General features: G+C 51.9%; 3 protein-coding genes across 5 annotated transcripts in view; 2 read left to right on the top strand and 1 right to left on the bottom strand.

The window, feature by feature from the left end:
- The window catches only part of ZDHHC1 (zinc finger DHHC-type containing 1), a 20,229-nt gene extending 15,098 nt beyond the window's left edge, over window positions 1-5,131 (top strand). The window contains exons 8-11 of the mRNA XM_068411504.1: window positions 1,834-1,919; window positions 2,513-2,606; window positions 3,551-3,659; window positions 4,017-5,131. Coding sequence (XP_068267605.1) covers window positions 1,834-1,919; window positions 2,513-2,606; window positions 3,551-3,659; window positions 4,017-4,543 — 816 coding nt within the window. The 3' untranslated portion in view covers window positions 4,544-5,131. The remainder of the gene's footprint in view (window positions 1-1,833; window positions 1,920-2,512; window positions 2,607-3,550; window positions 3,660-4,016) is intronic.
- Window positions 5,132-12,132: 7,001 nt separating this feature from the next.
- TPPP3 (tubulin polymerization promoting protein family member 3) lies at window positions 12,133-15,671 on the top strand. The gene is made up of 4 exons (XM_068411357.1): window positions 12,133-12,190; window positions 13,226-13,417; window positions 14,450-14,603; window positions 14,821-15,671. Exons 2-4 carry the CDS (start codon window positions 13,230-13,232, stop codon window positions 15,007-15,009), a joined length of 531 nt encoding a protein of 176 aa, XP_068267458.1. The 5' UTR covers window positions 12,133-12,190; window positions 13,226-13,229; the 3' UTR covers window positions 15,010-15,671.
- Window positions 15,672-28,041: 12,370 nt separating this feature from the next.
- Window positions 28,042-118,293, bottom strand: PLEKHG4 (pleckstrin homology and RhoGEF domain containing G4). 3 transcript variants are annotated; one of them, XM_068411162.1, is made up of 24 exons: window positions 117,947-118,293; window positions 103,100-103,297; window positions 93,461-95,621; window positions 88,038-88,253; window positions 84,148-84,271; window positions 82,936-83,029; window positions 77,388-77,474; window positions 75,466-75,582; window positions 72,705-72,803; window positions 71,514-71,662; window positions 58,829-58,967; window positions 56,214-56,336; window positions 55,489-55,680; window positions 38,176-39,125; window positions 36,411-36,660; window positions 35,617-35,706; window positions 35,145-35,369; window positions 34,065-34,235; window positions 33,434-33,611; window positions 32,760-32,876; window positions 32,410-32,673; window positions 31,628-31,824; window positions 31,021-31,104; window positions 28,042-29,801 (listed from the first exon to the last, which is right to left on the bottom strand). In XM_068411162.1, exons 1-23 carry the CDS (start codon window positions 117,947-117,949, stop codon window positions 31,063-31,065), a joined length of 6,186 nt encoding a protein of 2,061 aa, XP_068267263.1. In that variant the 5' UTR covers window positions 117,950-118,293; the 3' UTR covers window positions 28,042-29,801; window positions 31,021-31,062. The 3 variants fall into 3 exon arrangements, with proteins under 3 accessions (XP_068267263.1, XP_068267262.1, XP_068267264.1); XM_068411161.1 differs by having other exon boundaries at window positions 33,398-33,611; XM_068411163.1 differs by lacking the exon at window positions 31,021-31,104 and having other exon boundaries at window positions 33,398-33,611.
- Between the last annotated feature and the right edge of the window lie 13,247 nt (window positions 118,294-131,540).

Below are 131,540 nucleotides of genomic sequence, written 5' to 3' on the forward strand. Positions count from 1 at the left end.
CTCATTTGCTTTCTCCACTCATATCTGCCCTGTGTATTTCCTCTGCTGACTGCAGAGCCCTGGCCTGTTAGCTCTTGCACAGAAACTGCTCTATACCTTTCATTGGTCACAGAATCACTCAGGTTGGAAGAGCCCTCTGGGATCATCGAGTCCAACCATTGCCCTGACACCACCCTGTCAACTAGACCATGGCACTAAGTGCCATGTCCAGGCTTTTCTTAAACCCCTCCAGAGATGGTGACTCCACCCCCTCCCTGGGCAGCCCCTTCCAATGGCTAATGACCCTTGCTGAAAAGAAATTCTTCCTAATGTCCAACCTGACCCTCCCCTGGCGAAGCTTGAGGCTGTGTCCTCTTGTCCTATTGCGGTCCTGTCACTCTTCTCTGTACCTTCTTCCAGGTCTTCTGTGGGAGAAGATGCTGGGACACTACAGAGAATCCAGTGTCCAGGCTGCTGCTGAATTTATTCAGTAACATGAAACTAGTTTTTCTTTTCTTTTTTGTGCCTTTCCTTTTCATTCCTATCAGCTGAAACGCTTTCTTGGCTGCCACTGAATGTGCAGCTCCGTGAATTCTTTTCTAGTTCAGACCATTGCTTTGTACGTAAAGTTTACACTGCTTTTCTCCACATGCATCACTTTACATCTAGCAATATTGATTTGTGTGTGCCATTTTATCACCCCCTAATTCAATATTGCAAGAACCTTCCGCAGCTCTCTGCGGCTGCCTTTCATTTTTATTGCCTTACATAAGGGAGTGTCATCACCAGACTTCATCTCGCTCTTCTTGCTCTTTTGTTGGTGGTTTATGAATTTGTTGAAGTGCAAAGGCCCTGGGTCTCTCAGGAACCCGTTTGTGGGATGTCCACTTCACTTTCTCGAGTTTGCTGATCAGGCAAATAGGTCTTCATGAGCTTGTTTAAGCTTTTTTGGAAGGTAATGCCTATTGCATTTAAAATCCCTCTGTCTTTACCACCACCTTAAAATATATATGTGTCTTTATGGTCACTGCACACTACAATGTTTAAGAGGAAGTTGTCTTGCTAATTATTCAAGTTTAAGAGCAGCTGAAAAGTAGTGTCCAGGTTCTCCTGAGCAAGGTTTATCCATTTTTGACAACGGAGCTTCATACCCTGCATCACTTGGTACTCTGACCATCGTCACTGTGTCCTTAGGAGGGGGAACTGGGAGCTCTTTTCTGCAATGCATACCCTTGGATTTAGGAGGCTTATTCATTGAGCCTTCCTATACATCTGTGAAAGTATGCAACTTTAAAATTCAGGGTGGCATTACTTTGAATTCATCTATACCTGAGGCAAATGAGCAATATATCACATTCTTTTTTAAAAGCCAGCACTGTTATTAGCCATACAGGATTCACACAAGAAACAGAAAATACTTGTTGTTTTTCCTGGGTGTTGCATGCTTTCATTTGCATCACCTCTGCTTTGAATTTAAAAGAAGTTTTTTGCATTCACTGCTTAACTCCTGTGGTTGAACTGTATAACTAACGGAGGCTCTAAGAGGTATTTTGAATGTGGTCCCAAGAAAGGATTAAGCTGGTCTTCATAAGTGTGCTCTGATTTGATTTTGAGTCACATGAAATACTGGCTGGACTAAATGAATGAATCAGGGACTCTTAATTGTCTCAATCTTGGTTTTCCATCTTCTTCAGCAGCAGACTCCTGCTGAGGTTTGACTGTGTTAGCTCTAAGAGAAAATGCCTGGCGTGTGGCTGAGGAAGGAGGAAGCAACATCTGTCGTGAAAATCCCTCTTCTCCACTCTGTGTCCATATTGGTCTGAAAATGTTAATTCTTTTTTTTTCCCCCCCCAGGAAGCAGACTTTTTTTCGGGTAACCCTGGCTATACAGACCCTGGTATTCAAGTAGAGGAATTCTCAACAGTAACTTCAGGAAACGGGTGAGTAAAGTTGTAGATAGGAGTCTCCTAGCAGCGTGTATGGTGAATGGGAAATTGTCACCAAAGGCACTGATGGACCCTAAGATAAAAGTATTTAGGAGCATAGGGAGTGCCAATGTTTTGACCAAGGCATGGTGAAATCTTTGAGTTTCAGGAGGGTAAATACCTGCAGGAGTACTTGCCTCCCCTCCCCTGGGAAAATATCTTTCCCAGAATACTCTGTTTAGGCTGTTTTATATTAAAATTACTTTAAAGCTGCCTGATTTGTCCTGGAATTCCTATATTGAGCTCATTATAGTGATATGATTTCAGGTTGTCGAGAGATTAACTACAACAGCAAAGTTTATAACACAGGCAAGCACTCATGGGAAAACACCATCCTTGTCTCTTAATTAATCCTTGCCTATTAACAACGTCCCTGGGGGAGGGAGAGGAAACCCTTCATATTTTGCATGTTGTGCAGGAAAAGTTACCCTGCGGTTTTGCTGCAAGGCGAGGGATGCTTTGGTGGGGCTGATGCGTATGTGCAAGCACAGCGGGCATCAGAGTTAAGTCAGGCCTAAGGGAAGCGTCTTATCTGCTGTGTGTCTTAGCTTCTCAAAGCTCTACATCCACAATGATGAAGCTGACCCCGAGCAGAGCTCCTCCCCTGACCTCTCATCTCTTCCCTTTGCGGTCCCTTCTCAGGTAAGCAGGGGGCTCGCTACGTCCCATAACCTCTGCAGCTGACGCGTCACCAAGGTGCCTGGGTGCACGCTCTAGTGCGGACCGTGGCTACCTCCCCCTGTCCTCAGCATGCCCATGCAGGTGTGGCTGTGCCCTGCAGTCACGACATCCAAGCGATACTCTCCTGCCTCAGCTCACGCGTGATCAGATATATTCTGCAGTTCCTTCATAAGCTCGCAGCTCCGCTGTAACACGTAGAGCCTGTACGATATCTTGCTGCCCCAGTGCAGTTCAGTGACTGTATCTTTCCTGCTTCGTCGATGTAACAAGCTGTGCATGTTTGTGTAGAGCAAAATCCAACAGTTTGTATGTTCCAATGTGGCAGCTAAAGATGGTGTGTGTGGCTATGAAGCTTGAGCGTACGAAAGTCAAGTTTTCTGTGCTCTTGAAATTCACGTACCTACGCCCAGATGCTCTCCCCCCTTGCTCGAACGGCAGATGCTGGTGCTCTCCCCCTTCCCTCCAAGCTTATTAATCAAAGTCTTGTCATCCAGATGATAAGAAAAATTCCTTTTCAACTATACTTGTATGTTGGACAAGAGCACGCTCGCTCTCTTGGGGTGTCCTGTGCTGTGTGACTTTTGATCCCCTCTTCTAGTTTGGCTCTACAAATGCATTTGTCCACCAGTGTCTCATACATCCTCCAGCTGTATGAGACAACAGGTACCTACACACAGAGAATAACTGTATGCAGACAGTGTGTGTTCATTAAATACATGTTCTTTATCATTGCTTTATAGTAATTCAGTCTTAAACTATAACACAGTCTTGGTCTTTGGTCATACCTAATGCTCATTATTAAAAACAGGAGGAATTAAAAAGAGGTAGTTAAAAAAAAAAAACCTGTCTCATTGCTTTGGGCTGATGAAGTGACTTCCCTTCTCTCGGGCCACTTGTTTTCACAGCGACAGAAAAAAAGAAGAAAGAAGTCACATAAAGGCTCATCCTCAGGAATGGACGGCAGATCTAAACCACACGCCAGACCCTGGCCCTCCTTCCCAGATCCCCAGTCAGGTGAGAGCGCACTGCTCAGCTTCGCTGCTTCTGGACTGCATTTCTGGTTGCCGGCACACCGAAATGAAGTGTGTCATGAAAACCCAGCACTGGCAGAAAGTTAGCTTGCCTAAGAAAGGAAGATGAGTACTTCTGAGAGCTTGGAGATAGTCTAAACTGATCAGACTCGGGTACGTTGCGGAGTGTAGAATTCTGCATGCTTCCGTATCTAATTTTCCATAAATACGTGTATGATTTTCTTTAACACTATTGCATCAGCCATATCAGAGTTTCTGGGCTTGTTGATGTCGTTGTGGGGCTGAGGGATCTCTCTCTTGCTCTTCTTACGCTTTCTTCTCCCTTTCTTTCCATCTGTAGAGTTCCCAGATGCTGCCACATCTTCCCACAGCCTTCGCCTCTTAGCGCCAGCTTTTCCTCTGAGAGCTGCTGTGCCCCGCAGCAGCATCAGCCTCATCCAGGCGGCAGAACCCCCAGCTGACTATCACTCAGAGTCTGCTGAGTCCATGGATGAGATCCCTGTGGCTCAGACTCGCCTCGGGAGCATGGCCCTTCATAGGCCTCCCAAGAATAACTCAAGCAACTCTCAACACTATCCCTTGTCCGCAGACAATCCCAGAGGTGGCGGGAAGAAGAATCTGTATTCTGGGCACAAGGTAAAAAGGAAAAGCTGCCAGCCAAACAGACGTGTGGAACAAGATCTGGAATTTTTTTCCAAGATTCCTGCTGTGTTTGTAACTAAGAGCAGTGGAGAACCTCATGTCTGTCAGCCCCAGCCCAGCGAGAGCACATCCGAGCCACACCACAGAAAATGCACCAGCAAGCAGCACGTGGGCAGGCATGATCCATGCTCGAAGGACATAAGGACAAACACCACAGTGGCCTAGTGATCAGCTTTCCAAAGCTGTAGCCTTTGGGGACAAGGCAAGAGGTTCTCTTCCTATTTGTACGTTGCTGTTCAAAGATCTTGACTCCAGTGGCTCATCTTTTTCCCTGGAGGTAGCAGCATCCCTTTACCTGCTGCTGTCCATCTTCCAGCAGAACTAGCTGAGAGGCAGTAAAAACCCCACTGCATCATTGTTTCTGGCTGCCTCCTCCTAACCCAGGGGTGCCCCCATGCCCAGTTCCATTCTCCTTGTCAAGGGGGAACAGTCTCCCCTGACAGGGACGTGCCCAGGGCTGCCACTGGTTAAGGACTGCAGCGTTAGTACTCCGTAGAGCGCTGAGGACTCGTACCTGCACTAGGTGCTTGCTGTCAGACTGCAGTGAGACATTCCTCGTACTTGACCAAAGGCAAGAGGCAATAAGCACAGTAAACCTGAGGTAAGCATGTTGCTAGAGAGAACCGGATTGCTTTCCGTGGGGAAGGGCTGTAACCTCCTGGCCCTCTGCACGCTAGTACTGCAGTAACTTTCAGGGAGAGTGCACGAGGCTACATCTCTGCTGTTCCCTGCACCCCAAAAACTACATTTCCCATCTGCCTACACCCTGCCAGTCTTTGGATCATGTGCAGGGGCTTCAGCAGGTGGTCAGGGAGTAACCACAGCTTTCCACTGTGCACCCTCAAGCCAAGTTCACCAGCATGTGCTCTGTGAGGCAATGTAGTTTGACCTGCTCCACCTTCCCAGCAGCCTGGAGTGCCCCACAGTGCAGCTTTCTCATCAGAAGCTTTGGGATACAGCAGGTCCTGAAACCATTCCATTTCCTGGGCTGCCAGATCCATATTAGTCCACAGCCAAGCCTGGATTCTCTGTAGTGCAGAAAAATCCTGCAGCAGACACGGGCACGTAGCCAGTGCCTCGAGTCACAGCACCCTGTGCTGCTGGTGGTGAGAAGCAGAGAGCTGTCTGGGCTGCACTGCAGCACCTCAGCTCTCCCTGCCCTCTTGGCTTCACTGGGCAGCGTGTCCTGTCCCAAATTCCTGGCTGAGCACTGAGGCTGCCAGCAAGCCCAGGTCTGCCTAGCAGGGGTGCTATGTAAGTCGAGCTAAGGTGTTCCTCCCTTCGCCTAGCTCAGACTGCGAGCGTTCAGCAGAAATGGTGCTGAGCAGGACAGGGTATCTGGGGACAAATGCTCTTTGGGGACGGCCAACATGGGACAGGCAGGCTGGACTCCCAGGTGTGACGTACACACTTCCTGGCCTGGCTGTTGCCCATCATCCCAGTGCTCACGCTGGCTTCTGCGCTGCTCTGAGGTCCACACAAAGTCCGCTTCCCCTGGAGCTTTAGGCCCAGATAGATTTCCTTCTGGAGAGCAGAGAGAGGCAGGAAGGTGCCTGCTCTACGTTGAAAGCCTCAGCCCATTCCAGGAGCACCCCTGAACGCCCATAGCTGGTCCAGCTCCCTTGGGAAGCACCCCAGCACTATCACCTGGCCAACACCATGCTGTGTGGTGCTCCTCATGCAGTGGGCATTTCAAACAGTGCTTGCCTTCAGGGAGAAGGCAAAGTGCTGCAGCTGCTCCTGGAAATGTGATGCTTGCAGAGCTGAAGCTGGAGTAGGGGAATCCTCCCTTTGCTGAAGGGTTTATGGGGTAAGTGTGGCTCATACAGGACCATCCAGGCTGAGCACTCCCTGGGACAGTCCTTGGGAAATTCTGGTGAGGCAGCATAGACACGATCACTGACCCCAGGCTTCTTCAAAGGGCTGTCTTACCGTCCTTCTGTTGTCTGATTTTTTTTTGACTCCTGAAAGAGCTTGGATGAGGAGCTCTGACTCTTCATTGAGTTACGTGAGGCATTGATCAGCAAAAGTGAAGTCTCCTGTAGCTGTTGAAGTCATTACGTCTAAATTTGCAGGAAGGGTTTGCCTGTGGTCACGCTCCTTGCAGCTTCCCTCGCTCCTGTAGCGAGGTGGTGTGACCCTTTGGAAAAGCAGGCGCGTGTGGGACCAACCCTTGCGGACCAGCAGACATGGCACTGCTTGTCTGCAGAGACCAGGGCACCTGCTCTCTGATGGATCCCGGTTAGACAAAATCCTTCTGGTTGTTTCTCCTCATGTCTGCTGTTATCCAAGAGAACTACACCCTGCAGTGACGCTGGGCTCAGGGTTTCCAAAGGCCAGATGTCCTTCTACCCAGAAAGCATTGGTCATTTCTCTCCAGCAAGTGCCCCTGAGCAGACCTCATGTGTTTTCTTACCCTTTGTTCGTGCAGAACCTGTTCCAAAGTCATGTATGGAGCTCTGCAGTAGCTCTGTCCACAATAAATTTTTCTATATCCTTTGCTAAATCGTTTCCTCCTTTTTTGTAGTCATTCGTGAATCTGCCCAGTTGATGCCTGCACCTCTGCTGTCCCAGCTGGGCTTAGCACCTTAACCTGTGTGTGGGTAACAGCGGTTCCCTCGCTGTAGGTCTTTATGGACTGCCACCTTCTCCACGAGGTACGTAACTCCAGCCTGGTTTCTGTGCTGTAGCAGGATGGTCACCACAGGGAGGAGGGCAGCCTGGCTGTGCACCATGCTGCAGGAAGGCTGCTGTGCCCTTTGGGGTGAGGGGAACCAGGTTTCCTGGTCTATCAGGTGTCTAGAGAAAGGTCTGGCATGTCCCGAGGTGGCAGGTTCTGAGCACAAGCTGGGAAGGGAGGGATGTCCTACACTGCTAGCAGTTTGCTGGGCCGTGATCCTCTCCAGGAGCATGGACTCACACTCGGTTCACCATTTAGCTGTCCTCCCCTTCCCAGGCTGTGCTCACCTGCCAATTGTCCTACTGAGAATGACCTGTAAGCCCCAGCTTCCCCTGCCATGCATGCAGACACCCACCTGAGAAGGGTCTCTGCCCCCAGAGTCCCCAACAACCAGTGCAGAGCCCCATATGCTGCTGGGCTGTGCTGGTTGTGTCCTACCCTACAGCCTTCTCCACCAGGAGCAGGAGCCCATGCTCTTTGTTGGATGTCCAGGATGCCCTGGGAACCCTGATTTGGGAGGTAGGGAGGACATCCTTCTGCTGTCTTCAGCTGAGACGTGGAACATTTTCTCCACTACATCGAGTGCTGGAGGAGGCGGAATAAATCAAGGCTGCAAAACGTCCAATGCCTCATCTGTGTGTTGGGTCAGCTGGGTGCTGAGCACGGAGCCAGGCCCCAGCAGGATGGGCTCCCAGCATTGGACTATGATCTCCTGAACCTCGCAGGCCGGGGGCAGGATTGTGTGTGTCACGTGGTGCTTGATTTTGGCTGAGTTTTGTGTTTTTACCACGGCCACGTTGAAGGTGGACTGTTGAAGGTGCATGTTGGGCACCCGAGAGTGAAAATGGTGATACTGAGGTGGTTTTAGCTCCTGGGAGAACTGCTCTCTGCCCCACGTCAGTCCCCAGCAAGGATGGACCTTCACAAGTGCAGTTCAGCATCTCAGCTGAGCTGCTTCATGCCACGAGGGCCTTCTGCAGGTGCTGCTTTGCCTCAGGACCTCAGCTTTGGGTGCTGTGTGTGGTATCCCACGAAGTCATGGAAGTTTTCCACGGCAGGGAGCTGGTACCCTTCCAAGCTGGTCACAGCAGGGACAGGCACAACCTGGGCTTGCTCCTTCCCCACCTCGTTTCTGTCCTTTTGAGCCCCTGACGCTGGTACCCTGCGGGTTCTGGTGCCCAGGGCGTTTGTGCTGCCCAGGCGAGGCGCACGGCTGCTGCGCTGGGTGAGGAAGCTCCGCAGCAGCCCTGTGGCACCAACCAAAAGGAAGGAGCCACGTTAGGGTCCCGCTGCGGAGGCCAGCATGCAGGCAGAGCGGTCCTGGCCACCACCCCAGAGGACTGTAATGCCCACGAACCGAACCCTTGCTACAGCCGAGACCCTCAGAGAGCTGGGTAAGGTGGCAGCAGAACTCCTGATGCCTTCAGCTCCCCATCGCTGCAGAAACACTGAGGTCTGGTGTCCTTGAGCACCTTCTCCAGCACTAAATAGAAGGGGTTTTTTTGCCAGGGCACGAACTCTCCCATCAGCAGGAGGCAGCGCCCTGGACTGGCCGTTCCCACCACGAGATGCTGTGGCTTTTTTTATTAGGAACAAGCAATGCGTTTGCAGGATGGTGACAGCTTTCTGGAGTCCTCACAAATCATAAATCACGGGCCCTGGCCGCTTGCCAGCGGCTGTGCCAGGCCTTGCAGCGTGTTCCTCTCTCGGCCTCAGTGTGTGACACTTGCTTTCATCTTCGGGTGTGACTCAAGCTTCTCCATTTTTTCTCTTTGAAGTCCGAGGGACCTTCCTTTGGGAAATGGTTTTTGGTGAGTCTGTTCCTGGGCTCTGCTTTCGATGGGTCTGGAGAGCATCTCAAGGGGCTGCCTTGGATGGCAAGAGGGAAGAAGGAACCTCCTGCCAGAGGAGGGAGCTTTTTTTCCCCCTCTCTGTGCTGTGCATCGCAGCCAGGACCCCAGCCCGAGCGGCAGGACCCCAGCTCGAGCAGCAGGACCCCAGCTCGAGCAGCAGACCCCCCTCAGCTCCGCACGCCGCCGGCACGCTCACGCGCACGCCGCCGCAGCTAAACCCCGTTAATGCCTTGTGGACACGCCGTTGCTGGGGTTACCGTACACATATTGCACAACCACTGAAACACTTCCCTCTGTTTTGTAGCAACTCGCGCTGGAGAAGCAGCCGGTCCTGCATAACCTCATCCCACCCCAGATGCGGCTGAGCCAGCGACTCGTTCTTGAAACAAGACGACTCCGAGGAGCCGGGGGTGCCCAGCCCCGGGGGAGGCGAGAGGCAGAGGACGGAGGGTGAGCGCAGAGGGTGCTTGTGCTCTTGAGCAGTCCCAGCGCTCCGGGACTCTGCGTGGAGGTGGGGAGATGGGCATGGTCCCAGCAGGGCCAAGCCCGGCGTCGGAAGCCATGTCTCGGTGACACTGAGCTGTGAGCCGTGTGATGTCTCGGGTAAGCGCTGGAGATGTGCGGCTCATTAAGCTCCTCGGAGCAGGAGACAGCCTGGGAACATCCTGACCTTTATTGGAAAGGGCAAGAAGGGAAAGGTCCTTGGGGAGCTGAGCACCGAGCCGTGTCCACGCTCCTCCACCCCATTGCAGGACCTGCGCAACCTCGGCCTCGGCTCCTGCCCGCGCCACGGGCTCGGGCCCAACTCACGGCCTCCTCCCGGGCTTCCCTTTCCGGGCTGCGTGAGGAGCAGCGGGAGCCGGCCAAGGCCCGTGCTCTGGCCCAACAGGGCTGTCATGGTGACAGCAAACGCACAACAAACCCCGGCCCTGAGGAACCGAAACCTGACCTGCTCAACCCGACCCTGGGGGGCAACTCGCCAGCCCTGGCTTGGTGCCCCCCGCTCGCCTGGCTCTCCCTGTGTGCCACCTCTTGACAGCCCTAGGTCCTTGCCACCGTAACCCCTGAGCCTCTACACTTTGGGACCTGCTTTAGTATCTCACGGGGAAGCGTGCATGTTCAGGACAGAGCCCTCCTGGTGCCACCTCCTCCGTGCAGCTCCCAGGCTCTCTGCCCGCATCTGAGCTCTGCCAGGACAAGCTGGACAGAGGAGAAACGCTCGTTGGTGAGGTCTGCCCGGACTCTGGCGTCAGGCTGATCCAGCCCTGCTAGATGAGCCTCTGCACCCGTCCTGCCCACCCTTGACTGTCCCCTCCAGGATGTCCTTGCCACCTGGCAGCCGTGGGTTGCCACCCTGCCTCTGGCCAGGCTGTGAAACAGCAGCTCCTGCAGATGGAGGGGTCACAAGGCTGGTTGGGGGACATGACAAAGTGGCTTCACGTGGCTGTGACCATCTGGGGCTCCCCAAAGTGACCAGGTGTCCTCTGACCCCAGCCCTGGCACTCATCTCCGAGGCGGGAGGTAAAGTTGGTGATCCCAAATCACAGACTCGCAGAGTTAGCTCATGGTCACCTCTGGAGGTCTCCAGACCCTGCTCCAAGCCAGGATCAGTATGAGCGGCTTGCTCAGGGCTTTGCCCAGTCAAGAGTTGGCAGCAAGGTCCCAGCAGAGAACATGTGCCCCTCAGCCAAGAGGGGGACATTGGCACAGGGGAGCTGTACCCCAAAGCCAAGGGCTCTGGGTGCAAGAGCAGAACTGATACCCCTGGGGCAACTCAGCCATGGGAACACCTGTGTCCATCTTCTCCCTGCAGCTCCTCTGCACAGGGACCGGGGCAGACGGGGACCGCAGGATGCCAGAGGCTGCTGCCCACCTCCCCAAGCTGCTGATTTACCCGCAGGACCCTGCCCGGCGGCAGCAAACCGCACGCCGTGTCCCCTCGGTGCCATCCTGGTGACGCCGCAGCTGGCCGTGTACGATGCCCTGTGCCCACTGGAGCGAAGCTGGGGTGTGCCAGGGGAGCGCTGAGCTCCGAGCCGGCTCTGGGCAAACGGCTGAGGTGGGGCTGTGAGTAAGTGATGTGGGTTGTGTCGGGACTCCGTGGCAACCACAATATTTGGGTGCTGCTTCAGCACCCACCGGGAGCCCCACGTCTGGTTGGGCTCCGGGTAAGGGAAGCCAGAGGTTGTGATGGGCAGCGGTGGCACAGGGCTGGCTGCCCCCGGGGTTGCTCCAAGGGTGTCCCACCAGACCATGCAGAGGGGACAGATGCTCGCTGCAGTGCCCGGCATGCCAGGACGGTTGGCATTTGTCCCCACAGCCGGGGCAGTGGCCTTTGGTCCATGGTTGTCACCCACTGAGAGGGGATGGTTCCTCTAGGGAGGGGCATGCTGGCTGGGTGGTGCAGGGGACAGGGCTGTGGGGCAGAGCACAGGGGGGCTGCCAGGGGGGAGCCTGTGGTGAAGGAACCTCGTGGGGTGATGGAGGGGCCTTGTGGGGTGGAGGAAAGACCTTGTGGGGTGATGGTGGGGCCTCGTGAGGTGGTGGAGGGACTTCGTGGGGTGGTGAAGGGGCTTCGTGGGGTGATGGAGGGAGCTTGTGGGGTGCTGGTAGGGCTTGTGGGCTGATGGAGGAGATTCATAGGGTGGTGAAAGGGACCTTGAGGGGTGCCAGTAGGGCCTTGTGGGGTGATGGAGGGGCTTCGTGGGGTGGTGAAGGGGCTTCATGGGGTGCTGGAGGGACCTTGTGTGGTGCCAGCAGGGCTTCGTGGGGTGATGGAGGGACCTTGTGGGGTGATGGAGGGACCTTGTGGGGTGCCAGCAGAGCTTCGTGGGGTGATGGAGGGACCTTGTGGGGTGATGGAGGGACCTTGTGGGGTGCCAGCAGGGCTTCGTGGGGTGATGGAGGGACCTTGTGGGGTGATGGAGGGACCTTGTGGGGTGCCAGCAGGGCTTCGTGGGGTGATGGAGGGACCTTGTGGGGTGATGGAGGGACCTTGTGGGGTGCCAGCAGGGCTTCGTGGGGTGATGGAGGGGCTTTGCGGGGAGCAGCAGGGCCTCGTGGGCTGGCGGAGCGTGTCCCGGGGGCGTCCGTGGCGGCTGCCCGGGCTCGGTCTCCCCGCCCCGGGGCGCTCCCCGGCCGTGCCGGGCCCGGGGGGGGCGGGCGGGGGCGGCCCCCAGCCCCGTGCGGGCGCGGCCCGCGGCCCCTCCCGTCGCCATGGCGGCGCCTTAAAGAGGCTGCGGCGGCCGCTCCCCCCGCCTCAGAGCGCGGCGCCGGGAGGTGAGTGAGCGAGAGACCGAGCGCGGCGGGGCCGGGACCCCCCCCCGGCCCCGGGGCGCGGCGGCAGCGGGACCCTCCGGCCCCCCACCCCCGCCGCCCGCTGCTGCCCGCCCCGGGGCCGGTGCGCGGGGGAGGGCGGGGACCGGGGCCGGCACCCCCCCACCAACCGCCGGCGGTGACCCCCGGGGCGGGCGGGGTCCCGGGGCCGGCCGGGCGGAGCGGAGCCGGGGCGGTGGGTGCCCCGCGGGAGCCCGGGGACAGGCGGGGACCAGCAGCCGCCCCGGCCCGCCCCGAGCTCCTCCCTAGCGACGGTCGCCCGGTAACGCCGCTCCTCCCTAGCGACGGTCGCCAGGCAGCCCCAGCCCGCTGCTCCATCCTCCCGGCTCTCCGGCTGTCGCCAAGGACCCGGGGGGACGATCCTGCCCCCCCCCCCATCACCCGGGGAAGCGGGTGAGGTGCCTGTGCTGCACCTCGGGGTGCTGGGGCCACCCCTGGGTGCCGCTGCGCCGGGTGCTGGCAGGGCGAGTTGGCGAGGTGACGGCAGGCGGGGAGCCGGGATGGTGGGGGCGAGGAGACCACTCTGGGACTTGTCACCCCAGTGCCGCTGGCTGCGGGGCTCCCCGTTTGGCCCAGCCCTGGGGGGCAGGTGGCAGAGCTGGGGTGCTGCCAGCTCCGGGCAGGGGGAGGAGCGGGGCTGGAAGCGGCCAGCGGTGCCATTTGTCACGGTCGGGGAGCAGGAGGCGGCCGCATTGCGTCATTCCCCACGAGTGCTCCCACGGGGATGGGCTGATGCGCTCGCTCCTCGCCAGCCCCGCTGCTCACAGCTCCCCATCGCAACCTCCATCCCCCCCAAACACCCCTCGGCCGTTGGCCTTGGGCTGCCGCCAGCCCTCGCCCCACGCGTGCAGGCTCTGCCAACGCCCCGCTGCCGCCGCAGTCCCTCCGCCCTCGCCAGCCTTCCTCCTCCTGAGCTCTGCCGCTGCAGCCAGCCAGAGCCTGGGCAGTGACGGGCCCCTCTGCACCCCCACCCCGCAGCCCCATGGCCGGGAGCGCTGAGATGGCGTCCCTGGAGGAGAGCTTCCGTAAATTTGCCATCTACGGTGACACCAAGGCTACGGGGCAAGAAATGAACGGGAAGAACTGGGCCAAGCTGTGCAAAGATTGCAAAGTCACCGACGGCAAAAGCGTCACCAGCACCGACGTGGACATTGTCTTCTCCAAGGTGAAGTAAGTGACTCGGCTTTTCGGGGTCTCCAGGAGGGTGGGGATGCCCTCGCGGTGTGGGCAGGGTGGCCGTGCCTGGTGTGGTGGTCCCTGGGGAGGTGGGGTTACCCCAGCTGCGTGCCCAGGCCACCCATGGTCCCTCCATCGTGGAGCAGTGGGTGCTGCCCTGTGACACCCTGCCTTCAGGGAGTTTGTGTGGCTGCTTTTGCAAGACCTCATAATAAATTAATCCAAATTTGGGGGGTTGGAGGCTCAGGTTTTGGTGCACAGGCTGTGCCCCTGCTCCCAGGCATTGGGGTGGGCCTGGCCAGTTCTGCCAGGTTCCCACCTAGCAAGAAGGTGCCACAGGGAGCAGAGGAGCGTGCTCAAGGGTGTCCGGTGTGATGTGGCACCTGAGCGTGGGGAGGACTCTGGTCTTTGCTCCTCAGGGGGCAGCTGAAGAGCTAAAGGCACCTGGCGGCTGCTTTTGGGGTCCCCAAGGACATGGTGACACCTGATGCTCTGCACCAGGGTGCAGGAGCAAGGATGGGTGGAGAACCTGCTCCCTCTGTCTGGGTATCCCCTTGTTCCCTGGTGGGGCCGGGAGGGTCTGAGCACCGGGAGGTTTTCAGCACGTCGCTGCCCCAGAGGTGAGGAATGGATGCTCGTGGGAGAGATGCTCTGTGCACCTCCTTCTGAATTTGGCCAGAGAAAGACTGCTGCCTGCCAGGGGAGAGTGGGTGCTGGGCATCCAGGCAGGCTGGGAGCGGTGGGGATGGATGTGTGTCCCCTCCTGCCACCCACGTCCCAGGGGAGAGGTTTTTTGTACCGGGGACTTTTAACAGCACGTGGCTGAAAAGCTCCTGGAGCTCAGCACTGATGTGCCCAGCCTGACCCATTCAGCCAGGATTGCCCTGGCCATAGCGGTGTTTCAGAGGTGGGCGAGGGGCCGGAGACTGGCGGGGGAGAAGACCGGGGTCTCCCCGCTGCAGCTCATCCTGCTGCAGCCCCGTTTGGAGGCACAACCTGAAGCCGTGCTGGGGTTTGTTCTTGCAGAGGGAAGACAGCCCGCGTCATCAACTACGAGGAGTTCAAGAAGGCGCTGGAGGAGCTGGCCCCCAAGAGGTTTAAGGACAAGAGCAAAGAGGAGGCGTACGAAGCCATCTGCCAGCTGGTGGCAGGGAAGGAGCCCATCAACGTGGGCGTCACGGTGAGTGAAGAGCCCCTGGGAGCAGGAGGGTGGTCAGGAGGGGAGGACAGAGCTCTGGCTGCAGCGCTAACGCTTGCCAGGGGACCCCGTGGCCCTGGGTGGGCTGGGGATTGCCCAGGTCCCGTGGGCACGGCAGGGTCCTGGGTGGGTGTCAGGGGTGAGGGATGAAGGGGACGGGGCGTGTTCTTGACTCCCGTGTCTCGTCTCCCCACCGCAGAAAGCCAAGACGGTGGGGGCCGTGGAGAGGCTGACGGACACCTCCAAGTACACGGGCTCCCACAAGGAGCGCTTCGACGAGAGCGGCAAGGGCAAGGGCAAGAGCGGGCGGGAGAACATCGTGGACACCAGCGGCTACGTCAGCGCCTACAAGAACGCAGGCACCTACGACGCCAAAGTGAAAAAGTAGGGCCGGGTGCCCGTGGCACCCACCGCCCCGGTCCCTGCGCCTCGGCCGTGGGGCCGGCGCTCACGTCAGCCTTGGGACGTGCCTGGGTGACGTGGGGCCCGGGAGGCCGTGCTGGGGCCAGCCCCGGGCTGGCGGGGTGTCAGCCGCCCAGCGCTGATGTGATCGGGAAGTTGCCGCGCCGCGTCCTCTGCCCCAGCGCTCTGTGTCCCCCCAGCCCCTCCTGTCCCCTGTGCTGTCACCCCCAGTCCCCCGCTGCCAGCAGCACCCGCCGTACTAACAGCACTGCTCCTCAGGGCCCCCCCGCCCCGCTGGCACCCAGACCTTCCCTACCTCAGCCCCGGCTTTCGGGGCACCCTCCCTGCCCGTCCCACCGGGGACTGCAGCCTCTCCTCCCTGCAGACCTCCCGGGGACCTGCCTTGACCCCACACCAGTTACACCACAGCCGCCGCCTTCCTTCCCCACCAGTGCCTGCCTGTGCCCTTGCCACGGGGCTGCCCCGGCTTTGCCACAGGAGGCTCAGACCCCGGCAGAGCTTGGTGTCACCAAAGGTCCCTGACCTGACCCCCCGCGGCCTCCCGCCACCTGCGTGAAGCCCAAACCAAAGGATGCTGCAGACCCGCGCTGTAACCCGGCTCTGCAATAAAACCCCCTCCGCACTGATGCCCCCCGGTCTGGTTGTTTTCAGCGAGACCCCCCGTTGCCCGCTCGCCCACCCGGGCGGTGGGAGGCTTGGCTGGCCGTGCCGCCCTAGGGGAGCCGTGCCGCGGGCTCGGCCCTGGCCGCCGGCGCTTTTGGCAGCTCCTGGCTTTGCCCCGAGTTGCCTGAGCAACTGCAGGTACACAAACAGCGCCTGGCTCCCGCTCCTGCTCTGTTTGCAACCAAACACACGAGCTCCTGGTAACCATCCCTGGGAACAGGGCTGGGACGGCGGCTCCGGGATGGGGTGGCTGCTGCTGCGGGTGCTGGGGTGCTGTCACCCCGACCCCAGGCACGGGCAGAGCCTGCTGCAGTGCTGCCTGGGTGGCAGTGCCAGGCTTCCCAGTGAGACACCCACCGCCACGGTCATCAGTTTGGAGCCAGGCTCCCTCAACAACCCCCAGGGGTTGTTGGCAGGTGCCTCAGCCACGGCGCTGGCCCTGCCCACACCACGAGGGATGTGCTGGGGTCGCGCATGTGGCTTGGGTGGGCTTGCTCTCTGCATTGCACCTCCTGCATCCCAGCCACCTGCTTTTGAAAACACAGGAGGAGGAAGAGGTGGTCTTCTTCTGGGCTGCTTTCAGCCTCACCCACAGTGAGGGTCTACCACTAAGTGTCTACCAGTGGTGGGCTGGGGTGGGGGGGGAGATATTAGCCCTTCTTTGAGCAGGTCAGAGGGAGTTTGTGGCTGTCTGTGCCCCTAAATGCTCTTTCCGAGATCCAATGTTCCTCCTTCGAAAAGTTGTTGCTGGTGGGGGGGCTTTAACCCTTTCCTGACTCCATTGCCCAGCTGCAAAAGTGATCTGGGGCATGGCTGTCCTGTGGTGCCCCATGGTCTGTGGAGGTGCCGTCCACCACCCCGTCCTTGTGCCTGCTTGGAGGCTTTGGAAGGAAGAACGTTTTTGAGAAGAGGTGAGCAGGGCAGGCCCCGTGGGGCTCATCCCCTGCCTGCACGTGGCTCTGGTCAGGACCTGGTGGTGGAGCAAAGGGGGGTGCCCATGTCAGGGCAGCTCTGGAGGGGAGGTGTGGGTGCTGACATGCTTTTTGATGGGAAATCAAGCGTGGGAAGGGGATTTCTGCCTGGTTTTAAGCTTGCATGTGGCAAGAGCAGCAGCTCTGGCATCCCCATGTCCAGCAGCAGAGCATGGCATTCAGGAGCAGCAGTCGTTCCTCCCCCAGCTGCTCACCCCACCTCTGGCTCTGGGGCTGGGGACCTCAGCAGCTCAGCTGTCCACCGATGGGCCCTCACTTGGAATTACCTCTGTAAGTGCATCTAGAAGCAAGGGGAGCTGAGCTGCTGCTCCTCGGCTGATGGAGCAGCCAGGGCAGGGACTGTGGGACCTCCCCCTGGGCAGCCAGGTTGGCCGAGCCTTACCATCAGTCGATTGCATCCTGCTCTGAATCCTGAACAGAAGCAGCTTCTTTGCAGCCCATGAAGCCATGGCAGAGGTCACGCAGTGGCTAGCAGTTCCCACATGCAGCCAGACCACCCAGCCTAAAGGTGCTCCTTACCTGCTCCAGCTCCTCCTCTTCTCCACCACTTGCTCCACAGCTTACATGGGACTTTCCCCTCCAACTTCCTCCTTGTTCCCAAGGAGCAGCTTCAGCGCGTGCTGGTCCCTGCACAGGGACAGGGTTGGGTGGTGAGGGTAGCAATGGCCAGACCACTTTGGCCAGGCTGGTTGGCACCACCTGGTCTGGTATCTTGGTCCTGCCAAACCAGCCCCAGGAGAATTAGCACTGGTGAAGACCCCACAGGGTCTAATGGCTGCAAAGTGCCTGAGAACAACCTGAAAAGAAATCAGTCTTCCCCTGAAATGATGGGAACAGCTTCCTGGGAACAACAAGATGTTGCGTTGGGTCTTCACCAAAATGGAAAACTTTCTAAATACTGGTGTAGCGATCTCCTGGGGAGCTGTTGGCTGTGTCTGGGTGTACAAGGCTCGCCCTGCTCATCCTTGCAGCAGGGTGTGAAGGCCCTTTAGCAAAAGGGCAAGTGAGGGTGGTGAGACCCTGGCCCAGGCTGCCCAGAGAAGCTGTGGCTGCCCCCTCCCTGGCAGTGTTCAGGGCCAGGTTGGATGGGGCTTGGAGCAACCTGGTCTGGGGGAAGGTGTCCCTGCTTGTGGCAGGGGGTTGGGACTGGATGGGCTTTAAGGTCCCTTCCCACCCAAACCAGTCTGTGAGGCTATGATAGGGTCACTTCCCTAGAGAGTTTCTAAAATCATCTGGGGTCATGTCTGATGTGCTTCACACTTTGACAGCACATTGGGTGCCTGGGATGAGGGATCTGGCTCCTCTGAGAGGTCACTTTTCTCTAGGATGAGTGGTTTGACCAGAGACACTGATGAGGACTGATCACCCTGTTCCTCAAGGACATGGATCCATTTCTAGATGAGCAAGACAGTGGATGCCAATAAACCCAGCAAGGTCTTACCCTTTCTGTCCCTGCGTAGGAGCACCAGGAAGAACTCATAGATGTTGCTGTTGGAAAAACCTGCTCCTCCAGCGAGCATCCCTGGTGGTACAGCGCAGATCCTCGGTGTTGGGCCAGGCAGAAGGGCTTCCCCATCGAGCCGTACCTGCGCTGCCTTCCTCGGTACTTTTCCATTTCACTGCCAGTCTGATGGAGGACGTTTTCCAACCCACACAGCCCAGGCTGTGAATTGTGTTCAGCCAAGGTTCGGAGGGCAGCTTGTCTCCCGGTGGGTCGGGCGCTTTCTCAGAGGTGCCCAGCTAAACCTGGGGCTGGAATTTCAAATCCTCCCAGTCAGTGCCCTGAGATATTGGTTTGACCACGGACGTTACGTGCAATACTTCATTGCCAGCACTGTGCTGGGATAGTGATTCAGTACTATTGAGAGGGAATTCAATTAGCTAAATTACCATCTTCCAGCACGGCGTGGTTGCAGATAAAATTTTATTATAGAGGAGTCATCCCTGTTTCTTGTTTATATAATAAATAGCTGCGGCAGAAGGGTGAGGATACAGGGGCAGACAGGAGCAGGAACATGCAGAGACATTAAAAAATAAAGCAAGGATTAAATCCACCAGCTTTAAATACAGCGTGACATTTCCTACAGGATAAACCCGACCACAAGCCCTGGTTAATGTCTGTTTTGTTCCCTGCACAGAGGGCGATGGCGTAATTGCTCTGAACCATGGCACTGACCAGGGCTGTGTGCTGGTGGTACCCACGCAGCTCTTCCCGGGGGGGTGATGTCTCCTGACTGGTGCGTTTCTCCGCTGGAAAAGGCGTTTTGTGAACAGCGGAGCTGCTCCTTGTAGTAAACTGCTGCAGCAGGAGGGTTTGTGGGCACTACAGACCGGGGCAAGATCGGTGCAGGAAAAAAATGAGATGGTAAGAGCAAACCTGCTGTAAAGATTTTTTTTTTTTCCCAAGCTCATATACTTATTTCCATTTATTCAAAAATCACGTTTTAAACCATTTGTACTTAGAGCTCTAAGTTGCTCAGAGCGCTGTATTTCAAGATGACTGTGACCACAGCTCTGATTCACTCCACAATGTCCCGCGTAGCCGGCTTGCAGTGGTTAATAACTGATAGAAACCGTTCAGAGAGATGGATGGCGTGTGCTGAGAGAGCTGGGAGCACAGCAGCCGAGTGCTGTGAGTGCAAACGGCAACTCTCCTCTCTCTCGTTTCGACCTGAGATCCTTTCTCTAAAAAAAGCAGTTTCATCAGCCCCAGGATATTCCCGACTTGCCGCTCACCGAACCGGCATTTTCATATCTTGGCTTCAAAGTCCGTGACCAGTTCCAGCCTCCTGAAGCGTACAATGATCACCAAAATAGCTCGCCCACGTGCCAAAGCCCTGGATTGATCCTTTTCAGGGGTATTACGAGCCATATGTGACTTTTAGGGCTGGAGGAGTTGTGCTGGGACACGGGGACCAGCTCCTGCAGTGCCAGGCAGGCTGCGTACCCTACCTGGGAGCAGCCCGTACCGCTGGCTGTCCTGCAGAAGGTCTCCTCAAGGCTGGTAAGTTGTTTCACTTCCACTCTTAGAAATCCCATGTGGGACCTCAGCTGGTCCTTTTTCCAAAGCAGCTCATCTGAAGGCAACACAGGGAGAAGGCTGAGCTGTACCGAGCATCTTCCTAACAGCAGGTCAGAGGAGATGCTCCAACCTCCTTGGCCACCCAGCCTGCGAGGCTCTCTCAGATGTCATCACTCCTGTTATCTTTTATACTGGCCATTGAAGTTTGCTGGACAAATGGGGATGAAGGTTGGGACCACTGTCAGTTTGCCTGTCTGAGGGCAAGGACAGACTGAAAATACACATTCTGTTTTGGTCCTTCAGCAGCCCAGGTACCAAACCGATGATGCTACTGGGTCCTTAGTACCCTGTTCTCGCTGTAGTGGATCAAAGCTCCTAGGGAAGGCATAAATGGCACAGCTGGCACTGGCGTCACACCTGTATGGTTGCATTGCATCAGCTCTTGTGAGCCTTATAAAGCCACATCAGCACCTTTTCCTTGATGCCCAGGAGGCCATCAGGGAATCCTTCCCTTCTGCCCTCCTGTAGGTTTGATTTCTTGAGATGCAATAACTAGAAGCAGCAGCCTGGTCCATCTCTTGGAAGGTGGAAGCAGATACACGGCTCTCCTCCAGCCCTTCACCCAGCAGATAATCCATTTGGTGATGAGACAAGACAAAAGAAAACAAAAAAAATCCCCCAACTCACAAAGGGTCTCAAATGTTGAGAGAAATGAATCATTTTTCTACAGTTTTGCCAGTGTCTGGTAAGTCCCTGGGAGCCTTTCCAACGCCACCAGTGAGGGATGAACAACAAGGAGTGTAACGTGGCGTGAGTTTAAGCGGACCCTCGTGTCATTGCTTTGAAGTAGTTGTTTGAAACACACTTCTAAAGCAAAAAAAAAGACATTTTCAAAGCATTCCTGCATAGATGTGCAAAAAAACCCCCAAAACCTAAACACACAGTAAAATCTGAAAGACAAAAAGATATTCAGGCATTTTGGCAGGGAGCTCAGGTGACGTCAGAAAACAAATCTAAACAGAAATGTTTCTATGGAATGGGGTTTTGTTTTTTTTTTTGAGACTAATTGGAAACAGGTTTTAGCTTTGGATTTAAACATTTCCCTGCAGCATCTGCGATGCTACGCCTGCGTTATGCATTGTAGTCTCAAGGAACATGAGGCTGTGGAGCAGAGGAGGGAAAAACTCAGCATCCTCCTGCTCACATGGTTGGTACAGGTTTAGCCGGTGGTCTTGGGAAAGTCACACGACCTCGTTCTCCTGGGGTTTTTACCCAATAGACTACAAGGTAAAGGACATAATCAAAACAGACTCCGATCCATTGAGCTCTGTCTTCCTACCTGCATAAATCCACCAAGACAGAGCTTTGAGAAGAGTGAGGAGCTCAGGGTGGGTTAACACCACAACCAGATGAGCTTGGGCTCTTCTTCAGGTGGACCATGTTGGGGAGGGTATCTATCTCACTGAGCCCAGGCACCTCATTTGCTGACTCAGTGTGTTAAAGTAAGATCCACCGAGGGAAAAAAGACCAGTTTTCCACTGGATCAAGAGTCTGACTTGACGTGAAGACCCCATAGTCATGTGTTTGTTAAACCCAACCCAAGGAAGGGAGCAGGAGCACAGCATAGGGGACCAGGACCTGGGACAGGCTGCAGTGCCATCATAGGATCACAGAATTGTTGTGGTTGGGAAGGACCTTTAAGATCGTCGAGTCCAACTGTTAACCCAGCACTGCCAAGCCCACCACTAACCCATGTCCCTCAGCACCACATCTACACGGCTTTTAAATCCCCCCAGGGATGGGGACTCCACCACTGCCCTGGGCAGCGTGTGCCAGTGCTTGACAACCCTTTTGGTGAAGAAATTGTCCCTGATCTCCAACCTAAACCTCCCCTGGCCCAACTTGAGGCTGTTTCCTCTTGTCCTGTCACTTGTTACCTGGGAGAAGAGATGGGACCCATCCGACAGCAGAGCTGTTGAACTGTCAATGGGTGACCATCCATTTGTTTATACAGTATTTATTTATCGATGGTATAATAAAATTACCCTTATTTTATGCTTTATTTTTCAGAAAACAAACTCTTCCCTTTTCCCCCTTATGCCAAAACATATACAGCCCGGCAGCCCTTCCTCCACCCTCCCTGATAGATCTGTGGTCTAACAACACCCAACAGCGCTTCAATATTGTGACATTTTTTGGCCCACAAGCCTACCAGGAGAGGATGGTGGAGAAATCGGCAGCTCCGAAATAAAAAAAAAAACACCTGACACAAAAACCTGCCTCGGTGGCAGCCTCCAAATTGCTGTCTGGGGAGGTTATTAATAAAGCAATTAAATAAATTTGTCTTCGTGCCAGCTGAGACTTCCAGGAATAACACACGGAGCTGATAATGGGTAAATCTCAGCACACGCTAAAGACGTGTAATCCCCTCGGGGAGGTGTGACACTGTCCCAGGGTGCAGTTATTAATGTACATGTTATTTATATATTAACATTTAATATATAAATTATTTTTATATATATATATAATTTATACATTAACATGTGGAGTCAGCCTGCATTCATATAGATGCTCTTTTTTTTTAATGCTGACCTAATTTCTCTTGTCCCCAGAGAAATCTTAAAAATATTGATCAGCCTTCCTTTATCTTTATCTTTATTATCTTTATCTTTATCTTTAGTATCTATTTATATTTATATTTATATCTATATTTATATCTATATCTATATCTATATCTATAGTTATATCTATATTTATATTTATATATATTTATCTTTATCTATCTTTATCATCTTTATATTTACCTTATCTTTATCATCCTTATCATCTTTATCTTTATCTTTATCTTATCTTTATCTATCTAAAGCCCTCCTTTAATAATTTTTTTTAAACTTAAAATCCTGCATCATAACAACGATAAGTCAATTAACGAGCTGTCATATTCCAGCTTTCCTCGGCTTTTTTGATTCCTTGGGTCTTGCTTCCCACCTGTTTCCTATTTTATCTACGAGAAACGACACAAACAGCATCTAATTAACAAACTCTGTCACGTGACCATCGTGTTAATTGGCTTTTAAAATAAATTGTGGCCCCGTCCCTTCCTCTGGGGCTTTGAAAGGCTCAGCCCCTGCAGCAGGATGGTCCCTTCACTCGTAGGGATCCTCGTTTGGGAGCTCCCTGGCCCTGAGGTTGTCACGGAGGTCACAAAACCCTCGTGTGCAGGTAAAATAGATAACGAAGTGACTCCTGGAGAAGGGATTTTAAAATGGAGCATCTTCACAGCACCACTGGCTTTATATTAAGGAGAAAGGAGCAAATGTCATCAGTTCTTAGATGGAATTATAACCCTTGAGAAAGAGGGTTTGATCTTCAATTGAAATGGTAGTTATGAAATTCTGTGTCGTTGTTGTGTGGATAACATGCTAGAAAAAATAACTCTGTGACTCAAAAGTCTTAGTAAACGATGCTTCAATTGTACATAAGTTATGGAAGATGGATAGTCCCGTTATAGTAGCTACATCAGACAAGCACGTGCTGGTCGGTTCATTGTTTACAGCTAGTAGAATCTATTTATATCATTATCCGTAGCCCTCTAAATAACTTCTTTAAGAGTGTGACTTGCCTATAGTAAAGGCTGTTGTAAGAACACAACTGGGCTGAACCCAGACTAAAATATATCCCAAGCTGTTAGGTTATACCTGCCCTGCTCCTGTCGTCTTTGGAGGAAATACTGAAGCAGAGCTCCTTGCAGAGATGGGAAAAACAAAACACAAGTTGCAGCTCTGTGGGCACAGGGTACACTATTACTTCACCATTTCAAAGAATTATGATTTGCAATATTTTCATGTAAAAATCCCGTGTTGTATTAACTCGGTATCCATAACAAATTAATTACTACTTGCAGTTATTTTAGGCACTACCTTTCCATTTGTTACTCCATCTCTACACACAGCCCAGACAGCAGAAGTATCCATGCGCCCCATCCATCACATTGTGGAAGTTTATGTAGGAAGTAACTGGTGTGAAACCTCCTTACAGACTTTATTAAAGGTATCGGTAATTAATTGTCTTTGCATTGACTTCGCATGAACCCTCCTAGGCAGAATTTATAATTCTACAGACTAGAATCTATATTTCTTGTAATAAGAATTATCAGAATGGTTTTGACCTGAAAACTTGGAATTATCAGAGCTTCACATGTAGATGGGGCGTTTTATAGTACGGGAAGTATGTTCAAGTACCTGAGGGAATAAATCCTGGACTTCCCAAGTACTTTCTGGGCTAATAATAGAAGTATTTTGACTAATAATATAAACAGACTTGATGGAACTGGTTTAATTCTTTTACTGAGCAAGGAAACATCTTGTTTGGATTTCTTTCTCTCTCTAACTAGCACCAGAAATACCACCTTAATATATTTTTCTTTCTGCAGTGCCCAGAGCTGCTGTCAAATGACAAGTCCGTTGGATCACACATGGTCAAAGTCTTCTGATCCACGGAGACAGGCAAATGTTTCGACACGTTCTCAACTTCCTAAGACTTGGGGGATTGTTTTTGCCAGCTGAATTTAAGTAAGCAGAGTGAATTCGTGTGCGTCTTTTATGTTATTACATGGTTGTAGGGGAAGCAAGCACGGGGATTTCTCTTCTGATTTTTGTAGATGTATTATCCAAAAGAATTAAGACTTTTCTTTTTAGTCCTGAAGTAAACTATTCTATCTAAACATAAGTTACTGGGATTTAGAGATTGTGAGCTGTGTCTTTGTTTCAGCGTGTGCACCTGTAACGATCAATACACCAGACACTCATCCTGGAGGGTACATCACAGAGCGCTGCGCTGTCTGCACGCCTTTAGCAAAAAGGAAAATGGTTTTGTTGACGCGATCGTTGCATCCTTCTTCAGATTTTTGTCTTTTTATACGGTGGAGACAGCAAAGTCTGGTGAGTCCAGCTGAAAAATACTCCATCTGCCCCCTCTACTGGTATCTCTGTTCGAATGCTGAAAAATATCTCCCAAAACTGCAGTGGTGGAGGAACACTGGGTGCCTAAAGAGGAGAGGGAGCTCTCCCTCCATATGCAGCTCGATGTATTAGGTCTCCAAATTCTATAAATCATCAGAAATGGAGATGGCTTAAAACATCAATCTCCTAAGGATATTCCTTCCATGTGTTTCCCTTGCCCCCGAGATTGCTCAGAACTGACCCTTTGGTGCTACGCTTCTTCTAGCAGTTTCCCTGCTTCTGCCACCACGACACGTGACAACTTTTTGCGTTCAGCAGCGAAGGTCTGCCTGGCATCAGAAGGTCTTTTGGGCTCTTCAAGCCCTTGTTTGTTGGCTCGTTTCTAGTAGGCAGAACATCTTCACTACAGATCACCGTCTGATGTGGTCATTTTTAGCTGTGTCCAAGAGGAGTATGTGTTTTCGTTCTTTTCCCCAAAGTCAATAGAAACGTTACACCAGTGGCTGCTTTGATATAATAACCACAGGTTGCTTTCATGTCTGCCATCAAAGGCGTAGGCAGCCAGATGTCAGACACTACGGTTAGAGCTATACAAGCAACCTAAGAGCGTCTGGGAATGTTTCTGGTCACTGAGACCAGCTGCCTTTCTGCTAGCAATCTGCTTCAACGTCCTGGAGATGGTGGCTTTGCTCCTCCTGGCCACTGCAAACAGTTCCAGGGACATCTGAATGGCCAAACCATGCCCAGGAATCATTGGGGAGAGACTAAACTGGGTAGGACCAAGCACAATGCTCACAGCTTGCTAGCAGGGGTAATCATGTTGTAGTCTGGAGAAAAGGAGGCTGAGGGGAGACCTTCTCGCTCTCTACAACTGCCTGAAAGGAGGGTGTAGTGAGGGGGGGGTCGGTCTCTTCTCCCAGGTAACAAGCGACGGGACGAGAGGAAACAGCCTCAAGTTGCACCAGGGGAGGTTTAGATTGGAGATCAGGGACAATTTCTTCATGGAAAGGGTTGTCAAGCGCTGGCACAGGCTGCCCAGGGCAGTGGTGGAGTCCCCATCCCTGGGGGGATTTAAAAGCCGTGTAGATGTGGTGCTGAGGGACATGGGTTAGTGGTGGGCTTGGCAGTGCTGGGGTAACGGTTGGACTCGATGGCCTTAAAGGTCCTTTCCAACCAACACGATTCTGTGATTCTATGATAAAGTTCTAGGATAAGAGTATTTCTGGGAGCGGTGGATGTCCCAGCAGCCCATTGAACCCACGAACCTTCTGTATGGGATTCCAGATGAAAAAACGCTACGGTGAATTTTCCACATAAGAAAAGCCATCACAGAGCAGACCTGCTTCTCAAAATCAGGTCTTACCCTCAACACCCGTGGTTAATTAAAGGAAAAAAGGAGGCCTGAGGTTTTCACTTCATTAGTACAGGGGAGCAATAGCTGGGAAAAGCATCAAAACCAGCACGTTTCGCAAAGATTCAGAGGGTGCTGCTGAACACCTCTGGTTTTAGGAGCTCATTTATCTTGGTTGCACCTTTTCAGAAGCATCTCCTCTAATTTGGGTTTCCTGATGTAAAATTCTGACTCTGTGGAAGTCAGTGGTAATCAATGGTAAAATTTCTATTGATTTCAATAAAACCAGAATTTATTTCTCATTGTTTGGATGCCAGATGTGAAACGGAAAGAAAAATAAACGGTTTGGGTACTTTTCAGTGTTTAAAATGAGAGTAATTTGTCCATTTGGTAAAAGAAAAAGCACTTGTGTGAACTACAGTTTGTGTAGTGACTACCTAACCTTCCACAGTTAATATATATTTGGAAAAGATAATCTGGTAAGATGGTTTTTTAGTGATTTTACCATTCAAGTTTATTTACAGCTTACAGAGATTGGCCTCTCTTGTCAAGAAGCAGAGGAGTACCAGACCCCTTCTCTTTTTAGCAGCACTTCATCACTCCGATGCATACAGGTAGATATAAATTCTCTTCTTTTTCTTTTCTGTCATAGAACGTCCTTTCATCTGACCTAGCAGTGTTTATCCTTTGAAAGGAGCACAATTTTCTCCTTTCCTTCTGAAACAGAGTGACTGGAAGATGAGCAATTCCATTGGCTTTTGGGCCACACTTTCTACCATCAGTTATTTAGTAGAGGAACTAAATAATAGTCCTCAGCTCTCCAGTAACCAAGGAAAAAGGCAACTGAGGTATCCCCCTAAGTCCAGATATTGAGAATATCACAATGCCCGCTGGAAACCACTCTCCAGAGACCCCAGACTGAGCAGAGACAGTCGGGTTTAAGTCTGATTTGGGTGTTTTTCTAAAAGACATTTTGCTATTAAAACAGGAATTAGCATTTGGTGTTACTAGAGACCACGCTTCATAATCAGAGGGGTCTTCTCCAGCCTTATAAGAGCTGTGGATCCCCAGACCCAGGGTTTTCTTCCCCGCTGTTCTCATTTGAGGGATGGACAAAACGTTAAAGCGTAGCCCTTTGGGAAAGCCCACAGTACTGGGCAATTTCAACTCCTGAATGCAGAGTACTAGGTGTACTACTACTACTCCTAGACTACTAGATGCAGAGTAGAGATGCCCTAGTGTAGCCCTTCTCTTCAGTATTTTTCTAAAAGAGCTCTGGAAGTCAGTGGGTTCGTTCTTAGGCTGCTCACAGGCATTTTAAAGTCAAAATATGCCTATAAAAATCTTCCCAGAAGATCGGGAATCGTTCATTGCAGCAGGTTCTGCAATCCCAACACTATGGGCTGTTTGCATCAGGATTTCCAGCCTCATTTTACTGCCGTAAGGAGTTGTAGGACACACTAGCAGCAGCGACCAGGATCCCACCAGGGATGATAACGGTTCTTAGCTCTTCCTCTAGATCTCTATGAAGAAGAAATCAAAAGTGTCTTTCCCACCCTTCCCCACGCCAGCGCAGGAGCCTCACCTCACGTTCCTGTACCTGTAGAGCTTCTCCCTCCCCAAGGCCTTATTTATCCAAAATTATCAAAAGACCCCTCTTTCTGCTAATATTTGTTAATATTATTTGCCCAATAAAATCAGAATAATAATCAGCGGGCTGGAGCAGCTACGGCATGGTTTATTTTAAGCACGTTGTGCAGATGTGGCACTTTGCTATTCCTGTTCTAAAACTTCTGGGGAGGAGAGCTGACACTTCCCATCACGGGAACTCCAGGGAGGCACCATCGGTTTCACCCTAATTAGAAATTCACCTGATTAGGAAAACATCATTTCAGTCTCCCACCAGCATTCCCATGCCCCAGGGACAACCGCTCTCCTCCCCGCACGCCTGTTTCCTCCTCTGCAGCCCAGGTTCCCGTGCTGAAATCAAGATACAATGCAAACAAGATTCATATAAAGAAAATAACTTTTATTAGACAAATCAATCAAACCCTGAAAAAACAGTGTCAGGTAAACATTACTAAAGGTTTTTCCAGCACTGCAGAAACCTTTGAAACTGAGAAATTCAGGAAGTTTCATGTTCCTCTTGTTGCATTAGTAAATTCTCTCCCTCTTGTGACACGAGCTAGTGCTGTCTTGACAGCCCACAAATCTTACATTAACTCAGCAATTATTTTAGAAATAGTAACTTCTAACATCCCTGTGCAACTGTTTCCCCCACAATTTTGTACAAAGGTGTCAAACTCTGTTCTCTTTGCTGGTTTACAAAACATCCAGCTGATTAAAAACAACCAAGTGTTTTCTGTACAGTACAGGGATTCCCAAAGTGGAAGGCGCAGGGTCTGGCTGCGGAGGGGAACTGGGGTGGCTGCAAGATTTAACATCCGAGACCACAGCCTGGGCAGAAAACCAGTTAAATAACTGCCTGCTGCCTCCTCGGGTGCCAGCACGGCCCTCCTGGCTGGGGGAGGCTGGTGTGCAGCACTCCAGAAACCAAGAGGAAACAGGAGCTTGGCAGCAAGGAACTGAAGTTTCCCAAAATGCTGATTTTCATTGCCTCCAAGAACAGGGAGAGGGTGTCACAGCCACGCCGTGAGCTTTGGTGTCACTTAGGAACAGGCCACCTTGGAGCACAGGGCGTGTTGGGCTACTTCAAACAACACGCGTTAAAGGTTCAGCATTATAACCAACCCATTATCCTCCAACCCTGTTGGTCTCGGATGCCACCACCAGCCAAAGCTCCTCAGCCAAGCCACGACGTTGGCACTGCAGTATGGAGAGGGGCTGAGCCAGCAGTGAAGCAATCAGCCAGCCCCCGGCACCCCGAAACAAGGCACGCTGGAGCCTGACCTGTGCGCCTGGAACCTGAGCCGAGGGGGGAGAGACCTGCCAGGAACCGGGGTGGCTTTGCTCCTCACACAGCTCCCTCGTCGTCTCTGACCTCCCTACTGGCACCAAGGAAGTCTCCCTCTCTCCTGGTGTCACACGGTTCAGCTGGCGCTTGGTTAGTGCTGAAATTGGGCAGGGAGAGTGGAAGAGCTGACAGCTGGTTAAGGGAGAAAGCAGCTCAGCACTGAGGCCCTGGGAGAACCATCTGAAGGAACAATTCACCGTAACAATGAACTTGCTTTTATTAAAACAGAAGTGTTAAGCCAAGAAAATAAATTATTGCTAGGATAGACATATTTAGAACATAAGGAAGGACGTTAAATCTTGAGCTCCAGGTCACTATAACCCTGAAACAGAAAGTTACACTACTTAAATACCTCAGTTTCTCTTCATGCCCTTCCAAAAACTTTATAAAATGTGCAGCTTACAGAACAAATAGTAACAGAGTCACTCGTAACAAAAATCTGTACAGCTCATAGCTTTAAAAATAATAAATTTGGGGTTTTTTGTCTTTTTTTTGGGGTTTGTTTTTCTTTTTTTTTGAACTGCTATGTTAATTAATACTCATAAATATTGGGCTAACAAGTTTTGAATGCCCAAGGTCCCACCCAACACCAAAGCTATGACATGTCGTTGACAGAAACCCTCTTGGGCCTTCCCCCCCGCAGCCAGAGGTCAGGTTTGGGGCTGTTTGAAAGAGCCTGACTATGTGTTAAAAAAAAAACAACAAAAATATATCTTCATGGGTGAAGACTTGTCTTCTTCTGCTGGTCAGAGGCCTGGGGTCTTCAGTGAGTTTGAAATGGCAAGCAATCAAACCTGGAACACAGCACCGCGCACTGGGTTAGACCGGCTGCACCCCAGGACCTGGCAGGAGCCCACAGGTCCCTCTCTCCCCGCCTGCAGCGATTTTGCAAAATGCTTGAAAAACCACCGAGCATTTGGGTGGGGAAAGAGCATTTTACTGGAAGAGCCTCTCGCAGGAGAAGTTCGGCTCTTCCCCCACACACAGGGCTGCCTCTGCGCCCCAGGGCTCACCCAAAGGGCCAAACCCCGCTGCTTCTGTTGCTGCTTCAAAGGTCTTGTTTGTGACCCCCCCCCCAGAAGGGGCTCCAGATCTTAAATTTTAACCCTGGCTGGTTCTGTTGCGCTGGTTGTGAACTCCTGGACCTGCAGCTCACACGCCGTGGGCCTACGTGCTAATAACACCCCCATGGTGCCAAACCCACGAGCCATCCACCGTTCAAGCCCTACTCCTGCCTCTCACGTTCACAGCCCTCTGCTCCCTGGGAAAAGGGAGGCTCTGTCCTAAGGACGGAGAGGAAAAAGACGAGCCAGAAGCAGGCTGGTTGGAGTGGGGTGTGACGGGACCTTCTGAGGGATGCCACCCGCACGTAGGAAGCCCTGCGTGGCTGCGGGTCTTGCCAGAGCTCATCCCTCCTCAGGTCAACAGCGATTTCCTCGCAGAGAAGGCAACCTCTGGGAATCAGTACGTACAGGAGCAACGCCTGGCAGCTCCCTCGGGACATCCTGACCATAACCTAGCAGGTTCCTCTGCCTGGTGACGTGCAAGTTCCCTTCGGAGGTTCAAAGGAAACTGTGAGATAAATCCTGCTTGGGGAGCACACTGTGGATTCCCCAAGGCAGTTCAGAGGGACTAAAGAAGAGGAGGATTTTGGCAAACAGCCCCAAGAAACAGATTAGTGGTTAGACAGCTGGGCAGCGCTCAGAGGAAAGCAGCTCATCTGAACGCTGGTGGCTACGAGGTGCTCAGGCCTCTATGACCTGAAAGTCATTTTGCTTGTTTTGCTTCTGCTCCTTCAAACCTGGGAGGCATCAGACCGGCTGTTTAAGGTGACAGCTCTGAGGGAGCTGGTCCTCTCTAACCAGATAAATCAGAGCCTCAGAGACCGGTCAGGAAGGTGTGTGAAAAACTTCTCACTGAGAAGCAGATGGTGAGGTTCTCCTGACTCAGAGCTACTGACAACCCTGACCAGCACTCAGAGCTGCTGGAAAATCCCCTTCAGGGGCTACTTACAACAACTCTGCTTCCTTAGGCGGTATACGCGTGCGGAGGGGCTCACACTACTGTCGAGGGACTTATGGTGACCTGGCCTGCTTTCTGCAGAGGAGAGAAGCCAGCATTAGTACGGGGTTAGAGGACAACAGCATCAGGACACGACCTAGTGGGAAGGGAAGCAGCTGAGAACTCTCAGGAACATACAAGGAGACACGCTGACATCTCAGAGCGACAGGCTCCTGCTCCTCTATCTCGTCACTCCCCAAAAAAGGCCCAAACCTCCCAGGAAAGGAGCTTCGCAGCATCTGCGGCAGCGCCCCGTCCATCCCAGGAGGTTGTGTGTACCCCAGCCCACGCTCCTGCATGTAGCCTCCAGCACTGCAGGTCCTTCCCAGCACATCTCCTCGGGGACCTTGGCCACCGCAGGGAAGGCTGTCCCCACAGAGGGGCTTTCGCCCGTCCCAGAGGAGGTGAGTCTCTGCGAGAGGAAAGGTCACTTCCCCACAGCGACTCCCAGCCCAAAAGCAGCATCTTCAGCCCCCCCACGAGAGGCGGCAGCTGGAACCGGGGTGGAAGTGGCAGGAACAGGCAAAGTGAAGAGAGTATTTTGGCTGCTTGCACTTACTGCAGAAATGTACTGGCTGTTGGTGAACCGGGGCTTCTCCTCCACCGCAGAGCTGTGTTGGGAGCCCAGGGGCGTGTAGGGGGGTGAGCCCACGTCTTCACAGAAGCTTTCTTGGGGGATGCTGGAGACACAGCCGCTGTCGGAGCCGCTGGAGCCGGTGCCTGACATGCAGTGCGATGACTCCGAGCTCTCTGTTGCTGGGGGAAGAGAGGAAGGTCACTCTGATGACCGTGAATTTGGCCTACGTGACCTGTGCCACACACACTTGATAACATATCTGTTTGCAGAGGCACTAGCCACACAAGCCCACAGATAAGCCACACTCCTGTCTGGGCCTCTTTAAAGCCATAGGCAACAAAATAACACCAGGAAGTGTAGCAAATGATGCTGGGGGTTGGTATGGACTGGCCAGGCAAAGCCAAGGGGTCACTGGGCCAGGCTGGCAAGAGCAAGGGACAGAGCACTTCGTGGTACGAGGGGCAGGCAGGCAGAGACACGAGCACTGGTCTCCCAGGCCACAGCAGCCCCAGTATGCAGCACCACGCCTGCCACTGGGATGGCTGCAGATCAGTGGGCACTTCACTAATCCCCACGCCTGAGCTAACTGCCCCCGTGACACAGAGCTGGCGTGGAAAGGCAGTGCTCTGCCTGCCCCAGTCTGGCTATGGGGCAGGGACTGCCCTGACCCCAGTGAGCCTGGTCTGACCACACGAGGCAGAGCAAGGTGTGGGGACGAGCCCACACATCCTGGGAGCACCGCGGCGCGGCGGGCTCGTACGTACTCAGCGATGGCTGGCTGCTCGTCTCGTGCTCCAGCTCATCTTCCTCGATGCAGGTGCCGATGTCAAAGGGGCGGCCGGGGGCCAGGACACCCGGCAGCAGAGCCTGGTCCAGGTACATGTGGAGGTTGAGGGGCCCCAGCAGAGAGGAGGAGGAAGGGCTGTACGCAGCGGGGGTGCTGCCAGCGGAGAGCTGCGCCTGCGTCCTCTTGTAGGGGTTGGAATGGTCAAACAGAGACACCGCGATGGATGCTCTGGTCCTGGCGCCTGCCAGAGAACACACCAAAAAAGCCCTGAGCACCAGCCCTGCCCAGCTCACCCAGAGCGAGGGGGCAGGCGCGGCTGGCACTTACCTCTGCCCTTCATGATGTAATCGATAGCACGGTCATTGATAGCTGCCTCGCTGGGTTTGATATCCAGGAATGGCTTGTTGCCCACACCCATGGAGACCATCTCCTGCATACGGATTTCTGGAGAGGAAGAGACCCACAGCCACATCGTGAGGTTGCTCCAAGCCACCCCACGGGCGCTAGGCAGCCCCAGGCCTGAGCACCCCTGGGCAAGGCTGCTCCAGCTACTGAGATTAGATCTGTTCTCCCCTCGCTCCCCAGGCCTGAGGAGTCCCCACAGACAAGCAATCATGCCCTGCTCTGGCCAAGCAGCTCAGTGCCATGCCACCTACGAGAGTCCTGCCAAGCGGGAAGCCTGGGGCGGAAAGGAGAGATTCAACCAGACAGCTGCCACTCCAGTAGTGGCCTAGACCATGGGGAGAACAGCGAGCTCACACTCACAGGGCAGGGAGCCCTGTGCTAGTATCTCCCGTCTCTCTCACGGAGTCCAGGTGGGTGTCTACAGTCACACAAGGGGCAGGGAAGGGACATGCCCAGCCAAGCCCAGCACATGCTCCTGAGGCTGCATGCTGGCACACAGCTGCCTGCTAACAGGCTCCAAACCTACTCAGGACAGCACGAGCTGAACAGGGCTCCCGCACCTTTTGCGGCACAGACGCCCCGGGAAGGAATCACACCTTTATTGCGGGCTGCCTGCTGCCACAGGATCTTGGCAATGTCACTGGTCCAGGCCTGCTTAGTCTCGGCTGAGCTGGCCTGGAGAATGTAGGTATCGCTGGACTTTCGCCTCCGGAACCAGATCTCAAAGCGTAGGCCACTGTCTCCAGAGTTCTCCGTCAGACCGATGTCTGCAGTCTGCCAGAAAAAGGAAGAGCAAAAGCATCAGCTGGGGCTCCCCCAGGAGCAGAAAGGGTAAAGTGCCTGCACCCTGTGCACCCCAGCTCAGCAGGCCCAACGGGAAGTAGCCTGAGGGTCCCGACACAACCGAGCAGAGACAGCCCCGGCAACTCCCAGTGCTTCATCCAAAGTCAGCACCACTTCCCTGCTAGACACACACTGCCTTTCCCTCACATTCTGCATCCTTCAGAAGACCTTGGTCCCACATCTCACAGCATGGAGGGGGCCCAGGCATTAACGTGTGAATTATTCCCTTCTGGTTTCACTGTATGGCCTGGAGAAAGCGTAGCAGTGGTGGGAGCAGCTCTTCTGCTGAAGGTGCTCCCGCTCCCCATTTCAGAGCCATGTGTCCATGGGGACACCAGCCATGGACACCTCCTGCACAAGAGGGAGCTGCAGGGCTGCCCTTACCTTGAAGGATCGCTTGTAGATATATACATCAAAGCCACCCTCGATCCTCTTGGGCTTGCTGAACAGGATCAGGTCCTCAAAGAGGAAGACGTGTCGCTGGCACTTCCTCCGGCCCAGCCAGATGGTGAACTCGTCCTGCCGCACCAGCTGCCCCTGCTCCTTCAGGTTCACCTGGACACAGGGAACATCCTGGTAAGACCCCAGCAGGATCAGCTCCAGGCAACCCCAGCAATGGACTTGGCAAGCAGGGTCCCATATGACCCAGGTGGTGAAGAAGTGGCAGCTACTTGTCATGTCAGGAGGGCTCTTGACAGAGGTAGGGCTGCGTGGCATTGCTAGAGGCCACATCAGGCTGAAACAACTGGCCCAGAGCTCAGGGGAGAGCTGCACCTCTCTCCTAGGCATGGCACACAGATGACCCTCTGCTGTCACCCTGTGCAGATCTGTGACAAGCCTCTGGGGTGGCAACTAGAGGCAGCAGCCAGAGCTTTCTCTTGGGGGAAAGAAGAGAGCTGAAGAGGAAAGAGCCCCATCAACCTGCCAGGAGCATAGCTGTGTCAGAAGGCCAGTCTCTCAGTTCTTCCTGTCCTAGATCCTTCTTCCTCCACCCTGAGCCCTGTGGTTTCTCCTCCTCCAGTGCTGCACTTCACATGCCTCTCCTTCAAGTCCCACCTAGCTGATTTTGGCCTACCCCTGGAAACAGCATCAGTCTGAATTCCTTCTTGCAAACTGCCTGACCCGCTTATCACCATCTCAAAAGAGAAGGAAAGGCCCAAGGCAGCCCTGCAGGATGCCATCTGGAAGGGCTGCCAGGCTGCCTCACGTCACCAGTAAGCACCTGGGAGCGTGTTTGTGACAAGCAGCTCACCCAGCTCAAGTGACAGCAGCCAGGCTGTTTGGCCTAGCAGACCGAGGAGACCTTGCCTGTGCCTCAGCAGTCCCACTACGCTGTACTGGCAGACAGCACCCTGATCACTGTGGGAATTTGGGGGGAGGCTCACCATACAATCCAAAGACCCCAAGTCTAGAGAAGGGAAAGAAATGTAGCTCCCCCGGGCAGGGGAGGAGGCTGGAACGTACATCACAGTCACGGATGGCATCCATGGCCAGCAGGTCATTCCCGTGCCGAAGCTGAAACTTCACCATCTCCTCAGCCGCACGGAGGTAGCCCAGCTCCTGCTCTTGTGCCTCGCTGCACTCCTTGATCAGGTCCTTCAGGAGCAGGGCGTATTTGCTCATCCGCTGGATGGGTTTCAGCAGGTAGGAAGCCAGGTCCATCTTATCCCCAAGCTGCACCTGCTTGAACTGAGAAACGCAGCAGAGAGTGAAGGCAGCAGCTTCCCGTGGAGAGCCCCGTGCCCCAAGAGAGGCACTGACACCCCCAGCTTTCCTGACTGGGGGACTCTGTCTCCCCACACACACTTGTGCAGAGACCTCTGCCAGGACAGCAGAGGTAGTGCTGAGCACACCTCAAGCAGGAAAGCGGGGCTTGTTTAAGCAGATCAGCAGCCCAAACACTAAGAGCAACCATGAGGTAGGCAGTAGAACTTACCTTGAAGAAGGTATTCCCGTGGCTGGCCAGCAGCGAGTCCGACTTTGGCTTGTTCTTGCTGTACAACGCGTACATCCCAAACTGGTCTTTCTGCAGAAGAGATCCCCACGTGAGATCAACACGCACCCAGGACACAGTGACAGCCATGCCCTGGGTTGGTTGCTCTATACTTCTGCCTCTCCCAGGCTGCACCAGAGCCTCCTGTGGCATCAGGAATGACTTTGCTTCAAATTCACTAAGAGGCAGGGAACGCTCTTGTGTTCCTGCTCCTACGGTAGCTAGGACTTTGTAATCCCTGCTCCTGTTACCCCTTGCCCCTTACATACCCCAACACACACCATTCACCTGGTAGCAGAAAACATGCATGAGGCAGCTGAGCTTAAGGCCAGTGGCCCATGCTTCTCCCTAGCAGCCCTTTTCAACAAGGGCAGCAGGTCTGTATCCGCTCAAAGTCGTTCTGTACTGACACCACAGACAGAAGACGGGGTAAGGGATGCCCCTGCAGAAGCAAATGGGCTTTAAGGAGCTGATATTTTGCTTCCCTGGCAATGTCTCTTGGTAGCAAAGAGCATCTGCTGCTGCCTGGGCTCAGCCTCGCAGAGCCATCCCAGTCCAACCTAGCATTTGAGCTGGCAGGGGACAAACCAACCCAGCACCCCGTAGTCCTCCCACTCCCAAAGAGCCACAGCCCACTAACACGCAGGTGAGCAGCCAAAGGTACAGGCACTGCTGGGCATGGGAGCCACGCAGGTGTCCGAGGAGCCCGACCCCAGGGGAAGGTGCTGATGCCTTACGTGTCGGAGGAAGCAGTGGCTGACCCGCAGCGGGTGGTTGCAGCAGCTCTCGAGCTCTCGCAGGAAGTACTGGCTGTGGAAGTCGTAGAGTTTCTCCAGGTTCCCAAAAATGACGCTGCGCTTCCCACGCAGGTCCTGGGGGAGGTCGAGGCGCTCCATCTCAGGGAAGTAGCTATCGATGATGTAGCAAAGCGACCTCACGTACTCCCGCTCCGTGGTTACCATCTCATCGATGATGTGCCGCAGCTTGCTGCAAGAGGAAACACTCAGCCTTGAAGGGACCCAGACTGCAGCGGGGCTGCAAAGCACTGGGCTGTCCCTAGAGACGCTCTCCCCAAGACCCAGCAGGGAGGTGAGATGATCCCTTAGCACCATCCAAGCTCAGATTCACAACTGTTCGTGGTAGCTGTGACCCTGAGCACTGACAAAGTTCGTGGCTGAGGTCCTGACCCAGCCTCAGCAGGACACACACCCCCAGGAACACCCAAGCCTGCTCTGGACACAACAGGTTGCCCCACAAATGGCCACACTCCTGAAACAACAAGGAAAGCAGAAGTTATGATAACTTCTGTGAGGAGGAGTCAGCCTGGATGCAGTGGGAGGCAGTGTTAGCCCTGGGAGAACATGAGGCCTGGACCCAGGTGCCATTGGGCTTGTCTCAGTAAAAATGAGAGTGGGAAATAAATCTCCTATCACTTCAAACAGCAGCTCCTAGCACGGGTTGCTCTGCACGTCTCAAAGGATGGCTCCTTAGGTACTCAAGGTTGCCACTGCGAGGCAGTGCAGCACCGAGCTAACTACTCCAACGCGTGCCTGCCTTCCCCGCCTCTCAGCCTTCCCCCAAGCCAACTCCGGGCTGTTCACAAGACCGACCAGCGGGACTGCCTCAGCGCCTGGGACACACACTTTCCTGACACACGCTGGGCTACCAGAGGCCCCTTCCAGATGATTTCGCTGTCCTCAGCCACCCCATCCAGAGCAGAAGCAGTGGAGGAGCTCTGTGGTCCCCCCACATCCAGCACTACTTTCTCACCTCTACCACTATTTTATTTTTTTTTACTTTTAAAAATCTTTTCCAACAAGAGCAGCTGAAAGACCTGCCTGGTGACTCCCATTCAGGAGCAGCTCACATCCCTGGGCTCTCCACATCCCAGCCACGTTGCAGTATGACAACAAAGTTAAATTGAGATCCTCGAGGACAGAGAAGAAAAAGAAAAGAACAAAAGCCAGCTGCAGGGCACCCAAAGAGAGATCTCAGCCCCGAAGGGCAAACACAAACACCCTCTTACCTGTGAAGCAGCTCTCACAGGGTACTGGCAGTGCCCCCCACCAGTCTGGGTACAGCCCCCCCAAAAGTGGGGGGGTGATGCACTATGCTTTTGCTCTCTCGCTGCACCTCTACCCCTGGCTTGCTACGTCCTCGAGTGCTACGTTTCTGCAAACCCTCGTCCCCTAACACCAGCAATGTTCAGAGACTCCCTCTCCTGCCCTTTCCCCTCTTAGGAAGGAACCAGGCTGCGGGGGAAGAGCAAGAGATCCCATTTCTCTGCCTCCCCGCAAAGGCAGGTGCCAGGCTGTGCGGGGGACGTGCCTGTTGGCCCGCTCAGCACCACACACGTGTGTGTGCAGAGAAGCTGGAGCTCTACCTCTCCACCCATCTGCCCTGTTCCCACTAGAAAGTAACTCTCACAGCACAGCTCTTCACATCTTTGCTGGCTGCCTTCTCACTGCCCTGAAGAATGCAGCACCGATCAGAGTCACTCACCTGCCCCAGCTCCTGGCTTCTGACCCGGAGAGGCAGCCCCTCTGTCCCTCCAGCAGACAGTCCGCAGCCCAGCTGTGAGCAGCTTGCTGCCGCAGCGCGAAAGTCCTGTCCACCAGCTCAGTGCTGCTCACCTCCAGCCCCTTGATAAACACACCCGTGTTGCCGTATCTAGCCGGCTCGCTCAGCGTCCTCTGGCAGCCTGACCACAGGCTCTCACCGCAGGGGAGGTCGAAGCTTTGGGCCTTCCGGAGCATCCTCCTTGGAGGTGGCTTCCCAAGGGCTGGCGTGGGGGTACAGGATGGCTTCACCTCCAGAGTTTCTAATATACTCTCCAGGTTTGGCTTCTCTTCTGGCAGCTTTGGAGACTTAGAGGCCCCGCTGGCAAAGGAAACTCTGCTCGAGTGAGGACCAGGGCTGAGAGCAGCTTGGCAGGCAAATTCTTCCCCAGCACCGACATCGCCAGGACAGCTCAGGGAGGGCGAGGGAGCTTTCTCCTTAGCCCACCCCGGAGAGCAGCTGGGCCTGCTGTAGCAGTGGGACGCGCTGTAAGTCCTGTCCCAGTGGGAGGTGGAGGTGGTCCCCTCGGAGTGCCTCCGTTGGGACAGACTGCCAGCCTCGCTGCCGGCCCGGGGCTGCTCCCCGGCAGCTGGTTTGCAGTCTGACAGCAGAGACCTCCTTGTTCTTAAGGCTGCTTCGAGTTTCTTTTCAAAAACCAGCTTGGTCTCCTGGCATTTGGACCACGCAAATTTCCACTGCTTAAGTCCCTTGTCACTCTTCAGCTCACAGGCCAGCTCCTTCATCTCCTGGAACCGGGCATCGCTGATGTCCGGGTGCTGCCCCTTGTAACTCTCCAGGCACTTGATCACCCCTGCGCAGTGCTCGGCGGAGCTGCAGTCCTCCATGCTGATGCAGGCGAGGTGTCGCATCCCTTCCAAGGCCCACTCATACGCCTGCAGAGAGCGAGAACAAAAGGCAACAGCCACTCAGAGGGATTCGGGGAAGAATAACCCTAATTCGGTGCCTAAAGCGCAAGACAAGAGAAAGGATCAGTGTGTGGCCACCACAGTTCCTCGAGTGTGTGTGGGGGGGCTGCTATTGTCAACGAGGCTTAACAATTCAGCCAAACAAACAGCTCCTTATGAGAGGGCTTCAGCTGTGCTGGCCGCTCTGCCCCAGCTCCACCTCCCCGCCAGGTCCCTGTGACGCTGGGCACCCACGCTCCTGGGCACGTTTGTCTTCTCCAGGCAAGGGGGCCCAGGGGAAGCTGTTGCCAAGACTGCATGGATTCACACCTCAGTGTGGCCCTGGAACTCGCCCTCCTCCTTCGCCCAGCCATTCCCACCACTACCACGCAGGACGAGGTCGAGGGGGCATCAGTAAGGTGCAGGGCATGGGATTGCTGCTCCCCATGCCATCATCCCAGAGCTGACAGCACGCAGAGGGCTGGAGCTCTGTCAGAGCTGGGCTCTGTGGATCATTCTGAGTGCTCCAACCCATCCTTGCTGCAAGCAGGAATCTGAGACTGTGCAAGCCCAGCTACAGCTTGTGCCTTGTCCACGCCTGCTGGCACCCACGTGGTGTGCGGTGCCCTGCCTACCTGCCCGGCCCTGCTTGCTGCTGCACCACACGCTTGTGCTGCTTAGTCGAATACTGAGCTCAGCAGTTTATTTCTAATACTGCTGGAAGCAGTTTCACAGGGCTTAACTCTAGCAGTGGTGCATGTGCTGGCCTTGCTAAAACAGCTCTGCCACATCAGTCGAGCAAGAGGAGAGGACAAAATGTGGTGCAGTGTGACAGACAGGGTAAGAGTGCCTTACCACCCCGGCAGGGAAGGGGCTAATGAAGCACTGGGCACCAAGACCTGTCTGTCATTGATAAAAATGAGAGGAAAGGCAATCATCTGAAGGGAGGTTGTAGTGAAGTGGGAGTCGGCCTCTTCCCCCCGGGCAACTAGCGACAGGACAAGAGGACACAGCCTCAAGCTTCGCCAGGGGAGGTTCAGGTTGGACAGTAGGAAGCATTTCTTCTCAGCAAGGGTCATTAGACACTGGAAGGGGCTGCCCAGGGAGGTGGTGGAGTCACCATCTCTGGAAGGGTTTAAGAAAAGACTGGCCATGGCACTTAGTGCCCTGGTCTAGTTGACATGGTGGTGTCAGGGCAATGGTTGGATTCGATGAGCCCAGAGGGCTCTTCCAACCTGGTTGATTCTGTGATTCTGTGAATTACTCAGGCTCATCAGCCACTACTTTCTCTATAAAGCAGAGATGATGATAAGGTTTAACTATCCAGATGTGACCAGCTGCCACAGGCCTGGCCAGGGAACTTCACTGCTCATCAGTGAAAACCCAGAGTTACTGGTTAAAATCAGATGCATAAGGCAGGGAAAACAGCCAGGACAGGCCTGCCTGGCACCTTCCACCAGCTGTCCAAGAGCAGCAGACGTGCGGAAACACCATGGGCCGCCCTTGAAGTGAGCCAGACAATCTCCAGCACTCGGCCTGCCAGGCCCTGCTATGTCTCTGCCGAGAAGCAACACTCGTACTTAGTACCAGGAATGAAGTGACCAGCCTTAGACCATTTTCCACCTGCTGAACAGCCTTACTGTGACAGCCTTCACTCAGTGAGCTTAACACACTTATTTTTTTGCAGAATAAAGCTTCAGACACCAAGAAAATCCACCCAAGCTTTCCGCAGACATGGAGCAGACACTGCATCCCCATCAGGGACGTGGCAGTTAAACAGATCAGGTACCAGGTTCCCTCTGTTGGCGAGAGAGGTGGGCAGGGCAGGAGGTGCTTCATTTATCCAGTGCCCAGCCCCTGGATGGGGATGGCTACGAGAGCCAAGCGCTGCTGTCTGAGAGCCGAATGCCAGCCCACGAGGGGCAGCCTGCAGACTGAGCAGAGGCACTCCAGGGACAGATGCCACAGGAGCTCCCACAGCCGTCCCCGTCGCTCTTCCGAGCTGCAGCTGCACGGCGTGCGTGCAGCCAGCCCCATTACTCACACGGAGCAAGGAGCTGCTTCAGAAACACCAGCAGCTGCTCTGGGAAAACACTTCTCACACAGCCCCACACAACCACAGCGCAGGACAATCAAAAGAGCAGCAGCTCCCTCTCCTCTCATCACAGCAACAGACCCCTGCCCTGCCTCTCTCTTGATGCAGGCTTTAGGCTCTGGACTTGTCCACTGCTGGGGGCCGGGAAGGGCGTGCAGAGGCAGAGGACACGCCAGACCCTGGTGAGAATCTGCATTTCTCTGTAATGCAGAGGGTCTTTTATTCCCTGGAGGCAGAAGCACATCAAGGCAAGGTGAAATGCTGATTCAGCAGAGCCCGGCAAACCCACACGGTTGCACTTCTCTGAGCAGCTCCCTCCAGCTGTACACAAACCAACACCAGCCCCGTCCAGCTCTGCCCTGAGCAGGGGCTGGCCGTCGGTGGGGGCTAAGGGCACACCTCACCTCCCTGGCTGTGGGTGATCCTGACCGAAGGGTGCACACTGGCTCCCTTTCACTCACTGAGGGGAAAAGCTGAGCTCAAGAGGCACACGGGGCTCTGAAAGAGGGTGCTGAGAGCAATGTGTGGGAGAGGCACAGCCAGCTCACCAGCCTGGCCTTCACAGCGGGCAGTCGAAGGGAGCTGCCCTGGGAAGGCCTTCTCCGAGGCTGGGAACCACATTTCCTCGCACAGATGGGAGAGGGAGAAAAAGAGGCTGCTTTTATTTCTAGGCAACTCCACAGATCTGCGTGGGGCCACAGAGAGGAGGAATTAGGGCTGCAAACCACACAGGGAGGCAGCCCCGCCACCTCTCATCTTCATATGGTATCAGGCTGTTCTTGGCAAGGACTCCAAGGGCTGCGCAGAAACGACTCTTAAATCTCGATGGCATTTTCTTCCATCCCCAGTGCCTCTCGCAGGCCAGCCAACAGCTCAGCTTTGTTCCCTGCACAATGGGAGCAGCCCTCCACACCCTGCAGCTTGCTTACTGACATGCTAAGTGGCCACCAAGGCTTTCCTCCAGTCACATTATCCGCTCAACTGCCCCTTTTAGCACACGAAATGGCAGTCCTCTCCAGGGACCCAGGGTGCCCCAGCACCCAGGAGCAAACACCCTCATGCAGGCAGGGGTATTGCCACAGTCTCTGTCCTGGTAGGGTTGCAAACCTGGCTTATCCAAGGCAGGATACTGCCCTCCAGCCGTGGGGCATCCAGGGAGCAGGCAACCCTACAGCTTCTCTGCAAAGCTGCAAGAGTCCCTCATATCCAAGAGGAGGCACCTGAGTGCAGGGGAAGCTGAATCTTCCCAGTCGTGTCTGGAATCAGGCAGGAGGGAGCCTGTACCCCAGCTTTTGATCTTTACAGACAAGTTGTTACTGAAACTCTCAATTACAGGATTAAAGACAAACGTGCTTCCTGCATACACAGGGCTGACCTATCCAGCAGCTGCGTGAGGAGTCAGCAACAGGTTGGTCCTGCCAGGCTGCACGGGGAGGCAGGGGCTCTCGGGGAGCTGCTGTGCCGTAAGGAAGAGCCAGGGACTTCAGTGAAGCACAGTGTAACCTTCAAGCCCATCACCCTGCACTGGTCCCTGCTCAGCAAGGCTTGCAGTGCATCGAGGACAGAAGCTCCTGTAGTCTGTTGTCTTCGGCACCAGTGAAGTGCCACCTGCAAGTACAGGCCAAGAGAAGCTGCTCTACCCTGGCTCGGAACAAGTTGCCAGCACTGCATAGAAACCTTCCGGGGTCCTGGGTCCTCACCTGAGCCACCATATCACACCTCCCCAACCCAAACCTAGCATAAACCCACCAGACTCTGCTCCAACTCAAGATCCAGTGATCTCTGAGACGCCTGGGTAGCCAAGACAGGAGACCACCATGGTGCATCTGCAGGCATATGCCAGAAGGGGCAGTTTCAAGGGGGACTGCCTTTGGCCAAACCTTCTCCTTCACCCTCTTCCTGTGGGAAGATGATGACTGTAACTGTATTTTTCTCGTCGCATAGGAAACTGGGTGTCTGAATAGGTAGAGGTAGGTGCAGCAGGAAGATCACAAACCCTCCAACTTTCTGCAGAAGAAAAATGCACTTAGGTGGGTGATTAACTCTGCTGCGAGAAGGTTTCCTTCTGAATCTGAAGTGCCAGCACAACCCTTGTTAAGATAAGGGTGATGAAAAGCCAACACAGATCCTGAAGGGAGCAACAATACAGGCAGGGATGCAATGCAGCTGTGGGTATGATGACTGAAGCACGGCAACAAGACAGACCAAGTCCCCCGTCCTTCTGCAGCGATGTCCCAGGACCGCCAGCCCCCCACTCCCTTGCTTTCTGTGACACAGAGAAAGGGAAGCAGCACAACCGCTGGGAACACTGCCAAGGACAGCAAAAAAGAACCCAACATAATCAAACAAGCCCTGATCCAGACTGCACGCAGCTCCCGTACGCAAGCTGTGCTCCGCTCTGCTGTTCGTTAGCGAGACGCAACTAATTGCAGGTCTTTGTGGCAAGAAACAGCTGCACAACTCCCTGTTTAACAAGCTCCTCTCACCACCACTAAGTTCACTCTAAACGCCTTTAACATCTGTGAGTTTGGAAAGCAAGATGAGGTTAGCTTGCAGCAAAGGAGACGGAACTGGTGCAGCCAAAAAAGGTCAAAGCATCTCAGGTGCCGCTGTGAACCAAGCCAAGCACCTCCCAACAGCTACACACAGTGCCACGCAGGCACCGACTCCCGCAGCGGCCCAGCTCTGCCAGCAGCACAAGGTCTCAGCACTGAACCCTGCACTCAGAGCACAAGAGTAAAGGCGACAGGGCACTTACCCGAACACAAGCCCAAAGTAACTGCTGCTCTCTTGCAGGAAAATGCCTGCTCCCAGGTGTGCTCCTCTCATTACAGGTTGCTCATTTGGGCTTATTCCCTCTAAAATCCAACATGGCTTTAAGAAGTGACTCCTGCTCACAACACCGATCTGTCCCTTGTCACAGGCTGCTTCACACGCAGTATTAGCAGGGACCTGTGGCTGGAGAGTGCCTTGTATGCTGACGGTTCAGAAGGACCATAATTAAAAGGCCATTTTACATCAAAATATATTGAAAGCAAAATTATCCACCCTAAAACCTTATTGCCTCAAGAGCTGGCAGGTGGCAAACAGCAACAAGCCTGTTTCTCTGCTAACTCCCAGGAACCAAGCAGCTGGGGTAGGAAGTGGTCGGCTCACCACTCGCTTGGGTCTGCTTCGTGTTCCCTCAGGCTCCCACCCACCGATACTAACAGCCCCCACGAAGGAAGGGGCAGGGGGAGAGCAAGACTTCAGGACCTGCAGACACCCCCTGTGCAAGTCGATTAATCGTGAAAAATAGACCTCCTCCTACCTTCCCCTGTGTACAGAGGGGGTCCATGGCTGTGCCCAGCTCCGTGCTGTACCTTACCATCGCCTCCGGTGGGACTGGGGCAGGGCCACCGCTTCAGTGCATCATCTCAGCTCCGGCTATTCACAAGCAAATGCTGCTAGCCTAAATACCAGATCGAGGAGCCCTGGTAACCAGAGACAAGGCGCAGGGGGAAGGGGCTACGTTTCACACGAGAGCTACTGGAGTGTGCGTGCAGGCCAGATCTTTCACAGCGCAAAAACTGGGCGAGAAAACACCCCAACCGATCCCAAATTCAAGCAAAATTCAAAGCAAGCCACCACCCAACACACAAAAGCTTTGGAGAAAACAGTGATCCCTGCTAGACATTGCGATGCTTTTTCCACATCTCCAAAAGCCAAAGCCCCTGCTCACTTCTAGCAAGATCTGCGGCTCCTCGAGCAGGCAGCTGCACTTGGACGTACAAGAAACCCTGTAATTTCAGAGCATAAGCACTTCAGCAAAGCCACCAAGTTAGAAGTAATCTCCTCTCTACGCAGAGGTTCGCTGTTACTCTCTTCCCCACCCTGTAGCATCGATTTTTCCAAACTGCATGTGAAGCCCTGCCTGGGGTTTATTAGCAGCAGAACCCAAACTAATCAAAACCGTGTCCTACGTGGGACGTAGCTGGTAAAAGCTCAGCTTTAAACAGAGAGGAAAGGGCTCTCGCCCTCTCAAAATAAAATGTTAAGCTATTTCTGAGTTGCTGCATAACTCACCGTGCCTCCCCTCCTCTCTCCAAGGGAGGACAGACCGCTAAAATCACCAGTTCACCTAAAACTAGCTAAAGAAAACAAACTTTAAATCCTGTATTTGCATTTCTGCCTGTTACCAAGTGCTAGATGCTGTACAAACACCACGGGAGGGTGAAGGATGAGACGCAAGCGCAGACTGCAAACTGCTTGGATTTAAGCATAAGACAGGAGAACAGGCAGATACCCACAGCTGGGCAGGACAGAAGAACGAGGGCTCAGGGAAGCAACACCGGTCAGGGTTGGTCTCAGCACGCCGCAGCCCAAGCGCCATCAAAGGGTGCTCATCAGAGCAACGTGCTTGGAAATCCTTTCACAGCAGCACTCTGGGTGAACACAAACAGAGCTCAAAAATCCCTTCGTCTCCCCTCCGGGCAGCCAGGCTTGACAAGTCCAGGAGAGTCTAATTACAGGAGAATATAATTGGATAAAATAGGGTTGCACATGATTTCTGCTCTCCTGACGACAGCACGAGGACCCAAAGGGCAAACGCAGCTCGTTGGGCCGGAGCTGGCGCGCAGGACGCGTGCTTGCCCTTCTCTTCCCCAACTGCTGCCACTGCCGAGCAACACCTAGGGCAGCTCCGGCAGGACCAGGCTGGCTCAGGGGGTGAATCACAACGAGCCACAATAATCCCTGCGTCGGTACCATTCAGAGCTTCCACAGAGGAGCCCGGGCCAGTTTCACTATGTATTTATCTACATGCACACACACATGTATATATAACACACACATGTATGTATTTATACCTGTATGTATGTATAAAATGACTCTAAGAAGCTGAGCAGCAAGTGTCTGAGATTTGCCCTCCCCACACCTTCCACTGCTCTGCAGCCCCAGAAAACCTCCCAACCACCACCAACAGGCAGTTACCCTCAGTTTTCCCTTTTTGCCCCGCAGTCCCTCCTGACTTTGCACCCTTGGGGAGATTCTGCACTGATTTTTCTCCTTCTATTTTTCTGTCCCACCAAGGGCATTTTCTCAACATTTAAAAGCTCCTGAGTCCAGAGGACCAGGGGCTGAGTTTGCTCCCAGTAAAATCAGAACCTTTAATGTTTGCCTTTGCTCTTCAAAGCTTTTTTTTGTCAATGAAGTTCTGCTCACAATCCCTTTCTACCAGAATAAGAGCAGATGCTGTTTCACTGCCTCGGTGAATATCCTCCCTCCTTTCTGATGCTTCACCAGTTACAAACCCAAACTGCACGCTGAAGTCTGCTTTGGCCACCGTCCTTCTCTCCAGCTGCCCCTAACAACTGGAATCTGGTGGCTGGTCCTTCGTTTGGCTACAGCCTACACCAGTCACTACAGTCATGAAGCCATCTGAAGATTGACTCGAAAGCAGTTACACAACTCAGTGATGGCTGAGAAAGCAGAAGGCACGAAGGAGTGAGTGTGTGTATTTGGGGATGTACGACCACTGCCTAGAGGAGGAGGAGGAGGAAAGAGCAGCACATTTTCAGCCTTCTTTTAATGAAGGGGTGGGTGTCAAGAGGAGGGGACCAGACTCTTCTCAGTGGTGCCCAGTGAGAGGACAAGGGGCAATGGGCACAAGCTGAAACATGGGAAGTTCCATCTGAATATGAGGAGGAACTTCTTGACTTGGAGGGTACCAGAGCCCAGGCACAGGCTGCCCAGGGAGGGTGGGGAGGCTCCTTCTCTGGAGATATTCAAACCCACCTGGACACAACCCTGTGCAACGTGCTCTGGGTGACCCTGCTTTGGCAGGGGCTGGGCTGGATGATCTCTAGAAGTGCCTTCCAACCCCAACCAGGCTGGGATTCTGTGATTCTGTGAAGGGGAGAACCCCCGTCTTCAGCGAGCGCCGAGCGCCTCACGTTACCAGCCAGATTCAACATCAAGCCGCGGCGTGAAGCCTGAGTCACCTAAGCTGGCAACTTGCACAACAGCAACACATCACTCTGTTCAGAGACTAATGGCACCTCCAGAGGTGTTTTTTTTTTGCATGCTTTGCTTTTACACCTGTCCCGACAGCCACATCATCACGCTGTCCCAACACCCCGCTGTAGCAATACACCGCAGGCCAGTGAGGACAGACTGGACTGGGGTAGGTGTCTCCTGTCTGCTCTGCACTGGCTCCCTTTTCATGAGGTCCCTCATGGGGATTGTGAAACCTTGTACGCCCTTGGGCCTGGGATGGGGGAGCGTGGATGCTTTCTCTATAGTCTTCAGTTCACATCCTTTCCCCTGTGACAAGCTGAGCAAAACTCCCCTTAATTATTCAGTGATGTGCTGGGATCTCTCTGCACCACACTGAGCGCTTGTGCCTTGGGAGGTGGGGAGCTGAAACCGAACCCAGACACCCAGCGCATCCGTTGGGCCTCCGGTCTTCAGGGTGGCTGACAAGGCTAGAAATAGATCCCTGGTTTAAGAGCACACTAAGATGTACCCACAGGACGCGAGCCCCTGTGAAACGGCCAAAGGAGCCTGGTCAGAGGCAGCGGGTGCTCGGGAGAACCCTGCCCATATGTCCAGGGCTTTGATATGCAGATGGAGCCATTGTGAGCTTCAGCCCCATCTGTACGCAGAGGGGAGCTTCATGTCCAGATTGCTTGAACAGCTCTATTTAACTCCCGTGACGAAAGGGAATTCCAGTCTCCAGGAGGATCCGAGCATCCAGATGGATGCCAGCACACGGACATTCAGAAAATCTGTCACCGTGCACAGCTCCTGCCCCAAGTTCAGAGTGGAAAAAAAAAGCACCCAAACCCAACATCTTGCACGCACAAGGCTGGGGCCAGCTGAGGAAAGACCTGGGCTAGCATCAGATCTTACACCTCAAGTACAACACACTCCCCTTGCAGCTCAGCTGCAACACGAGCTGGGAAATCCCTAAACCCGCTGGGAGGAAAGGCTGCTTCCCTGCTGTCAGGGACTGGCTACCAGTGTCATGACCCGGCAGGAGATTTGATCCCAGCTGGCTCAGAGAAGAGGAGCCCCAAACTTTCAGACAACTGTCAGTTTATGCTCATGGGCAGCCAAGGGTGCAGAGGAATATTTACTCAGAGGTGCTCTGGTGATCAAGGATGAAGGCAGATGATGCTGTCAACACACCGAGCGTTGCCCCACTGCGTAGACAGGGTGGCAGAACACGTTGGCACTCCTGGGATGAGGGAAGGCAGGTGAGGGGTGAGCAGCCTGCATCCCAAAAGTGCTACACACTGGCTGGCTCCCCCTGTCTCTCCCTGCCATGTCCTCCAGCCAGGGGGAGGATTCACCAGCACAGCAGGAGGGAGAAGGACCCCCTCCAGCCAGATCAAGGCTTTGCCCCCCTGCACATGCCCCAAACACATCACACAGACCTCGTACTGCCCTAAAGCAGAGCCTGAGGTGCTCAAAAGCATCTCAACCCAAGAACCCCTCACCTTCAACTGCAAATTGGGCTTGGATTTAGCACATGAAAAACCCTAATTAATTCACTGCTGCCCAGTAACACCGAGGGACAAACCTAAGCATCAGTCTCACACCCGTGTTGTGCAACTCAAAAGGAGCAGCAAGTGCTGGTGCTCACCACCATTTAGCATTCACCTATGGTTGCAGAGCTGGCTGGGAGCTACGCCACTGCTGTGATGCCAGTTTGGCAATAAAGTCATTGATGAAACACGGGAGAAAACAGCCTGGGCACCGGTAGATCTAGCAGTGAATTACCAGAGAAGTCATAAACCAGAACAGTTTCCAAATAACTCATTTTGCAAGACAGAAAAGTCCGTAGCAGATCAGATTTAAATGGTCAAGACTTCTTGTTTGTGTGAGAAGGCTATCTCAAACTCCAAGGCAAAGCAGAAACTTTCTGATACATGAACACCCTTTGATGGGAAAGTAAACATCAGAGGCTTATTAACCTTGCAAGAAGACTCCTCCAGCCAAAACCTGGCGGGAAGGAGAAGGGAGAGATTTCACACATTAACCTTGCACGAACTCTGCCAGAGGATCGATTTTCCAACCTCTAGGCTCCTTTCCCCCAACTGCTTCAGGCTGCGGATGAAAAAGGACACCCCTGAAATGGGAGAGCAAATCAGACTGGATGTCTGTCTAGGGGCACGACTTTACAAGCGTAACCCAGGAAGGAGAGAGAGAAGAGAGATGAGACAGCTGCTGTCAGACAATACTGCTGCCAGACAGCAGCGGCTCCCCCTAAAACTGTTCACAGCATCGCGAAGGCACATACACGTTCCTCTCTGTTGTGCTACTCAGATACTCCTTCATCATCCTCAGTACTTGCCCAGAAGGAAAGCTGCTGTTTGGGAATTTCAGCAGTTCCCAGAAAAGTAAAGCCCATCTGTGGGCAGAGGTAGAGAGAGAACAGCGCATGTTAAGCCTCTCACAGACATTTCATTATAAGCCACAGCAAAAACCTCATTTGCTCAGAGGTGCTGGGGGCGAAGCCGTATTCTGACCTGCTCAGGACTGCTGGTAAGAGACAAGCATCGTGGCACGGCGACCTGCGTCTCTGTTCGTAATAAGGATACCACAGTAATGACACATCAAATGCCTCTTTTTCCACTTTGGTGCTAAGTTCTACTCTCCACTTCTCCTCCAAGCACATTCCCAGAGCAGGGCAACGTAATGTCCCTTCAGTAAAATTAACTCTCAACCTGCGATAGAAAAATCACACTTCTACATCGCAGCCACCAGGATCCTTTCCAGCTCCCCACAGACCAGCATTCACAACCCTTCTTTCCTCATCAAAGGCTAAGCAAAAAGAAACAGCAATAATTTATTGCCTGAAGGGGACCTGATTTTTTTTTTCCACCTCTCAAAACCATCATCTGCAACATTATATCTGGTACATCATGGGAAACCAAGCACAGCAGAAAACCAGGTATCAGCAGGTCACTGTTCTGAATCTTTTGGAGAGAAGCAGGAGGTAATGACATCTGGGGAAGTCAGCTAAGTCATCATGCTCTGGATTTCTGCTGTCACATCTAAGATCTGATCCAGCTCTCGTAGCTGGAAGAAGTGGGTACAAGCAGGTCTCAGTCTCTCACAGGACAGGAGCCCAGCAAACCTGGAGCAGTTGAGGAGAGCAGCCCCCTCTTGTGCTGTCCACAGCCTTTAACAGAAGGAAAGGTACCACCTGCCCTGTGCGTACACCCAGCGAGTCTGGAGGTGTGTAATCCCAGCAACAACTTCTCGGTGCAGTTAAATTGTGCCCAACGAAACAATCGTGCAATATCCTCTAACAAAGAGAAAGAGGGACAGGCACCGCTGTGTTACAGACAGCGCAGCCCTGGGATTCGGAGGGACCACGCAAAGATGCGCACAGCCCACAGGGCTCTGTCTGAGCGCACAAAAGACACACACAAAGCTCTCTGATTCACGCTGGATGCGTACAGACGCGCACAAGCAAGCGAGTGAAAAGCCTTCTCTACATTGTTTCCAAACAATCTCAATACAACTCACACGTCAGCCGGGGCGCCTCGGTACTTACAAGAGGGTTTGCTGTGTCTGTCTGCTGCCGGAGTCAGGACGGGGTGTGTTTGACTCGGAGGGAAGGTGCATGGAGATGTGCAGAGAGGTCCTGGGTGGATGGGAAGAAGGGCCCCAGCCCCTCTTTGGGCCCCAGAGGCAGCACCACTTGTTCAGGGGATGGAGCGCAAAAAGGCTGGCATTCCTACAGCAGCAGGGACAATGGGGAGGGCTGGGGAGGCGCTGCCATAATCAAATGCAGGCCAGCTGGCCCTCCCCCAGGAAGGGCAGGCACCTCCTTCACTTGCCAAAGGCTTTGTTTTCTAAGCCACAAAGAACAAAGTGGCTGAGGAGGAGAGGGAGAGGAGGAGGAGGAGAGAGGAGGAGAACCCGCCACACGTGAGCACAGGTAACCCACCCCGCGAGAGGTGTCAACACAGATGGAGAGGGGTTGGGCAATGCTCCGCCTGCTCCTAGCAGAGCTCCGAGGCAGCACCTCCTTGTGTGCAGCAGAAAGAAATCAGGGACGGCTGGAGATTGCTACCAAAGGACCAGTATCAGCACAGGCTGATGGCCAGGGGTCCTTTGAGGGAAGGGATCTAAGGGTGGCAGCCAGAAAATGCCACTGAAGGAGCGGCTCAAAGAAATCCCACCAAGGGAGATGCTACCATTTCTCAACCAGCCTCATCCCAACAATCCTGAGCACCGGCCTCTGACTCACTTCCCTCAGAAAGCAAATGCAAGGCAAGGGCCCAAGGTGCAAGAGGCTCCCAGGCCACAGCAGAGCAATGCCCACACTTTCCCTGAGCACCAAAAGAGACAACATCTTGCACAACATCCTGACAAGCAGGAAAAAGCCCCTGGGGCTGCCTGCAGCCCTCCTCTAATGATCCAGGCAGTTCAGCTGCGAGGCTCTGGGCACCCCAGCACCGCACGGCTGCAGGGTATGCAGGTGCTGAGCCGGTGGGATGGGGCTCTGCCCTTTCTGGTTGGGTCAGTGCTTTCTTCCAGAGTGAATTTTGCCAGCAAGTATCATGCGCCTTCGCTACCGACCTTCTGTAGGACTGGTTGTCATCCCAGGGCTGGCAGAGACCGTGCTGGGTGCTCCAGCTCATTACACACGCCACTGCGAGTCAGGCAGCTGCAGTCCTGACAGGGCACACAGCTCTCACATGGGCTATTTCAAGCCTGCAGTCCAGGCAGCTGGGCACTTCGCTTATGGTAAAGTCAAGAGCACACAGAGACCTGGGATATAAGAGTGACCTGGGAAATAATTTCACTCAAAGAAAGCTTGAGAAAGGAAAAAATGCAAAGGCTAAGAAGGTAAGCAAGGAGAGGGAGGCTTGCTCTAGCTCCTCCTGGTAATGACAGTGTGCCGATGGCAGTGTGAAGCCAGGACAGGCAGTGGGAGAGAAGGGTCCTGGATACCGCCCTTGCAGGCACCCCAAGCCAAGGCAGACCTCAGTGCTTTTGGTACAACATCCACCCCCTTGCTTGCTCAGCTTCCCAGGGCTCCCCCAAAGCACTGTGGGGTGCCAGATCCCAACACAGTCTTGGAACTGAGTAAACAAGGGACAACAGCCAGACCAAGCTTGAAGCCACAAGGTAGGTCCCCAAGTATGCCCACACTGGGTCTGTGGTACTGACAAACAATCCTCTACCTGCCGTCAGGGATGGGGAAGGCAGCTTCCTCCACCACTCCTCCTGCCTCCAGCCCTTGTCAGGCACCAAGAGCTCCTGCCACAAAGGAAGCGGGGACAAATGGAAACATCCAGCTTGGCACCAGTCATGGCTTTGGGGAGGGAACCCTGCCAGCCCATGTGCAAGCTCCATGCGGTCTGGCCCAGTTCAGCCTGCCTCATCGCGGGGAGCTCTGACAGACCATCAGGAACTGCCAAGCAGTGAAAAACACAGCACAGCATCGTGACGGACCATATGGGGCCGTGCTGTCCTGTCCCATGGCCTGCCCGACGGCCACAGGCAGCACCCTACGAAACGCTTGCCCACCACATGCAGAAGAAGGGCCAGCAGAACGGAGCCTCCCCTTCCTAGTAGGCAGCAAGGTGCGTGAGGGATGAATACCACGATCCTCACGGTGGTCGCTCCGCTGCCTTGGCACATGCTGAGATGTTTGGAGAGATCTGAGCTTGCCAGCTCGTTACCATAGTGTACATTGCTTACCCATCCTCAGCCTCCTTCCCCAAATCCTGGGTCTGGCACGTGCAGGCTCTTTACGAGAAGGAAAATCAAGGACACTGCTTAGTTTAGACTCCCGCTGTTGATATCCTCTCAGATATTAGGGAAGAGAGAAGGGGGTTAGCCAGGTACTGACAAGATCGCCGCAGGGAGGTCAAAGCAGCTCAGCATCAGAAGAGAGTGAAATCAGTTTAGATAAAATCTCCTGCTTTCCCCCCACCTCCCAGACCACACCACTGACTTTGCTTTGGGAAGGCAGAAAGCATGCTGGAGATCAAGATCAAAACAATCAGCACTGAAAGAACTTTCATGCTGCGCCGCGATTTCTACACTCATCCTACAGCTGCAGGATGCATCACCTCTGCACCTCTGGTTTCGGTTGGCCACCGGTTCACAACACACACGTGTTATATTTACACCACCAGAATTGTTTACAGTTCTACTGAAACCAGGGAGATCAAAACCCTCCTCCCTCACTGAACGAGATACCTCTCCTCCACACCAAAGCAGGGTGCAAACACACTGTGCCACTATCATTCAGTTTTCACTGGGGCTGTGCAGCATGAAAGGCTGGACATTAGGAAGAATTTCTGCGCAGGTTCAGGTTGGACATTAGGAAGCATTTCTTTTCAGCAAGGGTCATTAGACATTGGAAGGGGCTGCCCAGGGAGGTGGTGGAGTCACCATCTCTGGAGGGGTTTAAGAAAAGCCTGGACATGGCACTTAGTGCCCTGGTCTAGTTGCCATGGTGGTGTCAGGGCAATGGTTGGAGTCGATGAGCCCAGAGGGCTCTTCCAACCTGACTGATTCTGTGATTGATTCTGTGATTGAAAGGCACAACCAAGAGGGATGAGGCTGCTGCCACCAAGGACTGCATCCCCCAGGTGTCATCCACCAAAAAGAAGCTGTGCTATGACACCCTAAGAAAAGAAACGGGCCATCAGTGGGGTCTGTGTAACATTTCTGTCCCTAGGAAGGGCCCAGGCTTTGAAAGGCTTTGAAGCTGTGGAAGAACACCCATTGCTGTTGAGTCATGTCTGACTACCCTGGCAGCCCAAGAGCTACTACTGTGATGTAGTTTCCGTGCCTGACCGGAGACTGGAGCAGCCATCGTGTGCCACAGTCCATGTCTGCGCTCCAGATCTCCAACTTTGGCTGGGTAAGTTCATACAGAACCGACATTTGGCTTGGCCACAGACTTGCCAAGATGCCAAGCAAGACCTCAGTTTATCAGAAGAAACATGACAACAACCAGCCTCACCAGGATCCTTGCCAGGATCCCCCATGATGGCAACGGGTGTTCAGGGACCAGAGCAGCCCCTGAACGGCTGTGCTCAATGAGTGAGCAGAGCACAGGCTCTGGCCATTCTCCTACGGCACAGAAGGCACTTTTCATTGGGGGGGAAAAAAATAATAATAATTACATATTCCCACAGCAAGAAGGTCCCCCACCTGCACAGCAAACTGCGTACATGAGCTAGAGCAGACCTGCAGAGCATCACCAAACTCTCTCAACCCTCACATGTCCCGACAGCAGTGTTCTGGGCTGCCTTCTCCACTTCCCTCCCTCACACAGGGTGCTTCTTGATGTTCTCATGTTTAGCTGAATTTCCTCCCGCCTCCCCGAGCGCTTCTGGCTGCCAAGGCAGCTCAGAGACAGCAACTAAGTGGCACCTACATCTGGTACAGCTTAACTTCTAGTGTCTGTTCTTTCTGGAATTTGAGAACTTCAATACCCAGTGTTTGTACAAGTGTGGAATAAAGGGAGCCCAGGCTCCCCGGCTGCCTGTGCTTGCCAAAGCTGTATTTTAAAATGCACTTAGAAAATCCTACTGTTTATTCATCTGCAACTTTAGAAATTAAAGGACACCAAATTCAGCGGCAGGCCTGCTGAATGGGTGCATTTGCGTTAAACCAGGTGAGAAAGCCAGGCACTCGGCACAGTCACCACACACAGCCTCTCCTCCTGCTTCCCAGATGCTGGGCCAAGTCGGTCCCTCAGCCGCCCCTCCCAGCACACCGTTCTGGTGCTCCATTTCCTCACACAGGCCTCCACAAGAGAGGCTGGGCCATAGTTAGGGCTGACAGCAGGGTGCTACTCCTGGTGTATCACCAGGCTGAATTTACCAGTGTGTAAGGATAGTCTGAACAAAATTCAGGCAGCCTGCCCTGGCCTGGTGGCCAAGGCTGGACACAAGCAGCCAGTCTCTTGGCCTCTTGGCTAGCACTGCCATGATCCTTCTGTCCACCGCAGCCACGAGAAGGACCTACAAGCTACAGCTCAGACAGCAGCAGACCTCTGTTCTTAACAGATGTGGACATTGTCTTGAATACACCCCCCTGCCTTCTTCCACATACTGACTTGAAAAAAAATCACTGCAGACACATGAGCATGAGGGGGCTTTTGGAGGTCCTAGATCCAGCTCCCTGTTGGTGCACACACTATATTTACATCTTTCATAAACAACCAAGCTCTGGACTGAGGCCGAGCAGGCTTTTTACACCCTCCTCCATGCAGCAGATGCCTTGTCTTACCTTGTCAAAGAATTCATACAGCCTGACCGTCTCACAGATTCGATGCCTGTTTTCATCCAGTTGAGTGCAGAACTCTTCCAGTTGATCTCTGTAGGTCTGCAGCTTCACCCTGTAAGAATGTACATCCACAGAGGAAAAGTCTTCCCATCGATCCATCTTCTTTAGTGCTTCCTGCCCCCTTCTGCAATATTCCTGAAAGCAAAATGGGATTGTGTATGAGGATAGAGACTTGACATGGAGAGTAGATAGTCTTCAAGGTCACTAACAGCTAAGGCTAATTAGACTGGTTTTTAAGGTTCAGATCACATAAGCAGGGGTGTGCTTGTTTACAGAAGAATTCTGGAGAGTCCTGACCTCTGTTATGATTTATATGAGCCACACAGCAGCTTGTAAAGGCCTACACAGTAAGGCCACAGGTCAATTAAGATCAAAAAAAGACAGTGCTACAAGCACGTCAAGGGATTAACAAGAAAATCCATCTTCCATCACAGTAGTTATTTTCCTCAAGACTGGCAAATACCATCTACTGAGGGGCTGAGCTGGTGCCTTTGTCTACAAGAGGAGGGCAGGGAAGCCAAGTAGTGTAAAGGAACCACACACACCTTGATGATGAACCCTCTACCAATGCCATCGTAGCATCATGGGTTTGGCCAAGCACGTACAAGGCACATACGCTGCCAGCTCAGACTCTGGAGAATATGTTTTTCCAATCAAACAACACTTACACTGGCAACAAGATCAAACTCCCTGAACTGCCTTTGCGCTTGAAGCAGCATCTCCAAAGAATCGTCCAGGTTGATTGTTTCCTTTAGCCGTTTTCTGCCAACATTCTCAATCCAACTGCTGACCTAGAAGAAAAGGGAAAGGCTCTGCTATTAGTCACCCTGTGCTACTCACCAAGGTAGGCCTTTATGTGGAAAGAGAAAGGAATTGCTCTCATAATGCTGGTCATTTCATTACTGGAAAGAATGTGCATGTACACTTCTCCCCCCATCCTGGCATTTCAGCCTGATCCTCCTGCTAGGAGTTTTTCCACTTCAGATTACTGAGTAATTGCAAAGCTCTGCTACTGCTCACTAGCCTTAGGCATAAACAGGGCAAGTAGCTGCTTGGGCTCTGTTTCAGGTGAGCCATGGGCTAATGTAAGCCCTGCGACGTGCAGGCTGGCCTGATATTATTGTTACCCCAAGTGGGATAAACCCCCCCTGCCAGATTTCCTACCCCACTTCCCTTTTCTGACTGGCAGAAAAGACTTTCACTACATCAGTGTGAAAGTACTGATGGATTCTCCCCCTCTGCAACGTCTCACAGTTCTCTGGGGCTCTCAGTTACTGGTTTTCTGAAAGCAGATTGTCACAAAGCTGTGCCATAACTGCAGCTTCCTCCCAGAGCCCAGCCACTGTGTGGTTATAAGCCACAAACATGGGTAGACAACTAACAAGAGTGTCCTAAAAGCAAAGCAGACACAGGAGGCCCGGCAGGATAACACAGCCTCTCTATCAACAGTGGGGTTTAAAAACAGGCTAGTAAACTTGTCTGCAATGCTTCAGGCATAGCTGCACCTGGGGGAAGGGACAGACTAAATCCTTCCTAACGCCCATGCATCCTGTTTTCCTGTATCATCTAATCTATATCCCAACTCAACCCCACAGTCAAGGACAAACTCCTAGTCTGCTGGTCTGAGAGAGGGTCTGTGCCCATGGGACAAGCCCACTGGCAAGAGGAAAAGATGGGGGTGGGTTCCCAGGCTGACCCATACTGCAGAGGGGCACAGCACTCCTAGGCAGGCTTAAAAGCAGGAGCAGCTGCTGCCAGCAGTGGTGATCAGCAAGCAAAGTAAGCTGGGAGCAGTCAGTCAGTTTTGCTCAATTCAATCAAAAAAAGTTCAGCTTAAAGCAGGGACAGGTTGCAGAACCCGCCTTTGTGCCTTTTTGTCATTTCTGTTTGGTATTAGGAACCTGTGTGTTTAAGGGAGTCTTTACTAGGTTCTTGCATCACACTTCTTGTCCTGAACACATAGTGTGTGACGCCCGAGTGTCTGCCTCCAATTGGGAAGTCATTAAAACCCTTGGATCCACCTTGGCCTCTGAAAACACCCGGTAGGCTACAGCCTCCTCTGCAAATCCCGTTCTCTCCAGAGGAGAAGAGCCCAGAATCCTAGAAAAGCAATGGTGAAACTGGTCCTAGTATTGATCTTTCAGGATGCAGGTTCCTTAGGTGAGCTCCAACCAGCACACCACCCTTCACACACACACAGGGTAACAAGCGATACATAAAACTTCTCATGTTGACAAGTTACAGCAAAGGATCCTGTGCGACTCCATAATCTCGAGGTTGAGTTCAGGCTTAGGGAGCACACCTGGGATCTGCAACACTGAAAGAACTCATCAGATCTTGTAGGATGCTTGGACAGCTCCAGTTACTCTGTGATTTAAGGTTCTCTCTCTACCTGGCTCGAGGCTTCAAAGGTCTTTCTGAAAACCAGTGCCGGTTTGCTTCAGTTATCCCATGGCTGTAAAGAGTTTCAAGGAGCATCACGTGATGGGAGGTTTAAGCTCCCACAGCAGAGCAGGGGAGCGATAGGGTTGAGCATGGCTCTTGGGCTAAGGACAAGAGGCTGGTCCCCTGCCTTCAGCCTGTATATAGGGCTGCACCCAGAGTCCACAGGAGGGCACCTGGGGCTGCCCCCAGAGGGGAAGGAGTGTGCCTTGGCCTTATCAGATAGCAGGGACCTGAGCGCTGCACAGGAATCTAAACAACAGAGTGCACAGCAGGGATGGGCAGCTAGCCCGGGGTATGCAATGGGTGGCTCATTTGGCAGCAGGATGTAGGCAAATCCTGCAGGATCTACAGCCCAGAGGGGACACGCAGACTCGTCATCAGCTTGTTGCCATCGCTCTGCTGCTTCTCAAAATGGAGCATGAAGAACGGCTCCTCAACAGTCTTGCTGGGAAAGCACTTTTGCTGACCAATGTGAAAAGAGTCCCCACCTCCAAGTGTAGTGCTTACCAGTGAGCCACTACACTGTGGTCTTTCAGAATGGAAAAACACCACAGATGTTTATGGGGTTTGAGTGATCTACACCTAGAGAGCAGCCAGGAGACTTTTGCTTGGCATCAAATGATGCCAGGCAAACAGTAGCTTGGTTCTCAGCACAACTGTAAATGTATCCCAAATTCTAATTAATTTAATTAATTTAGTTGTTGGTGTTCTTTTTAAGGGTCTACAGGCATCATTCGACACCTTCACAGGAGAGACCAAACAGGCCCAGTACCTGCTGTAGGATGTGCAGTCAGAGGGTGGCAGCAGGCAGTCACTGGAACCGACGAACAGGCCTTACCTCCTTAAAACATCCTTCCACTTTCTCAAACTCCATCACCAGCTCCAGCTCCTGGATGCGTTTGTTCGACAGCATCACCAGTCGGTGAACACCCTCATCAACTCGATTATAAAGCACGCTGGCAGCATCAAGTGCGTCTCTGGAAGGGGACACAAGTCTCGTCAGGGGTTTTGAATTAGGGCCTTCCCCCAGCACTTCATGCAAACATGACCTGGCTGACAGCAGTGCTTCAGTCACCCTCCCCATGGGACCCATAATGGCCATCTCCATATGGAGAACAGAAGGAGAACAACGCTGCTCCTTGCACATTCCCGTGACTCACCACGCTCTGATCCCAACGCAGACAACCTGGGAGGAAGGACACGAGCATCTCCTCCCAGGCAGGCTCCTTGCAAAGCTTAGTGTCCTTGTCACACTTTCACACAGGATACTCAGCTTTTCATAAACACAGGCTCAGGCAGTCTCAGTGTCTAAAACCACCACTTGGATTTAATTTAAATAAGTAAATAAGCAATCACGAGGAAGCAAATCTCTCCTAAACGACAACAATATAAAGCATTTGATGCCCCACTCACTCTCAGGGTCTTCCCCCAGCCAAACAAACATGCAAAGCGCACAGCACCCCAGCGCCAAGAGAAACTGAGTTTTACAAAGTTGTGCTGGAAAGGTTCAAAGACCGAGCTTCCCATCTACCAGGGGCAGCTGTGCTGACCACAGCCCAACGGCCAACACCAGGCAGCACTCTCCCCACCAGCCTGGCCACAGCACAAGTTAACCTCCTCCGTGCAGAGGCAGGGATGGAGGGGTTCAGGTGCCCTCGGATGCCGGAGCCAGGGACTGAGCACACCATTTAATCCCGGCACGATGATGAACGTTAGCAGGTTCCTTTCAGATGTGTGCAGCACCTCTCCAGCACAGGTTTGACCAAATTAGAGCCAGGATCCAGACCAGCACTCGAGCTTATTCTTTCTTTGTGTCCCTGAACTTCCCATATTTCTTCTGCTTCTAGATTTCCCCTCCTGTACAAGTATGGACTCAGACACCTTCAACAAAAACACACCAGCCTTCTTCAGCCATTCGTGTTCAGCTCTCCAAGCATCTCCTGCACTCACCCTAAACCAGCTTTCATTTGTAATTGTCTTACAACCTTCTAGCTTATGAGAGCACGGGTTATTTATCATATTATTAAAGTTATCCAAAGCACTTGTGAAATAGGGAGCTAATGAACTCTGAAAGCTTTGCTAATGGAAATTCATAGAAGCAATTCAGCCTTCACATTTATTTCAGTCTTAGGTTATAGGCATCTTGAACCTACGAAATGCAACTGAGCATTTAGTGGCAACCATCCTGTAGTTTTTAGATAGTACTTAATTGACACGAGGTAGTACAATAGGTCTGGACAACTAGCTCTGCACAGCAGAAATCCACAGGATTTTTCCATTCAGAATTCCACCCAGCGTGCAATAGCCAACTCCTCAAACCTCAGGCTCTCAACTGCTTTTTGTTTTTCCTCTTCAAAATGCCGTTAGACTGAATGAATTTCTCCAAAGTGCAGCCAAAAAACCCCGAATAGTTTCTGGACTAAGATCACTGCTACTGCAGTGCAGAGCAGACAGGTTCTCTCTACAGAGCACCCGCAAGCCTCAAAGGAAAGATCCGAGCTGTAACGCAGCTCCTGCATTTCCCCAAACCACCATAAACAAACAGCGATGATATGAGCCTTCTGTTTTGTAATCCTTTCTCAGGGATGGACCCAGAGCCAAGCCAGGAGACTTGCAGCAGCAGAGCCATAACCACTGTCCAAGCGGAGCTCTGGAAAGCGTGTTTCCAGCGCAGGTTGTGAAGGCCAGATCCCGTCAGCAGCAGTGACACAGCTAGGACAGCTAATGAGAAACAGTTCGGAGATGGCTGGAAGTTATATTTGGCAACAATGTTAACACTGTTGGGTTTTGCACAGCAGAGTGTATCTGTCAGGTCCTAGTTTCTGAATAAGGCTCCAGCATACTGATGGCCAGACAGGCAGACACCCTTCGGCCTTACACTCCCACAGTCTGAAGTCCCTGCTGGCATGAATGCCCTCATCCACTCAGGGAAGCACACCCACACAGCAAATGCCTTTCCTCCCACCGCACAGGCAAACGAGCACCCATAACTTTGGTCATTACAGGCTGTTGTATGCAAACATTTGCAATTATCCTCTCGTGAGGCAAAATATTTCTCCCAGCTTTCTCTGAGCTTCCACAGAAATCACTTTGGTGTTGATGCTACTTCTTTGATTGTACTCATCAACAAGCTAGACTGACCTGCTAGACCTTTCTGTAATGGGAGTCCTTATGTCCACCCAAGCCCATGGTAAAGCAAGCATGCATGGTTTCACTGCTTAACAAGCTACGTCAAGATGGTAACCTCATGGCGTAGCAACTTGAAGCAAGAGTTGTGTTGGTGTTCCTAGCACAGAGTGTGAGCTGATCTAGGGAAAGGGAGCCCCACTCCACTCCTTTCCATACCTGATGAAGGAAACAGGACTCCAGTTGTCTCAAACTTGAGTACTTTTCCTTGACAGGAGTCAGTCACAACCTGGGCTGCAAGGCTCTAAATACTAAAGATTCCCACACAGCAGACAGCACATTTCCCAAAGTTATAAAACACAGGCTCTCCTGAAGACACCACTGCAACGATGGGGAAAATGACCCTTAAGGCAGAGGGACAGCAAGTGATTACAAACCAAACTTGGTTTAAGTATTTTTTCCTTATAAACAGAAATAGGCTTACCACAAGCTCACTGTGTAAAGAGGTGAATTCACCGTGCCACCGTGGACGAGACCAGTCTCTTGGAGCACACTGGAGACCAGTATTGGCCTTATGACCAGCAAACTACCCAGGGAAAGTAGGGTTCCAAAATGCAGTAATAAAATACTCCTGCTGGCCCACCCGCTGAGCCCTGAGGAGCCCACCTCAGACGAGAAGGGGCTCAGGTGAACTGCTTGCTGCAGAGCTGAAGGACTGAAAACAATCCCCCCCAAACAGTGCTCTTCTGGCCCCACACGTGTTCCTTCCACAGAAGGAATGAGCCCAGATTATTGGCAATGCTAGCAAAATAAAGAGCCAGACTCCGAAGGTCTCAGGACCACTAAGTCGTTGTTCCATTTCCAAAAAGTGGTAGGGAAGAACCAAGCTAGAGCATATATCATTATCTAAGATCCCTTACTTCTGTCATTTCAGTCATTTTGTTTCCTGTGAATGCTTGCAGCAGGCTATCGATACCCTCACCAGGGCACAACCCAACACCCTGAGGCTGCCCCTTCTCTTGGTCCTGCCAACGGTTTGCTGAGCGACTGCACACAAGCCACCCAGAAAAAAAGCATTTCCAAATGGCTCCTTTGGGCTCAGAGCCCCAGAGGGACTTCAGGTGTGGCCTTACACCATCCCTCCTCCTCTTCCTCAGCCCAGTTCCTCCAGCATCCCAGTCTTTTGTTTCAAGGTCCAGCCACACTGTTTTCACACGTTCTGCATCGCTTAGCAGGCATTCATTAAAACCTCACTGTCTAGTTGTTGGTCTTCCATTGCATCTCCAAGGTAACTCCATTCATATGTTGTCAGCTCTTGACAGTTCACTTTTACCAGCCTGACAGGCTCTCTGACTAACATCCATCTCTTACTCTTACACAGAGGAAAATATAACCCTTTCCACTCTGGAGTATAAAGCAGGTAGGCAAACTGAGCCAAACAAAGAAATTGCTCACAGCCCACGGGAAAGGTTAGTTTTCTGATTCACTTTGGCACGTCCAGCGCTCACAGAAAGCCTCCATTGGGCATTAAGGGCGTTCTCCCAAATCTCTGTGTATCTGTTTACCTGTCTACAACACGTCCATCCATTTCCTCATACACACCTTAGAAACTTCTTCCTAAATCATTACTAGTACACTAGTAAACTCAACGATATCCTGCAACAGGGAGTTGCATGGGAAAATACCTCGCATAAACAACTATTTCTTTTTCAGAGTCAGACTTGGGAGCTTTCATTCCTGTCTCATTGCTTTCAAGGCAGCTCGGAGTAAACAAACCAAATACTGAAAATTGGGTTGAAGAAGAAAAAGCGCCTTCCATCCTGCCACACAAAGGGAAACGCCTGGTTGTTAAGCACCTTAAAGATATTTTAATAGAGGCCTGAGCAACTCTGAGGAAGAAAAGCAGAGAGTTGTTTGAAGTCAGTGGAAAGTCTTGTCTAAGCTTAGATTTGTTTGGATGCATTGCAATTTCCCTGCACATGTGAGTGTGGTAAGAAAAGTCTTTCACTACATTCTTCCACGGTCAAATCATCACGAGTAATTTTGCAATAGCGAAGAGTCAATATAATTTATAGCAAAAAGGAGTAGCTTGATGTCAGTTTATGTTTCCCCAAATCCTGTTTTCATTGGGCAATTATCGTTTCAGTGGAAAAGGTTCCAAACATCTTCAGTTTTCTGGAGAAGTGCCAAGCAGTTGTATAATGGTAGGGTAATTTTAAACCTATAATTTAGAAAGGCCATTTCTGTCTGAATCCATCCTTCAAAAAAAGCTAACCTTGGAGAGTTACACTTTAGTTTTCAAAGCAAAATACCTGATTTGTTTTCGAAAATAGATGGCCACAGAGGAGGCACCCAGCAGGCCTGCAAAAGCAGGTGCCGCACGAGGCATGCCTGGTGATGCCAGTGAGACGCAAAGAGGAGCGCAGGGAGGGCAGCAGCAGAACCATGACTGTTCTGCATCTTACTGCCCCTTGAAAAACTGCTCCAGCCAACAGCTAAAGCGAAGGCTAAAACCAGAGCTCCTCCTCTGACTAACCCGGGTCAACTTTAAAATGGCAAAAATTCGTGGATGGAGGGAACACAAGACATACGTGCTACTGTCTGTGATGGTTTTTAGGCAAGTATATTCCAGCTAACTTGCCCTGGAAAATCAGATATCCCTGATCATTCTGTAATTCAGGAGAAATATAGTCTGATATTACAGCATTAGCCTCACCCAGACTTCCACTCCCGGTGCTGAACTTCCCTTGTGAATGTCTCTAGAGGTTTTGGCAGAAAAGGAATAGGATCTGGCAACTAGGAGATTCAAAGGATGGCTTAGTCCAAGGACATCACCCAGATCGTTTGTGCTGATACCTCGGCTAGAAATCATTTACACATCGTCAGCAATGCTTCAGGAGAAATCCTTCCAGCTTTGCAGGGAAAGGCCTGGGCACCTGAGGGCTGGTTCACAGGAAGAGAAATGCACTAGAGCTTTTCTCGTTCATTAATGCATTTTGGTAGCAACCTGCGTGATTGCCCTATTTGTAAGGATCCCAGAAAAGGAGGTCAGCCTCAAATGCACACTCCTGCTCTTCAAGCTGAAAACTTCACATGCAGCTGAGGTGCAAATTCAAACTGGCCACGGTGAAGCTAATGCAGCTATTGCTAAATAAACTGTAATTATTCTCTGCAGCACACAAACAGCCACGGTGGTTTTAATTACCCAATAAAAGTATTTGAGGAATCGGGTACAGTTTTGAGAACCCCAAAGTGTCCTTCGAAAGGCACAGAGAGATCAAACACCAAGCCTGGGGTTGCCTGTGGGGTTCCTGCCATTCATGATGGGAATGGTGGATGCAGCTGAGACCACAACCTGACTGGATCCCTCCTCACTGCGTTACCTGACCAGCACACGCACTGGGAGAAACCCATCCAATTAATACAACACACCGCAGACCGTAATTGCTGAGAGAATTCTCTTCTGGAGGACAGTTCATTTAAACATGTTTTTAGCAGCAATATACTCTGAAGTCCCTTTAAAAGCAAAGGGATTGCTGCACACAGTTAAACAAGTGTCCAAGTGTGGTCCCAAGCTGTGACCTTTGATTCTTTCCCCAGCCTGGCTTGCATTCAGTTACAATAAAACTGTGTGCAGACTCTGGTTGATTTTAAATCCCAGTAAGATCCATAAAACTGACTGGAAAAAAAAAAAAAACCAACAACATTATAAGAAATCCCAGACCAACAAGTAACCTACTTATGGGGAAAGCTCAGCCTGCAGTGAAGCCTGAGATAAGATGTGGAAACACCGCTCTGGGAACACCAAGCATCAAGCTGTGGTTTTCTACCAGCTGTAAACAGCTTCCACCTCCAAACCTCATCCCATGTACGCCAACCTATTTAACTTTATACTTGTTATCTAGGTCAACTGCACTAGTCTAACAGCTGTGTTCCTGGAGTTAGGACCACCAGGGTTTCAAGATGCCCTGCTCAAATATATACCCACCATCAGTTAAAGCCACGTACCTATTTCCCTGATACATCCTCCTTTTGCACACTCCCAGTGTTTATGGTACGTGTAATAGCAGTGACTGTGCTACCACCCCAGCAACAGAAACATCTACCCCAACTTCGCCATATAAAAACCAGTGCTTGTGGGATGGTCTGGGCTGAGCCAGGAACTTCAGGCGGTTCAGTTAACATCCTATACTGGAAACTTGTTGCAATTTTTTCCGTAATATTTTTACACAGATAAAACACACAGTGTGTCATTAATTACCTAATGCCCTGTTGGCATGACAAATAGCGCAAACAAGAACAAGCAAAACTGGAGTCTTCTGGGTAATTTCCGACTGAATCCAGGAAGATTTAGGACATAAGACAGCAGAAAATAAACAGCAGAAGGATAGCTGAGGGGGATCATCTCATGCAAAGCCTAAAAGAACAGTGAAAACTTACCTAGACAGAGCTCTGCAATCTTTTACCTCTCTGCAAACGCCACAACTGGCTCCACACCGCCCTTCATACACTCGGAACGGCAACGGCTCCACGCTCCTTTACGTGCGGAGCAACGAGGTTTGTTTAACGCGAGTGTAAGTGCTTTTCACCAGGCTAAAACCACCACGCAAACAGAGGGAACAGGTTAGACTGTAAGGAAAATGAATAGCAAGCAGCACGGGATGTGTTTGGATAGAAATGTCGCCGCGCGCTCCTCCCTCCACCTGACACAAACAAGGCAGACCATGGAAGAGCACTGCCACCCGTGCACTGCTAAAGGCCAGCGGTTTGGTGTTCGTCAGCATCTCCTGTGTCACCAGCAACAGCGCAGAAATGGTAGAAAAGCTGCGAATCTTTGAGGACAGGATTTAAACACAGTTCTTCATCTCTTTTCAAGGTATACTGAGAGCTTGTCCTAACCAAGAGACGAAGGATTTAGGATTAGGTCCACAGGAGAAACACGCAAAGGACACCTATCAATGGCAGATGCATCTCGCAGACCACGTTAGGAGCACGTGCTATCAAAGTGGTAGCACGAGAGGTTCCCAAAGCTCCCAGAGAGGCAGGAAGATGAGCAAGCGCTAGTTAAGCGAACCAGGGAAGTGGCGTCAGGGAAAGGGACACCAGCACTGCCGTCTTTTGAAGCACTTGCAAACGCACGGAGTAGCGACCAACAAACTGGCCCCCAGTCTCCCTAGACTGGGACTTACACACCAGACACCTGTCTCCCCTCTACCTTTGCCCCCAACTTGTCTTACACTTTGGATGATCAGTTTAGTCTCTCTGCCTAGACCTCAGACTGATAGAGTTTCAGATGGTGCTTGTATGGTCCCTTGCCAGGCCCTCCTGGAGCCCCAGAGAGCTTGTCCATTATCCAAGGTTACTTCTGCCAAAACGAGCTTGTACACCACTGCAGAGTGGCATGTGCCTGCCTTGGAGCATCCCAGGAGCTGCTACTACCAGGAGTCTTGCTAAAGACAAAACATGAGCTCCTACACCACCACACAGCTATAACCTAGTGCTTCATCAACAGCAGAGATCCCAATATTAATTGGCCACAGCTTCAAGCAGACTTAGTGCCTCAACACTGCCTGTGGAAGCCAGGCACAAGCGCTGTGGAGGCTGTTAGCCGCAAGATCACCCTCTTTGTTACTATAATTGAGTCAGGTCCAGCATCAGCTCTGGAAGTCTGCTCTGCACTGCCCATTACCTCTGCTCAGCTCAGGTTCCCACCCAGGGCTTCCAACCAGATCACCAAGCCACACTAAAAATAACCAGCTCACAAAACCAGCTCTTGGCTCTAGTCACCCCACCCTCAAAGTACAGAGCCTAACTATACTGCCTTCTGCAAACAAAAGGAGAATTCACTCCTCCATCTATTTATAAGCTGCTTATTCACAGCTTGCAAGCACAGATTCTTTTCAGATGAGGAGCTCAGGGGAAGAGATTATGCTTTTTCTGGTTCCATGTTGCACACAGCCCAGCACCCAACCTGGCCATTCGTTCACCCTCTGAGGTTTTTCTCTTTCAGCTCTCACACCTTGTCTTGTGGCTCTCTTGCCCGCCGACATGCGGAGCGTGATGCAATCCTACTCCCGTGCCACGCTGAGAGCGCAGGTTGGCTGGTACAGTCAGGCACGCGCAAGGCGTATTCTGGTTCAACCAGTGCAATGCATCTTTATATTAATATAAAATGTTTATATCTTCTTTACTCCACTTCTGACTCATAGCATATCTGAAGGACGAAAGGCATCACTGGACACCTTGTCTAGGCAAGCGTTCCCAGCTCTTGGCTACGCTTGAAGAGCAGCAATAATGAGAACAACAGTGGAAAAATGTCTGGCTAAAGACCAGGTTAAAAGTCTCCCTGTCTTGTTGCCCAGCTCCACGCAACTGCCTTACTTGAGTAAGAGCTCCTGCTGCTGCTGCCTGGCTCCTGACAGCTTCTCCAGGCTGATGATGGAAGTGTCAGAGAAGTCTTCGAAATCCACCACAAAATAAGCAATGCATTAGTCCACCTTCCACAACAGGCTACAAGCCCCACGTTGGTTGATCAATACACAAGATATCCAGAAGCCAAAGATACACCTGCTAGCCATCCCTAAGTAACTTATGAAAAAGACTGAGTTTATTAAAGATTTCCTGTCCAAAAGTGAAAAAATAAGTATTAGTAATATTGAAGCAACGGATGTCTCCATGACATTTGTCCACACTTACAGACAGGAATTTCAGCTAGGCTAACAGCTCTGCATGTCAATCCCCAGAAAGACTGGGACAACAAAACTTGGAAGCTTTCAGCTAACAGCCCTGGAGAAGCCCTGAGCCTTCAGCGCAGCAGATGGTGTGACAGCAAACGTGCTGGCTTTAAACCCAGCCAGCTCCCCCAGCAATGAATCAGTGGCAATGCCGCCTTCAGCAGTCCACCTGCACCTTTGGGTGGCCAGCCTGTGCTGAAGCTATTATTATAGCACCTCAAGAAATGCCACGAAGATACTGGCTCGTCAGTACCACACTCACACCTACTCTAGGCCAAATTCAGCCTGATCTTCCTGGAGGGGGGAGAGTGGTGTGTGACCAGCTGAGCTCACCGCATCCCCTTAGCCAACTCCCTGCACTGGGCTGCGTGTAGGATGCATGGTCTGGTAACAGAGCTCCTCCTTTCCATGTCAGGAAAAGGCTGAGATCCAGAAGGACTGCTTGGAGAAGTCTCTTTCCCTTTGTGGATAAGCGGCTGGATGGGCAAGGCTATCTTTTTACAGCGGTACTTGGTGGAGAAAGGAGTATGGAGACTTTTGGTCAGCTCACACTGGGAACAGAGAGCGAGTAGAGCTGCTGGTCAAAGCCACTGCTGTGGTGCTACAGCATCTCTCAGGATGGGACCATCCAGGAGGAACTCCCAGAGGCTGTCCAGAAAAAACAAATAGCTGTACCACAACACATCTCTCCTGCACGACCACATCTCTGATGGGATGGAGTTCAATTGCTGCAGGAAAGGAGCTGTACCACTGGCTTAGCAAATCCTCGCAAAGCCTGGGTCAGACCTGAGCAGCAATGAGATCCCCCTGCTCTGTGTCATGAAGGACCCCAAAGGGCATTTTGGCTCTCCAGGAGGGCAGAGCAGGGAAACATGCCAAACCCAAGCCCAAGGGAAAAGTTTCATTACTAAAGAAAGACTAAAGCAAGTCTTGTTTGCTATGTGCTCCTGAAAGGTATTTGGCAGATAACATCTGACTGCACAGAGCACAGGCCTGCTTCCTTGCCTATTTTAGCATACTATCTCTAACCTGCAGTCAAGCACTTTCAGATGGGTTTGTCCATCTCTATTCTTACCACCTCCTGGTATTCTTTTTGCCACGTGAGGCCACAAACTAGCAAGAAAGTCAGCCGCGAGAGTTGGCATCCCCTGTAAAAGCAGCAAGTCAGTCTCTTGCTTGTTTAATCCCAAGGTGAGGGTAGAGCTGGGCTTGTCCTCTTTGTGCCTTTTAAGAAAAATCATGGTTTTTACCTTAAGCTCTGCACTTCTGGTTAGCATATTTTAACTAACTGGAGCTAAGAGTCAAGAAAACTCATGCTCTTACAATTTTTGCCTCTATTTATGGGCAATTCTTGCACGTTTTTACAGTTACCTGTTCACAGCTGGCCTCACAATTTCTGACTAAGAAGTCTTGGCAGTCACGACTCTCTGCTTGATCAGGCTTTCGCACAACAAGAGAGAAGAAAAACAGCTAAAACAATGGGACATGTGATTAACACAAGAGCCAAAACGTGGCTCAGAAGGATAAAGCCATTTGACTTGCTCTTGTAAGTAATTTGATTTCAAGTATGGGGGAGTGTGTGTGGAATTAAAGACTATTAAGCATTGATCAAGATTTCACAGTTCAAAGTTCAGAAAAGCAATACAACAGACCCACTCAGTGCACGGACACAACCAGTCTTGTTCCATTTTCACACATCACAGTCAAAAAATCTAATACAGGACCCCCATACAGAGCCACTCCATGCTAGTTTAGTAGGCCAGCTACAATATTTTGTCCCTGCCCTGCTTTGATCCTATCTGCTAAGAAAACCTTTGAAAATCATAACCATAGGAGCCTTTACAGGGTTAGCAGAGCTCAGAACCTTCAATATCTGCACACCAGTTTGGAGCAAAGGAGCAAGTGCAGAGCCATGGAGGATCTAAAACCAACAGCGCCTTCACAGCGTTCTCTGGCCAAGTGACAGAGCTTTTTCCCCATTTAAAAGAACGCTGGAACAGGGAAGAGTGGAATTCTTTAACCCACTGCCCCAAGTTACATGACAAGTAGGCATCTCCTCAATTAAAATACTGCATGGGTTTTACTTTCTGCAACTGCTCCACAGGCTAAAAGAGGACTAAATTTATCTCACTATATTCATTTACGCTCCTCAGACCGGACAGAGCCACGTATATTCGATCCATAGCATACACTCTCTATTCATACTGTCAGGCAACAAATATAACCTGAATTAAACAGAAAACACGCTACAGAGCCTCGGCATGTGCTCAAACATCGTGCAATCAAAGAATCGTGTGCGTCTCCCCCACCCCTGCCCTTGCTAAGGCAATCCAAGCGGTAAGTTAGCCTTAGGGGCTCTGTCAGATCAGGTTTCAAAGTTGATCATTTCCCTGCACAAAAACACAGGCTTAGCTTGAAACCAAACCAAAACATAAAAAGCACGCAAGTTCTCCCCATTCTCCTAGGACTCTGAAGCTGCTGTGTGTTCCTTAAAATAAGTAAATAAATAAACCCCCCAAAACACAACAATCCACGTTATCTGTGCTTCTCGCGTCGTGTCAGAATGAAAAGGCATTAATTCTGCACTAATTCTACCCCAAATTGCATCAGGCGTACGTCACTAGTTCAGCAAGAGAAGTGTGTTTGCAGAGCCTGCCAGAGCTGCTGAGGAGCCACAGCGAGCAGGGAAAAGAAACGGTTACACAGCCTGTCCCCACGCTCCCCTCTCACTCAGCACCAAAACGCCCACCCATCTCCCAGTGACAGGTAGCAACTTGCACTGTCATCCACTCGCTGAATTTTCAAAGAGAAATGTTGTTCTTTTCCCTGGTGTTAGGGTGAGATACTCCGCAAGCTATTTTGTTATCTTCTCTCCGTTCCCTCCCTTAAAACCTCCCAGCTTGCAATGGCAACGGAGAGTTTAACCAGAGCTGCACAGAGCCACTCCACGCCACCCTACGCCCTCGTCTGCACCCACACGCCAGCACTTATCTCATACTCAGGCTGGAACCTCCTGGGTGGGAGGGCTGTCTTTCTACCTTGCTGTTTGCACAGCACATAGCACAGAGGCCTTCACACGCTGATAGGCTTCAGGTGTTTTAACAGTGCAACCGGGAGTTGTGCAATGGCCTGGGGATTTCAAACAGCTGGCCTCTCTCAGGCCCCACTTCTCATACCCATTCTGCAAACGGGCAGTGAATATTTGTTTATGCAAACCACACCAATGTGCCAGGAGATCAGAGCTTGCTTCAGCCAGAAAGCATTCCTCACAGCTAAGGTCCTTGGAAATCCCCTAGCATAAGGAGTGCCTTGGGAAATCACACAGCGATAGTGCCCTGGACCTGAACATTCATCACTGGCATCATCAAGTAAGGCTTGTGTTGTAGCGGTGGACAAAATATCCAGCCCTCTCTTCACTACAGAAGTCAAGTCTGATTTGGCTTGGAAAAGGAACTTTAACCATCTAAGTGAATCCACCCAGACTGGGGAAGAAGCAGTCAGAGTAAAATCCGTTACACTTTTCACCTTTGCTGTTTTCAACAAAGGTCCTCGCTACACGAAGCTGCTCTCTTGCCTGCACCAATGATGGGTCATCTCACAGAGACTCCCAGTGCCTGTTTTTTGCTCCTCTCCATCTCCTCTTCCCCCACTCTTGGGGCTTACCTGTAGTCGTGGGTGAGGGTGACACAAGACTCCTCCTTCCTCAGTCTGGCCAGGAGCGCTCCACCCTCCAGCTGCAGCCTGACCAGCCGTGTGTCTTCAAGAACGTTCTTCATCAACTGCCTGTAATTCCTCAGCAGCACAGCTGCCTCCTGGAGGGATCACAAGAGTGAGATGAGCACTTACAGCAGCCGACAGGCAATGAGGGAGTAGGCAAAAACCAGCACCCAACCCAAAACGCAGACAAACCACATCTCACCTTGGCCCACCCTAGGAAAGGGAAGGTTGGTCCCCACAGCTGTTTCTCTCAAGCCTGCCAAGTCCAAAGTGGCTAAAATTCACCAGGCTAAAACTGAAACCCAGTTCCTATCGTTGTCCATAGTTCACTTGCTGGGCATAGAAAGAATAAGCTTTCCAACCTCATTTTCTACTCACAGTTAGCTCCTACTGCACTTGGAGCCTGCACCTGCACGGCTCCAAGCTGTGGGACAAGATGCACATGAAGGGTTTGGGGATATACATGTGTATGCAGGAAGGCCCAGAGAAGCCACCATTTTATCTTCCATTGTTTTACTGCTGGGACACTCAATGCAGAGCTGGCAGCAATTTCCTACTCTGTCAGGGGTACAGCAGCTTCTCAGGAGTAGGGGATATAACATGTTTGCAACAACACTGGCTCGGCCTTTGTACCTTTCTCCTCTTGCCCGCTTCCAAAATTCTGTTCTGGAGGCAGCAAAGCTGGAACCTCAGCACAGCCTTGGCCTTGTGAACACCATCTATGTTGTCACCTAACTTTACTCCAGGCCATACAAGCCAACCTGGTGTGGCACAGCCCGAGGCAGCTGCTCAGTACTAGAAACAGCAAAGCTAGTACCAGCTAGAGCTGTGGAGCTGCTAAGAATGCACCCCAGTGATGGAGCAAGCACCCAGCAGCAACGAGCACTGCTGAAGAGGAGATCTCCTGGAGAATGTTGAGGGATCAGAGAACCAGCTTCTACAGCTGGTGGAGCACCTATGACTTCATTTGGATTAGCTTCTACTAGTCCCGCTGTCCTGACAGCTCCACAGTGACACACAGCACTCAGAATACCCTGCTACTACAGGGCAGTAGCAAATCCAAAGCTACATATATCCAGCCTCCTGCTCTCTTCTGTCCCAGGCCCGTCCCTGACACGAGGCGAGGGACACACTTACCTCAGCTCTTTCTGGTAATTTTCCAGATTCCACTTTATGAATGGCTCCCTGGAGAAAGGCACAAGCACCTTGACATCCTTGTAGCAAATGTTCCAGCTTCTACAAGAAGAAAGGACCAAGGCAGAGATTACTGTCATGGCTTACAAGCAAGCAGTCTTTTCAGTTTGCAGAAGGTTAAAGTACAGAAATCAAGAGAGGATCAAACACATTAACCCAGGGGTTCAATTATACCATTCGGTGAGGCTGTGTCAGCAAAGAGAGACCCATCAGAGGCTTCAGATGCATCACTCTATACCAGGGCCTCTATGCAGACCTTATAAACTTGCATACTCATGGCTTGGATGGGCCACACTTGAGAGAAAAAAAAAAATCTTGGAATTTCTCTACTTTAAATCGCTTGTCTTTATAGTAAAAGTAGTGTAAATTACAGATTAGGAAACTAGGAAGCTTCCACAGTTAAGCACCTTAAAACTACTGACAAATCTGAAATCCCTCCTCTCTTCGGGGGGGAGGGAAGGGGAAAAAAACCCCAAACAAACCCACAAACATTTCACAGGGGTTCATAAGTCAGTACTTTTCTAAAAAGTCAGTGATATAAAGCCTAAATAGTCTCCGATGCCACCCTCTAGCCACTGAAATCACAGAAGGGAGAAGGAGCTATTCCAAAACAAGCATGCTCAAAACAAAACAAAAAAGGAAAAGCAGCTGTTTGAATCTTTACTGAATTGAACTCCCTCCCTGGAGCGCTGGAACAGCCCCAGCAGTGACAGACCAGCAGGCAGGATGCAGGTGAGATCACCCAGACAGGAAATAAAGGCTGTTTGCCACAGAACTGCAGATCTACGGGGGCTGAGCACGTGGGTCATTTTCACACGCAGTACATCGTATAAATAGGCGATCCAGGCAGATTGATTCCTACACTAACTCCCTTTGGTAACATTTTGCATGTTAAGATGCAAGACACGAACAAGAAGTAGCCTGATGTCATGCTCCTCCCCTTCAAGGATGACCCTTCTGCGTGCACAGAGCACCTCAGCTCTCAAACTTTTCTCCGCTCTGTCCAGAACTAACCATAACCTCTTGCAAAGCTTCTCTGCTTCCTCACTGCCAAACAAACCTCAAATTCAACCACCAAGATTAATCTTCTCTACTTCTACTGCATCAGTATGGGTTCATACCAGTACTTCTAGATGCAAGTTTAAAAAAAATGGGGTTCTAAAATAAGTTGGAAAAGATAAATAAACATTTGGCACGTGCCAAGCCTAACTGCTGAAGCTTGCCGCCAGCAACACAGTGGTATCATCAATGACATCTTAACCTGCTTCAAACGGTGCCCTGTGTGCCACGCAGCACGCTGGCAGCGAGGTCACAGCCAAAAGACCACTGGATACTTTGGAAGCAGAGGTGATGGTTCTGTCATCTACCAGGGTGAGTAAGTCAAATGCAACGTGAAGACAGCCAATTTCTGTGCAGATTTACAGAGATTTAATCCCTTCGAGCCTCAGTGTGCCAAAGCATGTCTCAATACAGCTCTTAAAGATTCACCAAGCACATGATCCACAGGACCCACGCTCCCTCCACAGCACGAGTGTACACAGAGCTGGGTATTGGTGCCACAGAGGCTACTTTTGCAGCCTTCTGGCAGCCTGCATGGCCAGCAACACCCGCAGTCCTGCCATGGATCATCAGTGTGTGCTGCATTGGTGGCTGCAGCCCCCTTTGCCAGGGCTGCTTTCTTTATAAACGGTGTCTGGGCGCTGCAGTTTCAGCCCCTCTACCCCTGAGGCCCTGGGTCAGCTCAAACATTTCCCCAGGGGGGTCAGCCTCCCTGCACCTTGGGCTTGCTCTAGGCCGCACCTGGGTCTGGTTCACTGCAGATCTCTGGATCCTCGACTCTTCTGGAGAAAAGCACAAAGGTCAAACAGTGTCACGGTACTGAGGCATGCCCAAAGCAGCCAAACAACAGGGAGAAGGAACTGATTGCTGGTACCACCTGCTTGTCTTGGTCCTGAGACTCACTGAACACAGAATCTGCATGTTACTTTTATTTCCTTGCCCCACGCAGCCAGCTCTCAGAGGAATACAATGCTCCCCTGGGCCGAATCTTCTCTGTATTTTCAGTTTAGATGCTTTCTAAAGAGTTCAAATTTGATGACAACTTTGGTAAGTAAGCGAGTTATATCTAAAGGAAGAAGAAGATGTTCCTAGAAGTATTTGAACTGATTATCAGGAACTTGCAAGCTTCACTCCTGCCAGGGTTGCAGTTTTTACTAAGGAGCTCTTAGCCTGGTCTGGGGAACCTGCTCCAAACCAAGAGGATCGAACTATTTTTATTATGCTCGAGTTCTGGATCGTTAGTTCAAAGGCAACAGGATAGTAACATCTTCTCCTGAGATTAGCACAAGAAGTGTCCACCCTTAAGCCTCAGAGTATAACCGAAGAGAAGTGCCACTATCACAACAAAACAGGGTTCTGTTTCTTCCTTCCCTTCAAAATACAGTCAAATCTGAATTAATGCAGTTCAAGCAGATGAGTTAAAAACAATTCTAGTTCCTGCAGTCATGCCAATAGGTCACAGCATGAATCCATTAAATGAAGACAGTATTAGTATTCTTCTGGTAACAGATTCATTTGCATACATAGCTGTTACAGGAACCATTGTCTTTTTAATGCTTGAAGGTTCAGCTGTTGACAAGCTCCTCTTGCTTCAGCTCCGTTACCATGCCATCTCTTCTCCAAGAACACAAGACATCCTACTCACCATGCGGAAACTTAACCAGTCCCGGTGGCAATAAGGGAAGGTCCCATCCAGTTCCAGAGGCAGCTGCGAGCTGTCTATGTGCTTATGGAGGGATTTCATGGAGGTGAGAAGTTCAAACTGCACAGGAACAGAAGAAATAAAAGCACATTTGTGTTAGAGTGTGAGTATTGGAGGAGGAGGGGAAGGTTAACAAAAGACAGCATCCTTTATTTCTTTATTTATCTTGCATAGAAACAAGGCACACAGCATATATCTGCAATAAAACTACAGTATGAAGGGGAAAAAAAAAATCAGTTCAATCTTAGAGCACCTTGCTGTACAGCGTAGTGGGCGAACCTGGAGGGAATGCAGGCCACAACACGCTGTTTCACCAAGCAGAACACCTGTGATGGAGGTCTGGCAGCAGCCAGCCTTCCCTGGAGCCAGTACCTCCTAGGATAACAGAGCAACTCCCTGGTACGTTCCCACGTGGTGCTGCGCTTTGCATTTGTTTGGAGAGTCTGAGAGGTTAAATCCAGCCCCCAGCTTCCCCATCTCACTTCCTGGAAAAACAGCCTAAGAGAGCAGCCTCTGCCCTACCCTCGACTCTTCCCTCATCACAGCAGCTGTTTGCTCCAAGGGTTTCCTGGATCTTGACACAGATACTTTGCCTTCTGCAAGTCTGTAGGACCTCACAGCATTTTTATGCTGGCCAGAGAAACAGACAAGTGCTTCTGCAGGTATGTGGAAGCCAGCCCAGACACCAGGACCTCAGGTGCAGACATTTAACCCCCCCACACACACTGTGAAGTTTCCACCTCCTTACAAAATAGCAATGATGCTTCCAATTCCTCCCGCATGCTTGGCTCTTTATTAGCCTTTGCTCTGTTCCCTCCTACGCACTTCAGATTTGTTCAGTGTGTTTAATGTCTTCTGTAGCTCTCCCTGCATGCACAGGCCTGCAGCCCCCTTTCTCACTTCAAATTCTTTAATGGGGCAGTGAGGAAATGGACCAATAGCATTTGTTATCCTTTAGCCTTTCGGGGCAGCACACCACACACAGAGCAAACCTGCTGCTATTCACAACGTCTGCGTCCACAGGAGCCAAAAGGGAGGTCCTGGCCTGCTCTGAAGCCTACAGGGTTTCTGCAGGCACAGAATTTCAGTCCACTCTTGTAGCGTGTAACAGTCGTAGAGCAGAGGGAGATGACTAAGATGCAGTCTGATGCTCTGTTCACTCACCACAGAGTGGCTGAGAGCCTGCATTTCTTACACAGCTATGGAATACCAAGGCAGGTTTACTTCTAGTGGGGGTGTTCAGTGATGTTGTGATGACTTTTCCTCCTCCATTAGCACCTCCTGTTAGTCTTCCCAGACATTTCAGCTGCAAAGGGAACCTCACACACATACATATCTCCTTCCCTCTCTTGCAGAAGACTCTCAGCCACTGACAGCAGCAGCTATAAGGAGAGGAAACATGAGATATGCAAAATCCAGGAAAGCAACAAGCACCTTCAAAGGATGGAATTCAGAATTTAGCCTAACGTGATCTCTTCCTGACCAAGGATTTCCCCCCTTGTTAACGGAACATGAAAAGCATCTCTATTACTGTTAATTGTGCAGGGCTCCTCCATACAGCTATCCATGTTTCCAACAAATCCCCCGTGTCTTGAGGGCCCCAGCAGACTGACATAATTATGGTGCAGATGCCACTGATGGACTCAGCAATAAACACAGCATGACAGAAATGTTCAGCTCACATAAACTTTACAACCCCATAAATACCACACTCGTAAGAGACCACAACCATAAAACACAGAGAACAACTACAGAAATTTCATGTGAGAATAAACATACATCAGCGGACAGGGAACTTGCTGTTCAGAGTTAAATAGAGGATATCAAGAGCTCCCCAGCAACCCCTGCATGAATGGTTCTGTTACCTGTCCTGCTGGGGGCTTCTCCATCCGAAAAGTCAGATCTCTTTCGACCAAAAGCAGTACTCCATGAATACAATGAGGATCCATGTCCTGCAACAGAACAGAGCACAAATCCATTACCGATCTGCCTGGGATGCTAAGGAGAATGTACCATGCCAGCTTCGTACAAGAGATTGCAATTTATCCTTCAAAGGTATTTCCGAAGCCTGGAAGGCGAAGGCAGTCACCAGGTATGGGGAAGACCACTCCACAGAGCACCAGGGCTATGTCCTTAAGGTAGTTTGCTTCAGATCAACTAGTCCTGCAGTAGTTAAGGAAGCAATGAAAGAGGTCAGGTCTTGGCTGTACTAATAAAACCTCTGCAGAAGGAAATGTGTCAGGCCTGGTGGGGGGAAGAACTACATTCAACATCCAAGTTTTTTCTTGATAACTTCCCTGGTCACTTCTCCTAACCGAGAGGAAGGGTTTTTTCCCCCCAGTGCCAAAAACGTCATCTTGTCTTTACTTATTGCCAACTCACAATCAAGGACTTGCATCCTGTTGCTACTGTTAAACTGACAGAAATTCCAAACACAAGGGATGTCTGGCAGCTGTAGTTCAAACTCTGTGATCCAGGAGCAGCTCTCCAATTATAGAAGCACTCTACAGGGAAGTGAGAAACAGGCACAGAGAGCGACAGCAGGAAGAGGGAAATGTAGCAGAAAGATCCAGACCATGGAGACAGGACCCACTAAATACACGATGCCTGGACCAGGATAGCAAGGAGAACAGCCCTTTGAGCTGTCATTCCACTTGGTTAGATAAGAGCCATCCCATCTAGATGTCCCCTAGATGGTCTTTGCCTCTGCAAAGATCTTGGAAACTGTCAAGCAGCAAATCCTTTCTGGTATTGCTCGAGCTGCAAGGAACCTGCCGCACATGAGCACAAGGGAACAAATGGCTCCAGCATGGTTCAAGGTTAAATATCTGACATGAGTAGCAGAGCCAGAGTGCAGAGGCAAGTGCATCAGCAGAGCCACCTCACCTGACACTGGGCCCCAGTACAGCAATTAAGAAACAATGCCAACACAAGGAGACCCAATTCTGCAAGTGAAAGCAACAGCAGAGATTCCAGAGCAGGGGAAAAGACCTTCCACCTAATCCTAAAACAGGATCCTTTTGAACTAGCAGGAAAAACATCCCAACTGAAACACCTCCCAAAACAGTGAGAGGTTTCTCAGTCTTCTTTTAAATCCCTTTCTCCAAAGCAAGTTATTCACACTTTCACTGTTACTTGAACACTGACCAAAAGGCTGAAAAGAATTTCTTGCGTAATCAGGCCGTATTAGGTAAATACTGAAGCTCATCAGAAGAGAGGATGAGGAGGTATTACAGTTGTATCAGCAGCTCTGAATTTGTCTGCCAGAAAGCACTGAAGGATGAAGACTAGCCACAGTTTCAAGACAGATCATGGTACTAAATAAATTTATTCTTTCACAATCCCTGTTCTACTCCAACAGTCATGAGATGTGCAATCCAAGTGAAGGATAAAGGTAGTGATGGTGTAACATGAGGTTACAACAACAGCCAAAACACTCGCTTGTTTGTTACTGCTGAAAATAGAGACTGAAAAACCATTCACAAATAAAGCTGTCAGGAGAGAAGTTCAGGCTTTCCAGTCGAAGTAGTAGTCATATTTCCAAAGAAATCAAGTATTTTTCACCATATTTTTTTCTTTAAACAGATGAAGATAAGTCAGTCTCATCCAGCACTGATGGAGCAATCCAAATGGACTACAACAGTTCACAGAAGCACCTTAGGAGACAGGCAGAGCTGGAAGCAGCACGATGCTACTTGAGGAAGCTTTCCTGCAGCTTCTGCACGATCTTTTACCACCTTTGCTAACAAAACCAGCTATCTGGAAGCAAAGAAACCCACATGTTTCAAAACCCCCACATGTAAGTGAACCCCTCACCTCCCAAAACAGGCACAGCATGGACAGTGTAGAATAGAGGGGCATCAACAGGAGCTCAGACAGCACCAGGGTAAATACCTGTCCTTTTATTTTTTTTTTTTTAATTAAGAGAATTAGATACTTTCTTGATCTTTCTGACGCACAAGCTTCAACTAGTCTTCTGGTTTCCTGAATCAAATGGAAGCCCATGGCCACGCTGGCACAGTTTGAAGCACAGGCTGCCAGGAATGCCTGTGGAGATGGGACAGTCCCCAAATACCATGGTCAATCTCAAAGTGACCACTTCTAATGGAGTAGTAGGAGGTCTCTGGTCTTTAACATCAGACCAAGGTCCTCTGTACTTCTGAAGTAACAGGGCATGCAAATACACCCCTTGAACAGAAAACGAGTCCAGAGGAGGGCGACCAAGCTGGTGAAGGGTCTGGAGGGTCTGACCTACGAGGAACAGCTGAGGGAGCTGGGGGTATTTAGCCTGGAGAAGAGGAGGCTCAGGGGTGACCTTAGTGCAGTCTACAACTACCTGAAGGGAGGCTGTAGTGGAGTGGGAGTTGGCCTCTTCTCCCAGGCAGCTAGCGACAGGACAAGAGGACGCAGCCTCAAGCTTCGCCAGGGGAGGGTCAGGTTGGACATTAGGAAGCATTTCTTCTCAGCAAGGGTCATTAGACATTGGAAGGGGCTGCCCAGGGAGGTGGTGGAGTCACCATCTCTGGAGGGGTTTAAGAAAAGACTGGACATGGCACTTAGTGCCCTGGTCTAGTTGCCATGGTGGTGTCAGGGCAATGGTTGGACTTGATGATGCCAGAGGGCTCTTCCAACCTGATTGATTCTGTGATTCTGTTTGCACAGAAGTTTTGTGCTTTGAACTGCTACTGTATTTGTCTTCATAAACAGACTCTTCCCTTCCCAATCCAACACACAGATGCAGCAGATTACAGGATTAAGTGTTTGCACTGATATGCAAAATTCAAGAGACTCACTCTATAAAGACTCAGGCAGAGGGAAATCCCACAGGTGTCTGTTCACTGAAGGCCAGGGCACTCGTTCCCCTGTCCATGCCCTGCCTTCCACTGTCCATGCCCTGCCTGCTCCCTGCCAGGGGATCAGCCCAGCACTACTGAGCAGCAAGGTTCCTCTGAACAGGCCCCCCAACACAGAGCTTACTGGTGACAACTTGTGACCAAGCATCCCAGCATTTACCTCTGCAAAAATCCTTTCTCCAAAGCATCATTATGCAGCTTCCCACGGGAACAAGCACAATCTATTCTTGCAGCACGTATGCACTGCACATTTCCCTTCACCTCGGTACGGAGCTGCCAGAGTTCCTCCTTGCTCCTTCCCGAGTTATAGCTCTGCTGCAGTGCTTTATTCTGCCCCTGCTCTCAGTGCCGTCAGGGACAGAAGGATTTCACAGCCACCCATATTCTAAAAAAGGCAGGGGGAAGAAAGTCTCACAGAACACAACTCCCCCCACCCTGAAGGCTTTCACCAGTTTACTAGGTGACTCTAGACAGAGCCTCCCAGTGCTGTAGGCAAAGCTACCTGCAAGCACCAAAAGCTAGCACTTAAAAACTCTGCTCACGCATCTATTCTGGAAAGATGGAAGAGTGGAGTAAGTATTTCCTCAGACTGACAGATCTTGACCCAGAAACCTGTAGGATCAAAGCCTTCCCTCCCCAGGGAGGTTCTCTAGGGTTAACAGATCCAAGCACTGCAGGAGGAAAAGACTCTGCATTAGGTCATCTGATCTGTGCTTACCCACTGTGAAGCAGTGCTCCTCACTGCTCAAGAGGAAAACATCCCTTCAAAATTGAACAAGCAACACTGGATCTCACCATTTAACAGATTCCATCCACACTATCATAGCAGGCTTCACAAAAAGCCATGGAAATAAAATCTTGTCGAAGTGGAGAGTAGAACAGCAGAGAAATGAGCTCCAGAGACAGGCTACCAGAGATAAGAGACACTGGAAGATGCATAGGGGATTTCTGAAAGGACTCCAAGGAGATGATCTATTTTGTGACCTTACAGGCACAACATACAGTCTGTGCTTCTGCATCCACCGGCCAGCAAACCTGACTGTGCTCTAGAGAGCCGAGCTTGCCTCACTGTAGTTACAGTCAGTTTTCTGCATTTGGCTCTCCTTGTTTCAGAGCAGCTGAGAGTACTGCTATGGGATCACAGAGGTAAAAAGGCTCAGAGGAGCCAGGGGATTATTCCTGTGCCACAACCAGATGATGAGCTAACCGAACAGGTCTTGTTTATAGAGGCTGCAGAAGAGTCAGTGTGGACCAAAAAATCCCGAGGAAAGCCATCAGCCTCTGTCAGTCGCTGTTACCTGAAGCACACACTCAGCTCCAGCAATCTGTCTTGCAGCACATTAATCCCTGTTAACTAACTGTTGCACCACCCTGATAACGAGGTGCTCAGAGCCAAACAGCCATCACAGCAGGATATTATAGAGGCACTGCAAAAAGCTTTCCTCCCCCTCCTCTTTTCAGAGGGTAGGAAACATAAGGTTAGAATGGCTTTATTCCTGCCATGCTTGTGCAGGATTAGAGACCCAAGAAGCATATTGTGTGTCAACGTGTTGCCCATTTCCAAATCATCCCACTCAGACATGACCATGCGACCGTGGGCAATGAAATGCTCAAAAGCTTTAGCAAGCCCACTGCCATGTGGGCACAGCATAAAAGAGAAGATAACTTGCTTGTTACCTCTGCAGAAGTGAGCAGGGCACCAGATTACTCCTTCACCACAGAGAATGAGCACACTGATAGAGCTCGCAGCTCCACCCAGCCCAGGAAGCAGGAGGACAGACCTCTGACTCAGCCCCAACTCTCAGATGTGGCACTGAAGCACATAAACCACAGATAGACCAGTCTCATTATAACATTGCCCTGTTCCAGTCTGCAGAGTTTGAGTCCTAAGAGACCTAAGCTTTAATTTAAAAGGAACACCTGCTTAAACAAGATTAGTCATAGCTAAACCCAGCATCTCCTTGGCTTTGTAACAGCAGCAGATAGCTTCTATCTGGGAGTGGGGGCAACACAACCCACTTGCTTTCCAAGTGACTGATGTGAAAGCCTTTGACCTGCAGCAATATAGAGTTACAGCATGTCCGATCCCAATCATTCACTGACAGCCACATCAACAGCTGCATGTGCTCTTCCCCCAGCGTAACAAGCAGTGTCCTTCCCTCCCCTCTGCAGCAGGCACAGGCCTCTCTTTCTCCCTTCTCCGTGGTGGGCAAAAATCCCTGCGTATTTCACACAGCCTCTCCATGCAGGTGACAGCACAAGAATTCATGACAGTGTTTAGACTTGGGTACGGGCTGTTCTCAGCACAGAGACAGAAGCAAATTTGGAGGGGTGGAGAGGGGTGTTCTCCTCTAACTCAGACTTGCTCAGGTTTTTTTGCTTTGCCTGCAGGCTGGAAGTCCAGGTCATCCTCCTAAAACAGGGCTGAGCGCGTAACTCCACCTCCTAAATGCAACTGAAAGCCAGGTGGCAGATGGAGGCAGGAGCAGCAGATGGAGATGTAACATGCAACCAAGCCAGCAAGCCAGCTAGTGTTCCCTTGCCCAAGCTCAAGGCTCACCTGCAATATGCTGAATGCCTTGAAGAGAGCAGGAACCGGTGAACAGCGACGAGCATCCACGAGAACAGTTAGACCCAAAGCCTGACATTCTGGTCTGCAAGGACAGAGAAAAAGAGGTCATGTTTGTCACCAATGATTGTCAATCAACAAGACTATGGAAACAGAACCCAGAGTCATGACAGGGTGAAAAAACCCAGCACATTATGGCTCTGTAAGGACAGGGAACTAACTGGCCACCTTCTCCTAACCAAAATATATACAAGGAAACTACCACCTGGATTGCTCAGGTTTTACCTTTGCTATTTCCACCCCAAATCCCCATTTCCTAGGACACACCTCACTGATCACAAAGGTGCCAATACCCGCTCTGCGTAATCCACACAGGAAAACCAGTCCTTCCTAGTTGCATTCAGGGACGAGCATGGCCTTGGCCACACTGCTTCACAAGAACAGCCATTCTGGATCAGACCCAACATCTGTCTTGCCCAGAATCAGATTTGAAGGGAGAAGCATAAGAAACAAAGCAGGAGTACCAGAACCTTTCTCATGGGTTAAGCCTGCTCCCTTTATCAATGGCTTAAAGGCTTCAAAACAAAACAAAGTATCACTGACAGAGAATTACCTCTACCTCTTATTAATTTAATCATCTAAAAGTGAAACAAAGTCTCAGTAGAGCCTGAGATGAGTTGAGGGGAAGTCTGTCATAGTGAAAGGAGGAGTAGCTGCAGCAAACTCCAGCCTGCAGACTCCAAAAACAATTGTCAGCCAGACATCAAGGCAGATTTTCTCAAGCCTTGTAGATCCTCCCTCCCTCTCAGCTTGGAGGCCTGGCCCTAAAACATGTCACAACACAGCATCACGGAGCTGCTGCATGACTGCCCCATCATAGCTCCCAAATCTCATCTTCTGAGCTAATGAAGGATAGCAAGAATGGTTTGGGTTCATGGCAATGCACGAAAACATTTAGTACATACCTAATTCTACCACACCATGTGCACAAGGCACCTACAGAACAGCCAAAGTGCTTACTGAGCACCAGCCAGTTCACCCTAGCAGGAGATCCCCACCTGTACAATTTCAGGACTGTCTGGACTAGGTTCCTCAGCCAATAAAGACAACCCGTTCCACTCACTGCCTCCGCTTCCACACCCTTGAAAGGCAAAGCGGACACGGCAGCAGCGTCTACTCTGTCAGCCCAAGAGTGTCACAAACCTTGGGATGCTGTGCAAGTACAGGAGGAGGCGTACAAGCTCGGTGGTGTTGCAGTGGGGGTTTAACCAAGCTGTGTTCCTTGTTGTTATTATGGCCACTGCACGTCCTGATTTATCTCTGGTACCTGTAAGACGACAGGGGAAAAAAAATGTCACACTAGGAAGTCAACAGAGCCTGGTTCCAGGTGTGTATGCCTCATATTCCCCTACTACCACCGCATTACCTTCCTGGAAATGCTCCACAGAACTAGATATAGTCTATGCTATAAACACACTTCCAAAGTACCCAAAAGCTGCCCCAGAGTGAAATAGCTGAGCTCTGCTTGTCTTTCTCTCATAGTAGTGTTAATTTTGGACTGCTGTCTTCTACCCAAACACATTCTTCATAAAACATGGCTGAAGTTGGCTAACGATAACCTAACCTCTGAGAAAAGCAAGAATCTCAAACTGAAGGTAAATGATCTCCCCTCCACTTACGTTACAATATTCACGTTGCTGTCAGACAAGTTTGCGGAACAACACGCGCTACCTCATGAGACTGGGCACGCACGCTGCAGGCTGAGCCTAGCACGTAACCAGACATCTCCTCCTGGGAGGAAAGCCCTGGAGCAGGAGCCCAGAGCTCCTCCTCAGAGGCTGCAAAGCAGACAGCCCAGGAGCACACTCTTGCCTGCCTGCAGCCGCGACAAGGGCAGAGTTGGTGCCAGGCTTTCATTTAGGTTCAGAGCTTGCTCAGTGCCTAGGGAATAGATAAGGCACAGTATGGGCAACACAGCTGAGTTGTGATGTGTTGAGGAAGGAGAAACCCCTCTGCTTCAGTTAGCTGGGACAAAAGCTCTCTGCCCACCACTTTCCAAAAGCCCAAAGACCACAGGAACCAAGCCTGCTCCATGAGCTCCCAAAGTGCATAGAGAACTCCAGAGAGAAGGACACAAAAGTGCACGTCGCCAGGAAGTGATCTGCAGAACAGTAGGGACTACAGCTCTATTGTGTGAAAAGTAACTCACAAGAACAGGAGCCATTTCCTGTCACACAAATTGTATGAGAGAGACATGGGAAAAATCCCAAGCACAAGACAAAACCAGAGGCTTGGAGAAAGCTGTGTCTCTCTGTCTCTTCTGAACTTTATTGCTACCACAGGTGGCCCTGGACCACCTCTCTCACCATCCCAGGGACAAGCATGTGAGCTGACAGGTAAAACAGATACAGATGGACAGCCCCAAGCACAGAAAACTGCCCTGGTGTGATATCAATCTGTCACTAGGACATGACTTGAGTGAGGGCCACAGACACAGATGGGCATCGTTTAGAAGCAGGGCTTTCTCCCTCCTGGGGACCAGAACTCTGACACAGGTTTTCTCCTGCTAACAGCAGGGACAAAATCTTTCATCGTCCATATGATTCAGGAGTGTTATTACTCCTGAAATACTGTATTAGGGACATTGTATAATCAAAGAGTGGAGAGAAACTAGAAAAAGCTTATTGATATACCTTGCCTGGAGAAGAGGAGGATCAGAGGTGACCTTATTGCAGTCTACAACTACCTGGAGGGAGGTTGCAGTAAAGTGGGAGTTGGCCTCTTCTCCCAGGCAACTAGCGATAGGACTAGAGGACACAGCCTCAAGCTGCGCCAGGGGAGGTTCAGGTTGGACATTAGGAAGCATTTCTTCTCAGCAAGGGTCATTAGCCATTGGAAGGGGCTGCCCAGGGAGGTGGTGGAGTCACCATCTCTGAGGGGTTTAAGAAAAGACTGGACATGGCACTTAGTGCCATGGTCTAGTTGACATGGTGGTGTCAGGGCAATGGTTGGACTCGATGATCCCAGAGGGCTCTTCCAACCTGGTTGATTCTGTGATTCTGTTTCACAAGCAAAGGGGATCATCACAAAAAAAAAAAGCAAAGCACTCAGTTACTGGAAAAATGGCTCGAGAACCAGACTCAGTAAAAACTTTCTTTCTCTGAAGCAATATCTTTTGTCCTTCAGGGAGGCCACGCATCACCAGAACCTGATTAAACCTTGAACTTCCATATAGAAGCCTGGGAATTGCCTGATTAGGACAAAAAAGCAACTGCAGGCACCAGGGCTAGGTCTCCAACAGTGGCATAACCAGATGATTCAAGAGCAGAATGCGGGGAATGAAACTCTCCTGAAAGGAAAATGTGTTCCTAACTCCATCAGCTACTAGTTTATTAATTAGCTCTCATTCACTAGTCATTATAAAAGTTATCCTTTCTCATGTAATTATTATATCATTAGATCACAGTCAGGCTTCTACAATAGCATGGACTATGAGCTTCTCTTAAAGACCCCGCTCTCTCAAACCCTGTAAGTTTTTGGCTGTTGTACACAGCATAAAAGCGTCCAACCTGATCAGCAGCCCAGAAAACTGGAAGTCCTCATTTGGAATTTGTTCTAGAAATCTACCTCCCAATGCAAAATTACATGTTTGAATGTACCATAACTCTGCCCTGCACTCGGTTTCTCATTTCATCTTTGTCCAGAAGACTGGAAAAGTCTTATTTCCCTTTCCTCCTTCCCTGCACAAAGGTGTTTTCACCTCATTTTCAATCATCTTATGAGATAAACAACCTTTCAGTCTCTTGCCATAAGACATCCAATTCAGTTACCAGAAAGGGCTGTCACCCTTCTCTGCATCACCTCCAACGTTCACCATTTCCTTTTACAACAAAGGCGTCAGGACAGCCCAAACTATTTGAGAGGCATCACCAACAAGCACACAGAGGTAAAATCACCTTCTTAATCTGGCTAGTCATCCCTTCTCCTTTACACATCTGAGGTCAAAATGGGCCTTGCGGCCCCAGCACTGAGTGGGAAATCCTGTGCTGCCTTTCTGCTCTCCTTCCCAACTTCTCCACACAGCACAGGTCTCTGCTCTCTGGCCAATTTTCCACTCGTACCTGGCTCCTGAGCTCATCAAATGCCACTGCCCCGCACTGGACAACCCTCTCGCTGGCTGTGGAAGGAAGCAAGCCCACAGGGGCGGCTCACAGATGCTGCCAAGGGGCTGTTTTGCACCACGGAGGTAGATCTCGCTTCCTCTGCTTTAGTTTGTCTTTGGTTAAACACAAAGGCCTCTTGTGTGGGCCCTGCACACCAAGCGGTCCCGGCTGCTCTGTCCAACAGCCTCAGCTTCGTTTACCGCTCTTCTCCCATGCAGAAGTTTTACCTGCAGCAATTTGATACTCGCTGCCATATCAGATGCAAACACTGAGTAACGTTTGACCTACAACTGATCTCCCAGAACAATTCTGGGACGTCCTCCCTTGATAGCTAGTTCTGTCATCTGCTGTTTAGCTATGCTATCGTTCCCCCCGCACATTGTTCAGGCACACTTCACTGGGATATTCCTTTCAACACTATGTGTCATGAAATCAAATGTTTTCTAAAAATCTATTTTATCTAGGCAGCTACATTTAATCAACCAAACTTCTAATTACCAAGAATAAAACTGGTTTTACAAGAGCAGTGTCAAATAGCATCTTCTACACTCCTATCCTTTAATTAGCTACCAAGTGAATCAAGTTCCTATTGTTTCAACCAGGTCTGATGTCAGGCCCACCAGCCCATCATTAGCTGCACCCTCACTCTTCTCTGTTTGAACTACCAGTATGAGCCCACAGATTTGGCATTTCTGACTCATGTGTGTGGTTAACATTTTGAGACTCCTGGGAGCAAGCTAACATTACTTTCAGGAGAGGGAAGTTCTACTTCCTGTCCTTCCCATCCAGAGGATTCATGAAGTGTTGCTTCTGGAGAGGTTTGGGGTGAAATAAATGGAATTGGCAGCAGTCTGCCGTGCTGCAGAGGCTCATCTCCCTTGCCCTCCTACAAACCATGCTTCCCAGACACATTCTGGCTCAGCTACTCACCAGGCAGGCAGGCAACTCCGCTCCTGAGCACTTCTGGGTTCACATCCTTGACTATGGAAGGTGCAGACCGACCACCCCAGGCACTCCGAAACGCTGGGGACGTCAGGGGAGTAGTAGCTGTTGAGGTTTCCTCCAGGGCACAGACTTCACTCACTGGTTTCAACACATCTGTGCCAGTTGCTTCTTTTCTGGTCTCTGCCCCTTCCGACACCATCCCTGTAAGACAAGCAGCAGTCAGAAGCTCGAGCAGAGCTCCACCCAAAAGGTCCCTGGTAAGTACCAGACTGGGGAGGGACGTGCCCCCAGCCCCAGCACTCTGCAGCTCCTCCAGTCCTCGTGCCAATAGTACGCATGTTCCAAAACCAGTTATAACATGAACATTACTATAATTCTAAAAAAATAAACCAATTTATTGTGAAGTTTGCAAGTTACAAAAACTCAACTCAGAGCGGGATTACTGTAGTCAAAGCCATTTTTAAAGGTACCACATCAAGCAGTACATGCCTGCTCACAGCCCGAAAGTCTGGCGCGGTGCAAGTCCCTGGCTAAGCTCCAGCAGCTTGAGCACGCTGAAGTGATAAAGCACCTTCTGACAGGGAGAGCTGCTCCATCAGAGCAGAATTACTCCCCCAGCACCACTTGCAGATTAGTTCCTGAAAATATGAAGTCAACTCAAGGCTGACAAATCAGCTGGAAATTAGCCAAAGAGACCTTGTTCTGCTCGTCCAGATTTTTTTAATTAACTGTTAATGTGGAAGTCAGAAACCTATTTTAAAACCCTGAAGAATAGGATGATTACACTAATCAGCTGTTTCAGAGCAGAAGAACACGCTTCCTTTGCGTGACACCCCAGCTCTAAAGTACAAAGTATCAGTATCATTTAATTCTAAAATTATTTTAACTACTACATGGAAACTAATGCTAGTTTTATCAAGTTTCAATTTTCATGTAAAAGTAGCTGGAGAGAAGAAAAAAAATTTAAAATCTACCTACTGTGTAAGAAGTGTTATTCCCCATTCCCCAACATTATAAGGATTGGGAGCCAACAATATGTCTTCAAGGATCAGTCTTTAGCATCCTAAGTACAGAGCTAGGCTATCCCACTGCTTGGCAGAAAGATACACTGGAGAAAAGGCTACACTTTGCTGCACGTCCTGATACTTCAACATCTACCAACAAAAAATCAACCTCTCTTTAGGAAAAATAAGACAGCGGAGTATTTATTTGCTTGCTATGAAGTAAGACATTTTAATTGCTCTTTAAAATTGACTTCAACCATCCTGCCTTCCTGCTGCATCAACAACGCTGACACTTGACTCAGTTTATTTACTAACAGCTTCCAATACTTCATTAAAGAGCAGGACCAGGAACAAAGCAGTCCTTGAAGTGGCTTTCAATACAAGTTTTAGCAGTGAAGGAGATTTACAGGTTGAGGCTCAGCCCAAACTGCTTTCAAAATTGCTAAAGCGGGTGAGAGAAGTGCCCTGAGCAGCACAGCTCACTGCGGAAAATTATCCGACAGTGGGGGGAAACTAGGAGGGGCTCCAGGGCTCTGCACCAAGGCCATGATGGAGTAGTTGCTCGTTACTCTTTGGTAACACCCCTCTTGAGGGAGCATCCCTGAGACCCCGCTTGGCAGCTACTGCATTTGACCACATAAGCTGCTGCGATGGCTTCAGGGCTCTGCACAGCTCTGGGATGCACCAGAGCTCAGTCCTGTTCCTAATACTACCTCAGCCTCCACTTCCCAGTGATGGAGGAGGTCATTCGCTTTGGCCAACGCTGCTAGATCTTCCTGAATCAGCATTTTTGAGGGGCACTGATCTCCTGTAGATGGGCTATCTTGAAGATCACCAAGCCACATAAGTCACACCCCGACAGTTTCACATTAAAGGGTGACAGACTTTCTAGGAGAACATCTTCTAGGAGCTGTAAGGCCTGGCAATACGAAGAACCACACAGTTTGTAGTAAATGAATCTGCATTAAATGAAGAAAGCCTGCAAAGAGGACCAAAAGGTGGCATTTAAAGAAGACAAGAAAGGGAGCATAGCTATATTGAAGGTACCATACCAGCACAAGAGAAAGACATAAATGTACATGGCAGCTCTGCCTTGGATATCTCTTAGACATGAGGTAGCAGCTCCCAAACACTAGAAGAGAGAAGCATTTTGCTCAGCCCACCATACCTGCTCCTGGTACTGGGGCTTTTCAGCCTCAGGGAAACCTCACTGGAGTTGTGCAGCCTCCAGACTACGTACATCTTGCCCAAACCAACCTCTTCCCTAAGCTTCTCGGGCTCAGTTCAGATGTGCAGACCCCACCTCTCTCCCAACAGGCCCAAGCACACTGTTTGTTATTTGCAGTCGGGTGGAGACACTAAAGCGGAAATTGTAGAATGCGGAGGATTACATCAAAAAGCAAACTGAGAACTGGGACATCTGAATTTGGTGTTTGCAGGTTCCACCTTTCCCCGAGGTTAAGGAAGTGGTAGAAGAGGATTTGCTTGTGTGCATTTCAAAGAGACATTAGCATTTTTCCAACAAACTGCCCCAGCACCATCTATGCTAATATCACGTAGTAAGAGGGAGAGGGAACGGAACGCCCTAACAGGTGCTGCTGAATATGCCCCAGTGTGGCTTTTCAGCCAATTTCTTGAATATCAAGATATTTTCCACCCACGAAATACAGGAATTATTTCCAGAGCTGCAAAGTTTCAAAATTCACTTTCTCTTAAAGTTAGTTATTAGGGGAAAAACAGCAGACAGATTTTCTGTGAATGGAACTAGTGTAAATTTTAAGCCACCAACTCAAACCAGCTCACATTTTATTCAAAAATCTTTCTAAATTAGATCATATTTGTGCAGAAAAATAAGCTCAGTTTGTGACTGGGAGTGGGAGGAAGGGGAGAGAGTTAAAGGACAAGGAAAAAATCTGCAGCCACAGCAAACTCAGATGCCCCAGTTCTGAATGGGTATTTTTGACATGATCTACAAAGTCTGCCGTAACAAGCAAGCTCCTCCGCCTCCCAGAGAGCAAATCACACGTCTGCCCACTATTATTGAGGTGTGAACTGCAGATCTCACTGGCCCAGTAAAGCTTAAGCTTTGCTGTTATTTATAGTTTAGGCAAGATACCCACAGTTTCCAATCATAGTAGCAAAATGACCCCAACCAGAGACAGTTAGAGAGAATTTAATTTGCCTGCAGAAAGACCAGCTGGAAGAGAAAAGGCCGTTTGTAGGACTGAGAGTAGGACATTTGCTTCACTTTGTAAGTTTATCTCTGAATTATCTTCTTATTGTATCTCTGAGGTTTAATGGGGCTAGATAAGGGGGTGGCTTGTTTGGATCTCAAAGCAATCAAATGTAATTGAATGGATTAAGTTTATTACAGCTCCAGCTACAGTGTTTAAGAAATACTCCCGGCATAAACAGACATTTCAGCTGCCCTGGGCCTTAAAGAGTTTAGTTGTTGGTTTGGGGGGTTTTCTGGTGATTTCGGTTGTTTCTTTTGCTTTACAAACTCTGAGATAACAGGTTTGTTGTTTTCTTTTAACTGCAATGCGAAAGTTTATCATCATCAGAATTGGGCCATGAATATGTCACTGATTTCAGCCAAATCCCCAGAAACATTTAAATTGTCTTTCATTAAAAACAAACTCCACACATACACCACAGGGGTCTGCCATTGCTGAAATCCACAGCAGCGGCCAAGACTCGTCCTGTGGAGCAGCAAAAACATCACACTTATTATCTCATACACAAGCTGGACCTGGCTAATTTTAGACAGAGAAGATGGGAATACCAAACAAGCAGCCACTGGACCATGAGGAAGGTGTACACCCAGCACCTGACACAGCCTAGGTTTTCTGAGGTCCACTCTCGTGCAAACATGGAGTCAAGTCAGGTTCAGCTTGGTCAGGGGAACAGATGCCCACAGCATGGTTATTTACTGGCATACATCCCCCAAGAGCTATGGATAGCCAGAAGGTGACGTCTTTTTTTCTGCTCCTGGTGGTAGATGCTCAGGGAGATGCACGCTTCAGAAACAGAAACTTTTGAGCTGACCCCTGCATTTCACAGAAGAGAAATACTTGTCACTCCAAGAGTATCAGAAACGCCTGGCAATCGTGGGCCTGCCTAATTATGGAATTAAGATATTTTGGTGCAGGTGTTAAGGAAATTTCCTTTTAATCAACGGACACTTTAGCTCCATTAGGAGGTGACGCTAAGGCATCAGGTACAACGTGACTTTGGGACACTTGAGAAAGGAGCTTTGCAGCCAAACGGAGCAGTGCTGCAGCGCTGATGTAGGCTCTCATCCACACAAACCAGGAGCAGCACAAGCATTACCCTGGCAGCCCGTCCCAAGACGACCAGCCCTCGCTCTGTTCCCCCACAGGGTCATACGTGCTCTAGCAGTGTGGGTTTGTACCTCCAACCCTTTCAAGGGCCCTCACTCTAATATTTCAGGCTGGGTAATTTTCCTAGCCAGGGGTCTCAGGGAATGAGAGCTGTTGAACTGGAATGGCACGTTTCACCCGCCCCCACCACACGCACGCTTCTCGATGTGATCTGCATATCTAGCTACAGCTTTCCAGGCTCAGCACAGCTAGGCAAAGCCAGCACCGTGTCCATGCCATTACACACTGCCTGTCTACAGCCTGGTGCAAAAGGCAGAGAGGCCTGGATTGCCTGTTCAGTTCCTTCTGAAGGAGCACAGCTCCAGCACAGGAACCCAAGCATCACAAAGTCTGGGCAATACCTGCTTGAACATATTGTTTGAGTTGAAGTTAGATGCTTAATTTCTCTGTGCTCTCCCACTCAAGTTTAAAAGCTCCTACTGGAAACATAACCAAGCTGAAGAAAGCATGCTGGAGGGGAAGGGAGGGAAGAGGGGGAGCATCCCGCACTCCACAGTTCGCTGCTTAAATCAGTCACCAGCACACACATTTGGGGATCTTCAGGTCATGTCACACAGCTAGTATTTGACTGTGGCATCCACTGCTGCTTCCTCTTGCCACAACTATCTTCCTAAAGCCAATTTGCAACTACCAAAGGCTCACAGTTAGACATTCTCTTCTCACGCATTCCTATTGCGTGCATCCATAATGTGCACACGATTAATGTAACGGGTGGGGGTCACCAGCAATCAGATCAACTGAAATTAAGAGTCTTTTACACTGGAACTTTGTTCTGTGCTGCTGTAAATTTGCAAAGAATTATTAAACAAAGTTACCTACAATAAAACCTGTGACGAGAAAGTGAATTTCAAGCCACAAAAATGACAACTCCATCACTTTCCTGTAGTTAGTGCTATTACCCCAAAGCCTCCCAGCAGACGTACTTGTCAGCAGTACCTCTGAAGGACTTTTCTTTCTATCCATGTTATCAGACAAACACACAAACATCCAGTTGCTGTACCTTTAGGAGACGATGCCCCAGAAGCTGCCTCTTGGTGGGAGTGCAGAGTGGTGGGCTCTGTATCATCCCCCTCAGCAGGTCCCGAGGACAGTGGTCCAACCTCGAGTTCCTCTGCAATGGATTCCAGTGTTTTTAAGGCGACGGTCTTTGACTTTTCCCCATAAGAAAAACTTCGCTGGTTCTCCTCCCCTCCCTGCAAATCCTGTACTGCAACACACTCTGGGTTCAGCACAGAGTTCTCTTCACTTCTACGGCCCTGGTTTTCTGCCCATCTTTGTGGTTCCTCACACCTCTCTGCAGACCTCTGGGTTCTGAATTGACTTGAGCCTTCTGCTTGTGCATCAGGGCCCATGAAAGAGTCACTGTTATGTATTTGTTCTGCCATCTGATCACCTTCTGCTGACAGAGCAGTTTGTAGTATGGCTTCTTCAGCTTTCTTATGCTGACATGCAGAGCCCTCTTGCTCTTCACCATCTGACAAGAGTCCGTCTGTAGGAGCTTCAACAGAACAGTGACTATGACTAGTCTGACTCTCATTTACAGTCAATATTTCTTCAATCTCTTTGACTTCCTCAGGGCTGTCCCTTCTTCCCAGCTCGAATTCATCTCCCTGGTTCTGTTCTGGAGGATTTAATGGAGAACTAAGATTTGCTTCCTGATCGCTGCAGCAAGCACCGACTGCTCCTACATCTGCCACATTCCCTGAAGAAGGAGAGCCTCTCTCCACACCTACATCTGAACTCTCAGGCGTGATAAGCAATGTAGTGGCCTGGACTGGCACAACACTTTCACTGACGTGCTGGCAAGAAACATTAGAACCTTCCATTAGTGTGCAATGTGGTCCCGAAGGTCCCAGGACAGACACAGAAGAGGGATCCATCTGTGTCACCTCATTTTGACCCTCGGTCAGTGGTTCTCCATGTCCTCTCAGTATCACCTCCTCTTTAGCAGGAGCAGCAGCAGCATCTAGAATTGTTTCTGGGCTCTGGTCTGATGTTTCAACACCAGAATTTCTGCTAGGTCCATCACTTTCTCCTTCCACATTTCCAGGAGCACTAGGCATTTGTGCTTTGCAGTTGACACCAGCACCCACGTCGCTGTAGCTGCACAGTGCATATTGCCAGTCTATTGAGTGTTCGCTGCAGGTCTCCTGCTCTGAAGATGATTCTTCTGCACTGCAGGCAGGAGACTCGGCCACAGGAAAGCTATTCCCCATGTTTCCAGGGCCACCTGATACCAGCTGACCTTCTGGAGACAGCTCACCATGTGCCATCATTTTGTTGCTTTCCAACGGAATGACATTTTGGAGCACTTCTGTAGAAGAAGTCCTCAGAGCGTCCGTCTGACAGTGCTCCTTCTGCATAAGTGCTGACTGAATTAAGTTCTTGGAGTAGCTACTGTCTTGGGCGACAATAAATCTCTGCTTGCCTTTAGACGCATTCACTCGTGTTCTGGGCTGAGTTAGATAACTTAAAGCTAGTGACTGCGTTAAAGAACCTGTTTGTGGCCCAAACCTGGGCAGTGAAATGTCTGTCAGCTCAACGTACTCCCCTTCAAGGTCACTTTTCAAGTTCTCTTGAGGCACAGGACTTGTACAGACACCATTGACAAGAGCTTCACTCAACTGTGGAGTTGTGCTGCTAACGACCAGGTTGTCTTGATTTGGACTTTGTTCCTGTAGATACTGAGATCCTAGGTCTGGTGAACTGCACTCAGCATGGTCCATAGGTAGGCACAAAATTGAAGGTTCCTCTGTTATTTCTGGAGAGATGATATTGTTTTCAATTATTTTTGGTTTGTTTATAAATTCAGGATTAACCACTTTATCCCAGGGGACACGAAATATTTTATCATCAGTGGTTAGTAAACAATTTTCCAGTGCTATATCCATCCGCTCCCCATTGATAGTACTCAGCCATTCCAGACTAAAAATAGAGGTATAGGAGACTTCTGGAATCACAACTTCCTCTACATTATGCTTGTCTTTTGCCAAACATTTCAATACAATTCGTGGAGACTTCTTGAGATAGGGGACCACCTGCAGGTAGAAGTCACCAGGCTTCAAGATTCGCCAGTCAATGGAAGCCAGCTGGACTACAATCTTCTCATGAACACACAGGGGCCAGCCCTCATGGCGAAACAGCAAGCCACAGTACTGAACCTACGGAGAAAAGAGAAAGTGCTTTCAGCATCAGGAACAGATCTCAGCTCAAGCTTTTGGACAGGAGAGATCAATGCTTCTCTTTCACAGCTGTAGCAATAGAACAGTTGAATTTAGGGTCTTTGGTTATTAGTGTAGGGGAGTTTTCCATACTGAGGTCTTCTCTTTAAGAAGCAGAAACAAGAAAAGCTACCAACACAAATCACCAGCACCTCAGGAACCAGCTGCCAGAAGTGTCAGCCCTGTTTTAAAGCTGGGTCAGCACAGGCAGGCAGAGGTCTAAGCCCCAGAACCCCAGGGTAGAGAAATTGGGAGTTCTCACCTCCCACTGCCTAAGCCAGAAGACCCTGTCTCTACCTCACTTCTGACTCCTTAGGACCGACTGGACTGACTAAGAAAGTGAAAATTCAGACCATACATCATCCCTAACCAAGCGCCTTCAGAGAAACACAGGCAGACAGCAGCCTGCTTACAACGCATGGACAAAATTCACTGTCCTCAACTAAAGACCATCCACAGCCTTGACAGAGAAGGTGACGAAATACTACACATCATTTCCAGAGCATCCACAGCGAGCTCTAGGTTGTACCAGGTACACTTGATACCAACCTGCCAGGAGGAGGTTGTAGATGCAGAAACCTCATCGCCTGGCGCCACAAAACGTCTTTTCTCTGGTGAAGCAGTGTTGGGTCTTTAGATTGAGGTCTGCTGGAAGGGAGGTAATGAAAAGCTTTGCTGAGGCCTGAATGCAGAATGAAAATGCCAAGGTCTGCCTAAGGACTTGTTTTTATTCTCTAATGTGTTCTGCTGGAGCATGCAGCACGTCCCACTTGATTTTGGTTAAGCCAGATTGAAAAGCACAGAGCCAGGTAAAAAGCATCCCTCATTTGGTGCTGGCAAGAGCCTGTGCATGGAGACATGTTACATGAGATACAGCAGCAAGGGATGGCTGCAACCTACCAGTGAATGGAAGGAGATATTGCGAAGACAAAGCAGGAGAAAGGAGGCAGCAAATGAGGAAAGCACAGCAGGACTAGAGAGAAAGGCGGCAGCAAGTCCCATCAGCAAGCTGTGAGGAACCACACTCAGCATAACACAGATCTCATTCCCAAAACATAGCAGCACTCAGAACAAGTCTCAGACAAATCCCAATCAAGTAAGAGAACTGAAGTTTCATGGCTGAGCTGCCTTGACTCAATTATTTACAGCTTTATCACAACTTCAAAAAATAAAATCACTGCTTTGAACTTGATTCTGTTTGGGTAAAGTAAGATTTAAACTGAGCCATGACATAAGCCATCAGTTTCACGATTAATTTCATCTCTGTCACAACAAGGGTTTAGACAGGATTCACTGTATCAGATGCAATACTTAAATTAGAAAGCCATCATCTGGAAGCCCAAAGACTTTAGGATTGGCAGCAGTAGACTTCAAACATTTTATCTTGTTTCTCTTACATGGTCACATGGAAATCCTGACAGAGAGTGCAATTTCTAAAAACGCTGTATTCTGCAGGCCAGACAGATGAAAGAATATACTTTAATTCAAATATTTTGCCATATAGGAGAGAAACCACAGGACTGGAAGGAATCTCCTGGATCCTCACACACCTTGAAACAACAGGTAATGGTATTAAGTAATTTCTTCCCTATGTTCATCAAGCTTCACCTTCAGCCCAGCCAGGTTTCTTATCCTCACTGCACCTGATGCAAAGTTGCTCAGTGGCTTGAAAGCCCAAATCATCCTTCAGAATCAATAATTCCTCTTCCTCAACCCTGGACCTTATTCTCTGCATGTGTTCACATGGCTTAAAATTATTAAGCCACGTCACATCACCTTAACACATCTCCCTTGACCATCTCTTAGGCCTGCCTGAAGCACCTCCTTGGTGATGCCTTTTTTTTTTTTAAAAAAAAACCCCAAACATTTCTTTGTTCCACTTTCTCATTGTGCAAAGCATTGCAAAACGCTGCATATAACGGCACCAACACTTCCCATCTGCGCTAGAAGCATCTCTTAACGCTAAGATCACCCTTGTCTTCCAGTCAGACCCCTATGGTAACCCAGTCACCTGCTAGTTTTTCCTTCCAAACTGATTTCACAACAGAAATTCTGCCTGTTACTTTGTGGAGGCACAGGCTTGCCCCCTGAATGGACTGTTATAAAAACTTACATGCAAAGTTTTAGAGCTCATCTTGTGTAATACACTTATGACCCTCCTCCTCCTCCTTTATGTTATTGCTCATGTCTCCCAGGCTGGTTTCATCATAAATATCTGTCATCTGCATACTCTTACTTTTTATGCCAAGGTCATGGATGAGGAATAATGTGTGTCTCATGACTCCTGCCTCCAACGCAGTTTTCACTGCAGTGCAAACACTCTCCCTTTCACCAGTTTGTTACCCATCCTGCAATACTTGCATAAACCTCCATCCCTTTGACACAGTCATTAATTTTCCATATGACTCCATAATGCGTCCTTTACGGAAGGGATTAGACAACGAAACTTTTCTCTCTAGAGAGCTGGTTGATGAAAAAGGCTGGTCTTACGCTACCTGCCATGGAGCAAACCACATGAGAAAACGTTACCCAGTTTCTCATGGGCCAGTTAATTCAGTCCTTGCTCAGTGCTTGTTGTACACTTAGCTTGCTCTCTGTGTTTTGTTACTAGCCCTGACTTAACAGATTCAATAAAAGTCCCTGTTATCAGACATCGAGCATTACACTGTAACTTCTTCTGTGTTCCAGGATGGAGACCAGCCAGTCCCTTTTCTTCAACACAGTCAATTCCGTTTCCATTTCAGTCACAGAAGTTTTATTTCTGTGCACTCCGTGCATGTGACTTACTGTTGTAGCTACACACTGTATCACTACTAAACTTTGCAGTCCTATGTCCTCGTGCTTTCTGATCTCCAAGACACAGACGCCTCTACACCAGTTACTCCCTTTCTTGCACAGCATGGCTGAATTCAACAAGCCAAGACCTCCTCTTACAGCACACACTGCGCAGAAGTTGCTACTGGCTCCAGCAAGTCTCAGGCCATACGTACTTCACTGACTTTTCCCTCAAGCTCAAGACTCACACAGCACCTCGGTCAATACAGCTGATATCTCTTACAGTAAATGCCCAAGCCAAATATTTTGTACACAAGGTTTTATACAAAAACAATGTGCTATTTTCCAGAAAAGACTACCCAATTGCACCCTACACCAGACCACATCAACCCTTCTTCTGCCATTAGACTATTTCCTAGGAGGTACATTGAGGCCATCTTTACTAAGGGCCTTTGGGGGGAAGAAGAGGCAGACTAAAAAAAGATTAGTTCCCAAATTACTACAAATAGTTTATACGACTGAAAAGTGAGAAACACCATCAGCAGCAGCATAAACAGAAAGCTGAATTCCATCTGCAACTACCTGACACAGAGTTCCTGCTAAAGTCTGGATGCAGAGGCTGACCTGTCTGCCTACTGACTGACAAGTGGAAGAAAACTCAGCAATAAAATCCCCCAAACCAAAAAGCAGAACGCATTGAAGTTCCTGAAAAACCCTACAAAGCCACAGTCTAAACTGCAGCAAGAGCTAGAGTAATGCCCAAGCAGGAATGTAAGTCCTTCAGTAGCCTAAACATTTAAATTTTAGAACTTTAGAAGTGGGGCATCCTCATGCTGCTCCTGCTTCAAAAATCACTCAAAGGGAAGATTACATGAAGAGGCTTATTTCAGTTGTTCTAACATTTCACTTTGAGGCTTAAGTATTTGCTCTTCTCATGTCCAATCACTACCGAGCCAAACCAGGCTTGTCAGAGGAGCGCCAGGCACAGACTCCACGCCCAATGGCTGCAGCCAGGAATAAAGCTGCCTCTGAGGAAAGAGCTGGGCTCCAACGACAAAGATGGCACTAAGGTGGTAGCTCCCAGAGCTACGGAGATCGCTGTGCTGGAACACCCCAGCATGTCATATGAAGGCCAGGGGCAAAATCTGGTTTCTTACTCTGTGCTGAGCAGACATAGACCCCTTGGCACACCCCTCCACACACCCCTCTCTAGTCCCTGGGGATCACATATGGACTATTGATTTTAATATGCCCAGCTGAAGCCTACGACCTTGTCTAATACTTCATGAAGCCACTTACACTTTTGTCACTGCAGAGGCTGAGAAAAAGATGTAGCACTCTCAAGATTTCCTACAGCAGCCATTCAGACAGGAGTTACTTTTTTTTCCCCCCCTTAAGAAAAGCTCACATGGACCAGCTAAACTACAAACTAAGGAGGAAACATTGCTTCTGTTTAGACTCTCTAAAAAGCAGACAAAACTTTTAAAGAACAAGAATTAGTCCTGTGATTTCAGACAGTGAAGACAAAAGAAGGGGCACACAGCGGAGGTTTGGGGAAGAGAAGGAGTCCACAACAAATGAAAGAAATAACTTTCAGCAACAAAAATTCAAACAAGCAGAATTCTAACTGAAATATGGACTCACCTGGGCCCACCTCTAAAGACAGTACAAGGTACCTAGAGCTTCCCTTGATCTCCCTGTATTGCCATCCTGAAAGTACAAAATCATGAGGCAGGGCCAGAACGGGTCACAAGCAAGGAGGAAAGGCTGAAGGTACCCACCCAGCTGTGCTCTTTGAGGCCTGTGCCTGCACTCTGCCTCTTGCTGCCCACTCTCCCAGACATGTCACACCTCAGCAAAAGCCCCCCGATACCTAACGCTGAGCCCTGGGCAGCCCCTCACTGGAGGTGGCTGCCCCACCACCCCCACCACCCCTGTACCTTGTGGCTTCTGGGCAGGCCAGGGAGTGCCAGGCAGGCCCCGAGCCCTCCCCCATTTCTGGGCCTGTGCCAGGAGGGTGGTTCCAAACACGGTTCCTGCCCCTGCACCACCTCCCCAGACAGTGCTGCATGGGTAGGACAGCCCCACCACACCGGTTTCCCTCTCCAACAGGACACCTCAGCCACCACCAGCCCCCTTGCCTCCATGTTGCCTGGCCCCATGCTCCAGGCCAGCCTGGGGGGCCGCCAGCACCCTGAGCCCCTCCAAGGCCCACTGGCCTCACCTCTCCCACCTCAGGGCCTCTCAGAGCCAACCGCCCTCACCCCTCTCCCGCCTCAGGGCCTCTCAGAGCCAACCGCCCTCACCCCTCTCCCGCCTCAGGGCCTCTCAGAGCCAACCGCCCTCACCCCTCTCCCGCCTCAGGGCCCCTCAGAGCCAACCGCCCTCACACCTCTCCCGCCTCAGGGTCCCTCAGAGCCAACCGCCCTCACCCCTCTCCCGCCTCAGGGCCCCTCAGAGCCAACCGCCCTCACACCTCTCCCGCCTCAGGGCCCCTCAGAGCCAACCGCCCTCACACCTCTCCCACCTCAGGGCCTCTCAGAGCCAACCGCCCTCACCCCTCTCCCGCCTCAGGGCCCCTCAGAGCCAACCGCCCTCACACCTCTCCCGCCTCAGGGTCCCTCAGAGCCAACCGCCCTCACACCTCTCCCACCTCAGGGCCTCTCAGAGCCAACCGCCCTCACACCTCTCCCGCCTCAGGGCCCCCAGAGCCAACCGCCCTCACACCTCTCCCACCTCAGGGCCTCTCAGAGCCAACCGCCCTCACACCTCTCCCACCTCAGGGCCTCTCAGAGCCAACTGCCCTCACACCTCTCCCGCCTCAGAGCCAACCGCCCTCACCCCTCTCCCGCCTCAGGGCCCCCAGAGCCAACCGCCCTCACACCTCTCCCGCCTCAGGGACTCTCAGAGCCAACCGCCCTCACACCTCTCCCGCCTCAGGGCCCCTCAGAGCCAACCGCCCTCACACCTCTCCCACCTCAGGGTCCCTCAGAGCCAACCGCCCTCACACCTCTCCCGCCTCAGGGCCCACCTCACCTCAGCACCTCCTGCTCCCACAGGCCCTTGCTCAGCCAAGACCACCACGCCCATCAAGGCAGCCCCATGCTCCTATTGGCTGCTGCAGCCTCAGCTGTCCTCCCATTGGCTGCCAGGCAGTGCAAGGCCCTCCCAGCCACCAGTCCCACAGGGGCCTGGGCCTGAGGGCGGCCATGGCCGGTGGTGGGTGTGTGGCCTCTCCAGCCCCTGCCCAGGGCCGAACAGCCCCCGCACTGCCCAGCAGACTCCCTTGCTGGCACCCCCTCCTGCAGGTCACCCTGTCGCTGCCCTGAGCACCTCCCCTTCGGGAGAGCAGCGCTGTGGGCCCAGCTCCCCGCGAGCCAGGCTGCTTTCCTTCCTTTCCCTCCCCGTCACCACCTCACCTGCCCAGGGTGCCGCCGGGCGCTTGGAAGCTGCCAGGATCTCAGGGAGTAGGGAAATTGCTACCTCGCCTCCTTCGGTGAGAGAGGTGCTTTGGGGAAAGCTGTGAAACGTCTTGCAATAATTACCGGTTCGCACAAACTAAAAGCCTTTTGTTTCTTTAAAGGGGAAAACCACGCTATGCACCATCACATTAGAAACTGCAGCTAGATAAACCAATGGAACAATTCCTATTTGAGTGCACAGGGTGAGAGAAAGCAGCTCCCCAAAATCCTTATACACAACCTTGGATCTTCCCATACAGGCTCACAAAGACATGGCTGGCACCAAGCTGGAGGCTGGTGACAATGTGTCAGGACAAACACTGCACCAAAATCTTTCAAGGTGACCAGCTCCGAGGGGTTGTTACGTGGATCCATCATATGTGATGGCTGTTTCCCCCCAGCATTTCACCTCCTTGAGACAAATGAGTAACTGACTATTTCAGCTTCTATTTAATATTTTTCCTCCTCCCAGAAGTCCTTTGCCCTCCACCATGAGGACTTCTATCGAAAGCCTGGCCGCACACACCCTCTAGGTTTAGAAACAAAAAGGCTAGAACAACCCCTAGTTTCAGGTTGGTGGTTGGGTTTTTTTTTTTTCCATCTTGCAAACTTTGAGCCAAGTTTGTGATGGAGGCATTTGACTCATCGTTTCTAACATTTTAGACTCCCGACAGTAAAGCACGTTAATCTTGGACTCGTTCTGGCAGTAAACGTAACGCGATTCCTTGGGGCTACCGAGCCTTGCGACCGTTCCAGCAGCCATCAAAAGGGAGCCAGAGTTCTGGGAAAAACACCGACTGGCAGCATTTCACCCCGCACGTCCTCCTGCCAGCAGCAGGAACCCCACAGCTTCATCCACAGGGCCAGGGAACGGCTGGGGTTAGAAGCCACCTGAGTCAGCCATATCCAGCAAACACTTCGCTAAACCTCCCCCTCTGAACCCCTTAAGCCTTCTGTTCGGTGTTGCTGGCTATGGAAGGTGAGGGCACCACTCCACATCTGATCTCTACACAGTTAAGCTTCAATAACAATTTCTCATCTGTTTCCTAATTGTCTGCCTGCCCTCCCACCTAGGCTGCCGTACACACGCAAGCACTTTTTGCCAGCCGTTTTACATCCGAGAGCAGAAAGCAAGCTCTCCAAGAAAGCCTTCGCAGGCCTCAGAGAGCATGATGTACTTACACAGGCATCCTGCTGAATGCACTGCAGGATGTGCTTGGCTGGAATCAGGAAGTCTATGAGGTAGCGCAGTCCATCCCCCCGGTACGTCTTCTCCACCACATCAAAAACTTGGCACAGAACAGTGGCTGCGGTAGCCTCAAACGGAGGGTAGAGTGCTGATAACGTACTCTGAATGCAGCCGTCCAGCGACTCTGAGTCCTGCCAAGAGAGAAAGCGTTAGTGGTACCACGGCACGATACGCCCTGGTGCCCTGACGAGCCCTACACCCAGGAGCGCAGCCATCTCCGAATGCAGGAGGAGAGAAGATCAAAGGAGCAAACTGCTGTCCTTTCTAGTTTCTTTTGGCGCTGGTGATTCCAGGTAAACACAAAAAAAAGCTCTCCCAAAATGCGAGTGGAGCGCCCGCAGAGCGCTGTGCACAGCAGCGAGATTTCCCAGCTTTTGCTTACGCAGCAAGTCCCTCTCCTGACTGCGCTGGGTGGGGCTGCTATTAAACCATTACCGCAGCACGTGAGCGAGCGAGAGTTTCACAGGGTGGACCGAGCAGCAGGCCCAGTGTTTCGGACACCTGGGTCTGGAGATGTCCACCAGCACTCAGGTACGGTAAAGCCCAGCATTACACTCCTCAGCGGGCTAAGGGGAGCTGCGGTTGTGCTGAGGCTCCTCAGCATGCTGCACTCTGAAGTCCCCGCACAGAATAAGCTGCCGGAGCTGTTTGGTACCAGGGAAAGACGCTCACCAATGTGATTCTTCATTATTCAAAGTTGTTTGCCCCTCATGAAAGGCTCACTGCAGAGCCAGGAATTTTCTGGAGTGGCAGATGCCTCACAACAGGATCCACAGACTGCGTGTGAACAGGGTGGCCTTTGGTGCCTGAGCATGCACATCGATATGTAGGATGCCCGTTTCCTGCCCAGGGATCGGAGGCGACGGCTTCCCTGCTTCCACCTTCATTCGGGAGAGCCTGCCAGCCAGAGCCTGCCCACGGTGTCAGGACGAGTTCCAGCGCTAGAGGCCAAATTCTGGTCTATCGCATGGGTGTAAATCAAGAGAGCTTGCCAAAAAATAATAACAAAAGAAATCTGTACACATCCGGAGCGAGGATCAGGATCTCTCCTTTCCTTTCTGTTTTAGAGGGGACCCTTCTGGCTAACTTACAGCCAATGGGAGTGAGTTTTGCTACAAAACCAAATGAGAGTTTCCTCAGGTGTCTGGCCAGATCCTCATCTGATCTAAATCCACCTCCCTTTGCTAGAGACAAAAAAAAGCATTTCAGCCGCTGGCCCAGAAGCCCTACAGCCTCCTGCAGAACAGGAGCAGCTGCATGGACATGCCTGAAAACATACCTCAGTCCCGCAGCAAGGTTGGGAGAGAAAGTTAAACAAAGCAGTGCCACAAGAGCTTACGCCATCACCAGGGAACAGCAGGATGAAGGGATCAGGAGGAAGCAAACCGTTTCGCTGCTTCCGCTCCAAGGGAGCGCACGTTCATCACTCCAGACACCTCCACTGGCTTGAGAAAATGCAACAGTCTCAGAGGAAGCCTAAATCAACCCACAGCCACGGCAGAGATGATGCTCCTCACACAAGCCTGCCCATCTCTCACAGCTGCCCAGCTCAATGATCTTGAAATTCCTCCTTTAGAGGGTTGGGTGTTTTAAGCGCAATATAAACTCCCTGCTCTGTTGTAAAGCCTTCTTGTAGGACAGCCCGAGGGACTGCACAGGAGAGATGAGGACACCCAGGCAATGCCTCCGCAATCCCTGCCTGCACCGAGCTGGCAGAACGCGGGTGACAGGCAAACCACACGCTGCCCGTGGCACAGCACTGCTCCATTACTTTGTCTGCTGTTTCCCCTGACGTCAGCAACAAGCGAGGCTAAATGGCAGCAGGCTCCTAAAGTGTTTGCAACTCCTCCTGCAATACCCCTCAAGGTCAATGTAAGCAGATAAATAGAGGTTAAGGAGCTATTCTTCATATTCTTAACCCAAGGACTCAAAAAGCAGGAGGCCTGCGAGCACAATTCCAAGTGCTGAATGCCAGGACCAAGCATTTAACCCTATTCCTAAACGGGCTGTTTTAAACAAGCTTCTTTCCACCCAGAAAACAACGATGCAAACCCCCAACTTTTATTCCATTAATTGAAATGGAAAGCCTGGAAATTCCCAGGCACTTCCTTCCCTGCAGGAACAGGTCTTCAGAGGAAAACTTCCAGATTGTGGAGGTCAAGAGAAAACAGCCGAGAGCTGACAGCCTGCAGCTCTCTGCACAGCTCTGGTCAAGACCACCCCCACGCAGGCTGCGAGGGGAGGACTCAGCAGAGCTCAGGCAACAGAAGAGAAAGCAGACTAATAGGAACTGTGGGATGAGTTGTACAGACCCAAAAGGACAGCCTAAATAATTAGTCTTCCCTTTACATGGTATCCTGGACCTGATAAAAAAGGCACAAAGGGGGCTATAGGGTAGGGAAATGGGTACCAGACCCAACAGGAAGCCTCTCACAATTAGACATGTTAATAATATTGATAAATACTGATACAACAAACTGAACATTACACATCGTTCTTCTCCCACGCTCTTGTGAAATGACAGAGAGAGGGGCCAAGCGCGGCTCCAGTAACCTCTGTTGACACCAACCTGTCCCAGCAAGCGTCTGTGCCCTTGTCAGGTAAAGCTGGCCTTGACACAGGTGCTCTCCCAGCCGGCACCAGCCACCCCAGAGAGCCCAGCCGAGCGCTGGGGCACACTATGGCAGTAGCGTTACTGCTGGGAGTGTTTGACAACAGTTTCCCTCTGACCAGTCAAAACCAGCTGAGGGGATGTTCTGTGCTGTCTTCTACCCCAGTACCTCTTCCCCTGCTTGAGCAAAAGTCTTGCAGATATCAATCCCCTCCCAAACGAAATCTGTTACATTTACTATTGCAAATAAAACAAAGAAGTCAAAATATTTGCACGAGTCAGTGCATAGCTGGAAGGTTCTCACACCATTCCTGCTGCCTTAGCAAAGCCTTCACAAGATAATTATTAACATTGGCACCGAATCGAAAATCATTTATATGGTTAAAATAAACCAAGTCATATATTAGCCTTCCTTTAGTAAAATACAGAGTAACTGTACCCTGTAGCCATTGCAGAGTTCAGTGCTAACTGCACTCCTTAGCACAGAGGTTTTATCTCTCTCTGGCTAGGCTGTGCCACGGAGCCATGAGGGCTGTGCAGGCTTTGAAGGGACAGAGAAAAGCTTTCAACCCCTGCCATTTGGTAGAAAGGGTTTTCTCCAATGTCTGCTAATTTCACATGAAAAGCCCCAAACAGGTGAGCAAATTCCCACATCCCATCATGCTGCATGTGATTGCAGCACCAGTATCCTTGGGCAGCTACAGAACCAGGATGGATGCAGCCTCCGTGTGCCACAGATGAACGCAGATGCAACACCGCTTTTCGGTGCTCCCACCCACCCAGGTGGTCTCCCAGGGACAGGTCCTGCCTGGATGGAGGGTGAAACATGGTAGAGCCTCAGAAGTCACCTTGAAACACAGAGGGTGAAACGTGGCAAAGCTTGGAGCCTGCAACAGCAGCAGATTCGCCTCCGATCATGGACTCACTAAACCAAGTCACAATCCTAGGGATGGGGCTGCCTATTTGTACTAATTAATTTCTCAGATTGCAGAGTAGCCTGAGGAAAGGGGCTCAGCAAGGGCTGCAAGAGGCTGCACGGTCCTGCCATTTAATGCTGGAGCGCAGACGGCCAGCCTCAAGCATCAAGGCCATGGGCAGTGCCTCCTGCCACACGCATGGCAGAGCCGTGGTTTGGGGAATTCATACAACCCAGCTCGAGACAGCAAGAGAAGGGATAGCATCCAGTGCTCCAGAAGCTGATGGACCTGAAGTCTAGAGCCCATCCCACCTACAAACCACATCCCTTATCTCAAGCAGGTGATGCGACCCCCAGCAGGCATGAGGAGAAACCTCTGTGACCCAGGATGAGGGGACAGTGCCCAGAGAGAAGGAGAACAAGCTAAACCAACAAGGATGGGGCACTCCTGCCCCAGCACGCTTCAGCCCATGTCTGCCTGCACAGCCAGCCCACAGTGGCCCCCGAGAGCTGGCAGAGCCCAGCACAGAAGCCTCTTGGGGAAAGCAGGCCCCTCCAGGGAATGCGAGTCTCAGGCTTCCCTACCTCCAACAGCATTGCCACATCCCCGTCATGGGAAAGGACCTGGACACTCGCTCCTTTTCAGCCACCCAGCACAAAGGCAAACAGAAGCGCTTTCCAACCAAGCCAGAGAGCGTCTCCCCAAGCAAAATGTGTCTTGGGACTCAAATGCTTCTTTGTCAACAGCACGGGAGGACCTATGAACTCCAGCTCACTCTGCCACACTCTCACCACACCTCCCAAAAGAGAAACACGCTTTTAAAATAACTCCTCTATAAATCAAGGCGCTAAATAAAGCCCAGGTTAAGGTCACGTCCGGCCATACCGGCTTTCACTGCTCCTCATCTGGGAGCCGGCTGCGGGTGCAGGGGCTGGAGCACAGCGAGGGAAGAGGAAAGCAGCACGTGGGGACGAGATGGGCTCTGTGGGCAGAGCAGTGTGATAGGAACAACCCAGTGTAGTCCCACCCGGGAGGGCAGGGGAGCAGGGAGTGCCCAGGAGGCCTTCACAGCTGGCAGAGAGCTTGGGTCTGGTGGGGTGTCCCCCCCACCAATATAATGGGAGCCACAGATGCTGTGAAATTAATAGAGGGATAAGGACTGCTGTGGCGAAGCTCTGCTGCTCAGCCCTGAGAGCCCTTCTCCCCATCACAAAGTGCAGCAAGAACCAGAAGTCAGGGAGAGATGAGGTTACACGTGTTGGGCAGAAGCCCCACGTCAGGACTAACAAGCAGGCGGCAGGAAGAGGAGCCAGGGATCAGTTACAACCCTGCTCAGGGGACATGTCTACCTCTCCCGGCGCAAGCAGCCACTGCAGGATAGGAGAGGAGCCTGCCAAGAGGCATCTGGAGTAACCAGGAGCTTCTTGGTCTTTTCTAGGTGCACTGATTGAATTTTCTGCCTACCTTTGTGGGCATGGAGCGAGCTATGTAGCAGCTCCAGCCACGGGGAACTCCTGCCATGCTACATTTCTTTCTGACTCAGGACTCAGCTTCTTCCTCTTTGGGACCTACTGCTCACCAGTTAAGGCTGAACCCTGGAGAGGTTTGGAGAACAAGAAGTCAGCCTGCCCAGGGAGCAGAGAGAAGATCCCCAAGGCTCCACACGTGGCACAGCATCAGAATACCTGCGCGCTCTCAGCAAGCGCCTGGGACAGCAACCCAGTTGGCTCTGGATAACACAAGTCGGTGCAGGGAAGGGCTGCAACGCTGCTGGACCCACAAAGCCTTGGAAGCATTTTCCCTGCAACTCACCCAAGCACCTTGCTGAGAAGTCAGCGTCTCGCTCAAGAATTTTGCCTACAAAATGCAGAGTCTTGGTCAAGGAGAACATGAAGAAGAGGCACAGATCTTCCCTGCTGACAGCCCACATGCTGTCTGAAGGCTCCTAAAAGCCATCAGCACGGTGAGGCTGTTTGACTAACCCATGACTTATGGCAGACAACTCTCCTTTCTAGCAGGCTGGACTGGCCCATGTAACACACTAAGGACTCATCTTGCAGCAGGATTTTAGCTAAAGGATCTGCAGCTCTGCTCTGAGAAACCTAGACCCCCATCTGAGCATCCAGAGAATGAAACTACATATCCCAATGTGCCCCAGTCACATCCAGCGCTCGCCGTGGCTTGGCAGAGCGAGGAGCGTAGCTGGGCGGTGGAGCGGAGCCCAGCGAGGCTGCGAGCTCAGCGAGCGGTGCCCGTGGTACGCCCAGCTCTGAGTCACCGAGCGTCTGGGCTCCTGCTCAGCAGGGAGGCCTGGCCAGGAGCTCCTGCAACTTTGCCCTCCTTCTGCCAGCTGCCCGGAGCCTGGCCACGTCCTGCACGCACCCACTTTCTCCCCTCTCGCCTGGGTACCCACAGAGAGTGTAAAGGCAGGACAGGGGAGACCAGAGTCTCCAAAGGTGAGGGGAGGAGAGATGACCCAACCCTCCCACACCCCAGAACTGGAAAGTAGAAATAACAGCGAAACTGGGAAGAGGCAGAGCTCCAAGCATCGCAGCGCAGCGCCTGCCCATGGCCCCCAGCCAGCTTTGGGATGGGGGGAAAAGGAGCACACAGCAGGCGCTGAGCAGGGCCGGGTCAGCTGGTCCCTCCGCCAGCAAAGGCTGCCGTGCTGCGCCGCTTGGCCGGGGCTGCTCAGCGCTCAGCTGACGTGAGAAACCTCATTTCCAGTAAAAACAGACCTCTGGGCTTTCCACGAAGCCTTTTTACTTTCTGACACAAAGCCGAAAGCCAGGCTACTTTGCCTTTAAAAAGAAGACATTTCGCTGTGCAGAAAGGTCCTTGGCTAAAAACAAGGCTTGTTTTTCTGACAAAATTTGAGATTTCCCACTCTGTTTCTACAGGGAGGAGAACCCTCCCAGCCCCATTTCCTGAGCCGCTCTAATCACAGTGGCAATGAGTTCAAGAGAGAAAAATCTTCCCAGAGCAAGTGCCAGCTCCCCCCTCTGCTGCTCGCTCCCAGGCTCAGGGGGAGGCTGGGAGGAGGGCGCCTGCCTTCGGCACCCTGCCTGCCTCTGGATGTTTTCGCTAGAATAATGTACTATTAAGCGGTGCAGCTACAGAGGTAGGCATTCACACTGCTGTAATTACACCACCTTCCTGTGAGATAACCTGGAATGGCTCTACCTGCTCTTTGGGCTATTGTTTCTGGGTTTTCAGGGAGAAAAGCACAGCACCCAGTTCCACTTGGGAGGAGAGCGTTTGCAGTCTCACCCAGGCCAGCTTCACTCCCTGGCTGTACCTCCGAAAGCAAGCTGCCTTCTCCGTGCCACCCTGGGATCCCTCGCGCAGGGCATGGCTGTAGCCCGGCTCGGCTGCCCTGCCGCTGGGGCAAGCGGGACGGCTCGGCAGCCTGTGGATAAACCAGCTCCTACAGCCTTGCAGGGAGTGGTGCTCTGCAGACAGAGCTCAGAGAATCATTTCCAGATGCCTCCCTCTGTTCCCCCGGCCCTTCTCCGGGTTGGCGCGGCTGCGGCAGCCAAGGCAGCTCCTACTGGGCAGCGCGCGGGATTATCATTCCAGGCGCTGCAGGAAAACAAGCGCTTGGAAGCGATTAACTCATGATCTCTCATTTAATTAAACAAAGGGAAAAATGATGTATTTGCTTTTCAGCTCTGAGGTCCCGCTTCTGCGCATGCTGTAGGTCTGGGTGTGCTCAGCCGGTGCAAGGCAGGCCCAAAGCTGGGCGATCACCCCGCCAGCCCAGGGCTGGTTTGTTTTCACTCAAGGGGGGCATCCCAGCTTGCTTTGAAAGCGAAGCGTGACCTCCTGTGAGCCTCGAGCTTTGGAGGCAGTGCACAGCTACATCAATGCTGGAGCAATGGCAGGGAATAGTAGATGGCAGAGGCAACCTGGTGCAGGTACATCCCTGGCTCTGTCCAAGCTTCAGGTGGCCAAATGCAGACGTTGGCATATGGCAACATGGGCAGCAACAGCCACCTGGGCCTGCTCCCCTGCCCCAGAGCCCAGCAGGATGTTTACGTGGGTTTGATACAGCAACACAAGAAGCAAACATGCTCTTGATGTACCCAAACCCCAACATTCATCCTTGCCAAAGACATATCCTGGTGCAGTCCTTCAGGGAGGAAAGCCCGTGCACCTGGAGAAGCAGGTCCTTCCCCAGCCCTCCACTTACCCGTGCCCCCAAGAGAAGCCACGTGCAGCAGCTTGCACAGCAAGCTCTCTGCTGTTCAACCATCTCCAGACCTCGCTGGGGATCCAGCCTGACCAAACACTGCTCCCTGAAAGAAACAGCATCATGTGCATTTGGACACAGCAGTCCGGCACCTCTTCCCACCAGAGCTCTATATTCACGTTACTCCTCTCTACCCTTTCCTTTAGGTTTTCATCCTCCAGGTTCTCTGGAGCAGGGCCTGTGGCCCTGTGCAACACCCAACAGATCAGAAAAGCTGCTGACAACTGCCAAACATATTAGAGAGGCCAAACTGGGGCTGAAACGCTGACCCACAATCCAAGAAAGTCCTCTTATAACCAGAGAGGAGCAGACCTGAGAAGCTGAGATAAGCCTTTCCTCACAGGGACGTGTCCCGCTCGTAACTGAGCAGAAGGTAGGTCTTACCCAGAGCAAGGAATGAGCCCCTGCTCCCAAAGGCCTGTTACTTTCTATTAGCAATAAATCAGGGAGATGATATAGGTGTTTAAAGGGCGTGTGAGAGAACAAACCAAAGCCCTGTCCTCAAACAGACATCTTCCAGCTGAAATGAGGGTCCACCAGTAGATGAGAAGAGCTGGGCATAAAACACCATCCTACAGCTGGAGACCAGCTTATTTTGGTTTAGTTTAATCAAGGGATTAAGTCCTTAATCTGAAATAACTGTCTAAGCACAGATTTTTTTTTTTTAAAATATCACTGGCATAGATCTAACCATGCAATTAATTAACAAAGCTGTACTCCATGTGATGCAAAGATTTGGGTACTTTTAAAACACCCTTCGCAGCAATAGACTCGTGCTGGAAGAGCATAGGTGCGTGGTGGACATGGTTTCACTGCCCAGCGTTAGCTGCATACACCTCCCCACCTCCTTGAGACCCCCCAGGGCAGGGCTGCACCCCTCCTCACTCCCACCACCAGACTGCATGGGCTGCCCTGGCTTGGGCACCAACGGTCTGGCCATGGCATCACATGCTATGATCCAGCCAGGGATCTCCATGTTCAAAGCATCATGTTCCTACAACAGGCTTGGACACTGGGGCTGGATAAGGCTTGCTAAACCCTGTTGGATATCACAGACAGAGCCAAGAATTTCCCCAGCCACTTCAACACAAGTGAAGTCCTGGGATGTTACAGCAGACTCTCTTTCTTTACCAGGCTCCTGTAGGAAATGCACTAAAAATCTCTCTGCTACCCAAGGGAAGAAATTGCTTGAGCTCATTCATCTTGTTATTAGTTACAGTATTTTCTCCACTCTCAACTTCAAGCATTGGCATCCATCTCACAATCAGAGCAGTAGCATCTTGTACCCCTTACCATTTGTGCCTAACGCCTGCCAAACCACAGGGCTCTCTAGACAGATGAAAGATTTGCTTATACCAGCCAGCTATAAAATGTCCTGGGTAAGTTCTTAGCCAAAGAGGTCAGCTCATTTTAACACCTTTTAGTCAGAGGCACTAGGCCATAGCCAACACCTTGTGTTCAGACACCCATCTGGGGGCATCTTACAACAGATGGGCGGCCTCCTGTGCTCAGAGGGAAAATGATAATCCTTCAGCGGGACAGCTGATGAGTGCCAGAAACGATCTTCACAGGGTCAGCATGTAGATTACTACTTATGGGCCAGCTTTGCACGCGTTCCTAGTTCAAGGCCATGGCTGGATCATGTTCAGATCCCATTCCTTCCTCTGCAAGGTGCACGAGCTGCTGGCCAGACTCCCATGGGGACTGGTGGATTCTCCATCTCTTCCAACCTCCGTAATCGAGCGTGGGCGCCACTAAGAAAAGATCATGTTTTAGTTAAAAGAGAGCTCCCAGACTCAATGTGGGAGCTAGGTAACACTGTATGGTCCCAGTATCCCATAACAGATGAGCCACAGTTCCTTTTTGGCCTTAAACACGCTGTATTACCATGTGCTCATGAAATACAAATCCTGCTGCATCAACAGGGAACAGAAAGTGCTCTGAAGCTGAGCTGCAATTCCAGGAGGCACTGGCTGATTGCACAAGAAAACAGTAAGTGCGTGTCCCTGCACACCTTTGAGTTGGCCTCTTCTCCCAGGCAACTAGGACAAGAGGACACAGCCTCAAGCGTCACCAGGGGAGGTTCAGGTTGGACATTAGGAAGCATTTCTTCTCAGAAAGGGTCATTAGCCATTGGAAGGGGCTGCCCAGGGAGGTGGTAGAGTCACCATCTCTGGAGGGGTTTAAGTAAAGCCTGGACATGGCACTTAGTGCCATGGTCTAGTTGCCATGGTGGTGTCAGGGCAATGGTTGGACTCGATGAGCCCAGAAGGCTCTTCCAACCTGATTGATTCTGTGATTCTGTGATATGAGAAAGCAGCTGGCATCAGATGCCACCTCTGAGGAAGAGGCTGTGAGGAAGGATCAGCCAGAAGGACAGAGCAGGCAGCCCAGAGATGGCCATGGCTATGCCAGCTCAGCCCTGGGCCACCGCAAGAAGCATCAGTCTGTGCCATGCAGGGAGAAGTGCTCCTGGTCAGTGACCCAGATTTGTTCCAAGACTCTCTGAGCTTACCGAGGTGCAGACACACGTGTACTAAAGCTCTCCCACCCCTGAGCAGCCAAGCCTGGGACTTATTCTGATGAAAATGTTTCCCCTCTATTCAGACACAGGGCTAAATGGGTGCCTCCTGGAAAGCTAAGTACATCGGTCATAAATCCAGGGCATTACTTCTACTAGACTCCTGAGTTAGAAAGGAGCAGACACAGGCTTTTAAAGCTACTCCCTTTATAGCTTTTTTTTTTAAAAAACAGAAAACAGTCTCACGTGTCCCATTATTTCCATACATATCAAAGGAGGGTGGAGACTTAACTAGCGATTTCTAAAAGACATCTTTGTGCACAGAAGGGATGTATGCCAAAACGTGGGTGGTTATAAGCCCAAACACAAAGGAGAATACATCCACAGGCATTTTTCCCCTTGATCCATTAACGGGTCTGCATACCAGCCTCCTGAGCATATGAGAAGGACCTTGTTCAAAAGGTAAATGTATTCAAAAAGATGACAACAGACAGCAAATAATCCACATCCTTTAACCATGTTGGAGGCTCAACAGCACTAGGTTTTTGTTGAGAGCCCCTGAGATTTGACAGGCAGCCTGAGGGAAGGTATCCTTCTGAAGGAACCTGCTCAGGAAGCTTCGCAACTCGGTCTCCTGCAAACGCTGCCACACCTAACGTGAGTTGCAAAGCTCAAGGCGGACACCTAGCTCAGCTCACCAGAACTCCTGCAGCTTTTCTTCCCTGTGCCATGCGAACCCCCAGCCAGCAACAGCACTGCACCCCATTGGGGGTGACCATAATGCCCCACGGAGCCTCCCATCTACCTACACCCACGTGCAGGAGGAGCACATGCAAATCTTCATCTGGCCCTGTTGTTCTTCTGCTGAGACATTTGATTCCATTCAAATCACTGGCTGGTCGCACCAGCTGGAGCAAGGGTTCATCCTGGGCATCCCAGCCTGATGGCAGGATGGTAAATTTGAGCAAACAAAGACTTTCAGATTCATTCTGTGCTGCTTTGATCTTGGAAGTTTCAGCTTGGTGTCCAGCGATGCAAAAAATGGGATATGTACGAAACCAGCCAGAAGCACTCACCACAAGAAAGGCCTCATTTTTTTTGTTCATTTTTTAATGAAAGACTAGGCCAACCACCAGGGATGAGACACTCGGTGTGGCAGAGAGGTATGAGCATGGTCAAACCTTCAGTCAACAAGGCACGTCCACTCACTTTTCCGAGTTGCAAGCCAGGTATCAGGAGTGGTGTAGAAAGCAGAGAGCATCCCACCACCAGAAGTGGGCAGCTTACCCAAGCAGGCTAGCCTTGCTTTTTATTGCTCTTCAGTCAGCAACATATCCTATCCTGGTGCTCCTACTCGCTTTTTCAGACCTTGGCTACATTGAGCTCTGCAGGACAGGAACAGGGGCTTCCTTCATGGGTAGAGCGCCAGGAATAGGAACAAAAGGTCTTCTGATATATTGAGTGCCCACGGGTGGGTTGAGTCTATAGCTTCTGCAGAAGACACCTTGACTGTTTTAACAGAGGTTTTTCAGGTCTTTGTTAATAAAGGGACCTGTAGCCCCTGCGCCTGTGACTTCCACCCTCACTCAGCACCGATGCTCAGTTTTAGGCTGTGCCCACAGTCTGTGGGATGGTTCAGTTCTGCACAGCTCAGTCACAGACAGGGTTATGTTTGAGGTGAAGCTAGAAACTTCGGCTCTGGGAGCTGAGAGGCCATGACCGTGCTCTAGTATTTAGGAGCAGACGTGCTGGCTGGCTATCTTCTCTGAAGTGACCAGCAGCAAGATGCTGGCCTCTCACCTACATCTAGCCGTTATTTCCATTGCTACAATGAACAGCATGTTCACCTGCCCAGCGTTTTCAGAAAGAAGCAGGGCATTAAGCACAAATTGTCACCCTTGTTACCCCAGAGAAGATGCTTTTAAACCACTTCCATGTGCTCAGGATTATGTCTCTGGGCTTTGTCTGTGTTCCAACATCTTGCTCATGCCTTTGGCACAGAAATAAAGAAAGAAGATCTCCAATGCTTAAAGCTCTTTGTGATTCCCAGACTCATTTCCTTCCCGCCCCAGGAGAAGACATAACCGGAGGATAAAAGAAAGATTGTATTTTCTACCAAAACCCATCCCCTCTCCTGCCAGCGTAGAGGTGCCACCTGAAGTGCTCTGCAGGAAGACACCAGGGTTTGCACGTCTTGTGATACATGCAGGCCCTGCTCTACATGTCTGCGTGATGGCGAGAGACTTGGAGCATGCCACCATATAAGAAGAGTAGCCCAGGCAAGTCCAAGGCGCAGTTGTGGGAGCCTCACTGAACTCACATGCTGAGTCCACAGTGGCCCAGCTACCCTTGAAGCAGCAGCAATCACCCTAGCAAGGGTGGAAGAGCAGCGCTGGGCTCCCTGGCCAGCACAACTTCCCACAGAGGAAGCTGTCCCTCACAACCTGGGGACAGAGGCTGGGCACCAGGCCCCCGCACCGTGCGGGGGAGGAGCGGGGCTGTTGCTCGCTTTGCCTCCAACCAACCCACCCAAAAGCAAGGGGCTTTGCACCTGCTTGGGTGAAAACTGTTCCTCAAGCGGGGCATGCTGTGGTCTGGCCATACACCCTGACCATCTCCTGGGCCCCATCCAGCAACAGGCACCAGGCAAGGCAAAGCCTTTCCCCTCTCCCATGCAGAAATCCCTACCAGGGAACAAGGGCAGATCCACAGCCACAAAAAGCCACAATGGGGCGAGCAGGGTAGATAAAGCCCAGCCAGGCTCCTGCCTCGCTCATACTATTGAGTTTTCAGGGCTGCAAAAGTCAGTTCTGGTAGAAGTGGGCTCCTTTGGCCTAAGGTATCTTACACATTTGGTGCTTTAGGCATCCTCCTGCTGCAACAACCCTATGTACCCATGCACACACCACACCATCCCTAACGCTGAAGCATGACAGACACCCTGTGCAGAGGAATCACCTGCTTCACACAGAACCGGGCAGCCAGCAGTTGCACCGTGCCAGACTGCCGTCGGTGGCCAAGCCTCCAAGAGTCCTGTGGACTGCCAGAGGCCATGGGGATGTCTGGGGAAGTTTCATGCGGGCAAACAGACTGACCCACATTCACTTAGATCCAAATCTTTTTGCCTGCAGGGTTTGGTTCATTCACGAGGACACCAAAAGCTCAAGTCAAACAGAAGAGCTTGGAGCTACAGTCACAACTTGGCCTCTCATCGATCACACCTCCCAAACTGCAGACTGGTCTACCACGGCGCTGAGAACAGACACCTGCCACGGAGCACAGGTGACCACGGTGTGGCCAGCAACGCACTGCTGGGTCCGTGGCAGCTTGGCTTCTGGATCCTGCTCCTTGCAGCTACCAAGCCTGAACTCGGCACCCAAGAGGCACACGATCCCTCCTCAGCAGTGATGTGTGGTCCCTGCACACTCACAACCCACTGTGGTGCCTAGACTGGCCATGGCACTGCTCTGCCCAAAGGCCCCTGCTTCAGACAGCTTTTGCGTCACGCATTACAACAAGGTGAAGGACCTGGACTGGGGATGAAGCGCTTGGGAATCAGAAAGCCAAAAGTTGGGCAACTCTTCCTTCAATGAAAGCAGAGTTTCTCCAAGCCCAGAAGCTGAACTTTTAAGACAAAGCAAAGTCACTGCCAGGCACAGCAGCAATGCAAGGTGCTTGTCCCCCTCACGGACTTTGTTCCCTCTGCTGTGGAGAAGCAGCCCACGATTTATTCACAGCACAGCAGGACACATCCAGGTGATTTAGAGCTGCTGGGCACCCAGATCCCATCCTGAGCCCAGGAACAAACCATCAGAAGCCAGACCGGTGCTCTGTGGGATCTTGCCACAGGGCTAGCAATCCCTCCAGCCTCTGCCACCCCAGGGCTGGGCACCTCTGTTTGCAGGGCAGCGCCAGCAGGGCTGGGCCGGGGACTGCCCATGGAGACGGGGTGCTGTGCTGCCCAGCTGGGCTCACCAGTCCCTCCCCTCCCAAAACACTGATCCCCACGTGCAGAACTTGACACTGAAAGGGAGGGATCCCTGCCCAGCCCCAGGGGTTACTCTGAACCCCTGGATGCCCCCTCCAGGCAGTAGAAAAGCAGCAGACGCTCTCCCCTTCCCTGGGCTCTGCAAGGGGGCAGTGCCCACCGCCCCGGAGCAGGGCTGGCAAAGAGCAAGGGCAGGAGGAGAGCCCAGCATCTGGGCAGCCCAAAAGACAGGGCCCTGCCTGACCTGCCCCGTCCCAGCCCCTCGCTCCGGGCCGTGACCCCAGTAGGCACCCCGCGGGGGAGCGGTGCCAACGAGAGCCCTGTGTCCCCGCAGCCACCACCCAGGGTAACGGGAAGTGCCAGGAGAGCCGTTTCCCACTCCCAGCATTAGCGCCGTGCACCGGCTCCAGGCAGGCTGCCCCGAGAGCAGCTCCATCCCGCGCACCCCTGCTCGTGCCCAGGGCCAGAGCCCTCCGCAGAGATTTCCTTACCATGTTCCCGGCCTCCTTTATTCCCCCTCACTTCCAAAGGCAGCTTTTTTTCTCTTTTTCCTCCATGTGTGCGCCGGGGCGTCTCCTCTCCCCTCCGACGTGAACCACCGAAGCACTTTGAGTTCTGGACTGTAATCCAAGCCCTCACCGCCCCCAGCACAGCTCCAACTAATCTAACTCATGACACTACCGGGGCCGAGCAGGGGACCTCGAAGGTTTCTCTGACAGCCAACTCCAGCGCTAGACGGCGAAGGGGCATAGCGAGAGCAGGGGGACGCGTCCCCCAGCCCTGCGGGGACCTTACGGACGCGGGCAGAGCCAGGCAGGCTGCTCCTTACGGCATCGCTGCTCTCCGCGTCCCTCGGAGCGCGTCTGGCCCTCTGCACAGACCTGCTCAACGCAGATGCTCCGTGGCGGGGAGCTGCCTTCGCCCGGGAAGATCTGAATAGCTGCTAGAGGAGAACAAGCCCACGGCAGGCATCCCGAGAAGGTCTCCAGCTTCCCAAAGAGGTTTCCAGCAAAATTCTCCCCTTGTCTCCTCTTGCCTTGCTTTTCTCTAAGTCCAGGGAAGTTTCTCCGCTCCGCGAGACCCTGAGGCAGCGCCGCACGTTAAGCAAAACGCCGAGAAATACAAGAAGAGTGCTCCGAAATAATTGTTTTTCTAACTTCTAGAAGGAAAACAGAGAGGCAGTGGCCGCTTCAGGCAACAGCAACAAACTGCATTGGTGTCAGGCGAGAGATGTGGAGACCTCACCCCCTCCCAAAGGAGGAAGTAATTTAACATGGCAAGTTTCTCCACCCCTCCATTAATTGTTTAAGATGGCCAGGGGCCAAAATACTGCCCGAGCAGTGGGGAAGGTCACCAAACAGGCAGGCAGCAGCCTACAGAAGTGACAACGGGAAAGGGCAGAGCCACAGAGGCGGAGAGGGAGGGGAGAGGCAGGTGCCACGGGGCATCCCAGGATCTGCTGACACACAAAGGCTTTGTGTAACGGGAAGCGGGGCGGGAAGTGACACACAGGCAAAGCCCCAGAGCCCTGGACATGAGGTGCAGGGCCTGGCAGCAGGGCTTGGGACTGGGAACTGCCTCCCCAGCCTTGGCCGAGCAGGTCTCAGCAGACTCGGTGAGGACTGACACTCCATCAAGAAGGCCACAGTGCTGGTACCTAGCTGCTGTCCCCCCTTCTGGGAGAGATCACACAAACCAGTCCATCCCAAGAAGAAGGGTGACTCAGGCAGGACCAGAGGGCCCACAGCAGGAGGAAAGATGTCCCCTGCAAGGGCAGGCTCAGTGGAGGAGCACAGGACACTCGCCTGCTGAAACTGGAGAGACTGCTACCGATCCCCTCTGCTGCCTTGGCTCAAGGGGCAGGCCCCCCAGCCTTCCCAAGCCCTGCTCCACAGGGCCAGCAGCAGAGCCCAAGCACACTGGCCCAGCTCATGACCACCTTCAGACACTCTCCTCCTGGGGAGGACTGCCAACAGTTTGCCCTAAAACCCACTGAGGCACATGATGGCCTCATGGCATGTTTTCAGACATAACCAGCAAACAAGGGTTTGAGCAGTCCCAAAGCCAACCATTCAGTACACCAGCTGCTTGACGTGCTCTTGGATTTCCTGGGAGCAGCAACAATGGATGACAGTCCCTGCAGGCATGCAGTTTGCTTCCCTTAAGCAGAAAGGGATGTCCTCCTAAGAGGGGATGCGACACTGACAGTGGACCAGAGCTGAGCAGCTGCCTCACTGTTCAGTGCTTGTCTTTCCAACAGTCCTTGCTCGCAGAGGCTCTCCCATGGCCTCTAACAGCTAGTCTCCTTCTCCCTCCAGCAGCAGGGCACTGCCCACAGCAGTGAGAACCCCCAGCCCGTGTCAGGTGAGGTCAGTTGATAATCCCAAACTGGGTGAAGGAGAGCATCCCTGCCAATGCAAAGGGTATTAACCACCCAGCACAGGCACTACCTAGTTGTTGTCATCCACAATGACTAAGGGAATTCATGATCATGTCTGTGGGTGCAGGAGAGCCTTTCCTTCCCCACGATATTCATAGCAGAAGGATGAGGAACCTGGCATAGCTCCCCAGCAGAGCCTCCGACCAACAGATTTCACCGTCTGCACAAGGCTACGTTTGCAAAGCAGCTTTGTCCTTCAGCTATTCCCCAAACACATCTCCCAGCCCATCATCTACTCCCCAAAACACATCAAATGTGGCTACACCTCTGCAACATCCTCCCGTGGGTGCTGGGAGTCTCCCTACGGACTGCCCCCTCCAAGAAAGGGAGGGCAGAGAACAATGTCCCTCCCGCGCGCGCATGGCACGCAGCTGGCCGTGACAAGCCTCGTGCTATCAGAGGTGCTGAGCTATTTCCATTGGAGGCACAGCCTCCACCGCAGAGTAAAAGGAGTTACAAGAGATCCACCACGCCTCTCATGCCTAAATGTTTTATGGAAATCTCCCTCCTGATTCCTTCAACTGCAGCAACACGTGCAGGTTTCCTTTCTGGAGGCTAACCCAACTCCTTGCGCACGACTGCTTTTATCCAGCAAACAGGTCTCTGCAATTACCCTGGGGTCTGCAGGAGGACCAGCCTCTGAGTAGAGATCTGAAAGCCTCCAAGCAGCCTGGGTACTGAGACTGGGCTCTTCAGGGCTACTCCAGCGGTGGGCCAAAGCCCCGACCGGTTGTGTACAGCCTGTTCGAAAGCCTGCTGTGGGGCTGAAAGGGGCCTCACAGGCTCCTGCACAAGCCAGGAGCTACCTCACCTTTTGAGACAGATGTGTACTCCCCAGGCAGCCCAAAGAGCAATGCAGACCCAGGTGGGGCTGGGGCAACCCAAGAGCTCATGGGGACCAAGGAGATGGTGCTGAGAACCTGCCCCCATGCTGTTACTGAACTGATTAGGTCTCCTGCCCCCAGACCTCTGGCAGCAGCTCCAGGATGAGAGCAGCTTTTGGCCTTCCTCACCCCTTCAGGTGCTTCCACAGGCCTGGGAGAGCAAGGTTGCTGTCTCCTTTAGTCCTGAGTTAGCAGGTAAGAGAGTGCCAAGCCACCTAATTCCTAATTCTTTGAGGGCCAGAAAGAGAAAAGCTGCACTTTCAGGGGCTGGCGTAGGGGTTTGCAGCATCCCCCTGAACAGATGGGGAGGGCACCACGTAAGCACACAGAGCCCAGATCTGGTTCCTACCCCATTTTCCACCTCTGTGACCAGGGACAGAGCTATCTGCTCCCCAAACCACACAGCCAATGCTCACTATCCAGGTCCCACTCGAACTACACAACCATTAGCACACTTTTTGCAGCACAGTGGCCAGCTCGGTTGTGGACATGACAACTGAAAGCTCTTTGCAAGTTCCCAAGCCAACACCACACTGGATGATGCAGGGAAGTTGACAGCTGTAGGTATTTATTTATTGAAGCAGAAGAGGAACAGGTTGTCTAACACAAGAGCAGCTTAGAGCCCAACCTCGTGCCTCCTCCCTTTTCTATGCCACGCTCAAAGCTCACGAGCACCTTCCCCCAGCAAGGATTTCCAGGCTGAAGAGCCTGAATTCAGCTCACCCCCACCCCAGTCGGAGGCAGTGACGTGATTTCCTGTGCCATGGCACCGCACTAAAGGGAACATCGCGCTGCTGTTTACTCACGGCTGGATCCTAATATAGCTTTTTTTTCCTTTTAAATTGCAAAGTGGTCTTTCCCTCCTCTCCTGCATTGTAGATCCATTTCCCGCACAAGCACATGGGAGACAGCTGTAGGCAGCACTTCAGTGGGTGTTAAAAAGCCCCTCTTGACTGAGGCTGACAACAATGCCGCGCTTGTTCCCAGCACAGTCTCGCACTGTCTCCTCGCAGGAGCAGCTCCTCGCTCTCACACGAGGCCTGCGCTTTCCTCGGGCTGGGTTTAATTGCTGAAGCCAGTGCAAAAGGCTGCTGTCATCCAGCTCTGCCAGCACAGATCGGGGTGCTCCAGCTTCCCATCCGGCAGACCCACGTCCTTTGCATGGACCGATGGGCAATTTTACCCTCAGGGAACAGCTTTGGTACCCGGCTGCCGTGGCAGCTGAGTACTGCCAAGCACAACCTGTCCCAGAGGTGAAATATGGCAAAAGGCAACAAACACATCAGGGAGGATGGGGAGCCAAACTTTGAAGGCTGTGGGGCCTCCCCAGAGTTGAAAGAGGAGTGAGTGGGAGAGGGGTCAGAAGCTTCAGGGGTTGTAACCTCAGATGCTCACCTCTTTCCGCTCTGCCCCCTTTCCCCCTGGTTTGGTCTGGTTTCTGGAGCTGCAGTACTTCTCAAGTGCCTGCTGAAGCAGTGCCACAACCTAGAGCCCTGTACGAGCTGGGAGAGAGCGCAGGCAGAGGACCTCTGCCTTTGAGTCACCACTAGCAGAGTTCTGCTCCTTCTCAGTTGTGCAAATCAGGGAAAGCTCAATGCTTTTACAAATAGAGCTGTGCTGGAAGAAACACAGGACAGATGTTTTGGATGCCGGATAAGGACGTCTTCTGACCTAGGGGAAGTTGCACAATATGCGTGCTAGCTAGACAACTGCATTACAGCGGCCAACAGCTCTCAGGAAAACACCCCCACGCACCAGGACCTCCAGCCCCTGCTAACCCACTGATCCGTGGATGCCCCTCAATCTAATTCCAGGCATCTCCTCACCCTGGACTGGGGCTCTCCGCCAGCTCCTGTGTCCGTGCACATGGCTATGCAGATGTCCCATGGATCAAGCTGTGCCCTGAAAGTACAGGTTCAAGAAAGGTACATTACAGTCCCACCAACTGCCAACCCCATTTCCCTTCCACTTGGCAGCCTATAAAAACATGGGAAGCCACCAAGAAGCAGCATTAGACCCCACTCAGCACAAACAGGTGCTTCGAGACCCGTGATAGATGTTTTCTTGAAACAGGTTCTGTCAAAAAAGAGCAACAAGCACTGCAGCAAGTAGAGCTGCAAGCAGCCCTTTGTACCAACAGTGATGTCTTGGGCAAGAACTAGTTCTCTCCCCGTTAGAGAGACAAGAGGGGGTTGTATGTGGTTTAATAACATTGAAACCTTTATTTCAGATCACAAGTAAAGCAGGCCTTGGCTTCACAAAAGCACATCTTGGTTTAACTAATTAATTTGATAATCCCCTCTTTGCAATCCTCAGGAGACATTCAGCTTCTAAAGCAAGTAATTACCACTAAGTGGCAACCTCTTTGTGAGGCCCAGCCTGATTAGGGAAAAAATTTCTTAAGCCAGAAATATAATTGCGGTGTGATTTCCCAGAAGGGCTGGAGGAGAGACTACATAACAACAGCTGGTCACGCTTACCGTTTGAGGGAACAGGAGCAACTCAATTACTAGGTCTCCAGCTACACTTCAAGACGTTGTTCAGTGCCACGTGCAAGCCTGGTGTGCAGTTAACCATCAGGAGGCTTTACAGGAGATGTTTTATAGGTACAGAAATCAGGAAGGACCCACTTAGGGCTCTCAAATACCCACATGTGCCACAGGGTGGGGAGAAATTAAAAAAAAACAAACAAACAAACGTATGAGGCCTGCTGCAGCCCATGTGCAAGCTCATAGTGTATTGTCCCACAGGAAGGCAACCCAAGCAGGGGAACGCCAGCCTTGAAGCCTCTCTGCACAGATACCAAGGCACACCTTGATGACACACAGCATCTTCCCAGACAAGCCAGTTGGCCTCAATACATGCAGAGCACTTGCTAGTCTAATGCTTGCTCCAGGCATCCCAAGTGCCCAGGGTCTTGGCTCAGCAACAGCCCAGCGCTCGCATCGATCGCTGCCAGAGCCCACAGCACAAAGTCCTTCCCCTGCACACACCCAAGACACCTGCCTCAGGCTGAGCAGCTTTGGGTTGTTCTTGTGGGAGGACGCAGGTGCCCCCCAGGCCTTGTGAAGCGGCCGTGCTGCGCACCACTCTTGGGTTAACGCCTCTACAACGGCGTCCTCCAGAGACTTCTCCTTATGTGAAGGTCATGAACGCAGCCAGTGTGGGTAGGAGCAGGGCTTGGGTGGAAACCAGGCCTCCTGCCCTGACCAGGCACCCTCCCCATAGGCACGTTTTCTCTACAGCACACACAGACCAAGATGCTTCCCCACTGCAGTGGACTTCCCTGCTTGGGTGCTGGGTCTCAGCATCCCAGTGCCCTGAGCATTAGGCAAGTGCACTGGTTGGCAGGATGTGACCACGCTGCAGAGAAGACCCCAAACGCCCTGAGAACCTGGAACAGAGACCTGCAGGACACAGAGCCAGGCAGGAGCACACCTCTGTGGATGCAGACCCAGTTAAGAGAGCTTAAATCCTTTAAGAAGAGCTGCTTGTTTGTCTCCCTGGAGTTTAGGCACTGCCTGCCTTTCCTGAGGACAAAGCGCTCTTGGCTTAGAAATCCAGCTGTGGCTTCAGGACTGCAGCTTTAAAACCCACCACCGTCTCTGACCAGAAGAACAGATTGGCTTTCTCTGAGGAGAACCCTAAAGCTGAGCCATCGCTCTCCAGATCCCACATATTTAATGGCATAAGACAGTCACCTGTTTACCTTCCCCGCTGGCAGGGGTGTTGCATGCTCTTTAGTCCCCACAGCACATATTTACTGCGCTCTCCGAGACAGCACGCTCACCTCTGAGCTAGACGTGCCAGTGGGCACCTACACCCCTCCCGCCCCAGGCCAGTAGCCACCTCCCCAGCCCCTCTCCCACAGACACGGGAGACGGGGAGAACAGGGTCTCACAGCCACTGCAAACACTGTTCTCAGCTGCAGCTGCCAGGGCCTGCTCCTCTTTCCAGGGCTGCTTGACAGAGCAAGGGTCGCAAGGACAGACAGGCACCCACCCCTCCATGCCTCTGCATCGCCAGGAGCCCCCCTGACTTGTGTCCCTGCTCTGTGCCCAGCTCACACCTGAGAAACCAGCACCCACAAGGTACCTGCCCAACCCACGCCAAGAGAAGCAGATCCAGCCCTCAGCAGACACCCCAAGTAGGTACTAAGCACCAACCGTTACCGGACAAAGGCTGGGACACCCCTCTGGGCTGGAGACCCATCCCTTCTCTTCCCAAAAGCAACCTAAATCCAACTATGCCCTGCTAGGAGGGAGGGCTGCCAGCTCTAACCACCCCACTCCAAGGGAGCAGGGACTCCCACCTCTGACCACTGGCTGCAGTCCCTGCCCCACAGTTTGCAGAGCCAGGGCCAGCTCCCAGGGCCAGCAGCACCTCCTTCACTCTGCTCCAGGAGCTCTGACCCCCAGGACTGCCATTCCCCCGGGTGCACACTCTGCCAAGCCCCCATCCAGCAACCCCAGCCCCTCACAAACCCCACACTTACAGCCAGCACTTGCAGAGCCTGCACCCAGCAGATCCCAGCAGATCCTGCAAACCATTCTCCCATGGCAGAGTCTCTCCAGAGAGAAGGAAAGCTCTCACCTGCCTGCAGTTTGACTCCTCCAGACGAGGCAGGCAGAGAAGCAGCTGGGTTAGCTCAGCACTCACTGGGGCACAGCAAGAGCCCCGAGGTGCAGCTCCAGCTGTGGGCATGCAATCAGTGCTTTATAGAGCCGCGTGGGCGTTCCCTGGGACCAGCTCTCACGTTGCCTGCAGCAGCTGGGCTGCGTTGCCCACTGAACTCGGGCAGTCCCCCTGTGGGTCCTCCAGGTGCTTCTCAAAGTACCTTAATCCTGCTGGTATTTCCAGCAAGGGAATGGCAACCTGCTCAGAGCTGACTGATGGTCTCCCCTGGTGCAGGCAGGGGCTTTGCTCCCCTCCAGCCTTGCCCAGCTGGTAGCAAAGAGGAAAGATCTGGTTCCTCCATCTGAGTCTCAACAGAGCAGCTCTGCAAGGCTCCAGGCTGAGGTTTGAGTCACTCTGCAGTGGGCAAACAGCAGTTTGGGGTCAGGGTCTTCTCCCCAGGGGAGGCTGGAGCCAACCCTGCTGACTGCAGATCCAGACCGCAGGAGGTGATGGGAAGGCTCCTCAGATGCCACCAGGAAGGGCTGGTTTGACGGGGATAAGAGCAGTCTGCCATGGGACGTCTGTAGCTGGCAATTAGAGGAGCGAACCTCAGGGAATGCCTCCAGCAGGGATGCCAGGCACGAAGGCAGAGTGGGTGGGACATGGAGCACGGCGGGTTCCTGGAGGAGGTGGTGTGATGGAGATCATGGGTCCTACACTGGGGACCCTTCCTTCACAGTGTGGATCTGAGGGAGAGGACGCTGCACTGGGCACAAGTATGGGACAAGCACGCTGTGAGCGTGGTGTCAGCCGGGGTGGGCATCTTCTCTCCATGGCACCAGGGCTAGAGAGCACCAGCAGGAAACAGTGGGATGTAACCCGATCAGCAGCAATAACAATGTCTCCTAAAGGAGATGAGAAGCTTCGTCCCCAGACAGGCCAGGGCACAGGGCTTGTGCCTCCTGCCATGAGTCTCTCCTGCTTTCTTCTCACTCGCCCTTCTTCCATCACCGCTGGCATTCCCTTCCTCCTTGTGGAAGGACTTCTGCTCCCAGATCCAGACAGGGTAAGGCCAGCTACAGAGCAAGCACGGGAAGGGACCAGGAGGCTTCAACCCCTCTAGCATCCACATAGGGCCCGTGCTGGCCCTGTGGTTAGACTGGGGCCACGTGTCTCTGTCACGGCCAGGGCAGCCTCGCCTTGACCAGCTGGTTACTGAGAGCATCAGCCACCCATAACTGTGCAGTGGGCTCAGCACAGAGAGGGGGCTGCCAACAGGCAGGGGCAGGCAGCTGCCCACACGTCACTTCAACCATCAGGAGGATGTAAAGGGAGCAGCTCGCCCTGCACACAGCTGATCCCCAGGCACACCAAAAGAGACCTGGAACTACCACATAGGTCTTGTTTTTTCTCCTTAAGACTAACCCTTCGTGGCAATGCAGGGCCTTTAGAATCACAGAACCCTTCTGTTTGGGAAGGACGTCTAAGATCAGAGTCCAACCGTTAACCCAGCCCTGCCAAGGCCACCAGTAACTCATGGCCCTCAGCACCACATCTACACGGCTTTTAAATCCCCCCAGGGATGGGGACTCCACCACTGCCCTGGGCAGCCTGTGCCAGTGCTTGACTACCCTTTCCATGAAGAAATTGTCCCTGATCTCCAACCTAAACCTCCCCTGGCACAACTTGAGGCCGTTTCCTCTCGTCCCCTCACTTGTCACCTGGGAGAAGAGACTGACCTCCCCTCGCTACACCCTACTTTCAGGTGGTTGTAGAGAGCGAGAAGGTCTCCCCTCAGCCTCCTTTTCTCCAGCCTAAACACCCCCAGGTCCCCCAGCCGCTCCCCATCACACTTGTGCTCCAGACCCTTCACCAGCTCCGTTGCCCTTCTCTGGACTCGCTCCAGCACCTCAAGGTCTTTCTTGTAGTGAGGGGCCCAAAACTGCACCCAGGATTCGAGGTGCGGCCTCCCCAGTGCCGAGTCCAGGGGGATGATCCCTGCTCTAGTCCTGCTGGCCACACTAGTGCTGGTACAAGCCAGGATGCTGGTGGTCTTCTTGGACACCTGGGCACACTGCTGGCTCATATCCAGCCGCCATTGACCAACACCCCCAGCTCCTTTCCCACCAGACACTTGCCATCCACTCTACCCCAGCCTGCAGCGGTGCGTGGGGTTGTTGTGCCCCAAGTGCAGGACCCGACTCTGAGCCTTGTTGAACCACGTCTGGCTCAGCTCTGGCTCGGCTCAGCCCCGGGGAGCGGCGCGGGAGGCGCCGGGGGAAGCGCGGCCGCCATCTTGGCAACGGGCGGGGCGGGGCGGGGCGAGGCCTCGGCGCGGGGCGACACCTGCCGGCCGCGCTGTGCAGCGCGGGTGCGGTCCCCCCGGTGCCCCCCCCGGTCCCCTCAGGCGCCCCGCGGGGCCCGGCCCCCCTCCGCCCGGCCGGGGGGTGCCCACGGGGCGGCTCCTCCAGCCCGCCCGCCCCTCTGCCACCCCGTACACCCGCCGTGTGTCAGCTCCCCTCGCACTGCTGCCCCCGGGGGACGGGCCTTGGGCTCTCCCCAGGGCTGGGCAGGGGACACGGGGACCCCCTCCCCTATTTCTAGCAGTTTTGGTTGGGAAGGACCTTTGAGATCATCGAGTCCAACCGTTAACCCAGCCCTGCCAAGCCCACCACTAACCCATGTCCCTCAGCACCACATCTACACGGCTTTTAAATCCCCCCAGGGTTGGGGACTCCACCACTGCCCTGAGCAGCCTGTTCCAGCGCTTGACAACCCTTTTGGGGAATAAATTTTATAGTTCTTGGCCTTCATAGTTGTTTTCTTTTTTTTTTCACCGTTCTGGGATATCTTTGCAAAGCTTTTGCCCGCTTTCTCCATAAATAGGCGAGGGTAGGGATGCCTGCTGAAAATATGTGTATCTACACGCACGTACGTGGTAGACAAGAGAATACCCTGTCCCTGGGAGGTGAGAAAGCAGGCAGGGCCCTGGGTGTCCAGGAGAAATGTGGGGGGGTGACCCCCACACGAGTGATGCTCGTGTGGTCCCAGGCTGCCTGCGAGAGCCTCAGAGCCCCAAAACCGCCAGGGACCCCCAGGCCAGGAGCCAGCCTCCCCCCCAGCCAGCCAAGGAGCCACGGCAAAGCTTTCACCAGCTCTCTGACTTCAACACCATGGGCTCAGAGGGGCTCTGGGAGGCAAAGCCCAAGCACAGGCAGGGATTGCCCTGCATCACTGCGAGAGAGGAAAGCACAAACACAGCAGACCTTCAGCAGAATCTGAGCTCTACCCATGGCCTTTCCAAGCCCTTCTTCATGGGCTGCCCGAAGGCTCGGGACAACCTGTGGTCTGATGCAGACCAGAGCAATGGGCTGGTGGCCGCCTCCCCAGAGCGTCCTCAGCACCCTCCCTCTCCAACTAACCTGCCACAGGTTTCATTTACCTTCGGGGCAGCCTGGCTGCGTGGCACTGGATGCCAGGAGAAAGCGAGGCGAGAGGAGCCCAGGTGGCTTCTTCAGGGATCTTTGCCTTCCCCGTGGCTGTGAGGAACAGCTCTGTCCTGCTGCGGAGAAGGTCACAACTCTAGGATCTGGGGTACTCGTAAAATCAAAGCCCCCGCCGTGTCAGCATCCATCCTGGCTGTCCTGTACGAGTCTCCAGGAGCAGCAGCCTGGCCACGCAGTCCTCGAGGGCAGGGAGACCCACGGTCGCGTTTGCTCCTCCAGGCAAAAGCAGAGAAATCTGAACCACGAAGGGGGTGTGGATCACCCCACCCAGCTCCTGCTGACCTAAAGAGCCCACTGATCTTCTCCGTCCTCAGCCCGCCCACACTGCAGCTGGTGGCACAGCCACTGGAGAGGGTCCCCAGCTCCGCGGGGGACGTTCACCGCCGGCAGACAGCGAGGAGACACGGGCAAGCCAAGAGGCTGGCTCGACACGCGCTGGAGGGGCGCAGTGCGAAGCGCAAAAGCTCTCCCATCCTGGCCGCCGTGCCCTGGAACGCAGCATGGGAACTGCTGCCCAACACAAATCTGTTCCTCATTATCCGCCCCGGCTGCCGACTGATCCCAGCTCCGTCACCAGCCGCTCGCCGCACGGCCCCGGCCAGCTTGCATCCCGTCAGCCCGGCAACTTCTGCACGATTTCACCAGCCAGCAGGGCCAGGGCTGGCATCCACGCCTCAGGAGGCAAGTCCAGAGTGAAAATGAATCGTGCCCTCCATCACCAGGCAGAGGAGGCTTCCTGTGCAAGCAGGGAGCAGGGATGGCTGCTTCACGTGAGGACAGCGGGAAGGCAAACGCAAGGGAAGTCAGAAGAGGTGTTCGGTGTGATCATATCCAGGTGAGATGGATGCCTGGACAGAGAGACAGGAGCAGGAAGGAGCAAAGAAAGGACTGATGTGTCTCCAAAATGTGTGTACCCAGATACGATCAGACCGAACTCCTGAATTCTCCTGCATTTGCCTTCCCACTGTTCTCCATGAAAACGTGAGCGTGGCCAAAGCCTCTGCCATGCTTTTGTGCTTGCTGGGGTCGAGTGGGAGGTGAGAAGCTGGGCTCCCATTCACTGGCTTCCCACCGCTTGTGCCTGTATAGGCCATCACAAAAACATCACACGAGGGCGTCAGAAGTGCTCCAGAAATAGAGCAGAATGAAAAATCATGCAAGGTTGCCTGTGAGTCAACAGCACCCTTGCTGCAATGGAGAACGTGAGGCTGGCAGGTTCTAGGAAGTGATTCTTCCTCTTGACTTGGTACCTGTGAGACACAACTGGGTACTAGCTCCAGTCTGGGGCTCCCCAAAACAGGAGAAGCAGCTTTAGGAAGACAAGGCAAAGAAAGGAGCTACCTATATGGGGACACAGAGAAACCAGAGCCCGAGTCTTCTCAGAGACATGCCTGGAAGGATGAGAGGCAATGGTGACAAGATGCACCAGGGGAAATTCTTGCTGGGCATAAGGAGAAAATCATTCTGTGTGAGAGTGGTGCAGCCATGGCACGGCTCTGGGACAGGGAGTTGGTGACACCTCCATCTTCGGGGACTTTCCAAACCCAATGGGACAGGGCTCTGAGCTACCTGTTCTAGCTTTTCCACCAGCCCTGGACGGAGCCAGTGTTGGACCACAGACCTCCCGAGCCCCTTCCAGCCTAAAATTTACCTGATGGTCCAACGTGGATTTTGCAATGGCGAGGTGATGATCTAAGACGACTGCGCAATGCTGCTGCTCAGCTGCCTTGGGAGGTGGCCAACACCAACCCATCGCCTGCAGCTTGGCTCTTCCAGCCAGCTGGTGCCCCTGTTACCAGAGCTGCCTTACATCCTCTGCTGACTTCACAAGTTCTGGTACCATGGAGAAACCGGAGGAGCTGAGCATCGGAGAAAGTAAATCACTGTGGAAAAAAACATGCAGACCTAATGGCAGGCTCTGAGGAGAAGCCTGCGTGCAAAACGGAATTGGAAGTAGATGATCTTTAAGGTCCCTTCCAACCCAAACCATTCGAAAATAACGGGTCTGCGATAGTCAGGCAGCTCCGGGATGGGGTTGCTTATAATAACAGTCGGAGGGTTGTGCGTTCTGGGTTACAGTCTGACAGCAGCTCCTTTGGTTGTGCCTTTGTCCTGCAGAAGCAGAGGTTTGGGCACACGTGTTCATGGTTTGGCCCGGTTCTTGTGTTTTTCCACTGAAGCACTTTAGTATTTTTAGACTGCAAGAGACAGCTCTGTGCTATGCTGGAAGGATCAGAGCAGTCCTCTGCGGGCAGGGTGCTGCCTGCAAAGTGAAATACAGAGAGTGGAGTATGAGAATAAACACTGACAAAACCCTGCAGGGAAGGTGCCACCATCCCTGGTCACAATGTGGCTGGGGTGGAGGGTGGGAAGGGGGGGTCCGAGCTCCCCAGCTGCTGGCTGGTGGCACGGAGAGCCCACACACACCTTAGCTGCTGGGCACAGATACCCCTGTGAGGCAGCAGCAACCAGCCCCAGCAATTCCCGAAGACGAGACGTCTGCTTTTCCTCCTTGGAGGACCTGAACGCCGCAGACCCACCGCTTCCAGGAAAGCAAACCTGGCTCACACAGGCCGGTGCGCTGCCAAGGCGATCGCGCCTGCGGGAAACGCTGGCGCTGAGGTCCAGCGCGCAGAGC

Source organism: Nyctibius grandis, chromosome 12 (genome assembly GCF_013368605.1).
Source record: "Nyctibius grandis isolate bNycGra1 chromosome 12, bNycGra1.pri, whole genome shotgun sequence".
In the NCBI taxonomy this organism is placed as follows: Eukaryota; Metazoa; Chordata; class Aves; order Nyctibiiformes; family Nyctibiidae; genus Nyctibius; species Nyctibius grandis.

Excerpts from the sequence above, each read along its gene's own strand:
- TPPP3 (XM_068411357.1), top strand. The coding sequence starts at position 13,230 with ATGGCCGGGAGCGCTGAGATGGCGTCCCTGGAGGAGAGCTTCCGTAAA. Across the intron at positions 13,418-14,449 it reads ATTGTCTTCTCCAAGGTGAA|AGGGAAGACAGCCCGCGTCA; the intron begins GTAAGTGACTCG and ends TTGTTCTTGCAG. Across the intron at positions 14,604-14,820 it reads CCATCAACGTGGGCGTCACG|AAAGCCAAGACGGTGGGGGC; the intron begins GTGAGTGAAGAG and ends TCCCCACCGCAG.
- PLEKHG4 (XM_068411161.1), bottom strand. Across the intron at positions 77,475-82,935 it reads AGGCATTCAGCATATTGCAG|GACATGGATCCTCATTGTAT; the intron begins GTGAGCCTTGAG and ends GTTCTGTTGCAG. Across the intron at positions 31,825-32,409 it reads GAGCAGCCAGCCATCGCTGA|CAACAGAGAGCTCGGAGTCA; the intron begins GTACGTACGAGC and ends CTCTTCCCCCAG.